This window comes from Lepisma saccharinum, chromosome 2 (genome assembly GCF_977018435.1).
Source record: "Lepisma saccharinum chromosome 2, izLepSacc3.1, whole genome shotgun sequence".
NCBI lineage: Eukaryota > Metazoa > Arthropoda > Insecta > Zygentoma > Lepismatidae > Lepisma > Lepisma saccharinum.
Genome location: NC_139230.1, coordinates 41,092,020 through 41,225,839, shown reverse-complemented (window position 1 = coordinate 41,225,839; position 133,820 = coordinate 41,092,020). Strand labels below are relative to the sequence as shown.

At 38.4% G+C, this 133,820-nt stretch overlaps 1 protein-coding gene and 1 long non-coding RNA gene across 3 annotated transcripts; both read right to left on the bottom strand.

Annotated features, from left to right (window-relative positions):
• Positions 1–28,825: 28,825 nt before the first annotated feature.
• Positions 28,826–95,022, bottom strand: LOC145984413 (uncharacterized). 2 transcript variants are annotated; one of them, XM_083118076.1, is made up of 2 exons: positions 94,944–95,022; positions 28,826–30,338 (listed from the first exon to the last, which is right to left on the bottom strand). In XM_083118076.1, the coding sequence occupies exons 1-2, from the start codon at positions 94,991–94,993 to the stop codon at positions 29,870–29,872; spliced, it is 519 nt and encodes a 172-aa protein (XP_082974202.1). In that variant the 5' UTR covers positions 94,994–95,022; the 3' UTR covers positions 28,826–29,869. The 2 variants fall into 2 exon arrangements, with proteins under 2 accessions (XP_082974202.1, XP_082974203.1); XM_083118077.1 differs by lacking the exon at positions 94,944–95,022 and adding an exon at positions 79,829–79,925.
• Positions 95,023–116,710: 21,688 nt separating this feature from the next.
• Positions 116,711–120,316, bottom strand: LOC145984412 (uncharacterized). Its single transcript, XR_014441308.1, has 3 exons — positions 120,238–120,316; positions 118,118–118,267; positions 116,711–116,752 (listed from the first exon to the last, which is right to left on the bottom strand). It is a non-coding gene; the product is annotated as an uncharacterized LOC145984412 (long non-coding RNA).
• Positions 120,317–133,820: the final 13,504 nt, after the last annotated feature.

The window sequence follows — 133,820 nt, the reverse complement described above, 5'->3', positions numbered from 1 at the left end:
CGGGTCTAATAATCCACTTTTTATTAACAGTAATATGGACAAAGTTCCATTCCATCCATATTACTCCATAAAAGACATATTAGGGTTTATAATTATAATTTTAATACTAATACAACTCTCGTTAATATTTCCTACAACCCTAGGAGACCCAGAAAATTTCACTCCAGCAAACCCACTAGTATCTCCAGTACATATCCAACCAGAATGAAATTTTCTATTTGCATGTGCCATTCTACGATCAATCCCAAATAAATTAGGAGGAGTAATAGCACTAGTATTATCCATCATAATTCTATTATTTGGGTCCCTTTGCTATCAAGAAATTTCTCACAGATGTTTCTGTCATGGTTCAAGACTGTTCTGATGCAAATAAAGATGAACACACGTAACTAAGCTTTTTTTTTATTATTTTTATTTGGCGCTACAACTCTCTATGAGTTTTGGCCTGCTCAACAATTTTCTTCCATTTAATTCTATCCTGGGCATCCTTCTTCCAATTTGAGATTTTCATTATTCTAATATTGTTTCTAACATCATCTTCCCATCTAACTTAGGTCTACGTACTGGTCTCTTGACAAATGGTTTCCATTTATATATCTTTTTGATTGTTCTCTCATTAGACAATTGTTCGATATGACCTAACCAGCTTAATCCTTGGGCTTTTATGAATCAAATTATATTCTTATGCTTAATCAACTGGTCAAACTCGTCATTTGTTTTTATTCTACAAGAGCCATCGCTCACTTTGAAGGGGCCAAATATTTTTTTTATAATATTCTCCTTTCAAATATAAGTAATTTTTGTATTAAGCCATCTTTCAGGACCCATGTTTCACAGGCATATGTTGTCACTGGTCTAATGATTGTCCAATATAACTTAAGTTTTGATTTTTTTGAGAGTAGATTATTTTGTAATAATTTTTTATTTGCATAAAAAGCTTTGTTTCCTGCTATAATTCTTTCTTTTATTTCTTCTTCTATTGAATTATTGGTATTCACAATTGAACCTAAGTATTTAAAAGATTCAACATTATCAATACTCATTGTGTCTATTATTAGTTTATTCTCTTTATTTGGTTTCCTCCCACATTTCATATATTTTGTTTTACTTTCATTTACTAATAGACCATATTTTATTGCCTCATTTTTCAACATTATGAATGTGTCTAGCATGGCCTGCTTTGTTCTTGCCATTATTAATATATCATCAGCATAGGCAGATAGCTGTTTTAATTGGGTAGAGATATTACCTCTTATTTCAAGTTTGGATATTATCACATCCATTACGATGCTGAATAGAAGTGCTGACAAAGGGTCACCTTGTTTCACTCCAGATTTTACTTCAAACTGATCAGTAAGATCATTATTAATTTTCACTTTGGCCCTAGTATTCTGCAGTGTAATTTGGAACAGGTTTACTAGTTTTACTGGAACATTAAAGTGTAATAGGCATTCAGGGACTAATGATCTTTTAATAGAATCAAAGGCATGGGTATAATCTATGAACACATTATGTAGTTCAATATTATATTCATGACATTTTTCATATATCTGTTGTATCATGTAAAAATATTGTCTATGGTTGATCAGTTAGATCTGAAGCCCATTTGGTATTCACCAATTTGATGTTCTACAAACTAATTTAGTTTGTTGTACAATAAGATAGCATATATTTTATAGATTACATTTAACAAAGTTATTGGTCTATAATTCTTACAGTCTTTACGATCACCTTTCTTAAATACAGGGCAAATTATTCCTTCCAACCAGTCATCTGGGATCTGCTCACTATTCCATACTTTAAGATTCTGCTGAGATATTGTCTGGGCCTGTAGCTTTGTTATTCTTAAGCTTATTTATTATGGTATTTATTTCAGTATATGTTGGGACATCGATCTCTTCATAACTTATCTGATTTACATTTCTTAGGTGGGTATTGTCATGTGTTTCTTCATTGTTTAAAATATCGCTGAAATATTGTTTCCATCTTTCCAATACAAGTTTCTTTTCTGAAATTAATTTTCCTTGTTTATCTTTACATAGTGGAATCATTGAAATTTTTTCTTTGTTAAAAAATTTCATTTCTTTATAGAATTTCCTAGTTTCATTTTTCCTACTTGATTCTTCGATTTCTTTGATTTTATTATTTATCCATTCTTTCTTTTTTCTTTTACAGATCTTTGTGGCATTTTTCCTTTTTTGTATGTAGTCTTCTTGGTTTGCTCTTGTTCTTCTGTTTAAGCATTTCATTCTTGCTTTATTCTTCTCATCTATAGCTAATCTACATTCTTCGTCCCACCATTCATTGGATGTTCTCTTTTTCTGGGGTTGGAATATTTCATTAGCTGCTTCAAGTATTGATTCCTTAATGTTTTGCCATTCTATGTTAGTATCCTGTGACTCATCCTTGCCTTTCTTTGCAAACACTGTCTATATAGGTTTTGCATTTTAGAGTCACTTAGATTGTTCTTGTTCCATTTTTGTAGATGAATCTGTTGGTGTTGAATTGCTATTAGTTTTTGTTTTATTTCCAGTTGGACCAAGAAGTGGTCCGAATCACAATTAAATCCACGTCTGGTCTTAACGTCTTGGAACGTACTACTCTTAGTTGAATTAACAAGCACATGATCTATCTGGTTCAAAGTCTTTGTATGGGGTGAGATCCAGGTTCCTTTATGGATATTTTTATGTTGAAATTTTGTGCTCATTATCATCATGTTATTACTAGCTGAATATTCACATAATAACTCGCCATTCTTATTACATTCATTGTGTAGAGAGTGGTTGCCTGTTATTGACAAGTATGCATTTTTACGTCCTACTTTTGCATTCATATCTCCTAGCATTATTGTTATATCGTGTCTGGGTGTCTGATCTTGGTATCAACTGTAAATTTTCATAGATATGACTTTTATCTTCGTCAGATGAGTCTTCCATTGGGGCGTGAACACATATTAAAGAAAGATTATGAAATTTGCCCTTCATTCTAAGTTTACAGATCCTGTCGTTGTGAGGTGTGAAGCTTAATACATTTTTCCTGATTTCCTTTCGTACAATAAATCCGGTTCCTAGGTGACCTGTTTTTTCGCCATTACAACTATAGTATAAAGAATAGTTCTTTTTCTTTGTGCCCATAGCCTTTCCATCGAATTTCTTGAATGGCTACTATTTCTTCAGCAATTTCTTGCATTTTTCCTGGTTTCAGCATCGTAAGTTTGTTCCAAGTTCCAATTTTAATGATATCTCTTTTATTACTTTTAACTCGCCTAGGTTGTCGTAGGTACATCATTCCTTTGTTGAGCATTTTTAGCATATGTAATTTTTTGTTTGGTGAGGGAGCCGGCCTCACGCAAAACCCAAACCTGGAGGACCAGGGACCACATAACTAAGCTTAAAAGGTATTTTGCACCACCCTCCCAACTTGCGGAGACCGGTTCGGTGTACATGACTCAGGAAGGAAGCCAACAAGCAAGCTAAGTCGCTGCTTGTTGTCCTGGGTTAGTTTTGACCTTGATAAAAAAAATATGAAAACAACTACAATGTTTACAATTTTTGTTTACTCTGTTTACGTATTAAAAGTATTTAAATAAAATTCAATTCAATCTTTTTATTACAATATTATTTATTATTTTATGATCGATCATAATATTCAATGTTCATGAATGCGTTTGCTGCTCGGTAGGACCCTGATTGTCTCCTTGGAATGGATTGTATCACCATAGAGCTGGGTTCACCGCGATGTTCTTGAGGTGTAAAGAAAATACAGGCACTTGCTAAAAACTATAACGTTGTATTATAATAAATATGTACACATAACATGTAATTACACTGTCCTGCACTCCTGCCTCAGTAAACTGTGTATATGAAGTTGGAAGCCGATGTTACAGTAACATGTCACTAGTTCTTCACTGAATGATATCAGCATTGAAATGTTCCTGTGATACTGAACTACATATCACTGCACTTCACTGATATGCCGAATGAAACATAGCCACATTAGGCTTACGTTTTTCGATGAATATCTGCAACGTGGTGACTTTCAGCTGCTGCCGGAGACTTCTGCACGAACACTGGCGGAAGTAAACTACCATGCAAAGATGGCGGCAACTAGGCAACGCACCCGATATGAACTGACCAATGGGAGTGCAGGTTTCTTAAAGCACTGGATATACACAAAATAAACAATTGAAGTTATATAGAAACAAATGCATAGCAAAATGAGCAAGAGAAAAGTTCTGTTATATGCGAATATAAGAATATATAAAAAAGATATATCGTGGTTACTTTTTAGAGATAAATCTCCAACATACTCCCCCCCCCCACCGTTGGAATGTTCACATCCAACCTAACACTATGGGCTATATTGTCAATGTTTTAGCTCATGGAGCATCTTCTTCCCAATGTGGTAAAGGCACAATTTTGCTTAATGCTCTCTTGTAGACTCCGTCTCTAGTACGCACAGTGACTACGTGCGCTAGGTTATCCCTTCCCGGAAACACTTCTTGGATGACGCCGACTCTCCACGAGAGTGGTGGAAGATTGTCTTCCTTCAATAGCACTGGTGTGCCAGGCTTCAAATTAGACTGAACGGCTGTCCATTTCTGCCACTGCTGCAGACTATGTAGGTAGTCCTGAGACCACTTCCTCCACACTCGCTGCTGGAACTGCTGTATGCGCTGCCATCTGGATAATCTGTTGGCAGCCAGATCTGTAATGTTTGGTTCAGGAAATGAGGTTAGAGGACCTCCAATAAGAAAATGACCAGGGGTAATGTAGCTGAATTCATCATGAGAATCAGGGAGTGTGGAAAGAGGACGGGAGTTGAGGCAGGCCTCTATTTGGCATAGCAGAGTTAGTAGCCAGAGTTAGTAGTTCTTCGTATGTTATCACGGCGTTTCCTGCTACTCTGCGAAGATGGTATTTCATAGACTTCACTGCACTTTCAAAAATCCCGCCGAATGAGGACTGCATGGTGGAGAATATTTCCATTGGAAATTCTCTTCTGCTGCAAATCTGTTGATGTCCTTGTTGAACTCTTGTGATTGAAAGAGTTTACGCAATTCCTGCAATTCATTTTTAGCACCATGGAACGTCATAGCATTGTCGCTAAAAATACTTGCACACTTTTTTCTTCTCACTGTGAAGCGTAGTAGAGCTGCGATGAAGGCTTGTGATGTCAAGTCTGAAACAATCTCTAGATGAATTGCCCTTGTGGCAAGACAAGTGAAAACTGCAATGTAGCATTTTCTTGTGGATCTGCTTCTTGCACCTCCGGTCTTGATGTGGTAATCAATGCCTACGTTGGTTGGTTGGTTGATTTGGTGTTTTAAGTCCACTTTATGCACAGTAAGGCTAATCGGGACTGGACCTACAGTTTAAAGTGGGATCCGAACCACTTGTGCCTCCACCGGGTATCGAACCCGGGACCCCTTGATTATAAGGCGACGATGCTACCACTGTGCCAGCGGGGAGGCATTCAATGCCTACGTGATGGAATGCCTTGCTGCATCTCACTTTACTGGGGGTAACTACCCCATCAGCTGCTGGGTGGCTGAAGCCTTCAAACGATAACATATGTTGCACTGGTGAATGATCTGTTTGACCACCTGTTGTATGTGAGGTATCCAGTATTTCTCACGAAGTGATGATATGAGAAGCTGTGGGCCTGCGTGCATAAGTCACTTGTGCTCTGATGCTATCCGAATTTTCGTGAAATGACTCTTCGGATGAAGAATAAATTGATGCTTGCTTTGAAATTCCAGTTCGCTGTTTTCCAGTCTTCCTCCAACTCGAATGACCTGTTCATTGTCGAGAAATGGATGAAGGTTCCTCAAAATGCTTTTGTTGTGTACTTGCTGCTTGTCAGCCAAATCTTTGATTTCCTGAGAGAAGAATGCATGTTGTGTTATCTTGATGCAGGCAAGTGTAGCGCCTTGAATTTCAAAGGTGGTAAGGTCTTCACTCCTTTTGTTCCTTGAATTTCTGCAATTGTTGATGAACTTTTTGCAGAGTGACACTACTCGCAGTAGCTTCAATAAACTTGAATATCTAGATATGATTTCTTCTTCAGTTGTTACATGAGTGACCAATGTGGTAGCTGCTACCTTTCATTGCTCTGGAATAATGTTGTCGTCTGGACTGAATGCTACTAAACTGGATGATGGCCACTGTGTCTCGTCTTCTTGGAGCCAGGTGGGTCCGTGCCACCAAAGCTGAAGTGATCTGATCGTTTTTGCATCGACTCCTCGTGAGATCAGATCTGCAGGATTGTCTTTTTGACGGAATGTGCTTCCAATCATTGACTTGTGTGAGTTCCTGTACCATTGCAACTCGGTTAGCAACAAAAGGTTTCCATTTACTGGCTGGTGACGCCAGCCAAGCTAGGACGATTCTTGAGTCTGTCCATAGGTGAATGGTGTCTATGCATAGATGCAGTATTGGCAATGCTTTGTGTACCAGTTTGGCTAGTAGAACTGCCGCACATAATTCCAAACGTGGAAGAGTGGTTATTTTCACCGGAGCCACCTTGGACTTTGAACATAATAAGTTCACACTTATGTGACCCTCTGAATCAATTGATCTTACAAAGAGGACACTGCCATAGTTTCTCTCTGATGCATCAGAGAAACCATGAATTTGAACTTTACGTATGTCTCCTGGAGCCAAAACGAATCATGGTATTTTTACCTCGTTAATACATGTGAGCTGCGAATGAAGATGATGCCATGTTTTCTGCAAATCTTCAGGAAGCAGATCATCCCATCGTAGATTGTGGAGCCATAACTGCTGCAGGAATGACTTGTATGTGATCACCACTGGCGATATTAGTCCGATCGGATCGAACACTTGTGCAATTATGCTGGCAACTTGGCGCTTTGAGAATCCCTTCAATGAAACCATGTCTGCTGCTACGGCAACATTACTGTCCATGAGAAATTCATCCGTGGATGGGCATTATGCAATTCCCAATGTTTTTGTGCCTTCTGTGTCGAATTGCACTTGGTGCTGTACTGCCTTCAATTCCTCTGGAATTGATTGTAACACTGCCTTGCTATTGGAGCACCATTTACGTAGATTGAATCCTCCCTTCTGGAGTAATTCTGTGAGACTTTCACGCAGCTTTATTGCACCTTCAATGCAATGATTTCCTCCCAGAAAATTGTCAACGTAGAAGTCATGTGTTAAGACATGAGTGGCTACTGTGAAATTTGACGATTCATCTTCTGTCAACTGTTTGAGGCATCTTGTGGCCAAGAATGAACTTGAAGTTAATCCATAAGTGACTGTGTTCAAACTGTAAACATGGATCAGTTCATCACGTGATGCTCTCCATAAGATGCATTGAAGTGGTCTGTCTTCTGAATGCATGTTAATTTGCCTATACATTTTATCCGTGTCTGCAGTCAGTGCGATTTTGTGTCTACGAAATCTGAGCAGGATTGAAAACAATTCTTCTTGAATCGTGGGACCAATCATCTGTATACTGTTCAATGATTCCCCAATAGTTGTGGGTGAGCTTCCATCAAAAACTACTCTTAAACGCGTAGTCTTGCTTGATTCCTTGATCACACAGTGATGTGGAATGTAGTACCTTGTCTCCTTGTCTCTGGGTATATCTTCCAATGTCCCAATTGGTTGCATGTGTTTTGAGTTGTTGGTACTCGACCATAAATTCTGTGTACTCTCTTTTCAATTCCATGTTCTGATCAAGTCTTCTTTCTAATTGGTTAAATCGTGAAATTGCTGTTTGCAGAGAGTCACCCTTCTTCAAGGGTAGCTTGACTGTGTACTGACCTTCTCGATCACGAGATGTAGTTTCCTGGAAATGTTTTTCACAGGCGATTTCTTCTGGCGAAGGCAACTTATCATGGAGTTCCTCCAATTCCCAAAATCCCTGTAAATGGAAATTGACTGTATCTTCTTCACGAAGAAAAAATTACTTCGAAGGTCCGTTCGTAGATGGTGCATTGGAATCCTTCCTGCTACAATCCATCCAAATTCAGTGTTTTGCAACGCTGGATAGTTTCCTGTTCTTGAAAGTTTTTCTGGCTTGAGAATCATGTAGAACACATCTGCAGACAGAAGTAGGTTAATGTTGCCAGGTGTATGGAAGCTAGGATCTGCTAAATGTATGTCACTCGGGATTCCCCATGTGGAAGTTTCGAGCCTCTGTGCTGGCACAAACCTGTGATGTTTGGCAAGATGGAACAAGATATATCCATGGTGAATCCACTTATGCTGGATTTAATCTGAGTCTCCATGGTGTGAAAGGCTTGCACTGTAGCTTCATTTATCCCTTGGATAGGTATTCATTTTTGTTTCTTGATGCGTAGCTGCTGAGCAAGGTGCTCTGTCATAATATTACTTTGCGAGGCTCCATCCAAAAGTGCACAACATGGGAGCCAATCGCCATATGTGTTCATGGTTTTTATGTCGGCTGTGGCTAGGAGAACTTGCGAAGTTTCTCTGTTCTTGACAGAACAATACGTTGCTTTAGTCTGGACATCATTATCCTGAAAACGAGGATCATTGCCTACTGCCGATTTACTTCTGGGCTGGTTCTGTGCTTGACGTTCTCTGCTGTTCTTCTCTTCATGAAGAAGGGAATTATGTTTCTCGCCGCAGTACTTGCACGATCCTGCCTTGCATCCTGACCTAAATCCCTGGTGATCTGACTGTCCAAGACAATTTAAACAGATCTTGTTGTCTCGAAGAAATTTGTAGTTCTGAGCTATCGTAGCCGCTTTGAAAGAACTACACGCAAACAGCAGATGCTTATTATTCTTCATAGTATCCTTGCAATACAGGCATGAAGGAGATACAGTAGAAACATACGATCTTGAAGGAGAAGGATGCGCAAGTTTGTGACCTTGTTCTTTGGTGTTGGCCACTAAATTGTGGCATGAATGTTGATCTTTCATTGGAAATTGGTTTGAATTTCTCGAAAGCCTTGGTTCTGTGCTCTAGAAATTGAAACAAACTGTCAAGAGTGGTGAATTCAGAATCAATCACTTCTAATTCAAAAGCTTTTCGTGTGGTGGCATCAAGCTGAGAAGTCAGATGTTGAACTACCACTGTATCTGATAGTGAACTATCTCCTGCTAATAATTTTAATGCTGAGATGGAGCGAATAGATGTGTTTGTGAATGATCGCAATTCTTTAGCATTTTCTTTCGACACTGGTTTTATATGCAAAATATCATTGACATGTGAAGTAGCAATGAGACGTTTGTTATCAAATCGCTCTTGAAGCTGTTTCCACGCAACAGCATAGTTGGATGCTGTGATGGGTATGCTTTGAATGATTTAAATGCCTCACCCTTCAGTGTGATACATAAATACTGGAATTTCTGAATATCTGAAATATCTGGGTTATCATGTATGAGCGAAGAAAATGTGTCCTTGAATGATACCCATTGGGTGTAGTTTCCACTGAAATGTGGAAGCTCTATTAATGGCAACTTGACTTGAGACTTGCATGAAGCCCTGTGTTCATTTACCGCGCCATCTGTATTTGAATGGTTTTCCTCAATTAATGTTAGCATCTGCGACTTAAAATCGAAATATGAAAGTTCGATTGTCTCTCGAACTGCTGTGTGTTCATCGTCTGTGGCTTCAAATTCAATGCTATCCTGAATTTCTTCTAGCTTGGGCCATAATGTGTTCAGCTGCTCCAGCCGGACCTTGATCTGTGGAATGTTCGGCACCTCTGGATCAACACTGCTAACATACGACTGCAATCTCGTTATTTTCCCCCTGTAGGCGACACGTTGCTTTAGAAGATGTGCTAAGTCTGACATGCCTCAAGGTGGGAAACACTAAGAAATGCATTTTGAAAGGAAAGGAGAAAATGAGGAAGTATTGCCAAACACTGTTGTACTCACCGATCTGGCATTCTGGACATTCTAGGCATCTGAAGTCCTGGTTAGGCTGCAACACTGAGGCTGGTCGTTGACACTGACGAGTACTCAAACAGCTGATGCACGGTTGCTATGGTGATGTCTCGTCTGCACGCGTGGGCTGCTTGATGCACCCACCTCTCCGCGATACGTTTCTCCTCGCTAGAAGTTCCCCGCACGAAAACAAACGAAAAAGCCAGTCCCATGAAGGAACAGAAAACTGCAGTCTAAAAATAACTCAGCGACACACCACGGGTGGATGACGTCCTGTCACTGGTTCCCGACCGAAAGTTCCTCATACAGCGCGAGGGGCGAAGGGAGTGCACTGTGAAACGTCACTGACAAGCGAACAGCGAATACACTGTCGGTTGGGAAAGACCCGATCGTGTCCTTCAGCCATGTGGAAAATATCTCGCATGCTACAATGAATGACGTAATGTTTTCAATAACTTGTAGTTATTGTACTTGAAAATAATGTTTGCACAACACAATGTCACTAAAATCACTGATGGTAACGTACCTCATGTTCAATACAAAGGAGATCGCGGCCTGCAGAGGACCATAAATGAATGCATTTGCTGCCTGGTAGGACCCTGATTGTCTCCTTGGAATGGATTGTATCACCATAGAGCTGGTTTCACCACAATCTTCTTGAGGCATAAAGAAAATACAGGCACGTACTAAAAACTATAACGTTGTATTATAATAAATATGTACACATAACACGTAATTACACTGTCCTGCACTCCTGCCTCAGTAAACTGTGTATAAGAAGTTGGAAGCCGATGTTACAATAACACGTCACTAGTTCTTCACTGAATGATATCAGCATTGTAATGTTCCTGTGATACTGAACTACATATCACTGCACTTCACTGATATGCCGAATGAAACATAGCCACATTAGGCTTACGTTTTTCGATGAATATCCGCAACGTGGTGACTTTCAGCTGCTGCCGGAGACTTCTGCACGAACACTGGCGGAAGTAAACTACCATGCAAAGATGGCGGCAACTAGGCAACGCACCCGATATGAACTGACCAATGGGAGTGCAGGTTTCTTAAAGCACTGGATATACACAAAATAAACAATTGAAGTTATATAGAAACAAATGCATAGCAATATGAGCAACAATATATATATAAAAAAGATATATCATGGTTAGTTTTTAGAGATAAATCTCCAACAGTTCAAATATCACAATATTCAATGTTCAAATATCATAATACTCAATGCTTAAATTTCATATTTAGTATTCAATTGCTATAATATTTAATATTCATGATTGTGTACAAAATGTCATGTGCATATGTATTATTCTGTCTTTAAATGTGATGTATGTAGAAACTGTTCAAGGTATTTTTATACTTTCAGATCTTGATGGGTTTGTGTAAGACATTCTCTCAATGTCATCCATATATAAGAAAATGTACCTATATTGTGGTTTGTAAGTAGAAATACTTTGGGAAGTTTAAAAAATAAATTGTTTGTAATATTTTGTTTTTGAGTTCTATATTCCCCATAACTAATCTCGTGTGTGTTTTCTCCCTTAGAGGGAGGGGGAATTTTGTAACATACTTGTTACGGGTAATATAAAATGTAAGGATCTGGTACTATTGTGTATTTGATTTTCCTTTGTTTTTGATCACGTGATGTTCTCTGCTCGGGGAGAGAAGGCTCCACCTGTTAAGGAGTTCTTCCTTCCTCAGCAGCCGCAGAGTGCACACATACTAGGTTGGTTCGTCTATTAGTATTAGTTTGTAAGAGACAAGAAATAGTTGCAATGTTATATCATAATAATTATTCTTTGGTTGTCCTTTGTTAAATAAGGACTATGCTTTGTATTTGCATTATAATGAATGTTAATGAAATAGATTCAAGAATTCTTTGAACAACTATGTAATAAATAAGCTTATTGTCAGTAGTTCAAAACATGTTTTAATTATTGAAACAACAAAGACTTCTGCTCGAATGCATTCATGAACCTTCTGCTATACTCTGCTATGTTTAGTGTAGTTACCATTTGTAACTATCTTGCACCTCAAGGTGGTTACAATTGAGGAAAAGCATGTGATGATGCTGGACTTCAGTCAGGTACTTCTGAAATACAAGTCTCTCACTCTTAACACTTAACCACTCACCTAACTCATTCAATGTTCCTTGTGTGTGCATTATCAACAATTTGGATTTTTACAGGTGCTAGGATTGTAGCATGAAATTTTCCAAGTTGTTATCCTCTTTTCCATTTATGATTTCCCGATGTTTGATTTATTTTCAAGCAGTATTTGTAAGCTCATTGCCTTCTGCTATACTCCAGTGGTCTTCAACGTTTTTCCTATAGCAGACCATTTTCACACTCTGTAATGGACTGACGAACCGCACTGTACCATGCACGTTCAAGAGGCAGTGGTAGCTTTACAAATTTTCTGTTGTTTTCAATACATTCATTTACTATACTCTTTACTCATAAAACACACCAGCATGGGCAAAGAACACTGACAAGTTCTGAATTGAGGTTAGGCACATTGAAGACAACAAACATAATGAAACAAAACTGTTAATTTGTTTATAAAAAAATACAAAAGAATTGCCATTTACCCCACTGTTGCATTCAGTTTTCAAGGTGTGTTTTGATCAGTCAATTCCTGAACTTCGATTTCACATTTTTCATTTTTGAAAATACCTTTTCACAGACGGGTAGAGATGCAATGAAGAGGACATGATTATGCAGAAAAAGGAATTCTGATGCTCTCACATATTTGGAGTAAAATGCCATCACATCCACATTGATAAATTTCTCCCTTAATACAGTATTACAATGCAATTCGATAAGTTCCATTTGTAGATTACCTGGAGCATCTTTGACATCTACACTGAAAGGGGCAGAGAATATCTTAAACATGTTATGTGACCTATAGTCTTGAAATCTTCTGATGAATTCAGATCTTAATGTTGATGTTAAACCACCATTTGTGACAATGCTGGGAAGTGTGTGAAGTTCTCATTTTTAAGCTGAATCTCCTACAAACAAAGTTTGGATTCAGAGGCTTTCACATGATCACTGAGATGAGTTAACCAAATTGTTCTTCCCTTGTAGTTTGATTTTCAGTTCGTTCAGCTGCATTGTAATGTCTGTGAGATAAGCAAAATCAACCATCCACTGTGGATTGTTGAGCTGTTCTATTTCCCTACCTTTACTTGCCATGAATTCTCTGATCTCATCCCTCAGATTGAAAACTCTTTTGAGCACTAAGCCAACAAACTTCTGTAAAGTAGAACACGTCACCGTACCCTGCTTCAATATTGCTAAGGAAAACTTGGAACTGTCTGTTGTTCAGTCTTCGGGATCTGAACCACATGTAATCAGTTTGTCACTGGATTGCATTGTTTTAATTCATTTCATACTAAAATAAAGCCAGAAGGCCACGGATCAAAAATTTTTCCACTTCCACTGCACCCTGCATATTCTTGCAAACAGGCAGTAGTGCACTAATTAGCCACTGTGGGGCTCATAGGGTGTCAATTTATGATACACCATTTACAGGTTCATGTAGTTTTGTAGCCTTGTAAGGTGAATAGGAGACCAAATGCATTAAGGGTCACTGCTCTTTTTTTTCAGCAAAAGTAAAAGCTGTGTGATGAAGGGAAGTTTGTTTCATGCTCTTTATGGATAGGTAAATTGACCTCCAATTAAACATGGAATCTGAACCACTGTGCTTCCACTTGGATCAAACCAGGACTCACCTTACATGGACACAACCAGTAGTTTTAAGGGACAACTTTAACTCTGTTATTTCAAGGAGTTTTGTAGTTTGAGTTTTCTACAGATTACCTACTCTGATTGAAAATAAGGAAATAATGTGCAATGCTTTTCCTAGTGTTTTTTACTCAATATTCACCTTACAAAATTATGCACCTAAGAATCCACTTAATGAACATGACAGAGCCTGAGATTACAGGGACATTGATTTCTGATAAGTAATACAAACTTAAAGTAGCCTTCAGCATAGGGCTAGAGCTACTGAGACAGAAAAAAAGAAAGCTCTGATTGAAATTATAGTTGATGAATTCATATTAAACAAATAACAGCCTAAAAGACAACACAGAGATTAGAAAAAGAATTAAAACCTGATAAAACCCTTTCTACCATGTTAAAAATTCATGGAAACAATGCCTCAGGTCTTAAAGGAGGGGTGGGCAACCTGCAGTACATCATGTGCCCATTTTTATGTGCAGTCTTGAATGTGCCACTCCACCTTAATGCAACTACCCCTTCCATGGTTACCAGAAATTTTTATATATATTTGTAGTTTGGAAGAGAAAAATACTTTTGTATTTGAAAGTTGCATTTTCTGCCATGAGCTGCATTTTAAGGGCCATTACAAATTACGAAGTGGAGTGAGATCAACGTTCCCAGGAGTGGCAAAGGGGTGCCTTGCACCTCTTAATTTTCTTCCACACCCCTTTTTCAAATCGTATGTTTGACCAGCATCACATTATGTCATGTCATATATCTCATTGGGTATACACTGTTTGACATCTGTTTCTTCTAATTGTATTGGCAACCCAAGTTAAGATGCACCTTTCACTGATAATGAGATGAAAGCAGAGTTATATTTCATGAAAATTTATAAAAATAAGGTTTATTACAAATTCGAAATACCCCAGTGATTTCTTCGATTGATCACTAGAGAAGATATGTTGTTTGCTCTTTTTTATGACATGCAGAAAATTCACCTGACAAAATCACTCGCAATAAACTGCTCTGGTTTGTAAGGGATAATAATGTTGCCAGTATTTTCTGTAATTACTGTGTTTTAATCATGTATATTATCTTTCTTCAATATAAATATGTCCCATCAGAAACTCAAGTTTCATGCCACATAAACATTTCAGTGTACACTTCAGTTAATTACCATTTTTAATGTACTTATTCAACTTAGTCATTGCCATGAGGATTCTCGAAACCCTAATGAAATGCAAATAGTTCTTGCCACGAATGAGCATATATCAAAGCTCTATGCTATTTGCAAACAGCCTTTTTATCCCACTTTCAAAAAACAAACAAACAATAATCTCTCTCTGCTCTTTTTTCACCGTTCATTGCAAAATATCAAACTTCTGTTTCTTGAGCAGAATTTTTTTGTTATTGTTTTACAACATTCTTCCTTCCTCACAGATCCACCCGAAACTTGTTGGCAAATGCATTCTTTCTTTCTTTATACTTTTGTCTTTATACTAAACAAATTGTTGCAATGGAACATTTTATTTACAACTACAGTTTTGCTGTCAGCTGTTTCCCCCTCCCATTCCTTTCCCGCTCTTTCCTCATTAAAGGCAAGGCACCAAATGCTTTCAGAATTCTATGCTATGCTCGGAACATCGTGCGATGAGAGATATTATTGAAATTTACCTTAAAAAATCCCTCAATTTGCAATAATTTGCAGGTTGCTCTTGACTCAGTCACACAGCAAGGAATGGAAAGGGATTGCAACACTACATGATGATGAAGGATGTCAGCGCATGCCTGTAAGCACTATTTTTGTGTGCGAAGCGAGTCCAAAAGCCCACTGATCCAAGCCATAAGAGCCTTTCTGCTTTCTCTATTCACTGCTGAAAAGAGCACCAGGAGGTGGTTCACTTTGAAAAGTTGTGAATGCGAATCTTGTTTGACAAGAGAGAAATGCTGAAGTAAGGAAGTAAATGGAAGGTGATGCAAAAGAAAGTGGTGGAAACAGCCTCAAGCGTGTCCAAGGGCGGAACCAGAAATTTGCTATCTGAGGGGGAGGGGGCAGGGAATGTCTGCAAGGACCCAAAGTTTTTGTTAGCACATGTTCTTGAACACCCAAAATGGTCCCGGGTTCGATACCCGGTGGAGGCACATAGTGGTTCAGATCCCACATTAAACTGTAGGTCCAGTCCCGATTAGCCTTACTGTGCATAAAGTGGACTTAAAACACCAAATCAATCAATCCATCAATTGAACACCCAAAAATTGGTTATATTGGATTTTATCACTTAGCCTACATGCCATTTATTTGCAAATTAATATTTCACGTTTATTCATGTTTTTACTATTATTCTGACAAGTACATTTTATCCAGTGTAAACTTACTTTTCTCGGGGATGCTTTGGAGGTGTGGGAGGTTGTATCCATGCATGACCAGGCTATGCTACTCATTCATAGCTTCCCAATTTTTCTGTGATGGTGGGTGGCTACCAGTTCCATACACTGGCCAAAATCTCAGGAGAAACTCAAGAAATGTCAGAACTCTTGTACAAAAACATTCACAACAACCTACAAATAAAAGACAGTTCCAATTAGTAAAGTGTTGTCAAATTATTTATTTACAATATGGAAACAAGCCACAATGCACACAAAAAAGTAACCTCGCTCTGCTGCATTTGTAATTTTGTTGCCTTTTTTGTATCTTCAGGGTAAACGCACAAGGACTGTGTCAGAACATTCATGCCCAGGCCAGGATTCAAATCCAGAACCTTCAGTTGTAAGATCACTCACATTAAGTTGGCTAGGTGCCCACCACCCTGGAAGGGAAGGACCCAGTAACATCGGTGGCATATATCTGATGCAGGAACAAAACTGAAAAAGAAAAAGTAAAAATGGTGTGATCCTTCATAGGATAATTAATCACAAATGAAATATAAAAATGATATGCTGATTCACAAGGTTCATTTCACAACACATTAAAAAAATCAAATTTTGGTTATGTATGAACTGGTTTGAAGTTTCAAAATTTTATTTAAAAAAAAAAAAGTTGAACAACAATTATTAAAATTGCATTTAAAGATCTAATCGAGCTCAAAATCTAGGTAAAGTATAAAGTTCATGTGTTTTCATTTGATATGCAGCATATGATTCATAGTTTCTAACTTCGTGAAATATGGGAGAATAGGATGATCAGACGTCCTCCCTTATCCAGACAAGTCCTCCTTTTTTGGAAAGAGTATAGCATCGACCATAGCAATTGTTCTGCATAGAGAATGCTTAACGATCATCATTTAAGGCATATCACTTAGGGTGCATTAAATATTCGAGCAATGCTCACCTAGCATCTGGGAGCTGAACAGATCACTTTTTTGACTGAGTCATTAGTAGGATGCAGATTTATATGCAAAAAACCTCGGAAATAGACACTAAAATGATGAAAATAGGCACTTAAAAGGCACTATAAACTAAGGAAGGACACAAAAATAGACACTTTAAAGCACCTTAAAATTAGAAAATACATTAAAATAGGCAATGAATGTGAACGTCTTTCAATTTTCTTATTACAATGCACAGTTATACTGTATTAGCACTTCAATTTATACATAAAAGTGCGCAAACAATTAATGCCCAGGCCAGGATTCGAATCCGGAACCGCTGGTGTTGTGGTGTGGTGTGCTGTGCTAACCACTCTGCCACGGAGGTCGGCCAGTTCCTTTTCGAGCTATACATATGCGATACAAAAATGCATAGTGAGAATTTTGATTATTAAGTAACATTTACTTTTATGAAATAACGAAGCGAAAGCGTAAATTCACCAATGATCTTGCAAGAAAATATCCAGCTTTTAAAGGATGGAAGAAATGAATATGAGGTAAAGTGTAAGGTGGCTGCCACTTTTCCCTGCTGTTGAAAGTGTCCTAGAAATGTTTGCGGCATAGAATCATATTTCATGTCCCAATCTAAACTACCTAAAATTTTAATTCAGTTTTTGGAAATAAGTTAAAGTGAATCTTACTTGTTACATTTGCATTCACTTGTGGAAATATTTCATTCTAATATCCAAGAATTAGAAAATGTAGTAAAATTCTGTGCTTCAAATTGTAGATATTCTTTGTCATTTGTTAAATAACAGATTAGGAGATTGCTTTCTTTGCTTAAAGGTTAGAGGAAGTTATTGAAAGAGATCATCTGAAAAGTATCTGTGAGCAAAGTGTTGGTAGAATTTTTTTATATTGATTAAATTATAAATAATGACAAATGTGTTGCCATTTCTTGTGGTGTCCTTTTTTTATGACTTTGTCCTCCTTTTTCGCCATGCTCTGCTCTGTCCTCTTTTTTGAATGTATGTGTCTGGTCACCCTATGGGAGAATGAATATATGCTAGGACAGTGTTTTCAATCTAGGAGGAGGATCTGTATCACAGCTAGGTACTCTCTGTTAGCTCTCAAGTGCTATGTTGCCAAATTTACAAATTCAGAATTTTTATTTTTTTTCACGGTGGACTCTGACACTTATTTCTCCACCCTGAAAAAAATTAAGTCCTGAATTTGTAAAATTTGGCAACACAGATTTCAGAGTGAAGAGAAAGTAGCTATCTCTGAGACACGCCCCTCAACTAGATGAAAAAAATTGTGGTGAAAGATTTACATTACCATACATTCCATGAGGAACTTAGAAACTATAAACCAGTAATATAATATACAATCAATCTTAAATCGTAAATGGAATTAAGAATGTTGGAATATTTATGATTCTTTATTATGAAATTGAAAACAAATTTATGCAAGGTTTGAAACACTGAAGCAGGTTTTGCTCCACCTGGAGGAAATTGTAGTCACATTTGAATGCAGGGAGGTAAATTTCTCAGGAGTTCAGGTGCAACACTGGACATTTTTCATTAATACATCTTTGACGGAAATGTGTTGGGAACATGGACACAGTGCCGTATCAAGGTTTCTGGAGGCCCCCCATGGCAGCACAAAGCCTGTTTTTCACTCATTTTCATTTTTGATGTTATTAACGAAAGAAAGTTATGTACTTCGTAGGATTATTTATTATCTTAATCGTATCTGAGAATTGATTGTTTAATAAGTGTGCCTTATTTCCACACCACAGCCAAATCAATCCATGGTATAAAGTATACTGAGCTTCAGATATCTACAAACAGATCGACTGAGAGCTGTGCTACAATTGGATCCAGAAGAGTGTAGACATACGACAATATTGAAGTTTTTTTTATTTTTAAAATACAACTTCTTATGTAATTCCAGCTGGTTAAAATATTTTTTTTGGTGGAGGCCCTTCACAGCTTTCATTTGGTGGGGGCCCCAGGGCAATTGCCCCAGTTGCCCATAGGTTAATCCAGTCCTGCATGGACGCATGGTTTTTTGACAAACATTAAGGAGTAAATCGTCAACAACCTTGTAGAGCAGTTGGTAAGACCACATCTCGTACTGCAGTTCTTTTTCATCAGTAACGAAACATTGCAGCTTCAAATCGCACCCACTCGCATTTCTCTTTTTCTTTAGGTAAACACAGAACATTGACATTTAATGAGTACAAAGTGTTGTAATAATGTAATATAAAATTACATTAAATCAGTAAATATTTATGGGAAACATACTTCGAGGAATGTTCCTTTAACTCAGTTTGTTTTTCTCTGATGAAATACTCGTCAGAAGTTGAATGATATTCAGCTGATTGACAGGATTTAAGGCAAAAGCTTTTTCTTCCATTCAGCTATGCATCTGTGTTAATACACATGAGTGAATAGAAATTTTTAAAAATAACTAATTTTCTAGGCTAGAAGGTAATTGGGGCTTGTTCTTTTGTAGCATCATTATTCTTTTGTAGTGTCAACTCAGCATTGTAATTTTAAAAGAATTTCTGTACGTATGTTCACATTCCTCTTACATATGCTTTTCTTTCATGAAAACATTGTTTCATAGTTTGTTAACATGTATTTCTATGAAATTAATATGTTTCTAGCCTGCTTTGTGCAAGGCAGTTATGTCCCTCACTCTGAGGTGCAATATAACGACTTAACAAGTCAAATAAATAAAACATGTTTGAGTCTGAGAAAGTAGTGATTCATTAAGCTTAATTGTAGCTACAAATCAATGCGGTTAAGGTAAAGTGCCCAAAATCCGTCCCCGTCTTTAACTTCCATGGAAAGTGCTGACATCTTGCGAGAGCAGCAGGAAAATCTTCAGAACCATTCTGTTGCCTACTGGCAGTGGTATAGTTGCTTTGTTCTGTTCATTCACACTTTAACTTTTCTAAAATAGTTTGTCTGAAAGCTTGCTACAGTGTGAAATCAATCAACTTGAAACAGTTATATTGACGCCTCGCTGTAAGTTTTTCATCATTTAGTGATTGATAATATATTAGTACTTTAATATTGCATTCCAGCTGTCACAGCCATGTAGCTGTAGTCGTTTTGTCAGGAGCAGTCGCCATTGTTGTTATAACTGGAGTCCTAAATCCGTCCCCTTTGAGATTCTCAAATCCGCCCTGGAGACAGATTTAGGACCCCCATTATGTATCTTTCTTGTGATAAATTTTGTTTTTTTCCTGACCACAGACTAATGCCTACCCAGCGTCGAATAACATGGGTACCTGGGGGAAACCCTAGGGGGTAAAGGCGGTCAGGGGCGTGATGCTGATCACATCACCCCCACTCACGACCGGATCAAGAAAGTGTGGGGCGTTACCCCCACACCCCCTATACGCCTTCATGGCGTGGTGCTATGCACAGGGGAACACTTTCCCTTTGCCTTTTTTACAGACTAGTTTCGATTGATGTGTGATCACTTGCCGATCTTTTTATAATGTGTTTAAAACTTTTATGCCTTATTCTTGAAAATAAAATTAATGCTAATTAATAAAAAGTATATATTAAACTTAAAAGTTCTATTAAGAAAATAACAAATTGAAGAATGAGATCAAGGGGGGTGCCAGTGGGGGGTCCGAGGGGTCACATGCCTTCCTCCTCACTCAACAGACAAGCTACAGTCTTTGGATGTAGCATTTATGTTTACTCTGAAAACTCTATACGCAAAGGCTATAGAGCAATGGTTAGCCTCTAACCCAAACAGAATTGTGAGGAAACTACATGTATCCAGTTTGTTCTGTGAATGTACCTTCATGCTGCTACTCTTGAAACTGCTGTCAATGGAGTTAGGAAAACTGGAATTCATCCATTTGATCCCAATATGTTTCAAGAGTTTGACTTCATAGCTAGACAACTTGAAGAGCCAGAGGTGCCTGACCATGGAGGGATTGATGACAACCAGAATGTTCTAGCTCCACCTCAAGTGGTCAGTCCAAGAGACATCCAGGAAGTTCCAGTAATCCAGCCTTCCACATCTTCTAGAGCCTGGACCTCATTCTTGGTAACAGGAATTCCACATAAGATGTCTCTAAAAGCCTCTATGGAAAATAAACAAATGTCGGAAGAGCATCAGAAGAAACAATCCCAATCAAAGGCCAAGAAACGTCTCATCATTGAAGATAAAGATCAGCTTGGAACATCATTGACAAAACCTCCCAAAAAGAAAACAAAGAAATATGACTCAAGTTCAAGCAACTCTGAGAATGAAACACAAGTTCACTGGTGTCCACCAATGATGAGGATAGTACAAGCGATGAAGATGCATCATGTCTTATTTATGGAAAGCGTTTCTCCCAAGACAAGCTAGGAGAGAAATGGGCAAAGTGTTCGAAATGAATCTAGTTTTTAACTTTAAACACATTTTCAGAATTGAAGATTTGGCTTAGGGGGACGGTATTTGGGCACTTTACCTTATTTCCTTTGGATTTTCCTCTAACAACTAATGACTGATTGTACTTTGTGATGGTTATGGTTAAAAATTAGTAAAATAACCTTATGATCTAAATTTTTAAAGAAAACCGTTTAGCAGGTTGAATAGGTGTCACACTCCGCTACTGGTATTGGATACAAGACCTCAGCTCTTGAGTCTTTTCCGTGATGCCTCGCCAGTTTCTTGGTAGCAAGCCCACCACCTCCTTGCTGTGCATGCTGAAATGTCATACTGTTCGCTAGCCAATCCAGCTCCATTAAACTGATCACCCTTTCTATGGTGGATAGGTCATAATGCTCCATTCTTTTGGAAGTTGAAGAAAAATGTTTCATGCCTCTGCTGACAGTCAAGTTCTTCTACAGGTACAGTTAATCATTGATGCAGCAATTAGTTACGAAGATAACATCCAATAACATTCAATGATAGAAATTTTTGTATGAATTCATACCAGAAAAAAATGTCAACAATAACAAAAGAAATTCACCATAACTTACAATGACAGTAGTTTAAGAAATTAAGAATAATTTTGAGAAATGTGCTTCAACGAGTAGTACTATAGTGGGATCACATGCAAAAGAACCTGCGCAGAACTGCATCTCCTGTACATCGTACTCACGCAGGTGAGGGGTAGTGGAGCAGGCTTCTTTATGACCTGAGTTGAACCGCTGGAGAGGAAGGTATGCAAAAGCTTTTGGCAATTTGTGGTCACTTTTAATTACGTCCATGTAATATCCCAAAAGTAGTTGGTATTACTAAACTCCAATATATTCAGAAAATCTGTAGTGTAGTGGTAACACATGTCAAATGAACATACCTTCTTCGTTCATATTTGCTATTTGAGGTGTTGGTTCAAACCCAGTTTCCATACCACTTTTTTATATGTGGGTCAATCTAAAAAAAATGGGTAGAAATGAGGAGATGATTTCACAAAAAAATAAAATTGTTTAAAATTTGTAAAAAATAATTATATATTCTGTCTAGAGCTGATCTGATACTACCATTTGCCAACACCGATAGCATGACGGATACCAATACTTGTATAATTCCAGTATACAATAACAAAGGCTAGTTACCGAGTCATTCTAACTCGTCACATCACTAGGCACATATCTAGAAATATATTTGGGGAGCCAGTCCGAGTCAAGTGTCTCAGAAATATAATAATAAACGTGTTTCTATTTAATATGTTAATAGAATTAGAGGTCGATTTGTAATAATATGTAAATTAATTAATTAGTACTTAATTTCTCCGATGCATATGGAGTATTGTTGTATGTAACCACAGACTAAGAAACAGAGGAAAGACAATGTTAATACCCATTTTGTTCTTTGTTTCTTGACTAAAAAGTATTGTTATTACATAAATAGTAAAAAGACGCTATAAAATCATAGATAAAACAGCAAATATTCATCATCTAGCTTACGTGTAGTTAAGACCACTAAAATTTGTGTAAAAACAACTGTCGTGGCAAGGAAATTAATGTCAAAGAAGTATTATATTGAATATTTATTGAATAACAAAAAGAATGATTGTACGACCATTTGAAGAAAAGTAAAGTCCCTGATAAATATTTTATGTACATTATTGTAAGTAGTGTTGTACATAATTCTTCAGAGGGGCCTCCCCAATAGTGTAGTGGTAACTCCGTTGCCTTGTAATCAATAGATCCCATGTTTGATACTCAGTGCAGGCACCCTGTGGTTCGGGTCCCACTTAAAAATATAGGTCCAGTCCCGATTAGCCTATCTGTGCATAAAGTGGACTTGAAACAAAAACTCAATCTTCCTTAGTACTGTCATTCAAAGGCGTATGTTCCCAATCTAATCTCGGCTGAAATAAATAACCCTCATTGGCCGATGCAAGCAGTCACACGAAAGACTGACACAAAAGGGAGGAGGACAAGAAGATATTTCGAAATCCCCTTCCCGCTTGAAAGTAGATTAAACGAAGCTAATTTTACAGTGACCTCCATTCCTCTTTTCCAAGAGCTAACCAACTAACTGACCTGGCATTAGCGGGGCAAGTGGTTTAAAAACATCCACCTTACCACTATGAGCTTCAAGCAAGAATTTGCAACGAATGGTTTATTTCCCACAGCGTTAACTGTTAACACGTTTGGGTTCAGCTTTCACTTGCCCATGCCTTTGATCTTGCCATCTGCTGCCCAGGAGAGAGGGGTTTTATCCAGTGTTTCTAGGAAAATCTGTTGAACTTCTTGTGCTGGTCTCCCAGAATGAACTTTTAAGGACAAATGTTGAGACGAGCTGTTGCCTTTGCCTGCTTTTCTAGCCACTGAAAATCTTTAGTATCAGATGGTATCGGTAAAAGAAAATCAACCGATACTCACCAATGCCACCAATATAAGCCGTATCAGTATCGGCTCAGCCCTAATTCTGTTCTTAGAGCACCTAATCATATGCTAACCTTGACCAAGATCATTTGCTCCTAGTTTATTAGAAAATTAAAAATTGTAAATTTGGCTTGTCCACGCAGGGACCTTGCATCTCCGTAGGTGGATTTTGAAGTCTTTGGATTTTTTTAAGCAACCAAACATTTTCTGTATATAACCTTTTCCTTGGTGAAAAGTAGACTTGAACTTTATTTCTTTTTGATCATAAAAAAATTCTTGCAAGTGTAAGATCTAACTTTCTCATGGTCTTTGATGACTTCTCCAAACAAAAATATTTTTTTAAAGAACACTACAGTGCTCACCAATCGCTGTGTACACTAAATGCACTAGTTCTTTTAATTTAATTCTCCAACTGAAGGAGACCCTGATATAGGGTAGAAATGTAATGTGTAAAGTGTTTTTAATCTATAATAAAACTGCCTTGATCAGCACTTGTAGTGTTTTTAATATGGAAACGTGTCTTAATAGTGTTAGCATCTTTTTTAAGTTTCTACAGGAGGGGATTTTTAAAATTTAGGCCCCTAGTCTATACTTTGTTTTACATCCTGCTGACATTATTATTATTATTAACAGTTTTGTTATCATGGTACTTCATTTCCACTAATTGCATGCTTTGTATTAAGAACACTTGTAACCTTTAAAATATACGATTAAAAATTATCAATTAATAATAAAACAATACACTTAGATTTAACATCACCTAAAACTGTTTCTGTAGACACTTGCTCTATGTATTTTGCCACATACCATACATGCAACAAAGGAAAAGGAACCAACACTACATTATGGTCGCCACACTGGATGCAAACTGAGGAAAAGGATATTGATTTCAACCGTCAATATCCCTCCACTTGACTTTCAATTGTTAACATTCAAAATGTTTACATTCGTTTCTTAGAGGAATAATTGTTCACATTCATGAAGTGTGAAGTGTAAGAAACGGAAGAGATCAAAGTCCAGTATAGCATCCATATAGCAGAAAATGACACCACTACCTCACTTACGACAGAAAATTGGTTTACCTGTTCCCCCCCCCCCCCTCACCCTTCAATTTATTTGTTTCTAACTCCTCAGAATTAAGACAATTTAAGAGAGTAGTCAGTTTCAGACACGTTATTGATTTTAAACTACCACAAATTTGGCAGGTTACATAAAAAAAAATATTTGCTTATCAGTACGTTAGAATATTAATTTGCTGAACAAAAAAAGAAATAAATGTATTCTAATCTGCAATAACTCACTTTTAAAAGATAATTGGGTCTAAAATTACAATAGTTTTATTGACTAGGATTCAACAAATGATAGAAACATGAAATTGTCCCCTCCGTGAGCATCTTGGTCCACGGAGGTGGTAATTTTTTTCTTTTATTGTATTACTCCATGGAAATACAAGTTAGGCAAACTTAAATTTTCAGATGAGATCTGCACACAATGTGGATCACTAAATTCATAATAAATCAATGATTTGCAAAATTTCTCACCTAGAGAAGCTTGTCCGTGAAGTGGACATGTGATCTCAACAAAGTTCGGAACTTAATCCCAAAAATGTCATACAAAGACAACACACCTCCAGCTGTCCCTTGAAATCACAATGACTTCCATTCCAATTTCCTGATGTGACGTGAACAGTGTCGCACTCTCTGGATTTTTATAGGAACTTTATACCAGTGTTCACAGAGTGTTTCCCCTGGAACATTATATTTTGATATTTTACTCAACGAAGATTTTCTAAAAAATATTTTTTGAAGTTCATAGGAGATTCTAAGCTGATTATTTAGTTAAGTGCAATATATTAAAACTTATCTAAAGGAAAAGCTAGTAAAATAATCTACATCCATAAATTTTGAATGCGGACAGTCCACAGAGTGGAAAATCTACATATTCTGTGTAAAATTCTGAAAATAGGAAAACCCAAGGTTGGCATGTTTAAAACACACGGTTTTGTTTTATTTACAAATGTTTAAAACATTTAAAACAATGTGTTTTAAACATGTTTTTTTTTCAGACTTGTTTAAAACACATTTTGATACTTGATGTTTGATAGTTTGTGGTTATTTGCATGTTTTGTAACTTTGGATTTTCATTCATTTCTCATTTCATGTCATTTTGTTTATTCTGCAAAAAAATCTGTTGAGTGGCTGTAAATGTATAATCAATTAACAATGAAACATATCATGATGAGTACCCTCATGGGCCTCTTTAAAACGCCTGGGTATGTTTTTCTCACAAGTGTTTTAAAAAATTAAAATTGAATACTGTATGGATGAAACAGTTTTGTTCCTTACTTAATACACTACACTGCACACAGTTGTTAATGACAATATTTTGTTGCATTCACAAAAAAAATGTTGTATTCTGAAAAAACAGAGTAGCTACCATGTGAATTGAGTGGGGCCTGGCAACTGTGTATTAGTTGAAGCTTCTTGAACAGCCTACAGGCGAGATTTTTTTAAGATTAACAAAAATAAGTATTTTAAGAAGTTAGTCAAGCTTAGGAACATATAGTCCTTCCATGGATAATTAACAGATGCCTTATTAATCATTATTCTTGGAAAATAAGACTTCTTGTCTTTATGTTTTAAACGTTTTATTTGTTTAAAACGTGTTATTTCGGTTCTTGTTTAAAGAGAGATTTCTAAAATCGGTTGGTTAAATGGAAAACCGCCGCACCCACTCTTGAAAAGTTCCGACGTCCCTGCAGAATGGTGTAGTGGTTTGGGTGAATGATTGGTATTCAGACGGTCAAGGATCATCAAGCCTGCAGAGCGGTAGATTTTTTTTTTAACAACTTCGAGTATTCTGTTATTACGCTTTCCAGACTGTTGTGAATGTCAAGATTCCGTAGATGACAGGTCTCATGAAAACAGTCTCGTGGCGCGGTGGTCAGTATTCCAGAGGTCCAAGGATCGATCCCGGTAGGGAGTAAAAGAAATTTTCAAGGGTGTGGTGGAATTCTTTTATTTTCATTTCCATGCTGACGGTTGGAAGCCAAAAAATAGACTTCTTGGTGCAGTGGTTGCGCACTTGCTCCATGTTCGAGAGGTCCAATTGCCACCGCAATAATTTTTTTCCAACCATTCTCGAACTTCTTATTTCAATTTCTAGATTGTTGCCGCACTTGTTTCTTTATTTTCTCTTTGATTGGCTTCTACGGGGACTTGACAATCACAGTAATCTGATGATTGCAGCAGTCGAAACTCGAGGATGATGGCAGGTTACTGAAAAGGTTCTCGCCGCTTGGTGGATTCGATCCTTGGACCTCTGGAATATGGAGCACGTGCGCTATCCACTGCGACAAGCTGCGTTTTACTTCGAAATTGTTTTTTCTTCTTCCTTGAGAGGATAGTAGTCTGCTTGTAGCAATAATAGAGTTCGGCTGGCTTCATTTAGGCTACATGGAAGATCAATTCAATGGTAATCGCTGCAATTCTTGTATTACTTCGCGTGAAAAAAATACATAGGTTTCGTGTGCGTTAATATTTATTAACATCAACTTTCTCCCTGAACTCATGCCAACTTGTTCTCAAAAAAGTAGCACACGTCCCTCAGTCACGAGAATATTTCGTATATTGTTTGGTATTCAACGAAACATGTTCCTAATTCTGCATGAACTGAAGCAAGCATATGATAATTTGATTTCGCTTCTACAGAACTGGTTGTAAGCCCACGCACGTCACCATGTTGTTTACGTAGATTGCATCCCGCGAAGGATTAGCAGACTTTCTGTTCTGTTCTTTTTAAAAGAGACAGACGGAGCATAAAGTCATTCCGCCCAAGGCGCCTAATGCATTCATCAAGTAGTTGTGTCCGATTCCTAGCCAAATGTCCACAGGCGTCAAGCTTTAAGGCCAATCTTCATCGCTAGACATGTCTACGCTTTGAGTAACTTAAAATATTGCACGCAAAAGAACTTTACTCCCTCAAAGCTAAATCCAAAGGGTGAAGCAAATCTCTGAACAAGAATCAGCTCGCCCCTAACCACCACTCACAACGACGGGCGAATGCCTCGAACAAGAAGCAAAACTTGAAATAAATGCCGGAGTTGTGTAGTGGTTTGGCTGAATGATTGGTATTCCGTCGGTCCAAGGATCCTCAAGCCTCTATAACGATAGCAACTTTTTCAACAACTTGGAGCATTCTGTTATTATGCTTTCCAGACTGTTCTGAATGTCAAGATTCCGTGGATGTCGATTTTCATGTAAACGGCCTCGTGGCGCGGTGGTTAGCGCAGGTGGTCAATATTTAAGAGGTCCAAGGATCGATCACTGCTGGAAGTGGAAGAACTTTTGAAGGGCGTGGTGGAATTCTTTTATTTACGTTTCCATACTGACGGTTGAAAGCAAAAAAATAGACTTTGTCGTGCAGTGGTTGCGCACTTGCTCCATGTTCAAGAGGTCCATGGATCGATCCCTGTCGTCACCACAATAAATTTTTTACAACATTTCTCGAACTTCTTATTTCAATTTCTAGATTGCTGCCGTACTCGTTTATTTATTTTCTCTTTGATTGGCTTCTACGGGGGACTTGACGATCACAGTAGTCTGATGATTGAAGCAGTGGAATCTCGAGGATGATGGCAGGTTACTGAAAATTTTCTCGCCGCTTAGTGGATTCGGTCCCTGGAACTTTGGAATATGGAGCACGTGCGCTAACCACGTGCTACACGCTGTACGAACTGTATGGATTGTGTGAATTTTTAAAATTATTTTAAAAGACTTGCAAATCCAAAGAAAAACTCTCAACGCCAAATATTTTGCAGGATTGTTTTTGATTCAGTGGGCACCCTGGTTATTTGTACACACATTTGTTCCAATAACATTGTCTTTTTTAATGTGACAACTGCAAGAGCTACTAATTTTATTGCTTTTGTAGATACAGTGAAGACAGTTACACAGAAAATACATTAGAATGTTATCTAAAACTTTTCTTAACAGTAAATACAAATTTTGAATATTAGCATTATTTAAGATATCAGTCTCCTATTATAGCTAATACTGTGTTCGGTATTAATACAAGTTTTTTTTAAAAAATATAGTCGAAACTACATAAAAACACTGAAATTGTTACATGTATCAAAGGCTTAAAAAATATATGAACTTGAGTTATGGTTACTATCAAATTACTCAAATGGTATAGGAACATGTTTCAAGAAATATATCTGTCATTCTACTGAAAATTTTAAGATGTTCATACAAAATATGTAACATACATTTGTAAAATATATTACAATATACATGTAGGCACTTTTCTGGGCATATCTTCTCTTATATGTGAAATTCCTCTTGCAATGTACACTCCTGTTTACATAAAGTGACACATTTTATAAGTTTGGACAATTGAATGTGTGTCACTTTATCTGGACAGGAGTGTACAAAGTAACTTCGTTAGCAAGAACGTATTATCAAGATGTATTTGAAATTTTGAGTGTAAGAAAGCTAATACTTTTTCCTACATTTGATGCTAATGAACATACTAATGAAATGTTTTATGGAAGACTTTTGTTTCTGTGTATACAACTTATATGAACTTCATCAGGAACAGGTGAAATTTCCTTGTTAGCAGGAGACTTAGTATAAGTATATAATAAACACTGAGTAATCTAACATGAGCTGAATAAATATATGCTTTAGTGCATTCTGGCAAACTAATTAATGAAAAGGAACATATACAGCACAAAGTAAAATAAACTGTATGATAATGGAATTCCAAAATGTCATGCAAAGATTTCTGCAGTATCTATAAAATATCCTCACATGTGATTTCGAAGTAATTTCGCAGTTCCTTTTTCCATTCCTAACAGTTTCTTCTCGTTCAAAATGCTTGATAGCCAAGTTATCACAAATAGGATGTTAAAAGTGCACTTTCTTTGAGTAGATTGCAGTTGCAGTACTAATCCACCATCCACAGACATTTTCATTCATATTTCATTACCGTTTATTAGTGGCAGGGATTTCATCCAAAGTCTTTCATCAGGTTGGTGGAGAGTGTTGGCAGTGTGTGGATAAATCACTGGTCATCATCATCAGAAGAAGAAGCAGCAAGAACACCAGCACCATCCTCTTCTCTAAAGGTACGTCGCCTGCGGAAATAGGATGGAGTAAGGACTATGGTATCCATTTGCCTGTTCCTGGCTTTTCGACCTTCATCTTCAGCATCTGTACCATCTTCATGCTCTGCAGGACGTCCGTCATGAATGACGACCCAGTTGTACATTGAACACTCATCATACTTGTAAGAGTCATCATCATTGTCATCATCACCATCACCGTCACCATCACCTTCACCATGAGGCACTTCTGGAGGTTTTGGAACGATATTTTCTTTCAGTGGGATGGGTGCCCTCAACGGAACAGACTCCTCTGGACTTGCAACATCTCCAGTTCTAAACAATGAAGCAAATAATGCAATGATGGAGCGAATCATTCTTCGTAACATGTTTCCGGTGTGCCTGTTACCTGGCATCTTCTTCTTTTTGCTGTGAAGAGAAAGCAGCCTTATTAATGTCATTGTAGATATTTTGATATCTAAAAAGCATATACATGAAATACAACCAAATAAATTTCTTAATTCTCTTGAAATAGTTGACACAAATTAAAGAAAAATACATTTAAATGCATTTAGTTATTCTATTAGACGTATATCTTCATGTCCAAATAAATAATAAAATTAAATCAAGAATTCTTAGGTGGGCAGACCATGTGGCACGAATGGAAGAGGAAAGAAGAGTTTAGAGGATTCTTGTTGGGACACCTGGTGGTAAGAGATCTGTAGGAAGGCCAAGACGAAGATGGAGAGATAACGTTGAGATGGGGCTAAAGGAAATCGGTAAGGATGGAAAAGATTAGATTGATCTTGCCCAGAATAGGAACATAAACCATGCTAGAGAGTTAGTTAGTTATCATTATATTTAAAATAAAATCATATCTGAGGGAATTCACACCGAAGCGACATGTGTCGCTTGGAAGCAAACCCTCAGTAATCAATTGAACATTTCGAACCGAAGCGACACGACAAGCTGCACGTGTCGCTTGGACTGGGCCGTTCGCTCAATACCGTGCATCATGTCGCCTTAGTTTCTTGTTTGTGAATGCGCAGTGAATGCTTCACCGCAACGAGTTAGAAGAGGGCCCAACCACCGACCTTACAACATTTTTGAACTTCTAATTTGTTGATATAATGAAGTATTATATGTACAGTCACGGATACTGCCGGCCGCTTGTAATGAATACATTGACTTTCAATGGAATCGTTACAACCCGGCAGTGTCCGTGACTGTACAACATTTCATCATGTAAAGAGGCTGTGTTTTGAGTATTTTAACCATTTAGGACGTGACTGCTTTTGTTTGGAGGCACGTACCGGGTCCAAAATTATACTTTGCCGCGAGAGATTCTGTTGAAAATGATTGACAAACAACATAATCCTAATTTCATATTTGAGTTATGAGTTGTTTTTTTTTAAGCCCACTTTATGAACAAATAGACTAATCAAGACTGGTCCTGCAGTTTAAAGTGGGATCCGCACCACAATGTGCCTCCAACGAGTATCGAACCAAGGGTCACTCGATTGCAAGGCGGCGACGTTACCGCTACACCATCCAAATGTTTATATTTGTTAACAAGCCTAGACGTAATCGAACTATTACTCTTAATGATTATGACAGAATTCAGTTATTAATATTTAATTTCAAAGGTACTCTTCGCAACATCTTAATTGACCGCCCTGAAAAGAAAATCAAAGTCCTGAATTCGTAAATTTGGCAACATAGCGCTTCATAGTCCACAAATAGTATCCACCTTAGCAACAGTTTTTCTTTCTAAACGAAAATGCTCTTGTGAATTTCTTTCATTCTTTCACATTACATGAAGTTAGAAACCCTAAACCAGTAATATAATACGCAATTAAACAAAAATCGTAAATTGGAAATATAAATGTTGATTTTTTCTTTAAGAATATTCGTTCTGAAATAGAAAATAGGGGAATTTATGTGCAGTTGGAAACACTGAACTCGTTCTCCACCACCTGGAGAGAATTGAAATCACATATCAATGCAATTAAGTAAATTTCTCTCGATTTTAGGCAAAATTACAGTAAAGATAAATTGCACAATACCGGACGATTCTACAAAGTGCGTCTTTTCCCTGATCTGTGGCGATACATGGTTCGGAACTCCAGAAAAATGTTATTTGAACTTAGATCAACTTGTTCTACAGGCTTTCACGTTAGCAATCCCCTGGAGCAGGTGGTTAAGCGGTCGTCTCGTTTTGCTTTTTCGTCAAGAACGAAACATCGTAGGTTCAAATCTCACCCACTCCTGATTCTTTTTTTTTATTGTTATTTACGTAGTACGAAGTGTTGTAATAATGTAATATAAGATTATATTAAATCACTGTAAATATTTATGCGATGCATACCTTGGAAACGTTTCTACTCATCTTCTTGATTTTTCAGTGATTGGCAGGATTTTTGGCAAGACCTTTCTTTTCATTTGCTGTCAAAAGCTATGTTAACACACATTAAGAATTAATATATCATAAATGCATGTTCTTAAACAGCATGTTGTAATCAAGGTGTCCACGTTTTAATATCAGGTGGAGGCTCATTGCACAGTGGTTCGGATCCTACTTTAAACTGTAGGTCCAGTCCCGATTAGCTTTACTGTACATAAAGTTGACTTAAAACACCAAATCAACCAATACATCTCCTTTCAGAGTGGGCCTTCTACGATACTGTAGTTGGCCAGCATCCGAAAATGCAGTTCTGCTTCGCGTACACCAGAGTATAATTTCATTTAATATTGTGACTAATTTTACTTTAAAACCACATATTAAAGCGATAATAGTGTCCAGAAAAAGAACCTCAAAGTAGTCTTCACACAAAGTATTTTAATCCATTGCCAAACATTTCAGTTAAGAATAATATTATGCTTTTCCATTGACCGTATTTTCGATTCATGGTGAATTTGCTAAAAGGACCATGTCAAGAAATCTAAACATGTAATTTGTACTAGTAAATGCATTTAAAATGCACGAAACAACAGGGGAGGAGAAAAATGAACAGGGACGTCGTTAGGAGGGGGCACGGGGGGGGGGAACTGGCCCCGGCAAACGTCCACGTGGCCCCAGGAAACGGTTCAGTATTTGCTGGAAATTTTACTTTGATGACAAATATTGCAAAATAATTCGTCAGTAAATTTTGCTTGCAGTTTGAAACACTTCTTCAATTTTCAGTAGCACGAACCCAAGCAAGGCATTTCTTTCTTTTTTCCCTGTTTCTTGCTTGTTGAACACAAACAGATGTATTGGGTGGGGATGCAGTTATTGGTTTTGTGGTCCGCCCCGGTCAGGGAAGTCTGAGACCTATTGAAAATGCACTTTTCTTCCCTGCTGCACACCAGATCCAGGATCCCCCCAAAACAGCCAGATCTCTTGATCTGGCCCTGCACTGGCACCATGGGCGCCGAAAGGACGACACAAACAGGAAGATTTAGCTACGGGTGGCTAGAACTTTCTGCGTTAATTATTTTATGGTTCAGAAAAGATATCCCCATGCATTTCAAATTCCAAGAAGAGAATTCTATTGCTTGTCCCTTTTTCGGCGCAGGAATGAATGACATAGCAGTTCTTCCCACATGCACTCAACCATCCTGCTAATGACCTGCCCTGCAAGGAGGGAAAGGCCACTTTCTGAAAATTCGGAGAAACATCGAAGCGGTCGGTTCATATGTTGATTTGGTGGACAGTTGATATCTGTCAGTTTGAAGTAGGATTTGTTATGCGAGTGGTGGTAAACTTCTGTAAACGCGAGAAGATAGCATCACAAAGTGTTTGTGATCTCGTTTTCCTACATCGCGAGTAAAATGTCGAATGAGAAGCTGCCAGATTGTCTTCCTCTGGAAACAATGGATCAGGATCGACTGATCGACCAAATATCCAACATATTGGCATTCTAAAAGAGAGTCTGACTACCACACAAGATCCTGGGTTCAACTCCCAGGGTGGTTGATCTCATGTATAATGCAGAATAAACCACGTTTCAATTAAGGAAGGAAACTAGGTATGTAGCAATTGTTTTTACAGCCATCTGCATGCTCTATAAGTATTATGTTACAAAATGTGTATATATTTCTGACTTTCTGTGATATTTCTACATTTAGCCTCCACCTGCAAATGCGGAAGCTGCTGCTGCTTAGGTGGCTAGGTTGGCTAGACATACAAGTATAATTAATCCTTAGTCATACAGCGAATAATACTTATAATATAATCATGAGTTATGGAGAAGCAAATAACTTATCAAGCATTTTCTGTTTCTATTTGTTGTGCAGTGGTTAACAAGGTGCATTACGATGCCAGGAGTCCTGGGTTCGAATCCCGGACTGGGCGTGTGTGTTCTATGTGATTGTCCTCTCATCAATTTCTCATCATCATCTTCATCTCCACAATTAGCCAAAAAGTGTCAGAAAAGCAAAGTAAAATAAACCAGATCAATCATTTATACATTTCTATATTACGCCGCTTTTCTACCTCTTGGGTTAAATGTGACGATGAGGATGAATGATGAGCTGAAGGAATGGCGATGAGACAGACATGATACAACCATACCTGTCCAATGTCCGAACCTGGACCTCTGGTTTCGAAGCATGTTATACTCAGTGGAATTCTTAGGAAGAAAAACTGTAAACGTAGGGTGAAAAGAAGCAAAGATGTATGATGCATAAAAAGCCATGTTTAGTTCTTCTAAAACCTTCCAATTATCGAGTTCGTGCTTTGTTTAAGTCCGCTGTATGCACAGTAAGGCTAATCGGGGATCCGAACCACTATGTGCCTCCACCGGATTTCGAACCCGGGACCCCTTGATTGCAAGGCAGCGATGCTACCACTGCGCCATCGAGGAGGCCGAGAAAAACTTACAATTAGTCAGTAAAATTAATATTGAGGGACAAGGCCTGTGAAGAGTTCTTTCATTCGGTTGCGCGTGGTCATCACATCGAGTCCTATAGTTTCGAGAGCAGAATTTGCTTCCATATCGCTTTCAATTACTTCCCAAATTGTCCTCACGATGTTGGAACAGCACAGAAATTTTGGAACTAATACAAGCAGGCACATACCCAGGGAAGGGGCTCGGGGGCTGCAGTCATTTCCAGAAATCCTACAAATATCTGATTTTAATAATGTGTAGTAGTAATTAAATTTACTTCATTAACAGGATTATACATCTTGTATATGGTAAGTTGCAATATACCAAGAAATTTATCTTCAGCGCATTTACTTCTCCCCCCAACCTTCTCGTCTTTAGCTAGCGGCTGCCGATAAGGGATAAGCAGCTTCCAAAATCAAATTCTGGCTACCGGCCTGACCATCAGCGATCGAACCTTGAACCTTTCGATTGATTGATTAATTGAACTGGTGTTTTCAGTCCACTTTATGCACAGTAAGGCTAATCGGGACTGGATCTACAGTTTAAAGTGAGATCCGAACAGCTATGTGCCTCCATCGGGAGTCGAACCCGGGCAGGTTGTTGAACTTGCCGAACCAAAGACGAGAGCGTAATTATTTGAGCGTGTGGGAACTTTGTTTTATCCAGTGCCATCATATATTCAGTTTTCCACACACACAAAATATTAATTTTAAGAAATTAGACGTGTGCATGTAATTTCTTATCGTCACCATTTCGCAACTGAACAATTGGATGCCATAGAAGACTCGGGCCTGCCCTTAAACTAAGAGATACCGGATTCGATTCCGGTATGAACTGTATACATGAGATGCCTAGCTTGAACTCACTGCGCACACATTTCATATTTGCACTGTTTTCAATACTTGTAAACCTGGTTCCAGCACTTTATATCTAAAACCACGGAAAAGGGTTCTATCTACTTCTCAATTTTTTTCCAGCAAATATACAAATCTAAAGACTAACAACATTGTTCTTGGTGTATAAGCTATTAAACTAATGAGTTCATTCGGCATTTAGTTTCCCGAATAATGGCTGTGCATTTCGCGAGAGTATATCCGTACACAGTTGGGGGCTACAGAAGAAAATGTTTGTTCCTTTCCAATTTATTGATTGATTGAGTTGGTGTTCTAAGTCCACTTTATACACAGTAAGGCTAATCGGGACTGGTTCTACAGTGTAAAGTGGGATCCGAACCACTATAAGCATCCACCGGGTATCGAACATGGAACCCCTTGATTACAAGGCGACGATGCTACCATGCGCCACCGAGGAGGCCCTTGATCCTTTTCTTTCCAAGACTCGGGTGAGTTTTTTAGCTTGACACAACGAAATATCTCGATAAGTATGCATCTGATAAAATAAAAAGTTCTGAATGAAATTTGTTCGTCTCGAAGGGGCTCATCCAATAATGCAAAACTCCACCCCCACCCCACCTCCTGGGGGTGGGGTGAGGGGCAACTGTAAAATCTCAAATGGGAACCCCCATTTGTTATTGCAGATTCGGATTCTCCAGACAAAAATACGTAGGTTTTGTCTGAAACTGTTTTTTTGGATTTGTGATAGCTGGCGCTGTAATCGCAAAAAGTAAGATTTGGCACAATTCTCGAGAATACACTGTCCTCCTCGTCAGGCTTCGTGGCAGATTATGCCGTGTCTGTTTGACCAGAAAACAAGGTGTAATGGTTTGTAAGATAAAACATGCGGTCCTGAAACATGCTCGACAATCTGTTAAAAACGAGGTTAACCAATTATAAAACTGTAAAACGTTGAAGAAAGTGAATGTAGAGGGAAGATGGGTAAAGATGTTAAAAAAATGGAAGAAGATAAAAACAAATAGGCTTTAATGTAACGAAAGAAATGACACGAGCTTTCAAGATGATAGAGGAGTTCCAAGGTGGAGGGATGACGTAATAATGCAGGAGTAGCGAGGAAAAGGGGGGGGGGAGGGAGGAAGCAAGTGGGCAGGGCCAGTACCAGCCATCAGCAGGACAACATTAGCTGTGAAGATGACTAACTCGACGATCCATTCCGCGGAAGTGAGATTGTTTATTTTCAGATGGTCAAAGGTTTTTACGGAGCTTTGAAATTTTCAACATTTTACAGTTTTATAAGTGGTTAACAACATTTTGAACAGATTGCCGAGCATGTTTGAAGACCGCATGTTTTCTCCTAAAGACTATTTGACCTTATTTCCTAGTCAAACAGACATGGCATATTCTGCCACAAAGCCTGAAGAAGAGGACGGAAGTAGTGATTTTCTTCCTTGACTTCATTAGTGGTTATAATGCAGGCTATAACGGTGCAAGAGAAAATTGAAATGTACATTTATGGAGAAAGTGGCAGGAATATCAATGATGCTGTGATTCTTTATGTTCAACGTTTTCCAGACCGGGTGCAATCGCACGCATCTTTTCGCAGAGTTGTTCAACAGTTCTCCACCGAAGGAACTGTACAACCAAAAAAAAAAAAAAATGAATCGCCGAAAAACAATTGCTGGAGAAAATAATGAAACTGCAGTATTAGCTGCAGTGGCTCATAACCCGCACATTAGTAGACGACAAATAAGTCATGAATCGAGAATTTCGCAGACTACTGTGTGCCAAATACTGAAGCGTAGAAAATATCATCTGTTTCATGTTTCTTTGCATCAAGAACTTGTTGGCGATGATTTTCAGAACCGAGTGACATTCTGTCAATGGGCGCTTCAGCAAATACAAGGAGACCCCAATTTCTTTACTCGAGCTTTGTTCTCTGACAAGTCGACTTTTACAAACCACTGTACAATTAATCGAAACAACATGCATTATTGGAGTGTCGAAAACCCGCATTGGTTACGCCAAGTTGAACATCAGCGCCCTTGGAATGTAAATGTTTGGTGTGGAATAATTGGCGATAAACTTATTGGTCCATATTTTATCGATGGGAACTTAAATGGTGAGAAATATCGAAACTTCTTGCACAACGAACTTCCAGTATTGCTTGCAGACCTTCCCTTAGATGTGCGACAAACAATGTGGTTTCAACATGACGGTTGTCCAGCACATTATTCCGTTGCAGCATGGGAAGTATTAGATCGCGTGTACAACCGTCGGTGGATCGGAAGAGATGGTCCAGTGTCTTGGCCTGCAAGATCGCCAGATCTTACTTTGCCTGACTTTTGTTTGTGGGGCTACGTGAAGAATGAAGTTTATAATGAACTGCCAACAACGCATGAGAACATGATCGAGCGATTCACCAATGCATGTCCAAAGATTACACCGGGCACGCTTCTCAGTTGTGTCCAATCATTCCAAGTGCGGATAAATCAGTGTATCGAAGTGGGTGGTGACATTTTCGAGTACTTATTGTAAGATGATTATTAAAAACAAGCACCCCAATGGTGAGAGACGAGGGGACTCACCTAAAACAAGCACCCCGATGGTGAGAGATACTCACCTTAAGAAAGCACCTCGATGGGAACAAAATACTGCTACTTCCACGTCCTTGTTCCTGGGGTATGCTAAATGCAGTTTCTTATAAAAATTCAACATGCCTCATGTCATTTTGCGATTTAAATTTTACCATTTCCGCAATCTTTCATTTTTGCGATTACAGTGTCATCTATCACAAATCCACAAACAAGTTTAAGACAAAACCTACATATTTCTTTTCTGGAGAATCCGAATATGCAATACAAAATGGGGGTTCCCATTTGAGATTTTAAAGTTGTCCCTCGCCCCACTCCCAGGAGGTGGGGGTGGGGGTGGAGTTTGGCATCATTGGATGAGCCCCTTCGTGACGAACAAATTTCATTCAGAACTTTTTTTTATCAGATGCGTACTTTTCGAGATATTTCGTTGTGTCAAGCTAACAAACTCACCCGGTATATACACACATATATACAATGTACGTATACAGCATAGGTCTATAAATAACTTCTTAATTTATAATACTTTGATAGAAAAATCTTACGTTTCGGCCCCCCCCCCCAAACTGATCAACCTAGCTACGTTCCTGAAAATAAACCTCAAAAATAAGTAAAAAATGCAACAAAAACTGTTAAGAATACTGACAAATAAACTAAAAGCCAAAAAAGGCTGAAAAATGCAAACGAAATGTAAAATATAAAGTGTTTTCAGGCTCTAACTGAAGGTAAACGGACATGATATCAGGTTTGGCATTATTTTTAAGGGTCAGAAAAAAGTTGATTTTTCCTCGTGTCGTCCCATATCTCCACTTTCTAATACAGAAAAAATTCAAGTTCATATTTCGAAAATGACTTGCAGTTTTCCACCACGAAAATATGTTTTCATAGTTTGAAGTTCGTTAGTATTATCTTGCAGGGTTTCCATTGATTTATTTTCACACATATTTTATATTTCATACGTTGAATATCCCTTTCCTCTCTCTTTTCATACAGTCTTTGGAAAAAAGGTGAAGTTTATGGCAACCGGGTTCTGGTTCAAATTACTCCTTTTCGCTCTCCTGTTCCTTGTACGCCACCAGGTTAAACAAATAACAAAATACTTTGTAACTAAACAATTGCTTGTTCTAAACAAGGAATTTTTACACAATTTACAAAATATGACAAAACACCAATAGACATGTTCATCTTTCCCTTTCATCGTTTCTCGATTTTTCTGAATTCCTTTCCTCATGAAATTTACCATGAGGAAATTATAGACATGACATTATGTGTGAATTTGTTTCTTCAAACTGGTTGGATTGGATTGGATTGATTTGTTGTTTTAAGTCCACTTTATGCACAGTAAGGCTAATCGGGACTGGACCTACAGTTTAAAGTAGGATCCGAACCACTATGTGCCTCCACCGGGAATCGAACCCGGGACCCCTTGATTACAAGGCGAGGACGCTACCACTGCGCCATTGGGAAGGCCTCTCTTCAAACTGGTAGCTAATCATAACATGACCTACCTGGAGGAAAGGTAGCGTGCTTGATTCTCACGAGGGATTTCGTAGACTCGATTCTCCACCTAGGCAGAATTTTTATCAGGAGTCTATATTTGGATGTAAAGTTTATCCACCGTGCTAAGAAGTTAACATTGGTCTCTGAATTTCACGAGGTGAAAGGAAATAGTAAGAGGAAGTTGTTTCGATGATAGGAGGAAGTCACATGCCACGTGGAATGTGTAGAATCAAGTTACGTAGAGCTAAGTCTGTAATGGTAGTATCGAATATTGCAAAGTAAGTGGGGAAAGTTTCTTATATCTGATACTCGTACTTTCTGTTCAATGAAGACAAACATTTTAGATACAAAAGCAGTGACAAATGAACGATCATTATGAGGTTTTGAATTTTTTGTTTGTCACTTACTATATAAATACTTATTAGTAGTTTCTTATCGAATCGGCCTCCGTCGCAATAACCATTTACTTATGTTAATTGGCGATTTACTATTATTTTTAGACGCATGGTAAGATGGTGGTGAGGGGATTGACAACAGTCATTACGAAGAAACGGACATAAAATTACCAATTTTAGCAATTTGAACTCATTAAACGCACTACATCACTACTTAACATAACTGTATATGTTTGTTTTAGTATATCGAAATCAAATAATCAATATTTTAGGTGTCAGTATAGAATAAACAATACATAACTTAAATAACATTACATTTTGCATCCTGGATACATATATGTGATTTGTGAATTAATCATGATGTGTGTGTTAACACAACATATGAACAATAACTAAAAACAAGTTTTCACTTTAAAAACTCGAAATCTGCAACTTCTAAGGGGAAATATGCGCAGAAGGGACGTCGTACAAGTGTGCATCGGATTCATTTTTTAAATATTCTAATATCAACGGTCTCTGTTCAGCAAAAAAAGAAAAAAATATGAGGAGAGGGTGTGATTTGAACCCGCGACCTTTCACGCTTGACGAAAAACAAGGAAAGCAGGGTGTACCGAACTGCTCTACGTTAACTGCATGACGTAATACCCTTAAAAACATGTTGACGTTTATGAAGACTGCCACCTTCCTGTGTTCCAAGCACATTTTCCCAACAAGTCCTGAAAAATATTATTTTTTGAGAACTGTTGAGCTATTGTAAATAAAATGTCGCATAAACTCCTCACAAATTTGCTTCTTTCTGCACAAACTTGATGGAGATATCCTCCAGGTGGAGATAAACTGTATGCAGTGTTTCAAACCCCTCTAATTTCAAGTCGAGCAAGCAGAATCGTAAATATTCCTCAAGGTTATTTTTCCAATTTACTATTTCTGTTTGATTGTGTATTATAATAGCGGTTTATAGTTTCTAAGTTCATGGAAAGTGCGAAATTGAAAACCTCTCACCGCAGCGTTTTTCGTCTAGTGGAAGGACGAACTCAAAGTTGGCTACTCTCACTTGGAGCCGAAGTGCAATGTTGCTAAGTTTACGAATTCGGGACTTAAAATTCTTTCGGGGCGGTCAAATAAGATGTTGCGAAGTGTACATGTTAATTAATGCATAAGATTTAACACTTCGTAAAGATATTTACGAGGAATATTCTTGGGATTGGGGCATCGACTTTTTAAAAACGAAAATACCGGGTTACGATGTCACGAAGATTGAGAACCACTGCTCTGGCGTTTAGGTTTTTGTTTTATCCAGGCTGGAAAGGAAAGCGAAAAGTCTAGCGTATACAGTTTGAGGTCAGCATATGATTTTTTCGATTTCTCATGGGCAACTTCCCTCTCCCGAGTTTCAATAACTTTCACAAATTTTACGTGATCAATTTCTCTTACGTTATCTTCTGGTGATTAATAAACTGATTAATGCAATTATATTGGTATCATGACCCGATGAGAACTGAGCAGAGAAACAAGTGTCGCCTGTCGCTTCGGTGAGAAACTCTCGTGTCGCCTGTCGCTTCTCGCTTCGGTGCGAAATCTCCCTGAGAGTAAATATAAATGCCAGTGACAACCACAAAGCTACCCGTGGTATTACATACATCATGAATAGCATCGAAACGAGGGTTAGACGAGCAATCCGCTACTGAGAATAGCTTTTCGCCTTGATTTCCTCTACACACTGTGAAAGTAGACCGGTTGTACATGACAACTTGTGTATTTGTGTTCAAGAATGTTACAAGTAGCAACAAGATGTGAGCAAAAAAAATCCGATACACAGAATATTTTAAGTTATATTCTACTTATTTTCTTATGTTTCTGTTACACTGCATTTAGATAAAAATACATTGTTAAAAGTACTTAGAGCACAATCTAAATTTTTGACAAAAATTCTAGCACCTCTTATGCTTTGAATTGATTTTCCCATTTATATTTACTAATCATAAGTCATTCTGTGACTGGTAGAATCGTCATCAGTTACAGAAAACCTCCGATTTTTGGAAAAGAAGACCAAGTTTTGTAGGCTTCTGCTCCGTGGCGGTGATAAGAATCCCGCATATCCCGCGGAGCGGGGATAATAGACGTGTTAGTTATGGAGGTAAGGAACCTTTCTTTCATAATGTAAAGAGCATTCAAAATTCCATAAAACTAACATGAAACATCAATTGAATACATCATTCATTACTCAAAGGGCTCTTATTTGTTTATCGAGTACCAAACACATGTTTTTGACCAATAAAATAATAATATAATTCTGACAGTGCACACAATATTTTTCAAAATGTTCTACGTAACCATTATACGTAATCATAGGTAAGAGGCCCAAATTTCGTCCTCTTCAATTTCTCGGTCTTGGCGTAGAAACGTTATCGGTGCCAGCACGTGTGTGTAGGGGAAGGAAAACCCAGCCAGCTCTGAACGTTTCAGCGATCTAGGAAGTTGATGTTCCGGTTTTACGAAGACTTTTCATTTTCTTGGTAAAATGAGTTATTGCAATGTAATTATTACAAATCCTTTACACATATACTCTGTCCCGAGAATCTCTGGAGCCAACGAACGAAAACTAGTCTCTGCGCAAGTAGTGACGCGTGAGAGGGAGAAGGTGGGAACAATGGAGGGTGCCACGTAACTACCGCTACCAGCTGTTTTCATCACCGCGCACTGCTACGCTCCCCCACCCGCTTTCTTGGGTAGTCAGAACTACAGCGAAAGGGATTAAGCGCTTAATCTTTTCGCTATTATACCTTCGCTCTTATTCCATTCGCGCTTAGTCCGTTTCGCTCTTATTCCTTTCGCGTTTAATCCGTTTCGTGGTTGTTCCTTTCGCGCTTGTTCCGGTATTCAATTTTGGTTTCGCCGTTAATCCCTTTCGCTGCTGTTTCTTTCACGCTTATTCCGGGGTTAAATTTTGGTTTCGCGATTAATCCCTGTCGCGGCTGTTCCTCTTGCGGTTATTCCGGTGTTCAATTTTGGTTTCGCGCCTAATCAGTTTCGCGGTTGTTCCTTTCGCGTTTATTCCGGTGTTGAATTTTGGTTTCGCGATTAATCCGTTTCGCTGTTATTTTTCGCGCTTATTCCTGTGTTCAGTTTTGGTTTCGCGATTAATCCGCTTCGCGGTTGTTGCTTTCGCGTTTATTCCGATGTTGAATTTTGTTTCGCGCTCAATCTGTTTCGCGGTTGTGCCTTTCGCGCTTATTCCGGTGTCCACTTTTGGTTTCGCGCGTAATCCGTTTCGCGGTTGTTCCTTTCGCGCTTATTCCGATACTGCGTTTATGCTTGAGGCTTTGCGTGTCGCCTCTCGGCACGTTTCTTGTGACAATAACCTGAATAACCTACAGAGATATTTTGGGTTTGCTATTAGATTTTGTAATTATCCCCTTTCTGTAGAGTAAACATATCCGAAAACGCAGATGTAGTTGCGATCTCAATTTTGAATTCATTTTAAAAAGGAGCCGTGGTATGGTGCTGATCATTATAGAGAAGGTCCGAAAGTTTGAATTCCTATCCAAGAAAATATTAAAATACTGACGGTCACCAACAAATGCAAAGAAACTCCCTGCACATATGTATGTTATTATTATTTTTTTTTATCTCTTTCGCGTTTGATCCCTTTCGCGGATACTCCACCACCCCTCATAGACTAATTACACATATCTTAAAATACTCTTTCTTTATTATTACCGTCGTTTTTCTAACAACATTCACAAAATATTAGCAATAAATGTACATCATTAACCTGTTGGAAATGGTTGTTTGGTATTTATTTATTTTGGAAGGTGGGAATTTTCGTGTGGTGTTTTCCCTCACATATTCGGACAAAGTGACAATTTTAGACTATATTTCTTTTCAAAAACTGAACATTTTCAAGGGCAATTCAATGTAGGTTTACATATGTTTTAGAAATTAATAGCATAATTAAAATCACGATTCTTTAAATTAGGACATCATGCACTGTTCTCATTAGTACCCTTTATGCATATGGCCGTTACATAGTAATCGCAGGTTTTATATATTATTATTATATTTTAAATCGCTTTTTCTTCATTTCATGTTAAAAGCGACTTACAAGAAAAATGACGAATTCAGTTGATAATTCAAACCCAGCGAAACTTCAATATATATACTGGGTGAGTCTTTTAAAAGAGACCCCGTGGAAAATGCGCTCCTTGCATGTAATCAACCCTGGTACACCGAAGAGAAGAGCGGGTTAGAGAACAGTCCAGGATATCGGTGCCAAGCATATTCGACAACATGACATGACATGACATATCCTGGACTGTTCTCTAACCCGCTCTTCTTTTCGGTGTACCAGGGTTGCCTACATGCAAGGAGCGCATTTTCCACGGGGCCTCTTTTAAAAGACTCACTCAGTATATATATACAGGGTGATTTCGAACTCCCATTACAAACTTAGGGGGGTGAATCTAGAAGGAAAAACAAGCCGAAAGTGCCATGTGGCAAAATTACGAAAACGGCACCGTGTGGCTGCCAGAGCCGTGAGAAAATCGGTTCACACCTCTTTCAAAGAGCAGTAACGTCTGAACCACGAAAGATACGAAGATCGGCTCTGGCGGAAGTGGAGGAAGTCGTATCCAAACAATATCAGGGCGTTGAAATTGCGGCGCTTTTCGTGATGCGCAAGGGGAATCCCCAAAGGAAATGGGGAATCCCTACTGCATGTGAGCGGAAACTCGCGCAAAATGGAGAAAGACGACGAGGGAACATGCTGTCACAGGACGGTCGAAAAGTGACACATGGAGGGAGTCCCCAGAGGAGCGCATGAAGTGCGACAAATGGAACATGCTTGGACAGTGACTGTCGCGCATCCCAGATGGTACGCAAAACGGAGTGATGGATGTACACGTGCATGCTACGTGGAACGCAACGTGCAATTACAATTGCGATATGAACCACTACGTGCCCCCTCCCACCGGGAATTCGTTTAACCCGGGACCTCGGGAGTACAAGGTCAGCCGGAAGTCGGCTCTCTGAGGAGCCGCACCAAATACGTATCCACGTGCCCCACGAATGCAGGGACACCTCCCTAAAAGGCACAGCCACAAAAAAAAAAAAAAAAGGAAAGAAATTGGCACGTACGTATGAAGGGTTTCACATTGGAATGTACAGTATCACTTTGGCGGAAGGAAAACAGAGAGTAGCACAAACAGATAAAAATCAGTAACACAGATATTGACCCTTTGTCCTGAAAAATAGGCTACTTGTGCTAAATCTTGAATCATTGCTGCTTGATGTTTCTGTTCATTACCGATGGTATGAAGGAACGACGATGAACTCGGAATGCAGCACGTAAGCACTGCGAAGGACAGTATGAAAACATCCTTTGGCGTGTGCAGAACGGAAACTCACAACAGGGGCTCAATATGACGACCACCAACATCGATGCACACATTGTACCTTCGAAGAATGTTCTCATACAGACGATTGAAGACCAGTGGATTCTCTCGAATGAAGTCCGCTGCTGCCACAATCCTAGCAACCAGATCATGCTCAGACTCGATGGGGGTTCCATAAATGAGACTCTTCATGCGCCCCCATAGAAAAAAGTCCAGGGGCGTTAAGTCGGGAGATCGTGGGGGCCACGGCACGGGCCCGGCACGCCCTATACATTGCCTGTCATATCTGTGGGTCAGATGGTCCCGTACGTCCCGTGCAAAGTGGGGTGGCGCCCCATCATGCTGGAACCACATGTTTTGCCTAATGGCCAATGGCACATTTTCCAACATCTCGGGCAATGTCTCTTGGAGAAAAATCAGATAAGTACGACCTGTGAGATTGGTGGGAAGTACGTATGGGCCAATTAAACGACCGGCCAGTATTCCTGCCCAGACGTTGATGCCCATTCGCTGCTGGAACCCACGAGCTTTCGTTGCGAATGGGTTCTCTTCATCCCACACATGGCTGTTGCGGGAATTAAAAACACCCTCTCTGGTGAATTTCGCCTCATCCGTGAAGAGCACCAACTGTGGAAACTGAGGCGTATTCACGCAACGACGCACAAACCATGTGCAGAAGCGAACACGTGGTTCAAAATCTGTGGGACCCATGGCGTGCACCTTCTGGGGGTGATATGGGTGCAGTTGTTGATCATGAAGGACATTCCACACTACAGACTGAGATACACCAACATCCCGCGCTACGATTCGGGTACTCGTACACTTCACAACATCTTATTTGACCGCCCCGAAATAATTCTAAGTCCCGAAATCGTAAACTTAGCAACATTGCACTTCTGCTCCAGGTGAGAGTAGACAACTTTGAGTAGGTCCTTCCACTAGACGAAAAACGTTGCGGTGATAGGTTTTCAATTTAACACTTTCCATGAACGTAACAACTATAAACAGCTATTATAATACACAATCAAACAGAAATAATAAATTTAAAAAATAACCTTGAAGGATATTTACGATTCTGCTTGCTCGACTTGAAATTTGGGGGGTTTGAAACACTGAATAGTGTTTTTATCCACCTGGAGGAAATTGCCATCAAGTTTGTGCAGAAAGAAGCAAATTTGTGAGGAGTTTATGTGACATTTTATTTACAATACCTTGCATAATATCGAACAGTTCTCAAAAACATATATTTTACACGACTTGTCGAGAAAATGTGCTTGAAACACAGGAAGGCGGGAGTCTTCATAAACGTCAACATGTTTTTAAGGGTATAACGTCGTTAAGTTAACGTAGAGCAGTGGATTAGGCGCTGCTATCCTCATTTTTCATCAAGCGTGAAAGGTCGCGGGTTCAAATCCCACCCTCTCCTCTTTCTTTTTTTCTTTTTTTTTGTTTGCTGAACAGATACCGTTGATATTAGAATATTTAAAAAATGAATCCGATGCACACTTGAGGGACGTCCCTTCTGCGCATATTTCCCCTTAGAAGTTGGAGATTTCCAAGATTTAAAGTTAAAACTTTTCTTTTTAGTTATTGTTCATATGTTGTGTTAACACACACATCATGATTAATTCACAAATCACATATATGTATTCAGGATGCAAAATGTAATGTTATTTAAGTTATGTATTGTGTGTTCTTCACTGACACCTAAAATATTGATTATTTGATTTCGATATACTAAACAAAGATATACAGTTATGTTAAGTAGTGATGTAGTGGAGTACTGTAAAGAAGGAGAGCGTTTAATGAGTTCAAATTGCTAAGATTGGTAATTTTATGTCCGTTCCTTCGTAATGACTGTTGTCAATCCCCTCACCACCATCTTACCATGCGTCTAAAACTAATAGTAAATCGCAAATACACATAAATAAATTGTTATTGCTACGAATGCCGATTCGATAAGAAACTACTAATAAGTATTTATATAGTGAGTGACAAACAAAAAATTCAAAACCTCATAATGATCGTTAATTCCTCACTGCTGTGTATCTAAAATGTTTGTCTTATTTCAACAGAAACTACGAGTATCCCATCGAACAAGTTTCCCAACTAACTTTGCAATATTCGCAACCACCATCACAGACTTAGCTCTACTTAACTTGATTCTGCGTATTCAACGTTGCATATGACTTCCTCCTATCTTCGAAATAACTTTCTCTTACTATTTCCTTTCCTCTCGTGAAATACAGAGACCAATGTTAACTTCTTAGCACTGTGGATAAACTTTACACACAAAGATATACTCCTGAAAAAAAATCTGCCCAGGTGGAGAATCGAACCTACGACCTCCCTCGTAAGAATCAAGTGCGCTACCTCTTCTCCGGGTAGCTCATGTTAAAATTTGCTACCATAATGTCATATCTATAATTTCCTCATGGCAATTTTCATGAGGAAACGTATTCAGATAAAATCGAGAAACGCTGAAAGGGAAAAATGATGAACATGTCTATTGGCGTTTTGTCATATTTTGAAAATTGTGTAAAAATTCCGTGTTTTGAACAAACAATCGTTTAGTTACGATGTATTTTGTTGTTTGTTTAAAGTAGGAACAGGAGAGCGAAAAGAAGTCATTTCAACCAGACCCCGTTTGACAAGAAACTTCAGCATTTTTCCAAACACTGTATGAAAAGAGAGGGGAAGGTATGAAATATAAAATATGTACGAAATTAAAACAATGGAAACCTTGAAAGATAATACTAACGAACTTCAAACTATGAAAAACATATTTTCGTGGTGCAAAACTCAAAGTCATTTTCGAAATATGAACTTGATGTTTTTCTTTATTATGAAGTGGAGATATGGGACGATACGATCCCTCAGCAAGAAAATTTTAAGAAAGCTACCTCCAACTTTTTCAATGGTCATAATTAGGATCCGGAAGTTGATGAAAAATCAACTTTTTTTCTGACCCTTAAAAACAATGCCAAACCTGATATCATGTCGGTTTCCCTTTAGTCAGAGCCGGAAAACACTTTCTATTTTACATTTTTTTTTTTGCATTTTTCGGCCTTTGTTGGCTTTTAGTTTATTTGTCAGTATTTTTAATAGTTTTTGTTGCATTTTTACTTATTTTTTAGGTTTATTTTTCTCCTCCTCTGTTGTTTCGTGCATTTTAAATGCATTTACTTTTTCTGAACACTATTGTCGCTTTAATCTGTAGTTTTAAAGTAAAATTAGTCACAATATTAAATGCAATTACACTCTGGTATACGCGAAGCAGAACTGTATTTTCGGATGCTGGCCGACTACAGTATCATAGAAGGCCCACTCTGAAAGGAGATGAATTGGTTGATTTGGTGTTTTAAGTCAACTTTATGCATAGTAAGGCTAATCGGGACTGGACCTACAGTTTAAAGTGGGATCCGAGCCGAGTGCATAAAATAACGTGAACCGTGTGGTGTAGGGGGATCGTTTGCTTATGGAATGGAAGGTCATGGGTTCAAACCTAATTCTTTGCAAAATCATTTTCTGGATGTAAACGGCTTTGGACGAGAATGCTTATCTACGTTTCTTGGATATTTCCGTTGATATTTATGCGATTTATGTCCAGCATTTCCGGATGAAGAAAGTTGAGATGTAAGTTCTTAATATGTGTTAACTTATAGCAGCTGAATGAAAGGAAAAGTATTTCCTAAAATCCTGCCAATCACTGAAAGATTAAAAACATTAGTAGAAGCATTAGTTGAGGCATGCACAGTGGTGACGATTATGGAGTGTGGAGGGGCAGATGACCCAGCACTATGCTAAACATTATCTACCAAGGGAAAGAAACTGTCCTTGCCCTCCCCCCTCTCCCCACCTTGCCCCATCAGTTTTGAAACCCAATCGCCGCTACTGAGCATGCATCGCATAAATATTTACAGTAATATCATATAATATTATATTACGCTATTAGAACACTTCGTACTCGGTAAATAAAAAGGAAAAAAATAATAAGGAAAGGGTGGGATTTGAACCTACGATGTTTCGATCTTGACGAAAACAGTAAAAATACGAAAGTGCTGTCATCTAACCAACTACTCCAGGAGATTGCTAACAGAAAACTCAGAAAAACACGTTAATCTCAGTTGTGCCTGAGTTTCGAACCATTTTTCGCCAAGAACCAAGAAAAAGAGACACTTTGCAGAATCGTTTGGCGTTGTGCAAGGTATCTTTACTAAACATTTCGCATAAAATCATCATAAATTAGCCTTCGTGCATTCAGATGTGACCGCAATTCTTTCCAGGTGGATGAGAACCTGTTCAGTGTTTCACAATGCACATACATTTTACTATTTTCAAATTCAGAACAAAGAATATTGAAATATTTTCAACATTCGTATTTCTACTTAAAATTTTTTTGTCTACTCATATGTTGTTTTACTACTTTAGGGTATCTTTACTTTATGGAAATTGAAAGAATGAAAAAAATCACGAGCGGTTTCATTCAGGAGGAAGAAATGTTGCAAAGTTGGTTACTCTTAGTTGGCTCTAAAGCGCTATGCTGCCAAATTTACGAATTCCGGACTTTGAAATTTTTCAGGGCGGTCAAATAACATGTTGCGAAGTGTACCAGGGTCTTCGTGCACAGCATGAAGAATTGCCTCCTCCACCGCAGGCGTGCGCCTCGTCCTTGGGGCACCTGTGTCCACTCTACTCACAACAAATGTTCCAGATTCACGAAGACGACGGTTCACTTTTTCGAATATGGTGTGTGATGGCGTCACACGTTCCGGGAAACGTTCCTGGTACATCGCACGAGCAGCCCTTCCATTGCATCTCGCTTCCCCGTAAATGAGCATCATGTCTGCATACTCCTCGAAACTGTATTGCACCATCGTGGGAGTTTTCACGTCCACACACACCCACAACGTCGTAATGTTCCCAGAAGATACGTCGTGTGTACGTACTCAACCAATGTGTCACGTCCAGCGCTCTCTCCATACAGTCTTGCAATACCCAGAGGGCGCAAGGGTCAACTTCGACCAGAGATAGCGAGTGACTCCTAGTATGACGTCAGCGCACACCTTCATGCATCACAGAGGCTACGAACGGGAAGGAACGTCAGTAAGTACGGGTTGGTCGCTCCCGTTCCATGTCCTTCACGTGAGAACGTTAATGACTAACGTCGGACTCGCATGGGATACCTCTACACGCTCTGCAGTAATGTATACAGAACAATACGAACGTGTCCCAGCATTCGTGGGGCACGTGGATACGTATTTGGTGCGGCTCCTCAGAGAGCCGACTTCCGGCTGACCTTGTACTCCCGAGGTCCCGGGTTAAACGAATTCCCGGTGGGAGGGGGCACGTAGTGGTTCATATCGCAATTGTAATTGCACGTTGCGTTCCACGTAGCATGCACGTGTACATCCATCACTCCGTTTTGCGTACCATCTGGGATGCGCGACAGTCACTGTCCAAGCATGTTCCATTTGTCGCACTTCATGCGCTCCTCTGGGGACTCCCTCCATGTGTCACTTTTCGACCGTCCTGTGACAGCATGTTCCCTCGTCGTCTTTCTCCATTTTGCGCGAGTTTCCGCTCACATGCAGTGGGGATTCCCCATTTCCTTTGGGGATTCCCCTTGCGCATCACGAAAAGCGCCGCAATTTCAACGCCCTGATATTGTTTGGATACGACTTCCTCCACTTCCGCCAGAGCCGATCTTCGTATCTTTCGTGGTTCAGACGTTATTGCTCTTTGAAAGAGGTGTGAACCGATTTTCTCACGGCTCTGGCAGCCACACGGTGCCGTTTTCGTAATTTTGCCACATGGCACTTTCGGCTTGTTTTTCCTTCTAGATTCACCCCCCTAAGTTTGTAATGGGAGTTCGAAATCACCCTGTATACATATATTTAGGATTGTAACTTACACTAATCGAGTAATACTTGAAGTAGTTATTTTATCGTCATCATATTGGACACATCCGTCTACCGCATCGACACTTGCTGCGAGGATTGGACCTCCACTGTGTCCAGCGTGTAATGTAATTTTAACGGTGCGGCACATTCCTCACATTTTCAGATCACATTTTAATTTTCCTGATATCTCTCTGCTACATGCTAGGAGACGACGACAGTGTTTATTATGCTTTTAAATATCCGAGAAGGACTGAGCTCGTACACTATATGATAATGCAAAAAGTGTAAAATATTCCAAATATTTAGAATGCAAAATACATTGACATGTGTAGAATACTTTCTATTTGTAGGGAACTGCTACCTTCCTTTTGCGAATAGCTTCATGTTACTCTCAGGACGTCTGTGTAGGTTGTTTTAACAGTCAGCAACAAAAAAAAAAAAAAAAAAATATATATACAAATATATACAATGAAAATAATTACACAGGCATCTTTATAAGTGAGGCTTTGAAGAAGTCTAGTGAAGTTTTCTTGTGCAGCCTAAATTGCAACAAAATGTATGTATGTATGTATGTATGTATGTATGTGTGTGTGTGTGTGTGTGTGTGTGTGTGTGTGTGTGTGTGATATGACATTTTAAAATTATTTGAAAAATGTAGTCACTAGGTTCATGTTTAGTATTACTTATTGAATGAGTTATTTTACTTCGCCTTTTGTGCCACTTTTGGCTAATTTGCGAAGATGGGAGTGAGTGATGAATTTGATGAATGGACACTCACAAACATCCATGCCCAGGTCAGGATTCGAACCCAGGGCCCCGGGCTTGGTAGCGCGATGTGCTAACCACTCCGCCACGGGGACCGGCTTTAGTAGTACTTCTTTGCATGAAAGTGGTGATTAAATAGTAAACCCGATTTTAAATGGCAACTACAATAGATATAATTATGTTTGCTATTTACGTTTCTAATTCAATAATATAATAATCCTTTGCTTCCATCACTTCTTAAAATATAGTGCTCAGTGCTTAATTTAAAGCAGGTGCATCATTTGTAACAAAAAACTAAGGAAGAAGTTACTTTCGGTAGACACGCTGTCGTAATTAAATACTTTGTAAGGATTACGATATGGTTTAAGGGCGCGAAGGATATGATTTGGGGGAGACGCATGACATAATTTTGGGGGGGATAGGCACCCCTGCTTAAAACACTTATTTCTGGATCGATTTTTTTGATTGATTGATTTAGTTTATTTTACTTCGCGTTTTGTGCCTCTTGGCTAATTTGCGAAGATGGGGATGAGTGATGAAATGATGAATGGACATTCACAAACAACCAAGCCCGACCGGGATTCGAACCCGGGACCCTAGGCGTCGCAGCGCGATGTGCTAACCACTTTTTTTTTTTTTTATTACATTTTGCAATTTATTACATTACATTTGCAATTTACATTTCAACTCATTGGACAAGTAAACATTACAGTAAGAAAATTAGCATACAATATATTTCTTTTACAGTCAGGTATCCTGTGATATTCTTGATGGAGGTAATTTACAAATTGTATATTAAAATCTGGTTGCCGATATGTCGATAGGAAATAGGCATAGTGTCCTAGGAGCCATTGTACACTTTTACGTTTTGTTTTTGGGTAATAGGCAAAAGCTGGATATAAAAGAATATCTACAGAGATGTTATACACTGATGTTCGACAAATAGTACTAACAAGTTTCCTTATATAAAGCCATGATGTTTCTATTATTTGGCATTCACTCAGTCTATGGACTAAACTATCAGATACATTACATTTAGCACACATTGGCGTATTTATTAATTTAAGATCATAGAGTCTCTCCCCAGTGATTAATTTTTGGTGGACAATTATATACCATGCTGATCGGATTCGTGATGTTAGATGGTGAGCCTGAATATTATTCCATATTTCTCTCCACTTCATTCTGGGATTTTGCTCAATAATTTTACATGTTGGCTGTTCTAATTTACATAATCTGCGATATATTTCCGATGTCACTGGTATTGTTAATATCGGAGATTGTAATAGGGCATAACTAATATCCACTATTGTTGACTTAAAATACCATAAAGTGTCTACCAGTCTAGTAATATCAATAGGAGCCTCTAGTGAAATATAGTCCAAAGCGCTTCTCAAAACTTTACTTGTGAGGCTGAGTGGATGCTGAATCAATGTCTGCGTGTCAGCTTGAATACGTAAGGCCTGACATTTGAGTTCTATATTCACAAGATTCATTCCTCCCTCGGCAAAAGGCAAACAAAGTAACACATGTTTCACCCTCAATATCTGACCATTCCAAATAAACCAATTTACTACACTCTTAAGTTTATTTATATCTAACTTCCGTAGTGGGAGGATTTTTGCCATGTACCATACCTTTGAGAGTGCATAGACCTGTACAAAGGTCACCCTTGACTGTAAACTAAGGCTGCGAAATTTATTTGTTTGTAATATCGCTTTAACCCCAGTTAATACTCTATCATAATTTAATTGGATCATACTTTGAATAGAGTGCGTATATATTATACCTAGTATACGTATCGTTTGTACAACCTTAAAATTACCTCGCTGCAAGTGAGAATGAGCCAAATTTAAATTCAAAATTGACGATTTTGCTTGGTTTATTTTTAATCCCGACCATTTTCCAAATTTCTGTAATACTTGACATGTTTCATCAATATCCGACTGTTCATTTATTAATACAGTAACATCGTCAGCATAAGCTAACACCTTAATAGTAGTAGAGTGTATGTTAATTCCTTGAACTTTTCGGCCTATTTCAGAAAGAATGGGTCTCAGTGCAATACAAAACGCTAACATCGACAAAGGATCTCCTTGTCTTACACCTTTATAAATATAGAGTTCTTTTGTCAGAAAACCATTTATTTGAATTTTTGCTGTTGCATGACTATAAAGACTTTTAAATACTGAAAGAAAATGTCCACGTATACCGTAGCCCTGCAAAACGTTAAATAGATATTCATGATTTATCGAGTCAAAAGCACGTTCAAAGTCTAATGCTAATATAGCATTTTCAGAATTTTTGTTCTGTAGTCTATAACATGTAATTACTTCACGCATGGTTTGTAAAACATTTGTGATTTTCTTATTTAAACCAAAAACATATTGATCCTCTCCTACTAATTTGTCGACATAAGGCATAAGTCTGCCAAGCATACATCGCGCCAATATTTTGTAATCCGTACAAAGCAGGCTGATGGGTCTATAATGACCAGCTTCGCTTGGTTTTGGACATTTTGGGATTAGAATTATAATACCCGTATTCGAAGATTTACCCATTTGATACTTGCTAAACACTGCATTTATCCAATCCGTTATTGTTTGACCCATCAATTTCCAAAAGGTTTGATAAAACTTATTGGGTATCCCATCCCAACCAGGAGCTGAAAATGATTGCCCTACCTTAACCGCTCGAAACACTTCCTCACTTGTATATTCTTTGTTTAAGTTTTCACTTTCTTCATCTGTAAAAACCTCTGATTCGGATGCCAACGCGTCCATTAAAGCTCCATTATGTGACGCTGGTTGGGAATATTGTTGCTCAAAATAATTATAAATGCAATTACGTATTTCAGGGGCTGAATTGATATTTGTTCCCCCATTATCAAATATTTCACTAATACATTGTCTTTTAGCATTTTTTCTTTCATGAATTACATGGCTGATAGAGGCGACCTCATCGTTGTCAAAATGAGGAAGTCTACTACGAATTTTGACCCCTTGACGCCTTTCTGCAGTCATTTTTAACAGTACAGCTTGTGTACGTTTGACTTCAGTTTGCACTTTTTTCCCATCTGTTGCTTGCTGAATTTGTTCACGCAACACCCTGTAGTAAAAATTATATTTATTTGTCCAATCTCTCGACCGTTCCTTACAGTAACTGATACAAAATCTTTTTATTCCCGGTTTGAGAATCTCCTCCCACCAGCGGATTATATCTATCCTCCTCAGACGGTGTGTTATCCATCTCGACCATTGGTCATTAAATGCTTGTTAGAAATTTTTCTCATTAAGAATTGAAGCATTTAATTTCCAACAACCGTACCCTCTAGGGACTATTGGAATGTCCACATTTATCATCATAATGACAGCACTGTGATCTGAAAAACATGTAGGTGTTATACTGATTGACTTTACGCACTGACGTAATGTGGGTGTTACATAAAATCTATCCAATCGGGATGCACAATTGTCACGTATATACGTGAAACCCCTCTGCCCAAAACATTTATCACTCCAGACATCTGTGAAGTTAAAGCCAGTTACTAATTTTTGCAATGAATTCGACGTGTTAAATCCAGGTCTTTGATCCTGCGGATACAATACACAATTGAAATCTCCCCCACATATTATGTGTTCTCTCCTACCCTGCATTTCAACCGCAACTTCCTGCGCAAAAAACTCATCCCTTTGTTTTCTACACTGTGACCCGGATGGAGCATATATGTTATATATCCATACATTTGCAACTTTTGCTGATATGATTCTATTATTAGGATGACATACCACATTTGTGAGGGGAACCGTATTACGTGTTAACAAAGCTGTTCCTGTCGATTGGAAATTTGCATTATTATGAACTCTTATCGTTGGGGAAAAATTGAAATTCATTTGTCCACATTCTTGGAGAAATACAATATCTAATGATGCTTGTATAATAAAGTCCTCTAACGCCGCCTGTTTTGTAAGGGATTTCATTTTGTTTATATTTATCGTAGCAAAACGAAGGGTCGTCATCATAAATACTATGAACAAAATTTTTGGGATTGGGTATTCCCAATACTTATACTTCCACCTTTGCCCCATCGAAGAGTAATAGTTCCTACACTATTTTTATATGCCCCTAATGTTATACACCAAAAATTAACAAACACACTAACAATATTATTTTAGTAGGGGGGGAGGAAATACCCCTTCCCTTTGTATACCTTAATCCATAAATAACTACCACCACGCAATTCATTATCATTAACTTACTGACAGTCCAATAAAAATATTCATTCCAAATAATACTATTTTCTAATCTTAAAGTGATTACCTGTATCCAGTATTCACAAACTTTCATGGCCTATCGGACTCTGATCAATAACCATGTCTTGTACATTTGTTTTTACATGTCGCAATGATCGTCTTTTCGTCCGATTGCTGCCTGACGTTTTCCTTATACTCTTTGGTCGTTTTTGTGAGCCGGAAACCGAACGACCCGTACTACTTTGGACACTTCCACTTTCACTATCCGTTTCCGAATCTTTTTCCTGTTCAGCTTCTTGTCTGAAGTCCTTTTGCTTGGTCTGATTCTGCTTCCTCTCCTTCTTGCTCTGTAGCACTTCATCACTCGATTCCTCTTGCACTTTAGTTATGTCTTCTTGTCGTCTTAGTGGTCCACCCTTCTTCTGCTCCATAGTATCCAGGGACATTTCCTCACTTTGTCGCGTAAGTTGAACATTTAACACAGGTTCTTTTGGTTGCTGTTGCATATTTTCTTCAGTTCCTTCCGCGGTCAAAGTTTGTTGATCCTTCTTGTGAATATTGTTCTCTTCCTGTATATGTATTCCCTGTTGAAGCCCTTCTATCACCGTCAGTTGTGTTGATTCTTGACTCACATTTATACCTTCGTGTGTAGATGTAGACGGTGCAATTGCTTCGCTATAGGACCGAACTGCACGACCCATGACTTTGAACACTGTTGGTTTTCGTAAGGTACAATTAAACCGCATGTGATCACTACTACCACACCATTCACAAGTCGGGATTTGACCATTATATACTACATGTGCCGTATATTGGCCTATTTTCACAAAGGAGGGAATTGGCTTCTTAATTGCCATCAAAACCTGACGCACCCCATTATACACTTTGTACCTAAATTTGTCACTCCAAGTTTCTGCTTTCAATTCATCGATTGTCCCATATTCACTCAGTTTTTCACGAATTTGTCGTTCTGGCACTTCCAAAGGAAGATTAAACACTCGAACCGACTTCACAATTCGATTCGCATCACTCAGTTTCACTTGTGTCACAGCTCCACTACTATAATAAAAATTCACTTCACCAGTATTTTCTTCTAATATTTTTCTCATTTTTCCCGGACGCACTAATTTCAAAAATACACATTTAATCGTCGTGGGAATTTGTATGGCTGCAATTTCATCCACACTCAGTTTGAATTTATCATGAATAAATTCATGTACTTCCAAAGGACTAGGTTTCAAAGTTCCCGTTTCAAAACTGATTTGTATCGTATTTTCGCGATCCATTCTATACTTTACTTTTGTCCAATTCTTCACTAGCACAGTTCAACAGCACACCCTCTCCCACACGTACGTACCGATTCGCGCTGAACTTTCACTTTTCCTCAAAGCGCAGAGCTCGTACAGCACGACCTACCTGTTCCGCGCTAGGCGCGAGACTGATACATGCTAGGAGACGACGACAGTGTTTATTATGCTTTTAAATATCCGAGAAGGACTGAGCTCGTACACTATATGATAATGCAAAAAGTGTAAAATATTCCAAATATTTAGAATGCAAAATACATTGACATGTGTAGAATACTTTCTATTTGTAGGGAACTGCTACCTTCCTTTTGCGAATAGCTTCATGTTACTCTCAGGACGTCTGTGTAGGTTGTTTTAACAGTCAGCAACAAAAAAAAAAAAAAAAATATATATATACAAATATATACAATGAAAATAATTACACAGGCATCTTTATAAGTGAGGCTTTGAAGAAGTCTAGTGAAGTTTTCTTGTGCAGCCTAAATTGCAACAAAATGTATGTATGTATGTATGTATGTATGTATGTATGTATGTATGTGTGTGTGTGTGTGTGTGTGTGTGTGTGTGTGTGTGTGTGTGTGTGTGTGTGTGTGTGTGTGTGTGTGTGTGTGTGTGTGTGTGTGTGTGTGTGTGTGTGTGTGTGTGTGATATGACATTTTAAAATTATTTGAAAAATGTAGTCACTAGGTTCATGTTTAGTATTACTTATTGAATGAGTTATTTTACTTCGCCTTTTGTGCCACTTTTGGCTAATTTGCGAAGATGGGAGTGAGTGATGAATTTGATGAATGGACACTCACAAACATCCATGCCCAGGTCAGGATTCGAACCCAGGGCCCCGGGCTTGGTAGCGCGATGTGCTAACCACTCCGCCACGGGGACCGGCTTTAGTAGTACTTCTTTGCATGAAAGTGGTGATTAAATAGTAAACCCGATTTTAAATGGCAACTACAATAGATATAATTATGTTTGCTATTTACGTTTCTAATTCAATAATATAATAATCCTTTGCTTCCATCACTTCTTAAAATATAGTGCTCAGTGCTTAATTTAAAGCAGGTGCATCATTTGTAACAAAAAACTAAGGAAGAAGTTACTTTCGGTAGACACGCTGTCGTAATTAAATACTTTGTAAGGATTACGATATGGTTTAAGGGCGCGAAGGATATGATTTGGGGGAGACGCATGACATAATTTTGGGGGGGATAGGCACCCCTGCTTAAAACACTTATTTCTGGATCGATTTTTTTGATTGATTGATTTAGTTTATTTTACTTCGCGTTTTGTGCCTCTTGGCTAATTTGCGAAGATGGGGATGAGTGATGAAATGATGAATGGACATTCACAAACAACCAAGCCCGACCGGGATTCGAACCCGGGACCCTAGGCGTCGCAGCGCGATGTGCTAACCACTCGGCCACAGGGTCGGGCACTTATTTCTGGATCGTGGCATACTTCACGCTTTCTATTTTCACCTGCTGATTGATGCTGGTTGCTGCGCATAGCACGATGCGCGTGCAAAGCGCCATGTCTACATTGATTACGTCATCACCGTATATTACATAATATATACAGGGTGTCGCAAAACTCTTTCAACAACGCTTGGGTGCGGGTAGATATCATAAAAACAAGTAACTTTTCCTATAAAGTTTACCTTGAAAGCGCTTAGTTTCTGCGCTATAAGCGCTAAAAATCTATCCTCTACCTATACAACCCAACACAGCAAACGCTTGCTGTAACATAACTACCAGGGGCGCGTGGCAGGGTTGCCACTAGCGTTCCTCGCTAAGAGAGACGACTTGAAAACAACAACTTGGGAGTCTTGCCTGAGCAAAATGCAAAACATTAATGATACTTGCGATGTTGTAAGAAGCATTGACAGTATTTATAAGCTGACAAGACAAATAATGGGCAGACTGAAATTCAAGATTACTCATTCTAAAATATCTCCATAATTGATTGATTGATTTGGTTTATTTTAATTCACTTTTCTGCCACCTTTGGCTAATCGCAAAGATGAGGATGATATGATGAAATAACAAATGACACCAATGTCTAGGCCATGATTTAAACCCGAGATACCTGGCGCCGTAGCGAGCTGTGCTAACCACATCACCACGGAGTGTTTCGTGTATCATGCGATATCAACAATTGCAAGGGAGACGTGAGATATGGGGAATCCACGAACGAACAAATGTAAACATGATGTGTTTGCTGCCTCGTTTCGAACACGCAGAGCCGCCCCCCGTGCCGGAGTGGTTAGCACATCGCGCTACGACGCCAAGGGTTGCGGGTTCGAATCCTGGCCTGGGCATGGATGTTTGTGAGTGTCCATTCATCAATTTCATCATATCATCATATCATCACTCATCCCCATCTTTGCAAACTAGCCAAAAGTGGCACTAAAAGCGAAGTAAAATGAAGCAAATGAATCAATCAATGGATGAATCAATCATTAAATTAAAAGAGCATTGCAATTATTTCCTTATGAGACGAACACGATTAGCAATAACGCTAGCACAGATAGGAATAACTTTCTAATAAATAAATTGTAATAACATTACAGTCTGCGTGTTCGAGACGAGGCAGCAAACACATCATGTTTACATTTGTTCGTTCGTGGATTTCCCATATCTCACGTCTCCCTTGCAATTGTTGATATCGCATGATACACGAAACACTCCGTGGTGATGTGTTTAGCACAGCTCGCTACGGCGTCAGGTATCTCGGGTTTAAATCATGGCCTAGACATTGGTTCATTTGTTATTTCATCATATCATCCTCATCTTCGCGATTAGCCTAAGGTTGCAGAAAAGTGAATTAAAATAAACCAAATCAATCAATCAATTATGGAGATATTTTAGAATGAGTAATCTTGAATTTCAGTCTGCCCATTATTTGTCTTGTCAGCTTATAAATACTGTCAATGCTTCTTACAACATCGCAAGTATCATTAATGTTTTGGATATTGCTCAGGCAAGACTCCCAAGTTGTTGTTTTCAAGTCGTCTCTCTTAACGAGGAACGCTAGTGGCAACCCTGCCACGCGCCCCTGGCAGTTATGTCAGAGCAAGCGTTTGCTGTGTTGGGTTGCATACGTACAGGATAAATTTTAAGCGCTTAAAGCGCAGAAACTAACCGCTTTCGAGGTAAACTTTATAGGAAAAGTTACTTGTTTTTATGATATCTATCAGCACCCAAGCGCTGTTGAAATAGTTTTGCGACACCCTGTATATATAGTCTACATTGTCTACACGTAGAATGTAGACATTCGTTGTTTACGCGTAGACGCACATCACTGGTGTCAACCTAAAATCTTATATTTCATTTCAGTCATAGTAATTTGTAGGAGTGCGATAACATCAAACTCAATTGAGTGTTTTTTTTCCTCCACTATGCCTCATTTGCCCCACCTGAAAAGAATATATTGCTTGCCCCTCCCTGAAAAAAATCCAGTGTACGTTCATACTGCTACTTCCGTCAAGCTTCAAGGGCGAAATCCGGATTGCCTCCGAAACCCGGATAGAAACATTTCCGTATCCGGATTTAACATTTTCTGGAATCCAGAATCCTGATATATTTGGCCATGCCTATTACCAACGCACCGAAATGACGCACAACACAATCCTATTCGTACACGTGGACCCGATTTCATTCTGCACTCGGATTCGGTTTCCTGTCTTGAAAGACTTACCGACGGGATGTTTTCTTGCTCTGCCCGAAAGGTTTGTGGTACCAAATAGATTCCGGTGACGCCATTCGGTCTCAATACTGCAGCACCACTATTGCAGCAGGCCCCGTGTCCGAACTGCTTCGTTCTCAAGTCAGTCTCATTCCCGACAGGATGGCTAAAATGGCGTGGCTTACGCCTATATGATCGAACGTTCCGCCGACAAGATAAGTTCCTCAAATGTAAAGGACCGGTTACAACTTCCTAGTTGCGCCTCTGATTGTGATCAACGTCTGTACGGAATATTCTGCCCTTGACGATTTGCGGGTTCGATTCCTGGTTTTTGCACATCCCACTTTAAATTGTAGGTCCAGTTCCAGTTTGAATTGAGTTTGTGATTTAAGTCCACTTTATGCACAGTATGGCTAATCGGGACTGGACCTACAGTTTAAAGTGGTATACGAACCACTTGTGCCTCCACCGGGTATCGAACCCGGGATCCCTTGATTACAAGGCAATGACGCTACCACTGCGCCATCGGGGAGACCCCAGGTCCAATTCCAGTAACTCCATTTGTGCATAAATGGATTTCGACCAGACTTCGTGTCTGTGATGTGTCAAAATACTTATATAAATACCCTTGAACCCAAATGAATCGTGGAAGCAGTACTGATGTGGGGTCAGGTAGACTGCAGCCATCTGAAAAATATACAGTTTTGGAAACAAAATAATTTTATCTAATGACAAAAAAATACCTTACAAAATGTTATATCACTACTCTTTGAACTACTTGGAAATTTGCAATTACATTTCGAAACCATGTGCCGACCTCCGTGGCGGAGTGGTTATCACAACGCACTACGACGCCAGGCGTCCTTGGTTCAAATTCCGGCCTGGACATGGATGTTATTTGTGAGTGTCCCTCCATCAATTTCATCACATCGTCACCCATCTTCATATTCGCGATTAGCCAAAAGTGGCAGAAAAGTGAAGTAAATAAACAGAATCAATCAATGTACTCTGCTTTTCTATCATTTTTGGCTAATCGCGTAGATGAGGATGAGTGATGATGTAATGGAATTGATGAAGGAACACTCACAAATAACAGCCATGACCAGGCTGGGATTCGAACCCGGGACCCCTGGAGTCCTAGCGCGCTGTGAAAAACGAATTAAAATAAACCAAATGAATCAGTCGAAGGTCATTCTTTCAGTTTACCGCAACGTGGGGTTCAATAAAGGAAACAAAAAGCGCGAATAAGCAGAGGGCAACCTTTGCTCCGGCACAAGTGCAATTCTATCAATGAAGAAGAATAGAGCAATAGGCAATTTGCCTATTGTTATCTTTATGGCTGATTGCATGAGGTGCAATGCGAAACATTTCCGGAAGTCCTTTTTGTAAACAATCAACTTGCATTGTTTCTTGAGTGCTTTCCTCCACAAGCCTCGAAACATGACGATCCAGCTTCAGCAGCTAAGCTGATTGGGCGATGAATCACAATCTTATCTAAGGTTTGAGGTGACTGTACATGTCACCAAAACACACAACATGATACGGTTGTGAGGTTAGAGGTATCTATTGACATGATTGATTCTTGTCTCGAAATCGACTGGTCACTGTTGCGCTTGTAAAAGTATTTTAACAATTCTACACATCTGAAGGTCAGGTGGCAGGGGCGGCGCCAAGGGTGGACACGAGAGGTTGGGGGACATGAAATTAAATGATGCTGTCCCATTTGCCCGCCCGCGCAGTCAAAAATTAATAGGCATTTCGTGATAAAAGTAAAATGTAGTGTAGAGATAATTATGAATATGATGCGGAACCTTACAATGTTCGATAGATCGATTTGGTTTGTTTTGCTTCGAATTTCTGCCACTTTTTGCTAATCGCGAAGAAGGATGAGTGATGATATGATGAAATTGATGAAGGGCCACACACAAAGAACACTCAAACCCGGGATCCCTGGCGTCGTAGGGCGGTGTGCTAATCACTCCGCCACGCAGGCCGGCTACTAACCCCTGCATCATGGTGGTCTGCAGTTAAATAAGTTACTGTTTGACAACTTTCATTTGCATAACTTATTTTTACCCCAATATTTAAGCTTCTTATTATTGGATAACAAATCCTTGTTTGTATTGCGTGGTAACAATGTGAACACGAAAGTATTTTTTTATTTTATTTTAAGATGTGGTTCGTCCAAATCTTTGACAGCCATTAAAATGCCCCGCCCAATTCATGAAGACTGAAGCCTCCACCGTTTTGTGGTTTAAACTACTGACGTTAAGAGGGAAAATAGCAAATGTAATGTGTGGTATAGAGCAGATATGTTAATCTCAATTCGTAAGTAGGGCCAGCATTGCTGCAGGTCCCTACAAAATATAATTTAAAAAAATCGTGTTAAGTAAACTTTATTTGTACGTAATGCATATATACGTAATTAGGTGTTACACGTACTAATTTCCATAAAATACAGTTGATTTGTACATAAAAAAGCTACAAAAATGTCACAAAGTATGCATTCTTTGTAGTTACAAAAAAAAAGGCGAGTTTAAAATATGAAACAGGATATATGGGCATGGCGGCGGTCGGTCTCGAGTTGCGAGAAACACGAGTTGCAGTGTTGCAGAGAAGGCAAGGAGAGGCGGCGCGTGGCATGAAATCAGAGAAGAAAGATTTGCCGCAGTTGTTCAGAACATGAGACACATTTTCTTTTGTAGGTAATCGCGATACCAAAGTACACACGTTAAAAATATGCCGATAGCTGACGTTTGCCGTGTTACATAATAAAAACAGAAAAGTGAACGTTTTAATTTGCAACTGGTCGGCCATGGAGAATCGGAAGAGGAAAAGTAAAACTTGACGTCCACTGAGACGTGGCGAAACACGGAAATATCCGGCAACAGAACTTCTGTTGTCTGCTTCTATTGTAATCAAAAGGTGTAACGCCCACTACAGGAAAAAAGCGCGGAATGGAAGCCAGAATTTCCGTGCCAGAAGTCTGCAGGTTATCTTAAGGGTTATGGCCCACTGAGACGCCGGAAGCGGGTCTGTTGAGTTATGTTGCCGCGTTTCCGGCGGGCTTCAAGCTTTACACGCTTGACCAGAAAGTAAAATTTATACGGGAAGTGGACGCTAATCCACATAAAACTAATAAAGTGGCAAATGTATTGTATTTAAGAATCAAACTATTAGATTTGTTAATTTACCACTTTATGACAGAAATAACCTGTATTATACTGTATCTTGTTCCTCAAAATAGATAAAATTATAGTATTTTAATAATGATATGACATGGTCTATATCTGATTTGTAAATATTTCTCAGTAAAAAAGGTAAAGTGCTCCCCTGTGCTTAGCACCATGCCATGAAGGGATATAGGGGGTGTGGGGGTAACGCCCCACATTTTCTTGATCCGGTCATGAGTGGGAAGATGTGATCAGCATCACGCCCCTGACCGCTTTTACCCCTCCATGGTTTCCCCCAGGTACCCATGTCATTCGACTCTGGGTGGGCGCCGGGGCCGCTTCCAACGTTAGAAAAGTTCCCGGATTTGAACCGACCGGAGATCGAACCCGAGACCTTGAGCATGGTAGTCAGACGCGTTACCGACTGAGCGACACTGTAGGTATAGTCCCGATTAGCCTATTTGTGAATAAAATGGACTAAAACAAAACTGAAACTCATATATCCCAGAGAAGTATCCTCGAATAAGATATTTTGCTACTGAGAATTTTAGCGATGTTCGGTAGCATTTGCCTTTGTGAATATCTGTCCTCTATTACGAAGATAATTAAATAGTACAACGGTCGAGAATAACGGGCAAGTATTTGTTGTCTGCATTAAGGTTTTCCTGCTCACAAAAATATAATGCAGACATTGAGAAGCTACTTAGTTTTCTGAAGAAAGGAGATACGAAACTTGAGTTGTTCATAAACTGTTTCTTTAAAATGTTTGCCCAATTGTGACCAATTTATATCTGAAACAAACATGTAAAATGATATCACTGACTGGAAAAAAATATTTCAGTTTTATTGGTTTTAAGTCCACTTTGTGCACAGTAAGGCTAATCGGGACTGGGCCTACAGTTTATAGTGGAATCCGAACCACTATGTGCTTCCACCGGGTATCGAACCCGGGACCCCTTGATTACAAGGCGACGACGCTACCACTGCGCCATGGGTAGCCTTCCAGTTTTATTTTATTTCAATAAAATACATAACGATTAAAATATTTTTCATTACAATGAAGTAACACGCAATCGTGTAATCATTCAGATTTAAGCAGTGGGTATGTGAAGGGGTTTGAGGGGCAATTTCCCCCTTTTTTCATCCTCCTCCGGTTGCTAATTTATGGCACTGGGTGAGGTGCGGACTCTACATATAATTAATGTAATCTAGCTAAACCCGAGTTATACGTATGTAAAGGTGAAGAGAAAATAATACGTAATACTGAGAAAGTTGGCTTCTGTAGCGGTTCTTGATGAACTTCATTGAAGAAAAAACACTTTCACACGTGTAAGTGCTGCCGAACATCGATGTCATTCTTTGCCCAAAACTACGAAGGTTTGGAAAGCGTTCGTTAGAAAGGTATTTGAAAAACCCTGGCCCCTTTTCTTGCCATTGTTGTTTGTAACAAGGTAGTCTTTTTCCCAACGTTCTTGATAGGTTCTATTTTCATTTTGAATCATGAGTTTTTTGGAGATATTGCTAATTTCGATATTTGCACAAACTTTAATAATCAGTCACAGTACAATCACAGTCACAAACTGGAAATCTCTTCGTACTTCGTGCGTAGTAAAACAGATCTCTATAGCGCCGCAGTTTGTTTCTAAAAACAAAGAGTGAAGCCTTCGCTGAAGCGGGTGAGTCCATTCCGCATAGCGAAGGGGTAGAATGCATGGTGTGAAGAGAAAGTTATGTCACTTTAGATTCTTCTGATGATCATTATTGACTGCAGAATCAATTCTACCTGTGATATTGTCTTTCTTCACGGAGCTTCCGTTCCTTCAGTAAAAATAGAACGTATTTTAATAAAAATACATAAAACTAATGTATTTTGCAAACTGGCTTCGCGGGCCGCAAAAAAAAGGCATCGCGGGCCGCCAGTTGGAAACCCCTGGTTTAGAAGAAAGCATGACAGACAGCCTTGCACTGAAAAGTCGTAAGAACCCGTTAATTGTGTCGCACTTGGAGGGCGGGAAGGGAGAGGGGATCAGCCGATGCAATGGAAGAAGGTGGCGACTTATAGCTGGTGTGGAGCGGAGGCCATGCGTCATCACTCTTTTGTTTTTAGCAGCTCGCAGCTGACAACGAAGATAAGGCCTCTGGCCCAGGCACGTGGGGGGGAGTTTGCAAAGGTACGCAAGTCTCGTTATCAACAAGGAAGGTTTCATTGTCTCATGGATGGAATCGGAAACAAGGTTTGAGCTGCGTGCGGTAGTGTGGATCGTTCCTTCGGAGATTGGTCAGCGTAACGCGCTACGAAATCAGAGGTCATTTATGGATGCTTCATTGCGTTGGTCAAGGGTTCAAGCAGAGATATCCATAAAGACTTCATGGAATTATATAATTCAAATTTTGAAATTGTAGCGTGAAAACATGAATGAGGAGTGCCGTGAAAGACAGTAGATTAATTGCCTATGCAAAATTTTCCTATACTCTGTCCTGGATATCTCTGGAACAAGGCCGCGCATAGCGGCAGAGAAGGGGGGATCCAGTGAGCAGAGCGAAGCAGTAAACGCTGCTGCGAAGGCTAGTAACTGCAGTAGCTTTCCCTTCTCCACGCAATCCCGTTCCCTCTCACGTGTTCATTGGTGGAGCCGTCTCGCGTCACTACTTGCTCCAGAGATAACCGCGACAGAGTATAGTGCTGGGGATGCTTGATGAACATTTTCTTAACCGGGGGAAAGCATCGCCCCACGTTTCTTTCCTCCACTTTAAGCACTGCAGACCCCCCTGAGAAAATATCTTGCGGGCGGCCTTGGTGTTGCTCCTTTCATAAGTTCATCATTCAACCGAATCGTCGCTATTAACCAAAGGGATAAGAAAGCGACGTTAAATAACACAAATATGAAGCAGCGTGTGTGCGTTTTGGAGGGTGATGGGATTTGTAACCCGTAGAGTCTCAGCTTTTCTGTAAATCAATGCCGGATACTTTAACCGGGATGTGTGATATCAAATCTAAACAATTATAATAGAATAAAGCTAGAAGTTAACCGCACGTTTAGAAGTAAAAAAAGAGATTACTTGAAAAGCAAAATTAACGAAATTGAAACAAACAACAAAAATAAAAATATCAGAGATTTATATAAAGGTGTAAATGAATTTAGAAAGGGGTGGCAACCTAAAGTAAACTTGATAAAAGATAAAGACGGTGATTTTCTAGCTGACCCAAGCGATATTCTAAATAGATGGAAGAACTACTTTAATGACCTTTTAAATGTTCATGTAGGAGATAAATCAGAAGTAAATGAAGTCCACACAGCAGAACCTTTAGTTCCAGAACGTAACTTGACTGAAGTTAAAGATGCTATTAAAAGGCTAAAGAATAACAAAGCACCTGGCATTGATTTAATACCAGCTGAGTTAATTAAATATGGTGGAAATTCATTAATATGTCAAATTCATAAATTAATTTGTTTAATATGGAATAAAGAAGAAATCCCTCAACAGTGGAAAGAATCCATAATTGTTCCTGTGTTTAAAAAAGGTGATAAAATGAACTGCAATAATTACCGTGGAATTTCTCTACTCTCAACAACATATAAAATATTATCTAACATTCTTTTAACAAGACTAACCCCATATGCTAATGAAATTATAGGTGATTATCAATGTGGATTTAAACGTAACAGATCAACTACAGATCAAATTTTTCACATCAGACAGACACTCGAAAAAAGTGGGAATATAATCAAAATGTCCATCAGCTATTCATTGATTTCAAAAAAGCATATGATTCGGTCAAAAGAGATAAATTATATAATATATTAGTAGAGTTTGGAATACCTAAGAAGCTTGTTAGTATGATAAAAATATGCACCAGTGAAACAGAAAGTAAAATTCGTGTGGGTATTAATATGTCTGACAAATTTACAATTCATGATGGGTTAAAACAAGGAGATGCATTATCTCCATTGCTCTTTAATTTTGCCTTGGAATATGCTGTTAGGAAGGTAAAAGAAACTAAAGAAGGAATAAAATTAAATGGTGTGACTCAGTTGTTAGCATATGCAGATGATGTAGACTTACTGGGGGATGATGTGAATACAATTAAGAATTATGCTAAAATATTTTTCAAAACTGCTAAAGAGATAGGTTTGGAAGTTAACAAAGAGAAAACTAAATATATGCTTACAGACCGAAACCAAGTGTTAGGTAATAATCAAAATCTAATTATTGATAACAACTCGTTTGAACCAGTTTCCAAATTCAAATACTTAGGAGTAATAGTAACAAATGAAAATTATATTAAAGAGGAAATAAAAAGTAGGCTTATTTCAGGAAATGCATGTTACTTCTCTCTTCGTAAACTTTTGTCTTCTCGTTTAATATCTAAGAAACTAAAAGTTAAAATATACAAAACAGTAATTTTGCCTGTAGTATTATATGGATGTGAAACTTGGTCCCTTACATTGAAAGAGGAACATAAATTGAGAGTATTTGAAAATAAGATCCTTAGGAAAATCTTTGGACCTAAAAGGGATGAGGAGACAGGTGAGTGGAGAAGGTTACATAATTTATAACTACATAATTTGTATTCATGTCCAGATATTATTAGAATAATTAAATCAAGAAGACTTAGGTGGGCAGGCCATGTGGCACGAATGGGAGAGGAAAGAGGAGTTTACAGGATTCTTGTTGGGAAACCTGATGGTAAGAGACCTGTAGGAAGGCCAAGACGAAGATGGAGGGACAACGTTGAGATGGACCTAAAGGAAGTCGGTAGGGATGGAAAAGAGTATATAGAACTTGCTCAAGTTAGGGAAAGATGGAAGGCCTGTGTTGCTGCAGCCATGAACCTTCGGGTTTAAGAAGGCTAGAGAGTTAGTTAGTTACTTAGTTAGTGTGATGTCAAGACATTTTTCTTTTTGTACCGTTCCATTTGTACTGTTCTTTTCCACGCTAGTTACATTGCACGTTTTGTACGTTATATTTGAAGGAGTGCCCACTCTCCTCCACATCATGTCAATCTCCATAAAGTATTTAATTACGACAGAGGGTCTACCACTGTCTGTCACTGAATGTCACTTCATTTTTGCTATATTGAACACCATATCACATCTGTCCAAGCCTAAATTCTCCCTTTTCTTCATTTAACAGCCTGAATATGGTGCTTCTAGTAGCAAAAGTGACTTGAAAGCAGTCAAATGCACCCTCGACTACAATCGAACCGAATCCTTGATTTCCAGACTAAATCGTTAACTACTATGCTATCACGGTAATACACAAAGTTGCTTTTGTGCTATTTTTGTTTCTCTAACATGATATGATCCAATGGTATTGGATTGGTAAGGACAGTATTTGCTCGAAAGTTCCGGGATGACAGAAAAGTGCTCCAGGCAACGCAGCCCTGTTGACGTTGCCACACAGTGCGCGGGAACCAGTGACTTTTGTCCCGCTCTCGCTTTGCTTTTCTCATGTGTTGCACCAGCGCAATTCTACTCAGCCGCCAATTTTCATGGCCGTGCGTTTAGCAGACCCGTAGCTAGAGGGGGGCAGGGGAGGCAACTACCACCCCTGAGAGCCTGCTTTCCCCCCTGTGAAAAATACGGAACACATTCCTGCCTGGAATTCTCACTAATCTTTACAATTATATCATGTGTTACTCTAGCATCATAACAATGACACACTTATTGATTTTGTGATTTATTAGGGAGTATGGGATTCCGTATAATGTCGTATCAGGATTGGTGGGGGGGGGATTCCCTTCCATATTCAGACTTCCGGAAATGATTTCGCAATTTTCAGTATCTAGAAAAGTTGTGACATTTTGAGTAGTCTTGTATTAAAGGTGCCTAATGTGTTCGGATGTTTTTCTTGGATGTGTTACTTGGAACTGCTTAAATCTTTGTTTCCCAAGTCTATCTTTTGATAATAGTGATTCATGTGGTAGAGAGAGGGAATGGATATTTGATTTTTGTTACTTAGCGTTGCTTTTCTACCACTTCTAGCTAATCGCAACAATGAGTGATGATGAGCAATTGACGAAGAGACACTCATAAACAGTGCTGCAACCATAGGGGGGCAGGGGGCATCGTCCTCCCCCCTCGACCTTGGACGGAAGTCCATTCTAGGGGAAGTAAACATTGAAGTAAAAAAACAAGACTAGGAGAATCTAAGAATAGCAGGACAATTAGATACTCATGATGGAATTAGTTTTCACGTGTTCCTTGCATTTTTCTTCCAGACGGCCAAGGGCAATTGCAAGGGGCACAGAGGGTCCTCGATTGCAAATTTTATTCAAGTAAAAGTACATTCCGTAAAATTTTCTTGCTCGCTCCGCTCGCAATCTCGAAGTTCAGAGCCATAGCTATGGGGCAGCGGGAGTTGGCCATGGGAGCCAAACGATCTATAAGAAAACAAATTTTAAAGAGAATGCCATGGCGCCCCGTGAAATTATATGCGCCCTATTAAAACAACTTCTTTCTATGAAACTTAGTATGAAATATTAATGATGACACTGTAATCCAAGAAGTCATTGATCAATCAAGGGATTCCTATTTGTTTGTCAGTGGAAATACACACATGTATTTCACCTATAATTCACACAATATTTTGCAAAATGGTGAACATAACCAGTAGGCAAACATTGTCTTAGGGATTCAAGAGTATCCCCTTTCAAGGAAATAGAGTCCGTGGTGGACTAAGGGGCCCATGTTTAATGTTCTAGCAAGTACAAAAAATGTATTACAAATTTTTACACAATTCATCAAAGTGTAGATAATATGTAACCATTATTATTTAATTAATTTGATTTTTCTTGCATAACACAACAAAATGGTGTTGTTGGATTTTTGTTAGATTCCTTTGTGCGTAAAAATCTTGCATACTGGAAACTAGAGGGAATCATTAAGAAGCATGATTTATAAAGGGCTTCCTTAATCGTTCTGCAGAGAGGTCCAAAGCTGTTCGTACATATTAATCGTCTATTAACATTATCGACCAGTAAATATCAAGTAGATACAGTCCCTATTAGCCTATATATGTTAAACTTTATGTTCTTTGGCAATCTGGAAAGGTAATTATCGAAATATTGCTATTTGATGTTGCTCGAAGTTTCTTTGTTGGTTCGAGTTTCAAGATATTATCCCTTTTCTGTTACTTATCTCTTTTGGGGGAGGGGGTAAGTGCCTCTGTTCTGTGTACCCAGATATATCTGCCAATGCGACACCGTATATTAAAAATTTGCCCCCTCTAGGATTGACTTCGCCCCCCCTACAAAGAATTCCTGGCTACGCGCCTGGAGTGTAGACACAAGCTTACACACAACCCCACCGAGGATTAGCCTTACCGAAGGTACGCGCAAAAAAAGCTTTCCTGGTGTACTGGGTGCAAGGAAGGCTGCCACTTAAGTACTTTCCGAAAAGGAGCCGGTATTCATGGCGGAGTGGGAGTGGTAAGTACAAAGCGCAGCGACGCCAGAGGTCCCGGGTTCGAATCCCGGCCTTGGCCTGGTCGTTCTTTGTGAGTGTCCCTTCATCAATTTCATCATATCATTACTCACCATCATCTTCGCGATTAGTCAAAAGTAGCAGAAATGCAAAGTAAAATAAAATAAATCAATCAATCCGAAAAATATAACCCTTATATCCCTGCAACCTTAAGGGCTGTAATCTTCCATTCGTTATAATGACGCGACGCAACACTGCTAAGCGAACCAAACGATATAGTGTAATAGAAATAACTTTTGATACAGTACTCACAAATATGATGGACGCTGATGTACTACCAAAGACCAAATGCACACGACAAATAGCTGTAGCCTGTGCCAACAACTTCAAGATATTGCCGCTATACATCCAAATGCACAATGATATCTAACTTGAATCACTGAAATAGATTATTCAACTCAAGACCAATGTATACAAGACTATACATAACATAGGTGTTTTTGATATTCAATTGACTTAATGATTCGTTGGTTGACATTAACTTCCGTTTCAAAGATAAGGCCGCAACTATTTACTCAGACAATTATCAGGGATTTCCCCTCCCATGAAAGTTGGACAAAATGGGGATGTGGGTGGGGGGGGGGGAACTGGGAGTTTACACGTTCTGTGTAAACTAGGGATGATATCTATCGGATGGGTAGCTAACAACATTCCACTGTAATTGGAGAGGTAATTTTTCGAGTTGAAACTCGTTCGGCGTGCACAACGTGTTGTCGCACTGAAATTGTTTTTTATTTGTGTATAAATCGTACAAAGTTAGCGTTTTTGAACTGTGTTTGATGTGTTAATGTATTTTCAGTGATTCTTAAACAAAATCGATAAGTACAGCACTGCAAACAACCATTATTTACCTGTACTTACGTTGGCGTTGGTGAGAACGATTTGGATTAAGAATTGACGTAGCACCGTCCTGAATTTTTGGAAATGACGTGGTTGGACAAAACGGGGATGACCCATTTTGTCAAACTCCCTTCATTATATTTTACAAAAACCTGTTTATTAATTTTAATATTACGTTAAATAAATTATTACTTTAGTTCATTGCAAAAATACGATGAAATTGATAAGGGACACTCACAAAGAACACCCCAATGCCCAGGCCGGGATTCGAACCTGGGAGTGTACAGAATGAAATTTACTAACCGAATAATCTTTTCCTTCGCTTCATCGCCCAATATAATTATATAATTTTGGATTCCGGAATTTTCTAACCGGGACATGATTCACTGAGTGCTATTTTTAACGCACAACGATTTTCCTTTCGCTGTACCTCATATCAAAGCACTGCACATAAAAAACGCAAGATTCAACTTGCTCTGCGTGCTTTTAGCCCAACGAAAGAAACTGCATTTATTAAGGAGAAGGAAAATTTACCACACACACTAGCTATACGAGGAGTGTGCCTCCCCGTCCACGATGGTGTAGTGTTAACGTCGATACATTGTAATCAAGGGGTCCTGGGTTCGATATGGTAGCACATAGTGGTTCGGATCCCACTTTAAACTGTAGTTCCAGTCGCGATTAGCCTTACTGTGCATAAAGTGGACTTAAACACCAAATCAACCAACCAACCACTCCCGATTATCCTTTTTGTGCATAAACTTGTCTTAAAAACAAACTCAAATATAAGAGAAACGATCAAAAAATAAGAAAAAGCAAAATATTACAAGAGATCCTAGATCATTACAACTTTTATTCTACAAAATGTTTCACCCCCTATATTCGTTTCATACATCTGCAAAGTGGCTGTAAATTTTTCCTACGCCCACTCGTAGGGATCGTGTAAAAGTCGAGACGATAACGAGAAGAGACATTTCGAGACAACATCGAAGACGAGACAGACCTCTGTAAAACCAAGACTATCAGGCTCGGCTCGCCTCTATACAATTAATAGTCACCCCGTTTTCCTGGCGCTCCTCCCTTCCGATTCATTCATCTTGAATTAATTGATATAGTTTATTTTACTTCGCTTTTCTGCCACTTTTGGCTAATCGCGAAGACGAGGATGAGTGATGTTAAGATGAAATTGATGAAAAGACACTCACATTAAATAAATGTAAAAGAAAGAACCACATAGTGGTTCAGATGCCACTTTAAGCTGAGTTTTCTGAGTGCACAGTCTTTACAATTGAAAAAACTAAAATATTCTTCCATACGTGTACAGTAAACATTGTAAAGTATGTATTTAAGCAGCGTCATTGTTTTATACCTAATAACGTTTTATACGAAACGCTATTCCTCTCGGTTCAATAGTTATCGGCTTTTAAAAATGTGAAGTGATACTTTGTTTACATCTCACGCGGCCGCCATTTCATGTTCACTCGTGACCAAGATGTCGCTTCTGATTGGTTATGCTACGAAAAATGCTACGGAAATAGGACAGGTTATATCCTTGAGAAATGCCATGAATGATGCCAAGGCATCTGAAATGCCATAAGATTTCTCACTTTACACGGCAGTTTTTTGGTCATGGCACAAATGTTAAGAAAAATGCTAAGGAAAATTCTTTCGTCTAAAGTGGGCTCAAGAAATACCAGAGAAGAAAGGGTGGGGTCGATTAAGCTAATTGGTAGATTCACGATTAATTAGAGCTCGGAAGTTGATGATCTAAAATAGCCTGTACAATGACATTAAATTTATTAAAAATAGACCTAATATAATTATTTTCGCTCTGAAATGAAAGCTTGATGTTTCATAAATTACAAGAGAGCCAATTCGATAAAACCAGTTGTTTGGTGGTTTAAACTACTGAAGCAAAGGGATAAAAGTAATGAAGTGCTAATGTAGTTTTCTTTATTTTTACTTCAATGTTACATAAAATACACCGCAAGATTTATCTGTGTAAGTAAATCAACTTCTTTCAGAGTGGATCTTCCACACAGTGGTCGGACAGCATCTGAAAATACAGTTGTGGGCCGCGTACATCACATTATATTTTTTAAATATTGTGACTAATTTTACTTTAAAAACGCATATGAAAGAGATAACAGAGACCACCAAGGCAACCTCAAAGTAGGCTTCACACAAAGTATTTTAAGTTTGCTGGAGAAAAATTAAATTTACCACAATAAATGACCGTATTTTTTATTAATGGCGAACTTGCTAAAAGGATCATGTCAGGAGAAAAAAGCCTCAAAATGAGATAAAATGCAATAAAAGCGGCAAAAAATACTGAAAAATGACCTAAGATCCAAAAAAGGTCGAAAAGTGCAAAATAAAAATAACGTTCTCTGGTTCTAACTGAAGGGAAACGGGCTGATATCAGTAGAGACCGGATTTTAAAATGAAGCCCTTCTTTTAATTTTTCAACACGGTTCATGGAATAAATAACAACCGTGTTGATAATTATCTTCCACCAACAAGATTACATGGTCTTGGTTTCCCTTTTTTCCCTTTTCAGCCAACATTCCCTTTTCTCCTCTTTTATAAAACATTTTCCTTTCTGGTCCCTTTACTGACTAGTTTTTCAGCATACATTCCTTTCCCCCCCTTTTTAAGAAAAACATCTTCCTTGGTCCCTTTACTGAAAATATATAAACTATTTTGTACGACTGTATTTTCCCTAAACAAAACATTCAACAATTGTCTAGTTGGTGCAGTTTAGAGGAAAGAAAGAACAAATGCCTTCTCTCAATGAGTGTTGGGAGTACGTTGCAGTGATTTTACAACAGTGCGATTTGGGCTTAGGCAGTAACAAACGTATTGTAACGCCTGTTGAGTTGAAAGTATACTTATCTGCTAGATTTAGACTTTTATTGTGAAGTTGTTTAGAACAGTTTTAACTTTACTGTGTGACAGTGATGACAGTATTGAATGTCTATGAAATGGCGAAGCCAGGTACGTACAATTGAGCTATGAAATGCGGTAAGCAGTTTCTAGGAAGATTTCATCAAAACGGATGGTAAGATTATTCGCTGTACTTTACATCCAAATAAAGGAAATTAAAAAGGACTATAGTATATTATTTCACTCCACTAAAAATATTATTTTAAATGAAAGCTCAGTACATATATACCATTCATATGTAAAAAGGGACACATTAAATTTCTTGCATTTTTGACATGAAATTTAATGTATACCTTTTTGTGTATGAATGGCATATATATTTTGCTTTCATTTAATAGTATTTTTAGTGAAGTGCAAACAAAACCCTATAGTCCTTTATTCTCCCTTTTTTGCCAATATTTTCCACTTTTTTGCCCTTTTAGAGGAAAATTTTCCCTTTAAAATCCGGTCTCTATCAGGCTAAGCATTGTTTTCAAGGCTCAGAGAAAAAGATGATTTCTTATCAACTTCCGAGCACTATTCATGATCTTTATCATTCACACTCACCGCTGCGCGCAGTTGAAACCACTGTCGTCAATGTGGTGATGATGGAACCGATAGTTTCACTCGCGATTTTATCGACTTGTCGGTGCGAACAGGAAAAGGAAGATTGCCAATGTCTCCCAGTGACATGTTAAACACGTGCTGTGGATTCCGTTGCAAGCTGGAGGAAGTAAGGACTTTATAGTCCATTAGAGATGGTAAGTGAATTTCGAAAAGAGTGTCATTTTACCTTGAGAAAGTGAACCGTATTTACTCAAACCAAGGATATGGAGATTAGTCCCTGAAAACTCAACGCAAGACATTCGAAGGCGCAAAGTCCATGCTCAATGTCAGACAATGTTGGATATTATAATTAAGGGTGTTCAAAATGTTTGGGGCTTCGCCTCGGGGTGTCGCCCTTCGCCTTCTGACGTAATCGCGGAATGCCTTCGTTGTAATATAAGTTAGGTTTGTTAGGTTGAGGTTTGTTAGCATAAATATATTTTTTTATTTTTCCGGGCTTCACTAAAAAGGTATTATTTAGGTAAAGGTATATAGCACCGTGCCATGGCTCATTTAGGAGATGTGGTGGTATCTCCCGCCACATTCTTGAGCCAGGTTATTTTGGAGGTGATGTAATCAGCACCACGCTTCGGCCGCCTTTACCCCCAAGGTTTGCTGCCAGATACCCACTGATTTGAGGCTGCGTGACAAGGGCGAAAAAATTCCGATCTTAGATCACCCACCCCAGGAATCGAACTCGGGTCTCAGACGCCCTAACGACTAGACCAGCGAGGCGTTATTTCAGCTATGTGAACTAACCCTAAGAAGCCTCACCTAACAATGAAAGCATTTCGGCTGACGTCAGAAGGCGAAGGGCGGGGAAGTTGTTGAAGGCTTGTGCAACAAGTGAGGACCTTCACTTCACCTCACCCTTAGAAACTCGGTGGCGTACCAGACCTTTGAGGACCAGGACCATTCAATCGAACCCCGGCTCTTTGATTACAAGGTGGCAACATTACCATCACACCATTGGAAAGCCATTTACATGAGTCTTATATGTGAAGATCTATCTACAAAGCCGGTGAAGGGACTCAATGCGTTGACTACGTGCCACACAGAGAACAGCTGCGTGTCAAACCCCGTCCCTAAAAGGCCTGTTACCCAACGGAGTTTATATGTATGTGTGCATATACCGTAACACTTCTGCGAATTTCATGGCTGTTACAATGGGGATGTTTAAGACAAAGGGAATGTGAAAACATTGTCAATTTGCGGAATGCGGTAAATACTTCTTAGAATTGAATGTAAACAATGAGCTCCAAGCTGTACGCCTTTGTATAAAGCAACTGTTTTGCTGATTGCCGGGTGGGGGGAGGGGAGTCTATCCATGAGTTGAATTTTTCCGTTACTTTCGACCATAATATTGCAACTCTGTAGTTCTACATCTAGCTCCATAGTGTTGGTGGTCACATCCGAGGTGCGAAACCCCAGAAGGAACGAGGTCACATCTAACACTCAAACAGCACATTTTCGGATCAGCCCCCCCCCCCCCCCCGCCCAGGGCCTCAAAATACGGGCCTGCCGTCAATAACCTCAGGAAATTTAAAAGTCTTGAGCAGAAATTGAGACAGTTATAAGATATGTCAAGTGACTGGCCTGGTATTGCATTTGAGTGAAACTGCTCAAAGTGATTCAATATGACGGAGGAAAAATCAAATTTTCATATGTTCCGAATGCAACAAATTTCGAAGATATTTTTAAACCTCTTTTACAATATATTTTCGGGGACTAAGAAACGAAATATCTCTCTGTTTTTGGACATCTCTCGAGCTATGAATATTTCATAAAAACTTTGTAATGAACAGAGATTTTTAAGTTGCATCTCATCAAGTTACGTCCAATAACAACTGATCCTGTATATTATTTAAGCAAAATCGTTCAAGGCATTTGAAGACTTCGCGATTCCAAACCTCCCGGGTTCGATACCTGGTGGAGGCACATAGGAGATCAGATCCCACTGTAAATTGTAAGGCCAGTCCCATGTAGCCTTTCTGTGCATAAAGTGGACCTAAAAACAAACTCAAACAAACGACTTCAAAACCTAAAAAATCTTCCGGAAAATACGCTTTGCGCGGTAGATAATAATTAATAATACCCGATTGCCCTTTCTACGTATTTATGGTATTTTTTCCTATTAACAATATTTTCTCACGGCAGTAACCCATATAATGCGCACTTCCGGTGACTTTTTTTGCTTTGTTTGAGTTTCGTTTTATGCACAGATAGGCTAATTGGGATTGGACCTACAGTTTAAAGTTGTATCCGAACCACTATGTGCCTCTACTGGGTATCGAACCCGGGACTCCTTGATTACACGGCAATTACGTTATCACTAAGCCATTTGGGAGGCCTTTTCAAAATTGGAATGCATTTGTATGTATACGTCTCACAAGTTAGGTTCAGCACTTCCATGTTCCTTATTGTATGCTACTTTTCTGCTACTTTGGCTAATCGCTACGACGAGGCTGATTACAGAACATTGATGAACGGACACTCTATCATGTTCAGGACAGGACTCGAACCTGGAACTAGCCCCGTGGCGGAGTGGTTATCACATCGCGCTACGACGCCAGGGGTCCCGGTTTCGAATCTCGGCCTGGGCATGGATATTTGTGAGTGTAAATTCATCAATTTCATCATGTCATCACTCATCCCCATCTTCGCAAATTAGCCAAAAGTGGCGCAAAAAGCGAAGCAAAATAAAGCAAATCAATCAATCAATCAATCGAACCTGGAAGTCTGGGTAGAGTGAACGTGAGCCTACCGCTGAAGATTACGCGCTTTGTATACCGAAGAAATAGTATTACTGACTTTGTTGTGTTTTTTTAAATTGATTTGTTGTTTTAAGTCCATTTTATGCACATAAACGCTAATAGGGACTGGACCTACAGTTTAAAGTGGGAACCGAACCACTATGTGCTTCCACACCGGGTATCGAACCCGGGACCCCTTGATTACAAGGCGATGACGCTACCACTGCGCCATCGTGGAGGCCACTGACTTTGTTGTGGAGTTCTTGGCGTATTCATTCATTAATTCGCCAATTCATCCTCATTGACCCGGTTAACTTTGAGGCAGAAAAGCATATATACGCCTTCATATCAAAATACATACTGCATTTTGCACTTTTGGTAATCTTACGTTGCGTTTATTCTTCTGTAGGTTAATCACAACAGTGACGATGTGTAGTGAATTGATGGAAGAAATTAAGAAAAAAGTCAAACTATGTTGTAACAGGTCCACTACATGCTCAGATAGGCCAATCTAGACTGGACATACCGTTTGAAGTGGGATCCGAAGAACTCTTTTTTCACGTAGTTCTGCCCGCCGCAAGCACATTGCACAAACACAGTGAGATAGCTGTCCATAACTTACACATGATTCGAACTTAGGGAAACTGGCTTCGTATAGCACGGAGGCTGGCACCAACATTCATGCAACTAATTATTACTTGTCGTTGCACATATCCAGACTGAATCCAAACCAATAGTGTACTGTGTTCTGGTTAGCCGATGCCCCGAAACCTGCGACCTGCCTTCGCTAATACCCCTGCTTTGCAGATCAGCCTTCCTCGACTTCCCTCTGGAATCACCACTACAGAAGAACGCGATTGGAAGTGTTTCTACACTTCCACCTGCAATCACCTGGTTGTTTTTTTGAAAGAAAAGAAATGAATCGGCCATTAATATGCAACTTACATTCATGGAGCTTTTCATTTCTTGTTTTGAAAGTCCGGCCGTGACTTTTGGCACGATACTGGTGCCAACAAGTCAGGATGGGGAAAAAATGAATTCCCGCTTCTTATTTTTCCACAATAACGAGCGATGAAGTTCTTGAAATGCTTCGTTGCTGCTGTTTGGTTGCCAACTGATTCTGTCAGTGTGCCATGCTATGTTGGTGTTACGACGGGTAGCAGGAAATTTTATTGCATTCGCTGTCGTGTAGGATTCCCACTGGACGACTTGAGCAGCAAAACTAACCAGATTTTTCGATCTGAGTGGGTGTAAGGGTAAGTTTTCGGAAGAAGAATATCTAAATTTAGTCGAGTTGGTAAGTTTCAAGTCCACTTCATGCACAGTAAGGCTAATCGGAACTGGACCAGTTTAAAGTGAGATCCGAACGACCATGTGCCTCCACCAGATATCGAACCTGGGACCCCTTGAGTACAAGGCAACGCTACCACTACGCTATCGGGAAGGCATCTGCTAAATTTAGTACCGGAATGACCTTGATTTCATTTGTTATTTAGCGTCTCTTTTATGCCAACTTTGGCTAATCATGACAATGAGGATGAGTGATGATATGATGAAATTGATAAAGGGACCCATGTCCAGACCGGGGTTCGAACCCGAGACCTCTGGCGTCGTAGCGCGCTGTGATAACAACCGGAATGACCTTGAATTGTGTAAAGGTTTAGGGAAGTAGAAAATGTCATATTTCATATCGAAACCTCTGGTGGAGAGATCGCGAGTCGTCCACTCAACGTGCTCGTGAAACAGCCTTCGCAGAAGGCTTGCAAAGTCAACCTCACTTTCAGGTAGTACACTCCGGTAAACTGCAATTCTGCAGGCCATCTAGTTTCTGGCGTCTGCACCTACAGCCAGTATAATCCTCTGTACAGCTGTGTGTTGTCCTGTGTTTGCCCTTATTATGTGCTGACTGCCACTTTACAGCTTCGGATTTTAACCTGGGTAAGGAGATTGTAGTCCTCACAGTCCTTGTAGTCCTTCATTTTAATTATGGTAAGCATATTGGCCCCGTGTACTGTGACGGGTGCAAATAGTACAAGTACTGACGCACCCAAACTTTTTACACAGGCTGACTGTTTATGGTTTCGTTGTTGCAATCTCACACATTAGAAGAATAGTACGGTTAGAAGGCTACATTAAAATCTCTGATCGAGCCGACTTGGTGGCCGAGCACGTAGAGTGGTCGATTCACAGTCTCGCATCCCAAAGTTCTGGCTTGAGGATCAATTTCATCAAATCATCGTCCATTCTCATCGTAGTGGTTAGTCGAAAGAGGCAAAACCGCGAGGTTACTTTCGTAGTTATCCAGCAAACACTGACCTTGAAGAACAGTAATCAAATGGCTTGATTTTTAGCGAGGGTATGGATCTCACTTGAAACTATGAGCCTAGTTCTGATTAGACTGCCTGCGCATGAAAGTGAAACTAACGGTTAAAATTGGATAATGTTAGCTGGAAGATGTTTGATCGAGCCTTGGGGTTAGCTGGGGGTTAATGCTCCTGTGGTTTAACATGGTGACATTGAGCCAGCTGGGGGATACTTTGCGACAAGTTAGCTAGCTTCTCCCCGCATCTCCCGCATCCACCCTCACTTCGAGCACTGAACTAGACAATCTATTGTCAGTGAACTGTAGGGGCATGGAGAGTTTTCGCGTGCAATCACTGCTATCTTCCTCTGTTCTGCCTCGGGATTGTTGCTGTAGATCTTCCAAGTAAAAACTGCATAAATGCAAAAAGATGTACACACAAATCACATTGTAATAATCCGCTTACCTGGGCCGACGGAAAAGAAAAAATCTATGTCAATTCCGGGTGCCTATTTAAGCCGGAGAATTCTGTACGACGCGAATAGAACCACTAAACCTTAACAACGCTGACTGACTCTCTAGCCTTCTTAAACCTGAAGGTACATGGCTGCAGCAACACAGGCCTTCCATCTGTCCCTATCCTGAGCAAGATCTATATACTCTTTTCCATCCCTACCGATATCCTTTAGGTCCATCTCAACGTTGTCCCTCCATCTTCGTCTTGGCCTTCCTACAGGTCTCTTACCATTAGGTTTTCCAACAAGAATCCCGTAAACTCTTCTTTCCTATCCCATTTGTGCCACATGGCCTGCCCATCTAAGTCTTCTTCATTTAATCACTCTAATAATATCTGGACATGAATACAAATTATGTAGTTCTAAATTATGTAACCTTCTCCACTCACCTGTCTCCGTATCCCTTTTAGGTCCAAATATTTTTCTAAGGATCTTATTTTCAAATACTCTCAATTTATGTTCCTCTTTCAATGTAAGGGACCAAGTTTCGCATCCATATAATAATACAGGCAAAATTACTGTTCTGTATATTTTAAAATTTTAGTTACTTAGATATTAAACGAGAAGACAAAAGTTTATGAATAGAAAAGTAACATACATTTCCTGAATTAAGCCTGATTTTTATTTCCTCTTTAATATAATTTTCATTTGTTAGTATTACTCCTAAGTACTTGAATTTGGAGACTGGTTCAAACGAGTTGTTATCAATAATAAGATTTTGATTATTACCTATCGCTTGGTTTCGACCTGTAAGCATATATTTAGTTTTCTCTTTGCTAACTTCCAAACCTATCTCTTCAGCTGCTTTGAAAAATATTTTATCATTATTCTTAATTGTATTTATATCATCCACTAATAAGTCTACATCATCTGCATATGCTAACAACTGAGTCACACCGTTTAATTTTAGCCCTTTGTTAGTTTCTTTTACCTTCCTAACAGCATATTCTAAGGCAAAATTAAAGAGCAATGGAGATAATGCGTCTCCTCGTTTTAACCTATCATGAATTGTAAATTTTTCAGACATATTAATACCCACACAAATTTTACTTTTTGTTTCACTGGTGCATACTTTTATCATATTAACATACTTCTTAGGTATTCCAAAATCGACTAATATATTATATAATTTATCTCTTTTGACTGAATCATACGCTTCTTTGAAATCATTGAATAGTTGATGGACACTTTGATTATATTTTCACATTTTCTGAAGTGTCTGTCTGATGAGAAAAATTTGATCTGTAGTTGATCTGTTACGTTTGAATCGACATTGATAATCACCTATAATTTCATTAGCATATGGGGTTAGTCTTGTTAAAAGAATGTTAGATAATATTTTATGTGTTGTTGAGAGTAGAGAAATTCCACGGTAATTATTGCAGTTCATTATATCACCTTTTTTAAACACAGGAACAATTATGTATTCTTTCCGCTGTTGAGGGATTTCTTCTTTATTCTATATTAAACAAATTAATTTATAAATTTGACATATTAACGAATTTCCACCATATTTAATTAACTCAGCTGGTATAAAATCAATGCCAGGTGCTTTGTTATTCTTTAGCCTTTTAATAGCATCTTTAACTTCAGTCAAGTTAGGTTCTGGAACTAAAGGTTCAGCTGTGTGTACTTCATTTACATCTGAATTATCTCCTACATGAACATTTAAAAGGTCATTAAAGTAGTTCTTCCATCTATTTAAAATATCGCTTGGATCGGCCAAAAAATCACCGTCTTTATCTTTTATCAAGTTTACTTTAGGTTGCCATCCCTTTCTAAATTCATTTACACCTTTGTATAAATCTCTGATATTTTTGTTTTTGCTGTTTGTTTCAATTTCGTTAATTTTACTTTTCAAGTAATCTCTTTTTGTACTTCTAAACTTGTGGTTAACTTCTCGCTTTATTCTATTATAATTGCTTAGATTTGTATCATCAGAGTTATTTAACCACCTAAGTCTAGCCTGATTTCTTATTTCTATTAGATTATGACGTTCGTTATCAAACCATGGCTTACTTTTTCTTGGTTTATGGTATTCTATACTTTCTTTAGCTGCTGATTCTATTGCGTTACGTATGTGCTCCCAATTCTTATTTACGTATGTTTCAATCATGTTTTCATCATCATTTAAATCCTGCAAAACATCGAATCTATTTGACAGTTTAATTTGGTAATCTTTCTTAATTCTTTCATCAGCAAATTTTCCTATATTAAATTTTAGAACTTTTAGATTTTGTTGCTTATGATTTATCACTGCGAGTCTTTCTCTTAGTTTAGCAATTACTAAATAATGGTCACTGGCACAGTCAGCACCTCTATGTGAACGAACGTCAATTATACTAGTATGCCTTCTCTTATCAATGAGAATATGATCTATCTGATTATGAGTTTTACCACCTGAGGTATATTTATGAATATCTTTGTGTTTAAAAGTGGTACTTTTCACAATTAAATTCTTTGAGGTTGCAAAAGTAGTTAATCTTATACCATTATCATTACTTAATTCATGAAGACTTTCTTTACCAATCGTGGGTTTAAATGTTTCTTCTTTACCAATCTGTGCATTACAGTCACCTAACAGAATTTTCATATCATACTGGGAAAATTTATCAAAGACCTGTTCTAACTCTGCATAAAAATCAAACTTAGTATTATCATCTTTATCCTCTGTTGGTGCATGTATGTTTATTAAAATAATTTTACCCCATCTACCCTGTAAAACTGCATATGACATCCTATCATTCATACATTCTACTGTTTTAAGATCAGATATAATTCTATTATTTATGAAGAAGCCTGTTCCAAAATTATGATTTTCAGTACCACCATAGAAAAAAGTATAATTTTTAGTTTTACAATTCCCTTCTCCTGGCCACCTAACTTCCTGGACAGCTACTACATCTAATTTATACTTAACTATCTCATTAACTGTACACTGAAATGCCCCAGGCCGGTAAAGGCTCAGAACATTCCAGGTGCCTAATTTAATATCCTTATTCCTAACGTAGATCTTATCCTTAGTCCAGGGACCTCCCAAAGTAGTCTACGCCCGGAGATCCAAATGGGGGAATTTTTTACCTCAGAAATATTTTACCTTGGGAACATCCATGGCCTCATATTGCTGTTTCTTGACATGTCCTTTTACAGTGCAGAGTTGTCAGCTCTACGCCTAACCCCCAATATGAATGGTCCAGCACCTGTCGTTGTTCAGCGGATCCCTCGGATCTAGCTGGGAGGATCACATAGTAGTCCACCAACCGTACCCCACTTCTGCCAATTGTGGGACGCTCATAGAGCCATGACAGGACAATGTTGACCATTTCACTCTGTTGGTTGACTAACTGCAGTGAAGAAGCCACTGGGCGATGAGGTCATCACATCCCTACCGCGCAACAAGGTAAAAGTATTTTTCTGAGTTTGTTTTCAAGTCCCCTATATGCACATAAAGTCTAATCGGGACTGAACCTATAGTTTAAAGTGGGGTTCGAATCACTATGTACCTCCAAACAAGGAAAAAGTTATAAAAGTCTCCTACGTGGATGATCAGGTCACTACCGAAGCATCGCGCTACGACGCCAGGGGTCCCGGGTTCGAATCCTGGTCTGGGCATGAATATTTGTGAGTGTCCATTCATCAATTTCATCATATCATCACTCATCCCCATCTTCGCAAATTAGCCAAAAGTGGCACAAAAAGCGAAGTAAAATAAAGCAAGTCAATGAATCAAATCACTACTGAAGCAGATTCCAGGAGTTCATCCATAATTTTTCGTTTGAGGGCTCTAAAGTCGTTTTCAGGTAAAGGGGGACTGCAAAGGTAAATTTAGTCCGAAAGGGACCATAAATTGAACTTTTGTGAAAAAAAATTAAAGGAGCGTTTCCAAATGTTTGAGAATGTTTTTTGGTGTGTATGGATGAATTACTGATACGAGAGCAAACGTCATCTTCAGGAAACGGGAGTTCTACTGGTTCATTGTCTACTTTACTTCAGTCGCAGAAGGTGGGATTAACGTTAGCTTCGAATCTGTATCAGAACTAACCTCCTCATTAGTAGAGAGAATCTTCCTACAATTTGTCACCAGGAAAGCTGCAGTTCATACTTAAGGAAGCCCTTGAAAATTTTTCACTATAATTTATGTCTCAAATTTATCAAAATTCGATTTTAAATTGTTTTGCTTATTTATTATTTTCTAATAGTTGGTTCTATATTTGCCATTTTTACTTGCATTAAATGTTACTTTTTAGAACCAAAATTAGGGGTGAATCTCGTTCAGCAACATTCCCGGATCCTACTTTTGCGTCTGGGATCCAACTTAACACGATACAATGACAACGGCGGCAAGTTAGGCTAACAGACCCGGCTTTATACAGGGTGGGTCATAAGTCACGAAGTGATTTCAAGGTTTAATAATGTATCTGTTAATAATTGATTACATTTAAGTGAAATTACTTTTCACGCTTAAGTGCAAAGAAATCTCCCCTATGTAATGTAAAGAACAAATAGTAAATGTATTCAAACAATACATACAAAAGTTATAAACTGTTGAAACCGTTTAGTGACTTACGGCCCACCCTGTATATGTGGAGACCCAAGGCTATCAACATTGTAAGAAGCCGCAAACACACTTTCAGTTATAATTTTTAGGCCAAGTTATGTCAGATGATTAGTTAATCATTTTTTAAAATTTTAAAACTTTTCAGATATCTCATTTTTTTCGCTTGGAGGCTCTATTCAAAGCAATTTCTCTCCAATGGAGGCAGTGACGGATTAACAAATTTCTCTCAAAGGGGTGGATGACTTTCTGGCGTTTATATTTATCCTGTTTTCAATAATCCCTTTCTGCGCTCATGGCATGAGTCTATGGCCCCGTAGCTACAGCCTTATCGTTACCATGAGTGTCGTAAAATGTCAATGGTGTATTTTAGACCTTAAAATAACACTTGTATTATTGTTTGCTACCAACTTTAATATTACAAACTTCTGATTTTCAGTTCCACTAAATTTGAAATGAGTCCAGAACGATGACTTGAACTTATCTTCCGGAATTGTTTATAAAACATATCCAAAATTATCTTTAAAATAACTATATTTTTTTTTTTAAAAAAAATTGTGAATAATGTTTTCTTTGCAATATTTTCTTTAAAAAACACAAACAAAAAACAATAAGCTATGTGCGCGCACACACATCTGGGCCTATAGTTTTTATCTCTACACCCCATTCCCCCATGGTTGGTTGGTTGAATTGGTGTTTTAAGTCCACTTTATACACAGTAAGGCTAATCGGGACTGGACCTACAGTTTAAAGTAAGATCCGAGCCACTATGTGCCTCCACCGGGTATCGAACTCGGGACCCCTTGATATCAAGCATACGATACTACGACTGCGCCATCGGGGAGGCCCGAATACATATATGGAGGCAGGGCCGGCGGAAGGGGGAGGGGGGCGAACCATGCCACTGCCCAGAGCGGCAAATTTCTAGGGTGGCAAAATTGGAAGAGAAGAAAAACTAAGTATATTGAAAACTTTGAAGTCATAATATTACTGATAAAATTTGTTCGAAATTGGCTCAATTTTACTCCACATAAATGTAGTGAGCAAATGTCTACAAAATATTAATCTCGATGTGACCCATAGATTCCTTGCAATCAGAGCACTTTGAAAACAGCAGGAGTGATGTGAAGTTTCAAAGTGAATTAGTTGATGCGAATGAATTGGCAACAAATTTAGATATAGACAATCGAAAGATAGGTCCGAAATCGAAAGAAAAAGAAACAGTTTCAGTATGACGAAATGTTGATGATCCACAAACACGGTACAAAGTTGATTTTTATTACAATGGCCTAGGCGTGATTATTTTAGCTCTAAGAGATTTGAGCAGCTTGAACATCGTAGTGAATTTTTCGATTTCTTGTATGGTATTAGTAAGCTTAAAGACATGCCATTTGAACATGGGCGTCGGGAGGGGGATTGAACCGGTCCATCGATCATCCCTAGAAATTGGCATAGTTTATTTCAAGTTGGAAAAAAGGTTTGTCAGATCTGTAGCTCGTTATTTTTATTGTTAATTAAAGAAATGACGACCAGTTAAAATTCAAACAGAATAACCAAAGTAAAAACTGCGTTAGATCGAAAACAATGAGTGTAAAATACATTAACAAGGTTATGTTTTCATATTTTACCATTTAAACCAAAATAATAAATGGTTCTGCAGTTTTCAAAATTCCAAAAAATGAGTTCTGTCAGTTCTATGGGATGAGGCCAAACAGCAAAACTTTATTACTAAAAATTTCTCAATTTTTTTATTTTTCTCTTGGACAAGTTATGCAAAAGTTAACAAAATAAAATAGCTATGCATTTCAGTACACTAGCTGTATGAAGTGAAAAAATATAATGAAATGAGTTATGCTGGATATTCACTAATTCGGTGGATCGATTAGAAGTCTCTCCCCAAGGATATAATAATAAATTTGGAATAAAGTGGTTTTATTTTCATTGGTTTATAATAGTTACAATAATTATTATTATGGTTTCTACCATTCAAGTTTTATCAATGGCCTGACTGCCCCTATAAAAGTTTCTGGCGACGCCCATGCATCTGATCTTTTGTCTGAAAAGTGTACAAAACTTGCCTGTATATTAACACATGGCTCTAAATATATTTACCCTACTGATTTATAAGATGAGCTGAAAGTACTTTAGGCTATAATAAAACACAATAATGCACCAAAGGAGATCTTAAAACTGATACAGGGTCATGATTTTGCACCTAATGTGAGTGTCGCACTTCGAATGTCGTTAATTTTACCGGTAACCGTGGCAAGTGGCGAAGAAAGTTTTTTCTGTCAATCATGTCTGAAACGCGATTGAATGGTCTAGCGATGTTATCCATAGAGCACCAGTTGGCTGAGACGTTAGTTTCCTTCAATTAAGTAAGGTATACTTAACAACTATAATTATTTATCACTATATTTCAGTGTAGGGGTCTAAGTACACATTAGAAAAGGATATTTGGTCACGATTTGGTTACACTTAAAATCTACATTTTCTTTATAGTTTTATTATTTTAAGGACTGTATTAACAATCAAAATTGTTTCCATTTTATGCAAAATAGCATTTTACGAAAAATAACATTACATGTATTTTTTAAAAATCGAATCATATTATAGGCCTTTAACGGTAAAAATATGAGGTCAAGCCTTCAAAGCATTTCTTTCCTAATACTTGTAAGATATGTCTAATGGCATAAAATGTGTTGCATTTTTTAAAGTTTTGCTGTGATCGAGACATCTGTTTGTTCAATAGTGTAACAATATCTATTTTATTTATTATTTTATAGTTTGAAGTTTAACTTAGGAATATTTCAATTTCCCGTTGCTGCGAAATGACGAGGGAAGGGAGGGGTGTTGAAAGGGAGCGGCATCTGCCGCGGTCGCCCAGAGGGGCGAAATGGCTAGCGCCGGCCCTGTATGGAGGGTGAGCTTTGCAGCCCCTAAATCAAAAACGTTCCTGCGCCACCGTCGCAGTGTGGCCTAGCGCGTTGAGTGTTCGAGTCAGGCGTCGCCACTGAAGATAGAAAAGCGATGCTAAGTACCAACATGGGAATAACTTAAGCAAATTCGCAAACTAAAGTGAACAGTCATTTGTTTTCTTCTCTCGTTTCCTGTTCGCTTGTGCCCGAGTGCTCCCGTGTTGCCATATTTATAATTTCTCTACCTTGTTTCGTTGTCGAAAAATTCAACAACGTTAAATATTATGTCTGCCTTCCATATGCAAGGCATCGTTAGTCTACTTGGGGGAAGGGGGAGGGGGGATAAATGTGGCTAACATTATTCATGCTTTTATCCATCACGACAGTTTTGAAACACGTGATTCCCCACATCGTCTTATCCAAAAGAAATTACTAAATCAATCAATCAATCAATTAACCAAAAGAAATAAAATTATGTTGAAAGGAATAAATACACTATTGTTGATGGTTGTAAATATATTCATGTTAATGAACAAATCGTGTAATGTTGCAAGGCATTTAAAAAATATTTATCTAAATAGGTAATGGAATAGTAATAATTTAAATTTCCTTAATTACTCTACAACGAAACATTGCATTTTCCTAATTTCACTACAACTGAAAAGCACTTGCGATTAGATTCGTGCCGACCTACGTGGCGTAGTGGTTACCAGACTGGGCTGCGACGCCGGAGGTTCCGAGTTCGAATCTCGGCCTGGACATGAGTGTTCTTTGTGAGCGTGCCTTCATCAATTTCATCATACCACTTCATTATTTCATCACACTGAGAGGCACTAAGAGGCAGTAATTCACAAGAAATATGAAAAAAAAGCATTATTGACTGTGTGAGGGCTATTTTTATTTAATGTTCAAATAAACTATTTTGGATGTGTATTCTTTATTAAGTCTCTTTTTGATTTTTGTACCGTTACGGAAAACCTACAAATTAATTTTTAAATTGTTGGTTTCTGACTAACAAGGGAGGTTATCTAAGTGTCCCCCTCCGATTTCTATGAAACTTGGCAGGTGTATAGAGGGGCCCAAAGGAAGAAATACGTGTTTTTTTCTTTCGGCTAAAAAACTTTTGTAGGGGGCAACCCCCTTCAAATGTCAAGATGAGGACAAATTGAAGTGGGGATCTTACCCCTGTGTCCCCCTCCGATTTCCAAGAAACTTGGCAGGTGTATAGAGTGGCCCAAAGGAAGAAATACGTGTTTTTGTGTGTAAGCTGAAAAAGACGGTTTTAGGAGGCAACCCCCTCCCTCAAATATCAAGATGAAGACAAATTGACGCGAGAATCTGACCCCTGTGTCCCACTTCGATTTCCATGAAACTTGGCACGTGTATAGAGGGTCCCAAAGGAAGAAATAAATGTTCTTGTGTTTAAGCTAAAAAACTGTCTTAGGGGGCAACCCCCCTCTCAAATGTCAAGATGAGGAGAAATTGAAGTGGGGATCTGACCCCGAAACCACGTAAATATGGCATAAGAAGAAACAGGGGGCATAGGGCCTCTATATACACCTGCTAAATTTCATGGAAATTCGGAGGGGGACACAGGGGTCAGATCCCCACTTCAATTTGTCCTCATCTTGACATTTGAGGCGGGTTTTGCCCCCTAAAACAGTTTTTAGCCGAAACAAAAAAACACGTATTTCTTCCTTTGGGCCCCTCTATACACCTGCCAAGTTTCATGGAAATCGGAGGGGGACACATGGGTCAGATACTCACTTCAATTTGTCCTCATCTTGATATTTTAGTGGGGTTTTGCCCCCTAAAACAGTTTATTAGCTGAAACAAAAAACACTTATTTCTTCCTTTGGGCACATCTATACACCTGCCAAGTTTCATGGAAATCGGAAGGGGAGACAGGGGTCAGATCACCACTTCAATGTGTCCTCAACTTGACATTTGAGGGGGGTTGCCCCCTAGAACTTTTTTAGCCGAGACAAAAAAACACATATTTCTTCCTTTGGGCCCCTCTATACACCTGCCAAGTTTCATGGAAATTGGAGGGGGACACTTAGATAACCTCCCATGTAAGAGAATTGTTACAACCCAGGAGAGCTTTTGGCGAAAACGTCACTCGCAGAAATTTTACAGAAAATTTCCACATGGAGTCCATAAGAAGACGTCTTTTTGGCAGAAATAAAACTCTATTCATTTCTGCATTTTGCATAGCAGTAAAAATTGTACAGTTTCGTGTGAAGTGCTAAACTAATTTTCCACAAATATTTAGGGGATTTACAAAGCTGTACAAAACTCAAGGTTTAATCTAAAGTGCTACTAGAGACTGTTATATTACAAAATGTAACAGATACAAGCAGTGATGGCGCCAGTTTGAAATAAGTTTGTGTGGGGGATGAGTTGCAGATTTCGGTTTAAAATTCTCGGGGACTAACTAATACCGGCTTATCTATTTAATGCTTTACTGCAGTATAATTTTACCAGACATATTTTACAGTCAGTGGGGATATGCCTCTAGGCTATCTTAGGATATAGATCATCGAGTATTAAAATTCTAAAAATATTTCCGTTGTATACTTCAACCATTTGATAATTTATCTATGTATTCATTGAATTGCTGCCTTTAAGTTAGAAACTAAATTCAAAATATATTTTAGGGGTTTTATGTAGCAGTACAAAAATCGAAAGAGGATAGAGAGAGAGAGACAGAGACACCTATATAACCCTACACACTCTTTTTCTACTTGCTGTTAGTAATTCTAAAGTACTGATTAAGTAGATTTTATTAAAAAAGAAACATACAAAAACTTCTAGCACTTTATATATAATATTTAATCTGCAGTTTACATTTATAACTTCTTCTTAATAATGAAATACATTTTAAAAAAATATTCATGCTTTTATACACTAGTACAAAAATTTAAAAAAGGACAATATTAAGTAGATCGAGTAACTTTTTAATAAAAATGAAACAAATCTAGACATCAAATATAATTTATATTTTGCCCACATTTTCCCCTGAATTGCTGCCTCTTAAAGATAAATCAAAGATTAAAAAAATAATGTCGGGGTTTTCCGAAAGGGTACAAAAATCAAAAAGGGACTCAATATAAAGTACTCGTCCATAAGATTTTAAATAAAAATTAAGCAGATATAAACCTCACACATTCGATAATATTTTGTCCATAATTTCCTGCTAATTTCTGCCTCTAAGTTATAATACAAATTTTAAAATTTATTTTCGGTGTTTTTCGTAACGGTATAAAACTCAAAAAGTAACTTATTATAAAGTAATAGTCCAGAAGATTTTATTTAAGAACTAAAAATATATAAACCTCACCCATATCATAACATTGTCCATATATTCATGTGAATTGCTGTGTCGAATTAAAAAAATAAAATAAAATTGTTGTCGTGGTTTTCCGTAACGGTACAAAAATCAAAATCGGACTTAATATAAAGTATATTCGTTCATAAGGTTTTATCTAACGATTAAATAGATAGAAACCTCACACAGTCAATAATATTTTTCCATATTTTCCTGTGAATTACATTTGCTGCCTCTAAGTAATAAACCAAAATTTCAAAAAAAATATTTTTGGGGTTTAAAACAACGGTGCAAAAATCGGAGAACTGTTTAATCTAAAGTATTCGTGTAGAAGGTTGAGTTGATTGATTGAGTTGTTGATTTAAGTCCACTTTATGCACAGTAAGGCTAATCGGGACTGGACCTACAGTTTAAAGTGGGATCCGAACCACTTGTGCCTCCACCGGGTATTCGTGTAGAATGCTTAATTAGAAAGTTTAGTACAAAATAGGACACTACTTTACGAAAAACTCGAGACGGAACAAAAATTTGTGGTTACAAGTTACAAATATTCCCGCCTTTTTTCTGTTGGTTATAAAAAATTTAAATAGTTGTACAAAGTGGTACAAAAATAGTACAATATTTTGATGTGGATAACGTTGCTAAAACCAATGATGAGGTTCAGACGTTACTCTGTAACCCCAAAATTGATTTTTTATTTTTCGGCGGTAAATTTACTGTTACAAAAATTATTTTTAGTATTTTTAGATGATACAAAAATAGTTCAAACTTTGGCAAATGAGGTTTTGATGGTACAAAAATATTGGGTTACAAAGTAACGGAGCTTGTTTCGTCCTGAAAGCCCCTAAACAATCCGTATTCGTGAATACCGTACATGGGTTTATCCTTATATAATAATAATAATAGCAAAATCTACTAATACGTCTATGGCACGATGTGGAATGTAACGGATTCAAATGTTTTTGGAAGACTTCGTCGATAAGATAAATGATATATACAAGTAAAGTGTGCAACTCTTTGATTGATTGAGTTATTGTTTTAAGTCCACTTTATGCACGGTAAGGCTAATCGTGACTGGACCTACAGTTGAAAGTGGGATCCGAACCACTATGTGCCTCCACCTTGTATCGAACCCGGGACCCCTTGATTACAAGGCGACGACACTACTCCTGCGCAGCGGGCAGGCACCGCAACTCTCTGAAAAACTCACAGTCGCAAAGTAAAAGCAATTTCTTCATCGTTTTCCGGCTTGACACAGCCCTGCAGTAAACTTAGCACGAGTAACGTGGAAAAACAACACAAGTCCACGATAGGGTAGACTGCAAGCACTGGCGTACGCAGAGTGGGGCTGAAGGTGCTACAGCCCATCCGAAATTTTGAAAAATCAACATTTTCAAATAAAAGCACTAAAAACTCGCTAAAAACAATGATAAATGGAAGCCCCATGAAATGACCCCCTGGAGTGAGAATGGAACATTTTGATTACTCGAAATATCTTATTGTGTATGCCGCCCACTCGAAAAACACTGGGTTCTTATAAGTTTTAAAAATCTCAAATTTCCCTTCTATGTATCATGATATTAATGCACACCATACTCGCTATTTTAAATCTGTTATTTACTGATTTCAATACGCAAATATATAACAATAACAAATATAATAATAATAATAATAATAATAATAATATGTCCCCACGGGCCCCTATAAGCTATCGCCACTGAAAGCAACCACCTATATAAATTTCATCTCCTCCAGAAAAATAATAAAAATAAATCCTGCGTACGCCATCGACTGCAAGCTTAAACACTAGGCAAGCGCGAACAGAAAATCGCATATTTCCCGGACCGAGAACCAGCGTAGTCGAAAATAAGTGAAACTGAATCATGGTTTCATATTTTGAAAACACTTTATCCATTCAGAGAACATAAAGCATAAAGCATAAAGCAACGAGTACACGAGACTCTCGGAAAAATCTACACAAGCGGCGCTTTCCATAGAATCAGAGTCTCTTTTGTACTAATTCGTGGTTGTCACGGTAGAACTATCAGAACTCTACTGTTATTTACTTCCAGGTTTTGCGGTACGAAGCGACAGCGATAAGGATTGCTTTACTTACCTTTGACGATCTGGTGCGGCTGGTGCCATCCTGAGTTTGGATCCACACATCGGTGTGTGCTTGGTTCACTCGCGAGGACTGGAACGGAATGATTCCTGCTGACAGCTCTTTCCGCGCGTAACCTCTCCTCCTTGTACTCTGACTCTTCAACACGATCCAGCTACCACACGATGTAATGAGCAATTACACATGCGATGCAAATGAATCGACTTCATTATTGTAATCTACCGCCGCTTTTCTCCCACTTTGGCTGATCGCGAGGCTGAGGATGAGAGATGATATGATGAAATTGATGAAGAGACACTAACTACACCAATGTCCAGACCGGGATTCGAACTTGGGATCCCTGGCGCCATACCACCACTTTTTAAAAATATTTTTAAAGGGAAACTCCTAAGCGACGGTCTTCCCCACCTCAATTGCTTCACTCGGAGTGGTTAGCACAACCCGCTATGACGCCAGGGGTCTCGGTTTCGAATCCCGGCCTGGGCAAAGGTGTTCTTTCTGTTCATCAATTTCATCAAATCGTCACTCATCCTTTACGTCGCGATTAGCCAAAAGTGGCAGAAAAGCGAAGTAAAATAAACGAAATTCATCAATCAATCAATTGTTTTATTTTTTCATCGAGGACTTCAGGACAGACAAACCCAAACATCCATGTCTCAACCGTGATTCGAACCCGGGACCACTGGCGTCGTAGCGCGATGTGATAACCACTCCGCCACAGAGGTTGACTCCACTCGCCCACGGTGGTCAGCACAAATAAGCTGAACGTATGTTTAAGTTTGTTTTCTAAGTCCACTTTATGCACAGAAAGGCTAATCAGGGATGGACCTACAGTTTAAAGTGGGATCCGAACTACTGTGTGCCTCAATCAGGTATAAAACAAATGCGCTGAACACATGCACTTCGCATCCCCTGTGACCAGTGACGTAACAATAAAATTGCAATAGGTATATTATCGTGAAGGCCGTTGGATTGTGATATCTTATTTTTTGTCATCAGTTTTGTATTTTAGATATTTTTTCATTTCTGGAGCAAAGCATGTTTGTTTGAGGCCACTTTATGCAAAGATAAACTAATCGCTACTGGGCCTACGTTTAAGAGCCCGTATCACCGCTGGTGACGATACCTAAAAAATAGGTTCTTGCGTCGACCTTCTGTGCTCGAACAGTCAAGTGTGTGGCATTTAAATTTTACTGAGTTAAAGATCAAATATGAAATTTGTTATGTCGTTAAGTCTTTTTTTTAATACATTATTTATTACGTAGTTTTCCTTATCTCAATTTCGTAAAATTCACTTGCTCGCCAATTATATGTAATAACTTAAATCAACATTTTAAAGAACAAGAAAGCTTCTACTGTTCTTCTACAGCAAAGAAATGAAACTGATCTTACATAATTTTCTTTAGAATGTCTGTAGTTTGTCGACGTACAGAGCAATGTATGTAAATTTTAACTTCGACTTTTTTAAGCTGGTCGCGCTAGCCGTTTCCCCCTCTGTACCGCTCGCGCCCCTCATGAACCCCCCTCCTCTCCCGTTCCTTTTTTCTTTCACAATCGGCCAGTCTTCCTCAAGTGGCAAGAAAACCGCATGCTGAGAGCTAGGAAAAGAAAAAAGAAGGCAGGGAAAGGTTTTGGGGGGAGAATCAATGGTTTGGGCGATGCTTGTAAACAGTTCTTCACTACGCGATATCCTCACACTAAATCACGATGGGGTTGTAGTGCAATGACAAGGACGGTGGATTTCCCCAGTATATTGTTCACAAATGGGAAGGGCTGATTGCACAGACTGAAGTACACCCTTACAAAAGTTTGCCCGCGAAAGAAAAATTGTACCAAATTATAACTTTTTTTTTTGTGAGAACACGAAAGTCCATTACCAAGGGATTTTTTTTTAGGGTGAAGGTGACTTTACCCGAAGTTTTTAGGTAAATATTGTGTAAATTCTATCTGGTGGTGGATTATCAACCAGTCATGCAAATGAATGACTTTTTAGCTGTCGATCATAAATAAGTTCAATGAACGTTCATTGTAAGTTTGAGATATTCCTGAGGGTCAATGGTAAAAAATACTTGATGATCTGTTATGGAAATAGTGCTATTTTTAAAAATTTTGAACGTCCGTTCAATTTAATTTCGAATTTGACTCCTTTCATGATTTGTAAGTAGGGGGATAAAATATATTTACTTAATACTTTACTGCGTTATTTTATCACCAATTACATATATATATTACAGTCAGAAATCACAACATAAGATAGTTCTGTGTCATCATATACAAAAATACTTTTAGGCATAGGTCTTATGTAAAATAAAATACATTAATTATTTGTTGTTTTTTCTTTTCCAAAGACATTATTTAGTGGAATAATATGACAGACTTACTATTGATAATGACCATACAAAACACACCATAAAAATTTCATTCACTTTCAACTTTCTGGGGCCGGCCACCGTGGGGGAGTGGTTAGCACATCGCGCTACGACGCCAGGGGTCCCGGGTTCGAATTTCGGCTTGGCCACGGATGTTTGTGAGTGTCCATTCATCAATTTCATCATATCATCACTCATCCCCATCTTCGCAAATTGGCCAAAAGTGGCACAAAAGCGAAGTAAAATAAAGCAAATCAATCAACTTTCTGGATATACGACAAATAACACTATTTCTGTCTCAGATCCTCCGATTATGGGGAGCAAGGGCCTTGATAAGAGTTCAACTGACGAAATAAAGCCCTCATTCCATCTCACTGTTTTTATTACATTGGTGGGAACAAAACAGGGTCGTGTGTGTCCCGACCCACCTAAAATCACTTTATTAGATGAATTTCAACTTCAGTGGCACCATTGTTCTCTGCTGGCGCTTTATTTTCCATATCTGTCGTTCAAAGACTAATGTACGTATAAACGTGGTTTAGTACCGCAAATTCAAAAGAACTACACATAATTTATTCATGTGCAATATATGGGCAATTTATTCTGCAGACACATACAGATAATACAACTAAAGAATGAAATATGTGGAGGTGTTAATAAGAAATTTGCTAGTGGGAGAGTCGAATTACATAGGAAGTAATTCACTACCCTTTCCTTACGTAGTTACCTGGAACTTTCGTAGGTTTGAAAATAGTATATACTTTTATTTCTATAAAAGCATAATGTTGTTTAAGAACGGTTATTAGATTCCTCTGCACTAAATTTCTCAGTGAGACTATTAAGGGGGAACTTCTTCCTTCCCCCACATTTACTCACCGTATGCAAAGAGTGTGAATACTTTTTGCTGAAATGGGAAAATGAACCACAGCAAGAAACTAATAAAATACGCGTACGTCTGTTTTTATGAACAGCTGCAGAATTATCTACAAACTTGTTGAAATTCACAGTTTTGCTAGCTTGTACTCATTGGACGAAATACATACAGCCAGGGACGGCGCTACAAGGAGGTTAGGGGGGATGAAACCCCAACAACAGATCTAAGCTCCCGTAGCCCCCAGATTTTTATAGTACGGTAGACGCCTTGCGATCGAAAATTAACTTCCCTTAGGGCAAGGCCATTGCAATGTTCAAGTACATTTCCTGCTTTAGAAGATCGCAAGATTATTACAACGTGTTGTACGTAAAATCGTGGTTGGAGGTGGCAGCTGCAGATCTGCATGGATCAACAACGGACCAAAGGCTCCCCTCTACCAACCTACCACACACAAACATACCCTCTACGCTCTATTTATAATATGTGTGTGTGTTTGTGTGTCTGTATGTATATTATAATGCATGTGTGTGTGTGAAGTTCTTGATCTCATGTTGACAAAGTCACATCTAAGAGCCTAGAGGGTGATTCAAAAGTCCCTCAACAACTCATATATATACACATTGGTGTGTTCCAAGTGGACGTCATGGCACGGTGCTATATGCACAGGGAACTTTAACTTTACCTTTACCCAGTGGCGGCGATTGGGTTCCAAAACCGAGGGGGGGGAACAGTATATTTCCCATTGTAGATACTGTACGGTTTAGCATAGTGGGGGGACAAAAGTGGCAAAAAGTGGGGGCCGACTGTCCCCCTCGCCGCCACTGCCGTTACCTGTATATCTTGTATTCGTTTCTGAACCCCTGAGTAATTAAGTTTAGTTTTTAAATACGCATATACGAACCCTATACTATGTCAATCACTGAGGGCCTTCTAGAGACTTACTTGTCTCTGACCCCACCCCCGCACTGCGGGGTCTTGCGGCTTGTAGATCCGGCAGTGCTCGTTTCTGTGTTCTTCTCCTGTTCTTGTATTCGTGTATTTAAATTATTTTTGTATGAGATCCATATTTCAGTGCCAGTGATGATGATGTATTATTGTCCTGTAAACACATTTCCAAATTATCTCATGAAAACTGAAAATTCTGATTTTTTTACCATGCATTTCCGTCCGAAGTTAAAAAAAAGAGCAAATGCTGTCGAAAAGACAACTTTGAGGTTACTAACTCGAGAATTTGTTCTGCACATTTTTCTACCAGAATGTTATGAAGTCTGAATTACTAGGAATTATCACACTGATAATTCCACTTACACATCAGCAGGTCAGTGTTCGCGCAAGACGTGTGAAGTAGAGATGGCCAAATCCAGATTTTTTTTTTTACTATTCGGGAATCCGATGGAAAAATGAGAGAATCCGGATTTCGGAAGTAATCTCCCCATTTCGGAGACAATCCGGATTTCGCTACAACCATAACTTACGTAGAATTTTCAGTGAAAAATGCAGGCTCAACGAGGACTCGAACCCAAGGATGAAAGGATGGAGAGAACATCGCTGACAATTATACGATTGCCAGCAGGCAGGGTTTCGGAGCTAGGTCGCGGTGGTACTAAAGGAGCCCTCCGGAGCGGAGTGATTCAGTTCTTTTTCACATGCATGCTCGGATCCGGAGAGATAGTTCGCAACTATGAATAATAGGAGTGAACAGTTAACAGAATCAAGCATATCTGGAAACTAGTAAGCTACGTGAAAACTGACATACGTGTATTTCAGGATAACTATGATAGATATGAACAAGAAACTGTATTAGCCTTATCTGCGGATGTTTGAAAAGTCCTGTAGTAAATTCACAAATTCGTCGTTCCGGTTCAATATGAGTAATATGCATTGGCTGTAAATAGTTTTAATTGTATCAAAAATGCTAAAAGTACACATTTTACTAACTACACGACTTTCCCAATGATTCCAAATGACTAACTTGGAGTGATATTCATGTGCATTAGCACTGGCCTCTGTGATGGAGTGGTTAGCACATCCGGGAGTTCGAATCCCGGCATGGATGCTCTTTGTGAGTGTCCGTTCATCAGTTTCATCATATAATTCATCCTCAGGCGGAGCACAAAGCACGACGCCTTAGGTTGCAAGACACGTTTTTATTACGTTAAGAAAAGAAAGAACATCAAAATCATCTCACCTAGGATAATCCACCAACTGCAGAAAACACAAAAGAATGTCTTCCGCCTGTTCTGCACATGTGTCGCAACAGGCTGAATAGCTATGCACTACTACAAAACATCGTCATTATTTCCCTAGTTTACAGCACCATACAGGAGAGATATCCTGCTACTCGATGTTATAAACTATTCCATATATGTTGGTCATAGGCGTGCGCACGGGAGGGGGGGGGGAATTGCCCCCTAATCACGGACGTTCGCAGATTTTTCCACAAAGGGACAAGAAAGGTATTTTTTTCATGGGGCATATTACCCCGATACTAGTGCTGTCCCCTCTAAAAACACCACTTGAATTTGAAATTATCGCATTCCTGTGTCCCCATTACATAATAATTAATGTAAATTACTATGACTGAAATATAATTATACTTGTGAAATATATACTTTTAGGTTGACCTTCGTTTTCGAGGTGTGGTCATCCTTGCCCCCCTCCTAGACGTTCCATGCCCCTATATTATTATACTTTCACCTAGAAATTTTGTGGAGAGCTATATTGTCGCTGTTATTAAACAATATTATACTCTAAAAGGAAAGGGCGCAACCACAAGGGGACAGGGGCAGGGGGGCATTGCCTTTTGCCTTTTTCCAACCTTGGACGGAAATCAATTATAGGGGGGGGGGCATACATTGAAGTAAAAAAAGCAAGACTAGCAGAATCTATACTAGTAGCAGGACAAAAGGATACTCAAGACGGAATTAGTTTTCACGTCCATCTTGCATTATTTCTTCCAGACGGTCAGGATCACTTGCAGGGGGTTACAGAGGGACAATTGTTCCCTCGACTTTAAATTTTATACAAATAAAAATACATTTCGTAAAATTGTCTTTCTCGCTTCGCTCGCGGTACCTGCTTTTCTTGCAGTCTTGTCAACTTCCGAGCCGTAGCTAGGAAGTAGCGGGAGTTGGCCCTGGGCGCCGAACAATCTGATTGAGAAAAATTGTAAAAGAGAATGCCATGCCGTCCCATGAAATTTTTTGCGCCCTATTAAATCAATACTGTTTTCAACTTTCAAAAATTTGGATCGAAAAATTTTCTTGCTCGCAGTTTCTTTTCTCCAATACATTGTAAATTACCAGAGAGAAAGTAAGAACAAATAAGTAATGCAGACGATTGCTGCTATAACAGTTTGGTTTGGAGGAAAACGAGCGCTCACATTTCAGAGACAATCTATATAATTTTTGCTGTTGGTTTGTTAAGGGGCGGATGAATAGATTACGTAATGTATTTAAATAATATGTTAATACCTAGGTATATATATATATATATATATATACACGCGCGCGCGCGCGAACACACACATATGTGTATATATATATATATCACATCAATGCAAAAAACTATCAGAGAGTCTGCGCACGTCTATGATGTTGGTACCTTCTTCTAATAATAAAAACAAATTAAAATAACTGTAATATTAAATTAATAATTAAAATATTAATTAATATTGTTATTACATGAATGGGAAAAAGACGGCATATGAATAGGAATATAACCGCACATATTCATTATCTAGCTCATGAATAGTTCAGATCGCTTCAATTTGTACAAAAACAACTGCCCTGGCAAGGTGATTGTGAAACAGATAAGGAATTGAATATTTATTGAATAACGAGAAAGTATGTTAGATCCATTTGACGAAATGAAAAGCTCTTAATTTAATATTTAATCATATTACTTAAGTAGTGGTGTGCATAAATCTTATTTGATACAGTCATCCAAAGTTGTTTGACCCCAATGTAATCCTTCCCTTAGAATATGTTTGACGGAAATACACGTCTCTAGATTATAGGACAGATGCTAAACAAAACAAGCATATTTACATTATTTAATTTTAGTACTTCGTAAGTCTCTCGTAGAAGATTCGGACTCCCTGGACACCCCGCCTCCCCTAAATAGTCATTGGCTCTCAGTTGTATTGCGATGTTCGTCAATGTGTGTTTTTCTCGTCTATGGTTTTTCTTCTTTCAGACACTCGGAAAAAGTTTTGTCTTGTAACAGGAAACCTGTTATGGTCAGACTCTTGAGCGGGGGGAGAGTAGCGGACAGGGAACCTTGTGGTCTGCTTCTTTCGACAGAGCAACCCCTCCCTCCAGCAAAGGTCTCCCATGCAATGGATTTGCCTTCGAAGGGGGAAATGGAATCAATATTGGTAAGACCAGGAAGGATAAATGACATCTGTCCGCTGCTTTTTTCGAGCGACGCTGATACGGGTTCTTAAGTTGGGGATTCTCCACAGAGGACCTAGATCCAAGGACCCTTTTTTTTACAAGACAATAGCGTTACCACGACGTCGCCGGGGAGACCCCCTGGAGGAAAGAAATAATTGTATTTGGGTGGTCGAAGTTGAATTCTGGTAGTTTTGTTTGTGTTTAGTATATTTTTCGAATCATTTCTGTGACTTTTGGCTAATTGCTAGGATGAAGATGAATTTGTGATTAGATGAGTTGGATAAATGGATCATGAGAAACAAATTTTGGACAAGATACAGAACAAAAACTCCATGCAGGATTACACTATAGCTGTAGGCCTAGACACCAGAGTCCACCAGGCCGACATTTTAAAGTGAAATCCTAACCACTGTTCAATGTACCTCCAACGGGGATCGAACCCTGGACCCTTTATTAAAAGGCAACAGGCCCTAAGGCGCCACAGCATTGTTAGCCTGCATGAATGCAGTCCCCAGGGTGTATTTCGTGGAAGAGAGATTGGTATTTGGGTGTCTTCCGGACAGGCCAAGCCTGAATGAGTATTGGGTGTAACATAATCTGAAATTTTTGTTCGAAATGTTTACTTTGAGCAATTCAATGCATGGGAAAAAAGTTACTTTTCAAGAAAATAGTTTCACAAAACTACTTTACATTCTTGTATTTGATTAGGCCTATGTGCCTAATTTTGCGTCGGTTTTCTGCCATCTTTGCACAATCGCAACGACGAGCTTTTATTTAATTGTTGTTATTTAGCGTCGCTTTTCTGACATTTTTGGCTAATGGCAACGGTAAGGATGAGCAATGCTTAGATGAAACTGATGAAGGGACACTCACAAAGAACACTCATGCCAAGCCTGGGATTCGAATCTGGGACCTCCAGCGTCGTAGTGCGCTGAGCTAACCACTCCTCTCGCCGGTGAGGATGAGTGACAATCAGATGATATTCATGGTAGGAGACTGAAAAAGACATAAGATGGGACCCAAATCGAAAATATTCAGCAAGGGTCGGCGTAGATTAGAATACTTAAGGGCAGGTCCGTTGCCAGAACTTTCTAACGGGAAGATGGGGTCTCATCCCTTGTCAGCAGCCACCATCTAAAGGCGAAAAGTTGGGTGGAAGGGTAGAAACGCTGAAGATGGATTTCTCTGTGTATTACACCTTATTATACAAGATGTTTAATCCTCTTAAGCAAGTAAAATTAATTACCACTATACTCTATTTCCAACGAAACATTTCTAGGATTTCGAGGGAGCTTCAGCCCCCAGAGCCCACCATTGGCTACGTGCCTGTGTAAGGAGCGGAGACAATAAGTATATTGTTGCAAGAGTTGAATCGCATGTCTGATATGACATTACACTAAAATGGACCATTAGTTTAACAAGTGCGGCTGACGGCTGATATCATTGCGGAGGGAGAGGGGAAGGGATGTTACTTACAAAAAGAAATACACTTCTGCAGAAAAGAAGCAATGTTAAAATTTTATCTCCTTCTCCGAACATTGCCCATTCCTCAACGGCCTTTTCGACTTTCCAGACTTTCGACGTCCAGGGTGCGTTTCTTCATCTCTCTAGATACTGTCCTGGGAAACCTTCCTGCTTGGGAAGAATTGAACAGAAATCGTCCAATCTAATGACTGTCCAAGATATTTAGATCAACACATAACGGATGTAGAACTATCGGGTTTCTCCACATCCAACACTTTTTCACACTTCTATTACAAAGCATAATGTACTAGCAACACTGACAATTTCTGTGGAACCATGGAACCAGCTTACTGACAACGGCAACTGTCATCACTATGGAAATTCATTTTGTTTTCCGCAACGCGAGATTTAAGAATTAAAACAAATAAACAGAGGAGAACCTCTGCTCTGAAGACACATGGCATGAAGAAGAAAAGAGAGCAAGAATATAGCAATGGACAGTCTGACTACTGTTATCTTTGCTGTTGAATGCACAACAATGTTCCTTACTATCTTGTTGCTTTCATACAACGAAGCTTACGTAAGACTGTTGCAGACTTGTTTAGAAACCAGGGAGTCAGAGGTTATATGGAAGTCCGACTCAAGGGAAACGTATGAAAGTGTGTTTGTCCCATCACGAAGACATCCAAATGTCAACCTCTCTTTCACGTAGTATATCCTGGACTGCATTTTGCAGACTAACAAGACTCTGGCGTCTGGACTCACAGAATCTTTGTGGCTTGTGTTATGTTCTGTCCATGTGTGATTGAGTTTTCGCATCAATTTTATCCTATCACCCTCATCTTTTCAATTAGTCAGAAGTGGCAGAAAAGCCAAGTAAAATAATCACTCAATCAATCAAACAATTGTCAGGAAGTTTCAATGACAATAAAGAAAATACATTGTGTAAAACATGAAGGAGATTGAACTGTGTTTTAAAGTTCACTTTATCCACAGATAGGCTAATCGAGACTGAGCCTACAGTTTAAAGTGGGATCTGAACCACTTTGCGACTCCAAGGGTTTCGAACCCGGGATGAAGCGGATTGAAAATATAGCTACAAATATTATTTTTTAAAAGTTAGTTGTGTGTCTAGGTTCAGTTAGTGGAGTGAGATTTTGTTGATAAACCAGATTCAGCAGTTCTGAACCCAACCCTCATCGACACGCATCTGAGGTGCAAAGGCAATCTATCCTCATTATATTTTTTCACCTTGTACTGTGCAGGGAGCTACCCATTTATTAATTTTATTATTTAATGTCATAATGAGCTCGTCAGCAGAGGCTATTCGGTACCTACTCCTAATAAGGGGGTATAAGCCTTCCTTGGTAAAAACAATTAAGTTTATGCAAGTGAATTAAAAATATTATGGACAAGAACACCTTATCAAGAACGAAATAAAACACATCTACAACTAAAATTACGAAACTGATTAAAGCTGAGTCTGAAAATGGGCACTCGGCAGATGTATGAGACACGAGGTAAGGCGCAAACATACTGGGGGTTGTATTTCGTGGTTGAATGGTTATCAATCACAGCGCGCTATGACGCCAGGGGTCCCGGGTTCGAATCCCGGCCTGGAAATGAGTGTTCTTGTGAGTGTCCCTTCATCCATATCATCACTCATCCTCATCTTCGCGATTAGACAAAAGTGGCAGAAAAGTGAAGTAAAATAAAACAAATTAATCAATGAATCAATCTAAACAACGCGTGGACTCAGGTACCATAGCCTCGTTCACTTGCAAGATATGCGGTGGGAGCCTCATCAATAACAAGTTTGTTTTCTGTTCATTTAATGCACAGATAGGCTAATTAGAAATGGATCTACAGTTTAAAGTGGGATGTGAACTACCGTGCGTTCACTGGGAATCAAACCTGGGATCCCTTGATTACAAGGAGACAGAATTCACCACTATCGGAAAGGCCAAGCGGGAGCCCCATTATCAGCACAATTTGGGAAGCTACTTGAAAAGTAAACCAAATCTTAACCACGGAGTTCAGTAAATTACAACAAAATGGAATATTACTTTTTAAAAATTTTAATACCCACCCACCAAAGTAAAAAAATATTAAAAATCAGTATTTTTATTTTTTAATTGAGGTACAATTTGACGACTAAGTTTCCAACTTCGGCTGCCATGTTTAATGCATTAGGAACCCAATGATGTCCGACTTTCAAGGAGCAGCTTCGAACACTGATGCGTTGAAGTGTGATTATGTAAGTATAGTTCACACACACACACACACACACTCCACACACAGACGCACGTATAAAATACAATTGGGTTCTTTTTAAGTCAACTTTATGCTCAGTTAGGCTAATCGGGACTGGGCCTACAGTTTAAGGTAGAATCTGAACCTCTGTGCAATGTGCCTCCACCGGGGATCGAACACGGGACTCCGGGATCACAAAGCGACAATGTTCCACTACCCCATCGGGAGGTCCCTAAAAAGAAAATATATTTGAAAATGTTATATCTGTCAGTGCGTGTGAAAAATAAATACGTTAGCAACTCGTTACTTTCAAAGTGATGTACCCAGTCACTTTTTGCAGAAAACTTAATTATAACAATTTATTTTTTTGAGTTTTACTGAACGGACTCTGGTGATACTCTTTTAAAGCCGAAAGCACACTTCAAACAAAAAAAGTATAAGAGCATAACATTCCCAACCCACAAAGAAACACGTGCACGATTACTTCTCGCGACTTTAAACTGCAAATGCACGTTCTTCTAACTGCAAACATTATATTTCATTCATTTCCAAACGTTTTCTTCATGCTCCTGTACACTGAGTAAAAATTATCCGTCCTACCGAAGTCAGCATGTGACTCGCAGTCGGAATATCCCATGAGGGACATAAGAAACTACCGTCACCATTGATTAGTAATAAATAAGCAGCACGTAATGGCAACAATGCCGGAAAGGCAGGTCTCGCGCCAGGGGAAAGGGTCGGCTCGTCTATAATTAGTGTAATTTTCCATTAATGACGTTATGTTGTTTGCTTGTGTTGAAGAAGGATCTTATCTTCTTGCTGCTGATTGGTGGGAAAGTTCAGAAGCGACCAATGACATTAATCCATTCAGACACACCGTTACAGGATGACTATTCATTCAGATATTGCTATCTAATATATTGCAAACATATTTATCAGCTATAAATGGCAGACTTTTTCACTGAATGCATGGCCATGAAAATAGATGGCTGGGCAGAATTGTGCTGGTGCCACATGTTGGAAAGGTAAAGCGAGGATGGGACAAAACTCGGTGGTTCCCATGCACTGTGTGGCAACGTTAACTGAACTGTACGTTGTGTTTGGCATTTCTGCCTGATCTTTTATTTCTTATGTGAATAATTGTGGATTTAATTATGCATTTGTTTTACTTTTATGCCTTTTAATTGCATAATTACAATGCTACTGCTTTCAGTAGACTTCTGTAAGTGTAGTCATGTATATCTCTGAATCCAAGATGACCCCCATTTTTCAACAAGGGATTACAGAAAAACTATTTTCAAAATTTACCTTATTACAAGTAGCTGAAAAGTGGTACTTTTCACAAGTTCAAGTTCGAAAACAAGACACATATATAGTATGTTTGTGTAGTAGTTGTGCTGTCTAGTATGTTTGTTTTGTCTTGCGTAGTAGTTGTGCTGTCTAATTTGTTTATGTTTATATTGTGTAGTAGTTGTGGTGTGTTTGTGTTTATATTGTGTTATAGTTGTGATGTGTTTGTGTGTGTCTTGTGTAGTAGTTGTGCTGTCTAATGTGTTTGTATTCGTCTTGTGTAGTAATTGTGCTGTCTAATGTGTTTGTGTTTGTCTTGAGTAGTAGTTCCTCCATTCATATTGGGGGTTAGGCGTAGAGCTGACAACTCTGCACTGTAAAAAAAAATGTCAAGAAACAGCAATATAAGGCCATGGATGTTCCCAAGGTAAAATATTCCGGAGGTAAAATAGTCCCCCGTTCGGATCTCCGGGTGGGGACTACTTTGGAAGGTCCCTGGACTAAGGATAAGATCTAAGGTTAGGAATAAGGATATTAAATTAGGCACCTGGAATGTTCTGAGCCTTTACCGGCCTGGGGCATTTCAGTGTACAGTTAATGAGATAGTTCAGTATAAATTAGATGTAGTAGCCGTCCAGGAAGTTAGGAGGCCAGGAGAAGGGAATTGTAAAACTAAAAATTATACTTTTTTCTATGGTGGTACTGAAAATCATAATTTTGGAACAGGCTTTTTCAGAAATAATAGAATTATCTCTGCTCTTAAAAGAGTAGAATTTATTAATGATAGGATATCATATGCAGTTTTACAGGGTAGGTGGTGTAAAATTATTTTAATAAACATACATGCACCAACGGAAGATAAAGATGATAATGCTAAAGATGATTTTTATGCAGAGTTAGAACAGGTCTTTGATAAATTTTCTCAGTATGATATGAAAATTCTGTTAGGTGACTGTTATGCACAGATTGGCAAAGAAGAGACATTTACATCCACGATTGGTAAAGAAAGTCTTCATGAATTAAGTAATGATAATGGTATAGGATTGATTACTTTTGCAACCTCAAAGAATTTAATTGTGAAAAGTACCATTTTTAAACATAAAGATATCCATAAATATACCTGGTCTTCTCCAGATGGTAAAACTCATAATCAGATAGATCATATTCTCATTGATAAGAGAAGGCATACTAGTATAATTGACGTTCGTACACATAGAGGTGCTGACTGTGCAGTGACCATTATTTAGTAATTGCTAAATTAAGAGAAAGACTCTCAGTGATAAATCATAAGCAACAAAATCTAAAAGTTCTAAAATTTGATAGAGGAAAGTTTACTGATGAAAGAATTAAGAAAGATTACCAAATTAAACTGTCAAATAGATTTGATGTTTTGCAGGATTTAAATGATGCTGAAAATATAAATGAAACAGACGTAAATAAGAATTGGGAGCACATACGTAATGCAATAGAATCAGCAGCTAAAGAAAGTATAGGATACCATAAAACGAGAAAAAGTAAGCCATGGTTTGATAATGAATGTCATAATCTAATAGAAATAAGAAATCAGGATAGACTTAGGTGGTTAAATAACTCTGATGATACAAATCTAAGCAATTATAATAGAATAAAGCGAGAAGTTAACCGCACGTTTAGAAGTAAAAAAAGAGATTACTTGAATAGCAAAATTAACGAAATTGAAACAAACAGCAAAAATAAAAATATCAGAGATTTATATAAAGGTGTAAATGAGTTTAGAAAGGGGTGACGGTGATAAAGACGGTGATTTTCTAGCTGACCCAAGCGATATTCTAAATAGATGGAAGAACTACTTTAATGACCTTTTAAATGTTCATGTAGGAGATAAATCAGAAGTAAATGAAGTACACACAGCAGAACCTTTAGTTCCAGAACTTAACTTGACTGAAGTTAAAGATGCTATTAAAAGGCTAAAGAATAACAAAGCACCTGACATTGATTTAATACCAGCTGAGTTAATTAAATATGGTGGAAATTTATTAATATGTCAAATTCATAAATTAATTTGTTTAATATGGAATAAAGAAGAAATCCCTCAACAGTGGAAAGAATCCATAATTGTTCCTGTGTTTAAAAAAGGTGATAAAATGAACTGCAATAATTACCGTGGAATTTCTCTACTCTCAACAACATATAAAATATTATCTAACATTCTTTTAACAAGACTAACCCCATATGCTAATGAAATTATAGGTGATTATCAATGTGGATTTAATCGTAACAGATCAACTACAGATCAAATTTTTCACATCAGACAGACACTTGAAAAAAAGTGGGAATATAATCAAAATGTCCATCAGCTATTCATTGATTTCAAAAAAGCATATGATTCGGTCAAAAGATATAAATTATATAATATATTAATAGAGTTTGGAATACCTAAGAAGCTTGTTAGTATGATAAAAATATGCACCAGTGAAACAGAAAGCAAAATTCGTGTGGGTATTAATATGTTATATGTTATGTATATTATACGTTAAACAAAACCGAAAACTGAATTTTTGGAGTCACCTTCCTCTGGTTCTCATACCATATAAATTTTGTATAAATTAGGCTAACTTGTCGCTGATGTCATTGAATCGTGTTATGTTCGATTCTAGATCCAAAGTAGGAGCCAGAAATGTCACTGTGACATGGTGAGTCCAGTTCACAGGCCATAACTCCCACCCCTAATTTGACATAATTTTTCTAAAAATGAATTTGAATGCAAGAAAAATGTGCAAATATAGAACTGCTAGAAAAGAATCAATACCCCTCCTTGGATTCACTTCGGAACATTTGGAAAAAAACATTTAAAATCGAATTTTCGATAAATGTGAGAGATACATTCAAGCGACATATTCTAAAGAGCGTCTTTAAGCTTGGTTGGTGACAAAGGAAAAGGAGATTCTCTCTACGTATGAGGCGGTTAGTTCTGGAACAGATTGCAAGCTAATGTTAAACATTTGTGACTGAAGTAAAATGGAGAGTGTGCACAGTGTTCATACTAGTAGAACTTACGTCTCCTGAAGATGAAATTGACGTTAACTCTCGGAAGGTTGGAATCATTTATTCACACACACCCAAAATATTGTCAAACTTTTGGTAACACTCTTCACTTCTTTTCACAAGAGCCCAATTTATGATCAATTTACCTTTACAGTCTTCACCTCTCCTGAAAAGGACTTGGAGCCCTCAGATGGAAAATTCTGAATCAAGCCCTCTCTGGAATCTCCTTCAGAACTGACTTGGCTGTTCACATGGGAGACCCCCCTGAACTTCAGATTACTGTATAAATAATGCAATATAATACTTATTCCACTCCAATTTTCTATTCATAATTGCAATCAAAACCATTTTTCAGCAGTTTAAAACTTAACACCCTTTAAAATTATAACGATAAAATTTTGCTAATTATCAGGTAAATCAATTAATCGCCGTAATAAGCAATAACATGTATTGGATGGTGGCTGTACACCGAGAGTTGGACGGCGGAGCGCGGAGGACTAGCCTGTTTCCCGAGAGAAGAGGCCGATCCTCGGGCTAAAAAAACATAAAATTCAACTTTAGTACCAATGATCAGATTTACCTGAAATTTAAGACGGCGCAGCAGCAGATTATAATCGACAAAATCCCAAAAGCAGAATTTGATAGGAGATGAATTAAGCCAGATATTAAAGATTAAACAACGAGACTGGACAACAATAACTACAGACTCCCTGGCACTCTCTTCGGAACGAACGTGCAGGTTACAATGGGGCCCGGTCTTTGGGTAACCTCTCTTCGATGTGCTTTTGGAGAAGGGTCAAAGAACTCCAAATACACGGGCGAAGATAGCAGGACAAGAGGCTAAGATTTGAGGACGATTTACCAACGCTTGGACAGAGAGGGTACCGTAACGAACCTTTTGAATAGCAAATAAATAGACGCGCGGAGAAGCAGAAGACACAGTTTTACTCAGATTTTCTTCGACGTGTTATCGTGCTCAATCTCTCGCGAACCACCCGCGTAAAGTATCCGCTTTGTGTGTCGCACCGTTCCGTGTTGTGTTTATTTCGCACGTGGTTGTTTACTATCAAGATGGAGTAGAGACAGCGAAAGGCCCCGCTAGGGGGGGGTCTGACCTAGTTGCCAATCCTTGAAGATGCGGAGATCCAATCTTATCGCCAGGAAACCATCTATTGACCAAGCCGCCAAGCCTCCATATCTCCACCACGAGGACTTCAGTCAGAGCCGACAAAGGTAAGCCGGAATGGACGTGAAAATGGATAAGCTTCGTTCGCTCCGTCGTGAAATCCAATGAACTCGCTTAACTACGTAAACATTACCAAGACATTGCTTATTACGGTGATTAAATTGCATCCACTATATTTTTAAATTGTAAAACCGTACAGCTTCAATTATTCATTTATCCAAAGTATTTAACATTCAGATTGTACGACGCTATAAATTGTCTATAACAGTGATCCAAGTTCACCGCAAAAGTAACCATATAAAGATTAACATTCAATTACAACAACATAAAAGGAGTACACTGAAAAAAATAAAGGTGTGGAAACTCACCTTTTGGGGTGAGTTTGGCTTGTCACAAATAGACGTCCCCAAAAGGTGAGTTTCCACACCCCATATTGGGGTGAGTTTTTCTCACCCTAGTATAGAGTGTGTTTTTCCTCCCATAGGGTGAGTTTTCTCACCCTAGTATAGAGTGTGTTTTTCCTCCCATAAGGGTGAGTTTTCTCACCCTAGTATAGAGTGTGTTTTTCCTCCCATAAGGGTGAGTTTTCTCACCCTAGTATAGATTGTGTTTTTCCTCCCGTAAGGGTGAGTTTTCTCACCCTAGTATAGAGTGTGTTTTTCCTCCCGTAAGGGTGAGTTTTCTCACCCTAGTATAGAGTGTGTTTTTCCTCCCGTAAGGGTGAGTTTTCTCACCCTAGTATAGAGTGTGTTTTTCCTCCCATAAGGGTGAGTTTTCTCACCCTAGTATAGAGTGTGTTTTTCCTCCCGTAAGGGTGAGTTTTCTCACCCTAGTATAGAGTGTGTTTTTCCTCCCTTAAGGGTGAGTTTTCTCACCCTAGTATAGAGTGTGTTTTTCCTCCCATAAGGGTGAGTTTTCTCACCCTAGTATAGAGTGTGTTTTTCCTCCCATAAGGGTGAGTTTTCTCACCCTAGTATAGAGTGTGTTTTTCCTCCCATACGGTGAGTTATTCTCACCCTAGTATAGAGTGTGTTTTTCCTCCCATAGGGTGAGTTTGAGGGGTTCGTGAGGAAGAGGTAAATGATCTTCATTTAGTATAATAATGCTTACCTTTAACCTTGAAGAATCAGTCAGATCTTTTCTATCTCATCCAATATGAATTCAGAATAAGATAGAGCAATCATAACTTCATTGTAATTTCTTCCCAGATGGCAAATGTATCAAAGTAGAGAAATGCAATGTTAACTCTTGCATTGTGTAATATACGACATCACAGTGAAAACAGTGTTTCTTCATTTATTGCGTTCAGATTTTAATGTGATTAATTGTCTTCTTTATAAAAATAATACCATTCAATTCAGCATTAAAATTTGACAAAGCTTAAAAATCTTAGAGGAAACTAAATGCAGCACGCTCACCAAGGTATTCATGTAGAAGAACAAGCCATCCCTAAATTACATGAAGCTTGCAAGGAATATTATGTATCGATTTCTAAATCATACAAAAAAGCCGCAACTTTTAATGTACATACATATTTTCCAATAAGTCTTTTTTGAGACTTCCACTTGATGCTTAGAAGCCAATTGGGACTGGATATATGTACAGTCACATACACTGCTGGGTTGTAATGATTTAATTGAAAGTCAATGGTGCTGTTACAACCCAGAAGTGTCCTTGAGTGTACAATATAACATGAAGGGTATTGATCTTCAGAAGTCACACCTGTTAATTATAAAATAACAACTTTTTTCTGTACTGTTTGGAAAGCAACACTCATGCTCACATACATTGCTAGGATAAGTAAATGACATACTTAACACAACAAAATACTGTATACTTGTATATCCGTAGATAAATTTTATGTATACGTTGGATGCAAGTATATACATACATGGTAAGGCGATAATCTCTGAAAAATAGTACCTTGCCACTAAATGCATACACATTAAGCAATAATTCAACCTTACCTTTCCTTTGCTGTTGGTTCTGCACACTCAGTTCAATGCCACAATCATTACAATGTGAGTGATTTTTGGTGCTTTTAGAACCTATTTCAGTACTTTAATAAATTAATTAGAAACGAAAATGTACATTCTTAAGAAGGCAGAGCAAATTTAGTAGAAGTTATAAATGTTCATATACATAATTTTTAACCACTCTATTTCAAATACAGAGCTTAATTTTTTTCGCCTCAAAGATTAGGTTGAAGAAATAAAGTTACCAGTTAGCAAAAAATTCAACTTTATTTACAATATTCGTACATTTCATCTTGCAATAATTCAACATAGTTCTCACAATTTTATCCAAAAAAAGAGGAATTTTACTTCATTGCTAAAAATTTGCATGCTGTATTCCTTTAAAATGTCTGTATGGAAAGGCGTCCATGATCTGAAAGGAGAAAAAATGTAAGAGTAAATAAGAATATAACCAAGAATGCATTTAGGTCAGAGTGTGATAGTTTAGAATGTACTTATAACATTTATGAGTCTTAATACTTCCCTGAAAAGTATACTAGTGATGTGTGCATACAAAGTGATTCAAGCTTGAGTAGCCAGCCTTCATGGATGAGTGGTTACGAAAGCATGCTAAAACGCCTGGGGTGTCGAGTTCGAATCCCAGCCTGAGCACAGGTGTTCTTTGTGAGTGTCCATTCATCCATTCCATCATATCATCACTCATCCTCATGTTCGCAATTAGCCCAAAAGTGGCAGAAATGCGAAGAAAAATAAACAAAATCAATCAGTCAAGCTGCTCAATTGATAGATTGACTTGGTGTTTTAAGTCCACTTTATGCACAATATGGCTAATCGAGACTGGACCTGCGGTTCAAAGTGGGATCCGAACCACTATGTGCCTCCACAGGGTATCGAACCCAGGACCCCTTGATTACAAGGCAACGACCTACCACTGCACCATCGGGGAGGCCCTCAAGCTGATCAGTTTCTACATTGAATGCAGTAGCACTAAATTGGCAATTTATTTTACACAGCATTTCCCATAATATTTAAAGCTCGGGGGGGGGGTTAAACCCAGTAACCCCCCTTGCGTGCGCCACTGATTGAATGAACAGGTGGAGGGACTAAGAGTATGTCACCCTATTATGCAAAGGTAATATAAACATGCATGCTTTTATTTCATAAGCAAGGGCCTATACAAGGAGGGTGATGATGGGGCTATAAACAGGCAGGAAAAAATAGCGAAATGAGGGCTGACTACTGGGCACGCCACAGCATATAACTGGAAATGGCACACTATCTTCAAAAGTAAGAAATTACTTTAGGATAATATTTTGTGCTGAAACATCCGTGTCGGGAGATGGAGGTGGAACATATCCGTTGACCCCCCCCCCCCACCCCCTGGAATTGCCATCGGCCATTTCAAGTCACAAAAAGCAGAAGTTGTTATAACATAAATAATGTTTAGAAAGCTTTTATTGAAAAGTTAAAACTTAAAGATAAAACAGAATAACTGTGCATTTCAGTACACTAACTGTGTAAAATGTAAAAAAAAAAAAAATTATAGTAATAAGGAAAAGTTGTACTTGATATTCATTCATCTAGTAGTTCTCCCAAAGGATTTAATAATAGTAATAATAATAATATAATTTTATTTTTTTGTTATAATAGTTATTACTGTAAAATTATTATCATAACCATGATTCTTATTGTTAATATTTGTTCTACTATTAAGTTAAGTCAATGGATTGCCCACCAATACACACACACAAACACCTTTCTGGTGTCGCCTAAGAGCTCAAACAGTACCATTCAATGTTGGTGTGAAAAATATTTTTTTTACTAATTTTTGAGTGTTTAGCTTTAGCTTTCTTTTGTTTCTGTTAGTTCTGCAGGGTGCGAAATCCTGGGGGGATTTCCCACCACCAACAATCTTGGTCTTAAAAATCCCCCCACCAAAAATTTCCGGGGGGAAGATTTTTTGTTATAACAAACGAAAGATAAGCAATTACTTCTAATTTCAAATATACTGTACTAAGAATAATATCGAAAACACACACAAATTAGTGTAGTTGTGAGTATTGAATGCTTTCTCTCTCAAGAAATCATTAACAAATCTACACCAATACGCACAATTAAAGTAAAACAAGAATGCAAGAAAATTATAACTATGAAATCTAATTGATTTATATTAACATAAAGCACAAACAAAACAAAAACTTACACATAATAAAAGCACTTCAACTATTTCATAATTTATAACATCTTTAACCAAGTTACTAAAGGAATTAGTTGGCTGCTTTACAATATCTGATATGTATAAAAGTAACAAATTAATTTACTTTTAATAATACACACATGTGGCGGAGGGGGAATGTAAATTAAGAACTTTCTTCCCCGACCAGTTTTCAATGATTTCGCACCCTGTAGTTCTGTCCTGTCAAAGTGTATGTGTAAACATCATGTAGCGAAAAGGCAAAAAGATTTTATTTATTCTGTACATTATACTAGCATGTAACAGGCACAGTGCCAGAAGGAGAAGTGAGTGGATGCCTCATTCCATCCCTTCACCCAGCAGACAAGAGACAATTTTAAATATTTTCTATAGAAACAAGACATAGCTACATGAAAGTTCAACTCTCCAAAAATAAAAGCATGGATATGATTCTGTTTTCAAGTAGCAGAAATAAAGTTCTATTGAAAGTTTAGTAGGCTACGAAAGAAATACATAAAGATTATAATTTGTATATTTATGCTAAGGTGCATTTTGGAAATGCATATCCAAAGATTCTTAATTACAAAATGAAAGGTGTGTATGTATGGTTCGCACACGCAGCATTATATTGTACGTTCCTAGTTCTATTTATGTGATTCTGACATTTTCAGATTACATACAGGTTAATTGATTTATTTACTTACATTTCCATTTACAAAATCAGGATCATCTTCAAACATCAGAGGTGGTTATTTTAGTTAAACAGCATTCAATGTCTGAAACAAGGAATAAATTTAAATTAGATTAATCTTGAAAGTAGCAAAAATTTAACTTCTTCAATACAACAGTTTATTGTACAACTATATTTGTTAATAGATGGAAAACTATTTGAAGCGTTCCAGTGGATTTAACATATAAAAGTTAATTATCATGCAAAGTTAGTATCATTTGGATCCCCCCAGCAATTTAAATTCTCCTAAGGAATGGCTATACATACAGTGGAAGATTGAATGAAAGAAACCCAGAATGATGAAAGTTTAGATACTTTTCAAATGAGAATTAATTTCTTTATCTGTGTGTTTTCTTCTACATAACATCTCAAAATGAATTTAATTTCCAAAGACAAAATTTGTATGTAGGCTTTTACAGGGTAACTGATAGCCAATAAATGTAGCATCACAGACCCTCACTTTGCAAGTTGAAAAGAGAAAACAAATAAAATGTATGAATCACTTACTTCATCCCACATCCACAAGAACACTAAATTGTACACAAGCAGCAATCGATTCTCAGAACTTAAAGATGCTGACACAGAAGTATATTTGCTGTGTGGTCTAGTCAACCATTTTTTTTCACTAATCCTCCATGAAATTAATTGTGTAACAAAGATATTAGGAAAGGTATGTAAAGAGTGAGATGCATAAATATTTCCCGCAGAAGTTCAATGCAGTTCAATTCCTTAAATACACGTGGGACGTCAAAAAATATTGAAAATTATGAACAACTTGCCTGGTAATATTTTAACATCTCGCTGTACACATTGTGTAATTAGTATGCCATATCAATTTCCAAATACTTCTTAAGACAGTCACAACAAAGTTTTACACTCCAGCCTACACTGTGTATAACTATTAGCACTGTCCTTCCCAGTGGCGAACACTCCCTTTGAAACAGAAATAACCGAAGCTATGAGACACCCACCCACCATTTCCTATTTCCAGATTTGTTGTTTGAATTTGTTTTTAAGTTGTTTGAATTTGTTTTTAAGTCCACTTTATGCACAGAAAGGCTAATCGGGGCTTCACCTAAAGTTCAAAGTGAAATCTGAACCACTACCGAGTATGGAACCTCGGACTCCTTGATACATGTATTTATGTATGCATGTACTTTTGACACTTTAATTTTCTTTTCACACTCACTATGATGACTAAATGTTCAATACTAGCTGACCACCTCTAGCGTGCGCTACACCTGGGTACATATTATAGTGGTCGCCACTGGTCCTCCCACCTCAACATATAAGCTTACTTCCTAAGAGACCTCTGTCATTTCAAGTTCCTACAGCTTAAAACTTATGAAAATAATGAATAATAAATTCCCTTGAAAAGAGAACAAAATTAGATTTGAACTACTCTACTTACATTGCATATCTGTGTAAACCCAACCCATGCAGGATCCTTGAAAAACTGCTATCGGTGATGAGTGGCGAAATGTTCAGTGTAGATTGGAACTAAGGCGAGTGTGTTTGTGGGTATTATCCGTATTCACTCCTCTCTATGCATGGCACATTCCTGAAAAGGAGTTGAAAATTAAAATAATACTTAAAATTTTATGTTACACAACCATATTTATGTGTAAAAGAAATCTAAGACAACACTCTAAAAGAAATTCTAGCTGCTGCTTGAAATTGTAAGTTTTCTTAACTTAAATTGTTAATGTTTAGAATCCCCCAAGGACCGAAAATTAGAAGATACTATGGACGCACACTACAGAAAACCTCACGAATATCAGCGTCTGAATGTGGGAAGGCGATCATTGCTCCCGAAAATTAATGTCAAGGCATATTTAACTTTCACGCCCTTGTTTACAATGTGTCTTTTTTCCTTTAAAAAATTGTGAATTAGATGCAATCGACTACAACGAATGAATGGAGTTTAAGCAGCAGCTTACAAATCTTATAAACTCTTACAGAAGCCTGTTTTGTAAATAATATTTCCCATGCAAATTAACTTTACGTCCCACAGTATCCCACTGCATTATTTTGGCCTCTTTACTTAAAAATCAATTACAAATCCCTCTGGGGTACGTTCCGACAGGCAATAACGAAAGATTATGAATTATGCGCAACAAGTTACTTTACAACTTTAGGAACATCACACACCAAACGAAGGTGCCAGTCGCAGTCAGAATAGTCGACACCAAAGGGGGCTCTAGCCCACAAGAAATATTTTTGGCCCATCTCCTCCTAACACAAATAGCCAACAGTTAAAAATTGGGATTGCTTACAGCGCAGCGAGAATCACACAAGAACAGAAGAACACAAAGAGAGAGAGTGAAAGAGACCGAAGATACATTGACAGCGAATGACAGAGAACATAAATAGAAGGAAATGGGAAAGAGAGAAGGAAGCGTAGAAAGAAAGAGACAAAAGGTAAAGAAGAATAACGGAAATGGAAACAGAGGAACCAAGAGAGCAGAGAAAAATTGAAACATATGAAAACGGAGAAAGAAATAAAGATGATAGAGAATCCTAGTAGCAGTGATAATTGTAGTAGGGTCAACCTTTGTGACGTTGTTCCCCCAAACATCCACATATTCTGTTTAAAGTAAGATTATCTTTCGTTTGTACCGGATTGTATCGCATTTACTTTCGTTTGCAACATTACAGAGTTCGAGTATTCACAAATTGAACTTGGGGGGTGGGGGGGACTTCAGGTAGCCGTACAGTTTTATCCCAGCGCATTTTTTCGATTGTACCGTAACGATTTGAGAGTAAATTAAATTAATATTTGAAGTTCCCTCGCCCCCAACTTTAAAATGGACAAAATCATTACGTTTGTACCATTGAAATAACTAAACTAAACAACTAAAAGCTCCCCATCATGGAGGAAGAAAAAATCAAGCAACTTCTTGGATAGAATTTCGTTTGTGCACTTCAAATTTTATTTTTTATCGTTATAGTTTTCCAGTTATTTCTCTCCAAAAATGGGAGTGGGAAGGACGGAAACGAACTTAAACCATGATTTCTCAGTCTCCGTAACCATAGGCGTAAATTGGCGGGGACAAGGACCCCCAAAATTTTCACATTTGTTAAAATCTTCAAGTTAGGCGACCTGAGGAGCAAAGTAATAAAGAGTAATATTTGTGATTTCGCTAGTTATTTAAATGTCTTAGCACGTCGAGCTGCGACGCCAGGTGTCCCGGGTTCGAATCCCGCTTGGGCATGGTTGTTTGTAAATGTCCATTCATCAATTTCATCACTCATCCCCATATTCTCAAAATTAGCCAAGAGGCACAAACCGCGAAGTAAAATAAAACGAATCAATCAAATCAAATCAAACCATCACGAATGCCAATCTTCGGACGAGAACTATTGAAAGGGCTCACACTGCATGCTAAACAGTGCCCTCTCACCGTGTACTGTCATTATTTCGAAATGTGAAACACATTTTGGTCCAATCATTTAGGATAGGACAATCTGAGCATATATAAAGAAAACTTACAGTGTAAAAATATTGAAAACGTTATTGAACTTACTTACCTTCGAATCCTGCTTTCTTATCTTCACTTTCAAATACCCACTCAGCAGACAAACTATTCTGGCCCACGGCACAGACGACCTCACACAATGTCAACGGCAAGGCTATTCTGGGCCTGCTTGTCCCAGACGACCTTCGATTGGTCCACACGAAAAGCGCGCCGTATACGACGCGTGACTTGCAACAAAAGACACTAAAAGTGAATGTCCTTTAAACAAAGCAACGATCTTTGGGGGTTAGGGTGGTTTAGACAACTTTTGTGGCAGGCGGATCCACTGGGAGGGCGATGGGAGCGATCTCCATTCCCAACTGCCAGTTCTTGGATATGATATTATACCTGATATTTTTGAGACTCAAATGTTCCGACTTTTATCCCCAAATTTAAAAGGCTCGATAATATTTATAAAATAAGTCAACCTTATGATCAAGATAAGCTAATCGAAACTGACACTACAGTTTAAATTTGTATTGAATCACTGTGCAATATGTTTCAAAATGAAATCGAACTGAGACCCCTTGAGGGAATAGGCTTTCGTGTTCTGTGAATATTCACTATATTTCTCATATCTGCTCATTCAGATTACATTGTGGCAATAGGAGGTCAAGAGGCATTATGATACAATAATAACCACCTATTCCAGTCCTCGACCTCTATTTTTGCAAAGGAATTCTCTATCTTCTAGAACACAAAATCAGCTTCGTTCCTGTTTACAGTATAATATGTTGTTTATATATAGCAGTGTAGTGTATGTTAGAATTGAGGTTCGGTGAGGTGAGGCATTCGAATGAAATTCGCCCCTCCCAGCTGTAACTTCTGGATCCGCCACTGGTTTGTGGCAATTTGAAAGCGCTCTGTGGATACCAAAGTCCTAAGAAAATAAAGGACAGAATTTCTCTCCTCCACAAATTGATTGAGCTGGTTTATTTTATTTCGCTTTTGTGTCACTTTTGGCTAATCGCGAAGATGAGGATGAATTGATGATATGATTAAATTCATGAAGGGACACTCGCAAAGAAAACACATCCCCAGGCGTGGATTCGCTGCGCTACCCACTCCGCCATGGAGACCGGCTTTCCTTCACAGAGATAAGTACTTCATAATAATATTAATGTAGAATATAATATTGTAATTCTCATCCAGGAACAGCCCTATAGTAGGGGGTGGGAGGATAAGGGCAGTTGATTCAGGTTCCGCAACAAACAACTTCAAATTTCCCCAGAACTTATTAGTTAATAGTTGACATTGATACTTTCTAATACACATGATTAGTTGACCAAAAATCTAGATTTTTACCCCCTAAAAAACTAATGTGAACATGAGAATGTTTTTTGTCGCTTTTATATAAAGAAAACTTCAAACTGCGTTTATTGTGTAATGCTGGTTATTATCAGTTCGTTACAATAATCTGTAATTAAAATTTTATAATAATAAATGAGTATTTAATGTCTTATTGTTGAAAATATTGTCTTTGCATTTACTGTAGTGTCCTAATATACTGATTGGAACAAAGAACTCCAGAAAATATAACTTATATGGTGGTCGTTACCAAAGATAATGTACTCTTCCTGCGGGATTTGTAAGCAATAAGTTCTTCTCAATAAGGGGACCCCCACGGACAGGGTGCAGAGCTGTGGTGCAACGCTCTCGTCACTTGGTGTCCAGGTTCGAGCCTGGGTGAGTGACTGTTGAAATAGCCATTTCCATAAGATAAATTATTTTCCTGTATTTGTACATATTGCCAATGGACACGAGAACTTGCGAAAAATAACATTTTTTAAAAATAATCCAGATAGTTAATAAACAAGCGTGAATGTGAAGATATGAAGGACGTATCATCCAAAATACAATAAGTAACTTCACTTTTTTTTTTAACTAGTCGTTGAATGCAGGGCCTTGCACTACTAATGAAACTGTATCTTAGATAGTGGTAAGCAGGAATAATGCTGTTTTCTTTTCCTTCTCACTGGCAGGCAGACACGTCATTCGAGGTATTACATATATCGATTGCCTTCGACTGTTGACTAGAACAATAGAAAACCAGATTTTTTTAAAGGAAGATCGGCCGTTGGTATAAAATTTATTATTACGTATTATGATTATTTTGATTGATTGATTTGCTTTATTTTACTTCGCTTTTGTGCCACTTTGGCTGAAACCGAGCACAATTTAAAATGAAGACAAGACCGAGAGTGACAGCCGTCTGTATAATCGAGACTTATACTGTCCGAAAGCCTTGTATTGTTCAAGGATTTGGTAAATCGTAGTGTAAATTATTTTTTGAATTCGTTATAATCAAAATTTCTATAATATGCAACTTGATTTACTTTTTATTTAAAGATGTTTAATTTTCTAAAACTTTCGTTTTTAAGTTATATTACTAAATGTCTTTGAACATTTCTTATATATTTATTATTGAGATAATCTAAACGAGACCGAGGCTTTTCCTTCGGGAAAGAAAGAGCAACGAGAACGAGTCTGCTTACAGCGACGTCTGGAGAAGAACGAAAGGTTCCTTCATTCACGACTCTCGTCTCAGTTTGTAACCTAAATTCATGTTGCACTTTTATTAATTTTTGTAAAAGTAATCCTATGTTCAATGGCATTGATTAACTTCAGTTGACCATATTTTGAGAAATCTTACGTGCCAGTATAATGCAAACTGTCTGAAATAAATGTAATAAGTTAGCCGTGACCGAGCACGTTGAATAGTAGACTCAAGGATTTTGCTACCGAATGCTTGACGGTCAATTAGTTGGATTATGAAAAGATCCACGTATATATCCAAACCAATAATAATAATAATCTCTTGATTTAGTAGGTGACGTGCGCGTGGATTACAAGGAAGCAGAATTCTTTATAGGGGTGGTCAGGCCAACAATAAAATTTAAACAGTAATATTAATAACAATAATAATTATCATGCTTATGATTATTATTGTTATAAACTAATTGAAATAAACCAATTTTATTCCAAATGTATTATCATGACTATTATTATTATTATATCCTCCTTGGAGAGAATTTTCTTCTCGATCCACTTGATAAATGAATTTCCAGCGCAACAGTAACTTGACTGAGATGCTTATAGTCATTAAATTTTGTTATTAACTTCTATAATAATAATACCCGTGGCTCTACAGCCCTCGAAGGGCCTTGACCTATCTCCCGGCTGCCAGGCTCCATCCCACAATCCTACCTAGAGGTGTGGAGATCTTCAACCAGTAATGGGGTGACGTGGGGTCAGCACGTCGAACCTCCAGCCGTTATAGGAGATATCCGTGACCGGGTTACACTACTCACTCGTAGCTCGCCAATTTCCTCACGATGGTGGGTTGCCACCGGTCCTATGCACAGGCCGAGAACCCAGAGACTGAACCCAGGCGGACTCGAACCCATGCCGTCGGAGGCCAAAGCACAGCGCCTTAGACCGCACGGCCACGGACGAGGACAATTAACTTTTGTACAGTTTGTTCAAGAAAAAGCTTTCAAAGCTAGTTAGAAATTTTAATCACAGCGTTTATCAGAGGAATATAATCGTGTACCAGAATTAAAACATTGCTTCGACTTGTAATGTCATTCCCAGGGAAGACTTCAGGTTTGGTGCATTGACGCGTGACGCGCACAGCAAGGGGTTGTTCGTTACAAAGGAAAAGGAGAGAAAGTCCAGAAACGGAACTTTGGAGGATATTCACGTATGGTATTCAACACGTCGTTGCAAAATTTATTTGTTGCCACATCTATTTGAAGACAGTGGCTCAGAAAGGGAACAAGTTTGCCTCATTAAATGTAGCGTATATTTGGAAATGAAACAAGAATAACAAATTGGAACTGCGTTTATGGTATTATGTGCTCATTGAAATTAATTAGCTTAACCAAAATTTCTTTTGAATACTTAGATAAGCGGACCTATTTAGAAACTTTTATGATTTTTGTTTATGCAGCTCTAAAGATTTCAAAAATATGGATAAGCATTTTAGGTTGTACATTGACTGTGATGTAGGGGTGGGGGAAAAATAATGAAAGTTGAATGTCTTCTGGAGTTGCGGTCCCTTGCAAGGATAAAACGCAAAGTGGGATGAAACATTTTCTATTAGACTGTTTGTTGTTGGCGTTACCGCCCTTAGGCATACCTTTTGAATAAATGCAAAAGATAGTCGTTGGTGTAGTAAACTACGAAGCAGAGGGTTTGGGTAAAGTTTGAATATGTCCTTTTCTTTGTCTCATCAGTGTTATCCTCATCGTTACAATTAAGCCATTCGTCAAATTGCAAATTGAAGTATTCGTCACATGTCATATTGGTGGCGTACGTAAGTTGTTTGGCAGAGAACTTTAAAAAAAGAATTTCAAATGCAGGAAGGATGAGAATTCTAGGAACATGACTATAACACAGGCCCGTTTATTTCGGGGGGGGCTCATCCTTATCACCACAGGCGTCGCCAGAAATATTTGCAGAAGGGGACAGGCCATTGATTGGTAGAAAGAATAATGACAATAATAATTATTACCAGTTTACCACGGTTATAATTATCATTTTACAATAACAACTATTATAAGTTATTGAAAATAAACCAATTTTAATCCAAATTATTTGTTATTATTATTATTATTGTGTAAATGGAGAGAGACTGCTACTCGATCCACTGTATGAGTGTATATCCAACACATTGTCCATTTTTTTTACATTTTGTACAGTTAGTGTACTGAAATTCATAGTTATTGTATTTTGTTATTATCCTTTACACATTCCGTCAGTAAAGGCTTTAAAAGTTTTGCCCAAATTTTACTCATAAAGTTTATATAGTATGACTTGTCACAAAGAAAACTATAAATTTTGAGAGCTGGTGGATCCATTTATTCTTTGGATTAAATGGTACAATATAACAATATAAACTGGTTTCTCTATTATACACTAAACTTTTTTCGATCTAATGTTTAATCCTGCTAAGTAAGTAAAATTAATTACCTCTATGCACTATTTAAAGTAGATATTTGTAGGATTTCGGGGCTTCAGCCCCCTTAGCCGTCCCCCTGGCTACGTGCCTCATAACAAGAAGGCATAACCCTTCTCTTATGGTCATAATCCTTTACGATAATCCCAGTGACTTCGGAAATATTAAATTTTTAATTGTGGTGGGGTCACATTTTAAACATTAAGTTTATTTTACATCTCAGCACAGAGAATTGTCTTGACGCCTCTCGTTAAATTTACTGTAAAATAGTAAGGTTAAACAAATTATTTAAGCGTTAAAAAATAATTCCAATTACATTGAGTACTCAGGATGTGTACTCCTGGTGTTATATCTGTAATCTGTGTTTTGCATAAGAGCTTCCTCCTAGCCGAAAAAAGTAATGAAATAAGAATAGGAAAAGTGTAATGCAGCCCGACAGATAAGCGTTATGAATGAACACTAGAAATACCGACTCCAAGTAACAAAATTTACTTCTCCAAGATAACATTGATAATGAAGGCACATTATATTTTCATGAGAAAATAACTACAAAGATGCAGTCATACAGGTTCGAACAACAAGAAAGAAGAAATATTGTAAACAAAAAAAACACAGTTTTTTATGCCTTAATTTGTATGCACTTGCACGATTGCATATGTCACACGTTCTTTCAGGCTATAAACATGTATTTCCTTTGTTTAAGTGAGGAAAAATCATATTTTTCTTTCGGCTTAAATTTTGTTAATTACTGACGTAAAGCAGTGAAATTGTACTTGAAAATAAGAAATGACTATTCAAATTGATTATTCCTGAAATTTACATGTAACATACAGGTATTTATTTCGTACACTTTCTAATTATTAAAACATCACAGGGATCTCAAAACTGACAGGTTTATTCCAAGGTTCCTCGACCGCTAGTTTCCCCCACACGAACAACGTCGACGGACTTTAGGTTTTCGACCTATTTTGAAAGTATTTCACGATTTAGTCACTCGAATCAGCGCCACTTGCAGTACAGCGCCTCTGCTGAATATTTAGAGAACTGCTACAGGGTGGTAATTTGTTGGGAAAAGGGTTCAGCAGGTAGAAAAAATTGCCTCGGAGAGCCTGGCAGGGGGTCCAGGACGACAAACGTTGTCATGTCGGCAAAATTCTTTCGTATGACAAGGCCTGTGAGTGGATTTTCAGTGGGAAAGTTTGTACATGTGGCATCACGGTGCAGCCGAAACTCACCCAAAGGGGTGTATAGGGAAGGTTTTCACGACAGATCTGCACTCACCCTAGGGTAGGGAGGAGAAACTCACTCAAAAGGGTGAGGATTCCGAGTATTCTGACCTTCGAAGCCTCCAAAGAGCGAAACTCACCCCAAACACACCTTTTTTTTTTGCAGTGTAGTGTTTTGTCGTACAGGTTAAGCTCCTACCGGAACATGGTTTTCCCGGAAAAGAAAAAGTAAATGTCAAATTAAGAACAGTTTAAATCAATGTAGCTAACTTTAAACATGCCGCCGAACTATTATTGTACTAATTACTCATGTCTTTTGGATTGCCGAGATATGAATGCGTGAGTGAATGTATGAATGAAAGGGGCAATGATGTAATGTTTATGCATGTGCTCTTTTATAGAAATTACAGTATATATAGAACTAACCCTGTGGCGTGATTTGTTCTACCCTATGTAATCTCTTGGGCTCCGACTGATGGCACTTACCCTTGGACAAAAGGTAAATAGGTTATTAATGATTGCCTTTTGTTTATTTGTTGAATTGTTTTTGTGGGTTTGACATTACCATTGTAATGTAGAACCAGAATGACGTCAGGCACGTTAAATAAGTAGACGTCGGAGTTATAAAATTATGTGAGTGAGCCTATGCTTAACGTATCCAGCTTTACCTTCATTCTACATTAACTTCTTCCAAAACTCATTTATACGCAACTGATTTGCATTTCCTGAGCTTTCACGTTGGCAACCCAAATCATAAATATTCCTCCTGCATTGCTTGAACTACCCTCACTCTGCTCTTTCATGACCACACAGAAATAAGTGTTTTCCACAGTGCTTTAGGGCATGGAAAAGTGTACGTGAAACTTAACTCACGAAATTCAAGTTACTGTTAGACATTTTTCAAAAATAGTTGAATTAGCAATAAAGTGATGGAAACATCTGGATTCAAGGCCTTCTGGTTGGATACCATTCCACAAAGGGGGTTTATTTTGTCATTGCTGAAAACCCCCTTTTCAGTTTGAGTTCAATCTCCCCTCAAGATGGGTAGGTGTTATCTGTAAACTCTTTTAAAGAGAAGTGACTCCAGGGGCGCGCGATCCGAGCGACTGCCTCGAGCCTCACTCTCAGGGGTGCGACAAAACGAGGTGTCTTCCTTGAGTAGCTCCAAAACTTATTTTCATTATAAAAGCGTGGCTTTTTGTTTTTTAACCCTTAACCACAGTCGTGAACATTTTGGGCACTAACACAGTCGTGCGGTCCACAGGACCTCTATGAAAAAAGGAATATAAATATACCAAGACATATTTTAAATGATGTGAATTTAATCATGTCTTATGCTTTGTTATTCACTGAACACAATTACATAGTTTTGAGAGCGAAACATTCGTTTTTAAAAATAGTATATTGTTTATATTTTGAGTTTAAGGACAACAAAATCACCAAGTCAAAATATATCGTAACTGAGTATTTACACACAGCTGATCAACGTGAATTTAGTCCTTAGTTCTTGTTTAACATTCATTCTTCAAAACCACGGGCCCCTATATTCAGTATATGCCACAAATAAAAAATCTGCCATTGTCTTGTCTATTGATCATAATAAATCGTCGGTGATTTTAACTCTCAAACACAGTCGTGACGTCCACGGGACCGCAGTATATAAATAGAACACCACAGAAGCAGATAATGCAACATTTACCTTCACGCTTTCACAGCACACTGAAGTTGATGAAGGTACTGAAAGATAGGTAGCCTCAAGGTCAAAATTAATGGCGGGGTAACAAGCAAAAGGAACGCACCGGTCAGTGGGACGTTACAACTGTAGTTGAGGGTTAAAAGAGTTGGATTTGTGTAGACAAGGGTTAATTGGGTTAATCTCGGTTCCACGGATCCGCATCCGAAAGTCTTGGTTCCACGGATCCGGATCCGAAAATTCTGGATAAGGATCTGACCATCCCTAGTCTACACAAGTCGAACTCACTCTCCTTTCCATATTGTTTATCCACAGATTCCCTCATTCCATCACTTTCAACAGCGTCTCTGCGTGATGAGAATAGTGATCTGTGGTGGATCCATAATTCGTGCTAGTGACGAAATAATGAATTAAGATGCCATTGTTGAAATTATGAATGCGCAGGTAGGCAAGACCGACCAAGATGACTCTTTGTCATCTTTACCCGTTTCTTTCAGGTTCATCTGAATATTGTAATTCCATCTTTGTCTGTACGTAAGAGTAACATAATATATGGTTTCGGACAAACTTAAAGAAACTCGTACATTATTTTCCTCACATTCTTGACAAGGCGTGTGGCCATCACATGTCCCTGATTCGAGTAATTAAGGTTTCCAAGTCTTGTAAAGCCATCCACGTGGACATGTCGTGGCTACACGCCTCTTCAAGATTGTGATGAAAGTAACGTCCGAGTTTCTTTAGGTTTGTCCAGAACAATAATATACTTTTAAAGCAGCTGTAAATATGACAGAATTACTTTCGAAAAGCAACCTTCCGAAGACTGATATATATGTTCAGGCTCATTACAGAAACGGGGATTGGTTGAAGTATAGTTTCTTGAAGTCGGGGTTCGGAGTTAAGAGTCACTACCCTAAATCTATGTCCTTGTAAGCAGCATTTCCAACCTTCCAACACTCAAATTGACCTATTTTGTCTCCTGGAGCGTACACTTACATCTCAAAGATTCCCGTACGTGTGAGCGTGTGTGCATGTGGCGTCTTCAAGATATTTGTTATCAAGCTTGAGCCTCCAGAATATATCAATATGCCATTTTTCTACCCTTTAAGCTAATCGCGACAATGAGGATGAAATGGTTGATGGGATAAATACAATGATATGCGTGCATCCCATAACCAGGCTTCGAATCTGGGACCTCCGACTTACTCTGCCGGCAATATGAGAACCAGATGCAAGGAGGGTCAAACGGAAAGAGAAATTGCATGCTTGGAGCTGGGAATCAGGCTACATATAAAAAAATAAAACTTAAGTGTAAGTACAACGCACGATCGAACATGCTTATTGAATGATAGAGTGAGAAAAATAAATAGCCTATTGGTTAATTTGATTAACTTGAAATTATATCACACTATCTTCATTTGGTTAAAGACAACATTATCATAATACTATATTATTATTATGCTGTTTTCAAAATACGTGAATTTCTCACACTTTCGGCTGAGGTTTTGTGAAACTTTACGGAAATTCCTAGACCTCTATCCAGAATTGTCAATCAGGAAAGTCTGAAATACGTTTATAGGGGTTGTAAATTAATAATTTTGCACGAAAGTGGTCATCAATTAGGTATTGATGAAAAAAATGGAAACTCCGTAAAATTCAGGGGTTGTAGGGACCATTGGGAGAGGTAAAATTCCGTTTCGGATATAATGCGAGCGAATCACAAATCTAATTATATCGTGCTGATGAGGCATTATGAGAAACGGGAATACTGTGGAGATATGCGAGATTTATCAGCATAGTTATCCTCCAAGACTGCGCAATTTGAATTGACATCCTTGTGGAAACGGTGGAATTCCTTGTTTCGTTACAGGCTTTAGTAGCATCAAGTCAAGATTGACGTCATCTGCAACGATTCGTAAGGTTGTATATCGAAACTTCAAAGTTTTCATGAATCATATCACTTTTTTACAGTCAACAGAGCCATTGTTCGATTCGCATGGCAATTGTGCTGCCTTAAACTGCATTGACAATATTTGATTTCTAAACGTTCTTTTGTAAGCGATAAATTACACATTTGTCTGACAGGAGAAGTTTCTTTTAATTTTCAGTCACATTTTCAAACTGCTCGCACGAAATTACAAAGCAGTACAAACTGTTCATGAGTAACTTATTTGTACACTGGCTTCGCTTGTACAGTAAGAAGCAAAACTACATTCGGATGTTCTGTGAGGCCAGATTCCCATCTCTAAGCATGGAATTTCTCTTTCTGTTTTATTTTCTTTGCATATGATTCTAATGTTGCCGGCAGACTAACACGCTACGAAGTCAGAGGTCCCAGGTTCGAAGCCTGGATAAGGCATGCATGCATATCATTGCGTTTGTCCGATCATCCATTTCATCCTCAATGTCACGATTAACTCAAGAGGTAGGAAACTGGAACAGATAAAAAAAATTGATATTGGGTTGCGTTTTTGATACCAACTTTCCAGTGTATCAGAGAACAGGAAGTACTGGGATGAGAAACTAACAAAATCTTATTAGCAAAGTTCTGTTTCTTAATAGACGATTGCGTCCTTCACCATTATTTACTTAAAGAAAAAACTGCACAAAATATAGTTTGTCGACACTTACTGTACCTTGAAAATTCCAATCGCGAAATCTTCGCATTAATATTGGTATGAGGGGACTTGTAAAAAAAAGCACGCCAAATTTTCCTTAACTACTGGAAGGACGATGTATGCTTTCATTTTTTAAAACACGCAGAAACAAATGAAAGAATTCACAACGAAATTGCTTGTTTAATTTTTTGTTTTAAGCCCACTTTATGAACAGTAAGGCTTATCGGGATTGGACTTACAGTTTAAAGTGGCACTCGAACCACTATATGCCTCCTCTGGGTATCGAAACCGAAACCGTACTACAATTGCGTATCATTGCCCGACTCCTGTGTGAATGCTTTCATTTGATTCTGTATATTATAAAACGCTCTACCTTGGTGTGCAAGCTCCCTTATTGGTGAGTGCGTTGACTGTTCGACTTGCATTCTCGACTGAAGGTCCTGTTTTACGATGCCTTCACGCCGAATGTGGGTAGAAAACGAACAATTCAAATACAGGTTTATGCAACTATTATGTCGCTACGCTAAGCAATATTAATTACATTTGACTGGTTCGTTTGCATTATTTGTTGTTCCGGACAGGTGCCATGAGATTTCTCTGAGCTTGTTCCTTCATTCACTTCATCATCATCATTTATCTTAATCACCACGGTTAACATAAAGAGGTAGAAAAATGAAGTAGCATAACGGACATACACACACACACGGCTCACATTAATATTCGGACACTGTACATTTCTGCATTTCTTCTCGATATTTTGAGATAAGCATCATATACAGTATTCAAAAAAATGTTGCATATTGTGAAAACATTGCGTGGCCCCACCGTGGCTTTATCATCACCCAGTTTTGTAGGAGCACAGACTCTATCGCATGCCGTAGCCAATTTATTCCTCAACCTCAACTGCATCGAAAGTACATTTGACACTCGTGAAGAGAGCTATCGTCAATCGTCCCAATCCACACAGACCTTCCGATAGCTCACTGAGGCCGCCATGCAGGAATGGGACCGTATTCCTCAGGGTATACTGTACAACTTGGTGCTAAGCATACCACGTCGTGTAGAGAGGTGCACACGTGCTTGAGGAGGCCAATTGGTTCCTGAAAATCAGTGCAACCGCGATGGCCGCTGGGACTGCTGACCCTCATGTAGTACGTACACCTTGGTTCTCTTGGTTTGATTTATAAAGTGCTACTGATACCTTTCCTGTTGTTCAATGTAAAAAACTTCGACTTTACTGTCAAATATTTCTTTTCTTTGCTTTCTGCCTCATTTCCTGACAATCCTGTTCCCTTCTGTAAATAGCACATTATGCAACAATATTTTCAGCACTGTACATTAGTGTATATGGTTGTGAAATATATGAACACTTCTCCAAAAGTTATCTGACCGCTATGAAATCGTTAATGTTGCAACATACGTCTTGAGCACCAGCAGAGAGTAGCCAGCCAACTTTACTATCAGACGAAAAACACAGTGGCGAAAGATTTTCATTCTTGCTTATAACATGAAATCAGAAACTATATGAGAACTTATTAATAGTGAACTTAAATATGAGAAATAATGTTTGACAATATTTACAATTCTGCATGTTGAAACTGGAAGCAGAGAAACTTTGGTAAGGCTGGAAACACTGCACTCAGTAGTGGTCCACCTGGAGGATATCGCTGTCAAATCTGAATACGGAGAGGCATAATTACGAATACTTTAGACAAAATATATTTAACAATCCTTTGCAAGGTACTGTGCAATGCGCAATAATTAATATTTCTCACAGTCTGCAGGGAAAATGTGGTTTTACAACAGTTGGTACAGTTACGGACAGTTTTGGGGTGTAATGATTCCATTGCAAGTCAATAAGTTTGTTACAAGCCAGAAGTGTCAATGACTGCACAATATTCGAGTCTTAGTTTTCTTCATTTTTCAACGGATTAGACGTCGCGGGTTCCAATCCAAACCTTTCCAGTTTCTTTTTCTTTTTAGTATGACTTTAGGATTGCTTGAATGTTATATTGTTAATGATTGTTACAATGCTTTTTTTTTCAGAATTTGTTTGTAATAATTAATTGAAGACTAAAATTGGTAAACACTGCTGTAAGTGCCACAAGAATTCAAACAACGTTTTCCACGTTAAACTGTGAAATGTGTCATGCTTTATAATGTGGTAAACGTGAAATGTGGCTGGTACCCCTCTAAGTAGTTCAAAGGGCGTGTAAAGAGGTCACTAGTGTGCACGTTCTTACGGGCTGATGTGTGGAACGATGCGATTTTCCAACACTTTCGCTTTTGGCACTTACAACGTTTACCACTTTTAGTGCTCAATTCCATGTAGAATTCGACGACTGTTTGAATCTTTTCAGCTCCTTTGATTTTCTGCTGGTGATGAAGTTACAAGCTGTGTGACTGAAAGACGAGATTATTTTCCTACACACTTCTGTGATTGACAGATTTAGTGCATGCACTTTTCGCTCTAATCAAGCTAAATGTAACAAGCTGTGTAGATATTTTGAAATTAACTAATGTTACTTATTCTATTACTTATATAATACTATTGTAATTTTTCACTCCAAGTAATTTTAGTTATTATTTTCTTCAGTCGTTATGGAGTCTGACTACCATGCGAGAGACCTGCGTTCGATCCCCGGCGGGGGAGAACAGGAATTTTTTCCACCTATTCAAGGAACTCCGGCACCCACCCAGCGTCGTATAAATTGGATACCTGGAGGAAACTCTGGGGAGGGGGTAGAGGCGGCCAGGGGCCTGGTGCTGATCACATCACCACCACCTTTGGCCGCGATCATAAAAGTGTGGGGCCCTAACTCCACACCAGCTATACGCCTTCATGGCGTGGTGCATAGCGCAGGGGAGCACTTTACTTTACTTTTTTTCTTCTTCAGTAAACAATAGGAACTTTTATTAATATGGATCTAAAATATTGATTGTGGTTTTGAGTTGGTATTTTAAGTCCACTTTATGCACAGTAAGGCTAATCGGGACTGGACCTACAGTTTAAAGTGGAATCCGAACCACTTGTGCCTCCACCGGGTATCGAACCCGGGACCCCTTGATTACAAGGCAATGACGCTACCACTGCGCCATGGA

Coding starts and splice junctions, on each gene's coding strand:
- LOC145984413 (XM_083118076.1), bottom strand. CDS start 94,993: ATGTGTGGATCCAAACTCAGGATGGCACCAGCCGCACCAGATCGTCAA. Junction 30,339..94,943: donor GCCGCACCAGATCGTCAAAG/GTAAGTAAAGCA, acceptor TTCTCTTCACAG/CAAAAAGAAGAAGATGCCAG.